We start from the raw sequence: 144,179 nt of genomic DNA, 5'->3' as shown, positions 1-144,179 counted from the left end.
CAGAGGCACAGGATAACAAGGAAGCTGGGAGGACTGCTATGCGACAGGGGGAGGACAGGCCCAGGGAACCCACTCTCCACGAGGCACTATCCAACATCATGGGAGCTTACCACCATTCACAGGAGAACATGGGCACGGTACTGGCCAAGTTTCAAGAGACCCATCGGCTGCAGGAGGAACACTACCTGGGAATCAAGGAGGACTTGAAGTCCGTCAACACAACCCTGGTCACCATTGCAGGGGTGCTGGCAGACCTTCTCAACACCGGGAGGGACACAGTGGCACACCAACGGGCCCCTGACACTAGTCTGGACAATGAACAGCCCTCCACCTCCGCCGGCGCTAGTGGACAGGAGGCACTGCCACAGGAACAACAGACCACCAGCACCCCACCCCCTGCAGATGGAGCACCAGCCCGCATATGGTCCCTGAGATCCAGGAACAAGACAGAGAACATTGACAAGACCCCCACCAGGAATTAAGACCCCCCTGAATGTCACCCTTCGGTCCTACTATGTCACTCTGTACATCCTTAAACTGCCATTGCTCCACTTCATATGCCCCTTTGGACCGTGCACCTGTGAAACAAATAGACTGTACTCTGCCATACACATACCTCCACCATCACCCCAGCCCATTTTACAACCCCCTCCACTTATTTGCACAGGAATAAACACACTTCAATCGCAAAACAATCTGGAATCAGTCTGTGCTTTCACAAATTGTAATTGCAATATCTATGGAATATAGCAATGTCAATTTACTTGTTCACATACCAATGTAACACAGCCGTAGGCCAGGAGTAAACATAGCAGAGGGCACAAAGTGGGATCCAGATCTGTGAAATGGTAAGTCAAAGTGACAATTTAGGGTCCATACACTGAGTGAAAATGACAGACATGCTAGCTCCAACAATAGTATGAGATGTGGGAAGCAGTGACATCTTCTTATCTGTGTCTCACTGGAAGTATTGCATGATGTTGTTGTTTTGGTTGTCAATATCCTCTTCTTCTGCCTCCTCTTCTTCGCTGTCCACAGGCTCCACAGCTGCTACAAGACCACCATCTGGCCCATCCTCCTACAGAAAAGGCACCTGGCGTCGCAAAGCCAGGTTGTGCAGCATACAGCAGGCCACGATTATCTGGCACACCTTCTTCGGTGCATAGTATAGGGAACCACCTGTCAGATGGAGGCACCGCAATCTGGCCTTCAGGAGGCCGAAGGTGCATTTTATTATCCTCCTAGTTCGCCCATGTGCCTCATTGTAGCGTTCCTCTGCCCTTGTTCTGGGATTCCTCACTGGGGTCAGTAGCCATGACAGGTTGGGGTAACCAGAGTCACCTGCAAATGTCGAGGGACAACTGTTAGACACACACTAACTGTTAGACCTGACATGCCTTAGGGTGGTCACCCCTAACTTTTTGCCTACCTCCCTCCACTTTTTGGACCCTGTTTTGCTGGCTTTTAGACTCTGCGCACTTTACCACTGCTAACCAATGCTAAAGTGCATATGCTCTCTCGCTTTTTTTAAACCTGGTAACTTTGGATCATACCTGATTGGACTATTTAATTTAATTATAAGTCCCTAGTAATGTGCACTATATGTGCCTAGGGCCTGTTGATTAAATGCTACTAGTGGACCTGCAGCACTGGTTGTGCCACCCACTTAAGTAGCCCCCTTAACCTTGTCTCAGGCTTGCCATTGCAAGGCCTGTGTGTGCAGTTTCACTGCCACTTCGACTTGCCATTTAAAAGTACTTGCCAAGCCTAGAACTCCCCTTTTTCTACATATAAGTCACCCCTAATGTGTGCCCTAGGTAACCCCTAGAGCAGGGTGCTGTGTAGGTAAAAGGCAGGACATGTACCTGTGTAGTTATATGTCCTGGTAGTGTAAAACTCCTAAATTCGTTTTTACACTACTGTGAGGCCTGCTCCCTTCATAGGCTAACATTGGGGCTGCCCTCATACATTGTTGAAGTGGCAGCTGCTAATCTGAAAGGAGCAGGAAGGTCATATTTAGTATGGCCAGAATGGTAATACAAAATCCTGCTGACTGGTGAAGTCGGATTTAATATTACTATTCTAGAAATGCCACTTTTAGAAAGTGAGCATTTCTTTGCACTTAAATCTTTCTGTGCCTTACAATCCACGTCTGGCTGGGCTTGGTTGACAGCTCCTTGTGCATTCACTCAGACACACCCCAAACACAGGGTATTCAGCCTCACGTGCAGACATCTGCATTTTGAATGGGTCTTCCTGGGCTGGGAGGGTGGAGGGCCTGCTCTCACACAAAGGACTGCCACACCCCCTACTGGGACCCTGGCAGACAGGATTGAACTGAAAGGGGACCTGGTGCACTTCTTAGCCACTCTTTGAAGTCTCCCCCACTTCAAAGGCACATTTGGGTATAAAACAGGGCCTCTGCCCTACCTCATCAGACACTTGCTGGAGAAGAAACCTGAACCAGAAACTACATCCTGCCAAAAAGAACTGCCTGGCTGCTCATAGGACTCACCTGTCTGCTTTCTACAAAGGACTGCTGCCTTGCTGTTGGCCTGCTGCCTTGCTGAACTCTTGTCTGGCTGTGAAAGTGCTCTCCGAGGGCTTGGATAGAGCTTGCCTCCTGCTCCCTGAAGTCTCAGGACCAAAAAGACTTCTCTTTTTCACTTGGACGCTCCGTGCGCCAAAATGTTCGACGCACAGCTTGTTTCGCGGTGAGAAAAACGCTGCACACCGACGGTGATCGACGCGACGCCGTCGGGACGACCGGAACTTCGTCGCACGGCCTCGCAAGGACAACGCTGTCCGACCTCCAGAGGAGAAATCGACGCAACGCCTGCCGTGAGAGCAAAACTTCAACGCACAGCCCCGCAGAACTACGCGCAGCCGGAAAACAAGCAGGAAAATCCACGCACAAACCCGGGACATCTGGTAATCCCCGCGATCCACAGAAAGAGACTGTCCGCGCGCCGGAAACAACGCATGACTTCCCCGTGTGGAAAATAACGACGCAAGTCCGTGTGTGCTGGGGAGAAATCGACTCACACACCATTTTTCCACGTATCTCTTCTTCTGCGGCCCTTTGCGGAGATTTTCCACTCCAAACCAGGTACTTTGTGCTTGAAAGAGACTTTGGGGGTCATTCTGACCTCAGCGGTAAAAGGCGCTTACCGCCGGTCAGAAGACCGCCATAACACCGCTGCGGCCACGGAAAGCCGCCACGGTCATTCTGACCCACAACGGCCAAACCTCCAAAAATCCGACCTCCACTGCAGGCCGCCACATCAGCGGGCAGCGATAAACTGGAGATGACCAAACCTCCACCGTCACGCCAACAGAAAAACGCCCATGCCATTACGACCCACGAATCAACGCGGCGGGCTTTCCAACGCGGTATTCCATTGGCGGTACACACCGCCGCGGTCAAAATACACACACAGCACCAAAACACAGGCACATTGGACAATTACAAATACACACACCTGATACACATACACAACCCACTCCCACACAATCAATCAACTATAAAACACACCCCCACATCACCCACAAACCCCTACGACCACAATTACTGAGAGAAGGAGAGAGAGACACAGCAGACAATCCATAGCAATACACACTGAGGCACACTACACCATCACACACACCACATAGTAGCACAAAGCACCACACAACAACATACTCATCATCACATACACCACCCCACACCTCACCCACACCACCCCATGGCACCCCAAAGGCACCCACGCTTTTCGGACCAAGAACTCCGGGTCATGGTGGAGGAAATCCTAAGAGTGGAACCCCAGCTCTTCGGCTCACAGGTGCAGCACACCAGTATAGCTAGGAAGGCGGAGCTATGGCAGCGGATCGTGGACAGGGTCAACGCGGTGGGACAGCATCCCAGGAATAGGGAGGACATCCGCAAACGATGGAACGACCTACGGGGGAAGGTCCGATCGATGGTCTCCAGGCACAACATCGCGGTCCAGAAGACTGGCGGCGGACCCCCACCCACCCCTCCCGAATTTACATCATGGGAGCAAGAGGTCTTCAACATCCTGCATCCTCAGGGCCTCGCAGGAGTAGCCGGAGGAATGGACTCTGGTAAGTCCAATCTCAACTACTAGATCCCCCCCACCCCACCAGCATGCCAACCCACACCCCCACCCTCACCCCCAACCCCCCAGCACACATCCTCCCTGACAATGTCTCACCAGCACAACCCACCCATCCCAACACCAACTCCTGCATGCCAACACAATCCATGGACACCCATCACCCAAGCATGACCACCGCACTTACCCCCCCCCCCCCCCACTAACTACCCTCACACACCTCCCTCAAGGGAATGCCTGCACTGGGGGACGAGGGCACCCATAACACGCACGCTATTGCACACACAGAAACAATAACCAAACTCTCTTACCCCATGCAGGACCCGAACGCCAAAACACCAGCCAGGAGGGTCCAGAAATGTCCATCCCACCCCCGGAAGAGGCCCACAGTGAGGACAGCAGCTCTGTCGACACTGAACCTGATGACCAGCCCGGACCATCGGGGACCTCTGGGCAGTCGGTTCCCCTCACCCAGACACAGGCCACACCAGACCCGACCCCCTCTGCCAACACCAGCACAGCTCCCACCCAGCGGGCCCATGCCTCTGTCTCTAGGACACGTCAATCAGCGGTGTGTCTGCCACTACAGGGCACCCAGGCTAACCCAACACCCCAACAACAACAGGGACCTGGGGGCAGTGGGAGCGGGCACACCGTCCAGGAGACAGAGGCCGGGGGAAACCGGGGGAAACCGGGCAGCTCGGAGGGCTGCTGTGCGACAGGGGGGGGAGGAGAGGCCCAGGGAACCCACTCTCCAAGAGGCCCTCACCACCATCATGGGGGCCTACCACCACTCCCAAGAGACGATGGCGACGGTACTGGCCAGGTTCACGGAGATCCAGGCACAGCAGGAGGAACGCTACATGGGGTTCAGGGAGGAGCTGAGAATCATCGGGACCGCAATGGGGACCATCGTCCTGGCCCTCAACAGGATAGAAGACGCGTTGCGGGACCATGTGGCACCACACAGGGCCCCTGTCACTAGCCCGGACCAGGAACAGCCTACCACCTCCGCCGGTGCTAGTGGACAGGAGGCCCCAACACCACGGCAGGCCACCAGAACCCCACCTCCTGCTGAAGAACAACCACCCCGTAAGAGGAGCCTGAGATCCTCAAAAAAAAGACAGAGTAGGATGTCAAGACCCCCGCCAGCAGGACATACCCCCTGAACTCTTCCCACTGTCCCACATTGCCACCCTGTCCAACCATGAACTGCCTCTGCTCCATCCTTCCACAGGCAAAAGGACAATGCACCTGTGAGACTGAGAACTGGACTCTGCCATGGACATTACTCCACCCCCACCCATCACCCTTAGAATCACATGTACCAATATCTAGCCCTGTAAATAAATCACATATTGCACACAAATCAGTTTGGAGTCATGCTGTATTATTAGCAAATGTATTAAATATTACTGTTCAATATCTGTTCTGTCAATTAGTGATGACAACATACCAATGTCAATACGCTGTAGTTCATGGGCAAACCAAGCAGAAGTCAGGCACTGCGTCTGAGTCTTCCTCCTCTTCACTCTCCACAGGCTCCACGGCTTCTGCAACACCACCATCTGGACCATCCTCCTGCAGGAAAGGCACCTGGCGTCGCAAAGCCAGGTTGTGAAGCATACAGCACGCCACGATGATATGGCACACCTTCTTTGGTGAGTACATTAGGGATCCACCTGTCATATGCAGGCACCTAAACCTGGCCTTCAGGAGGCCAAAGGTTCGCTCAATCACCCTCCTAGTACGCCCATGGGCCTCATTGTAGCGTTCCTCTGCCCTTGTCCGGGGATTCCTCACTGGGGTCAGTAGCCACGGCAGGTTGGGGTAACCAGAGTCACCTATTAGCCACACACGTTGTCTCTGTAGCTGCTCCATCACATAGGGGATGCTGCTATTTCGCATCACATACGCGTCATGCACTGACCCTGGGAACTTGGCATTTACATGGGAGATGTACTGGTCAGCCAAACAGACCACCTGGACATTCATCGAATGATCATTTTTTCTGTTTCGGTACACCTGCTCATCGTCTTTTGGGGGTACCAAAGCCACATGGGTCCCATCAATGGCACCAATGATGTTGGGGATATGTCCAAGGGCATAGAAATCACCCTTCACTGTAGGCAAGTCACCCTCCTCTGGGAAAATGATGTAGCTCCGCATGAGTTTCATCAGGGCAGACAACACTCTGCTCAAAATCTTAGAAAACATAGGCTGAGACATTCCAGATGACATGGCCACTGTGGTCTGGAATGACCCACTGGCCAAAAAATGGAGGACTGACAAAACCTGCACCAGAGGGGGAATCCCTGTGGGTTGGCGGATGGGGGACATCAGGGCTGGCTCCAGCTGGGCACACAGTTCATGGATAGTGGCACGGTCAAGTCTGTATCGAAGTATTATATGGCGTTCTTCCATTGTCGACAGGTCCACCAGCGGTCGGTACACGCGAGGATTCCTCCTTCTCATTCCCAGCGGACGGTGCCTAGGAAGGACAACATGGAGCACAGAGTCAGCCAAACCACAGGTACGTACAGACAGCTTGCACAGTTAAAGAATGGCAATGGGTTGAAAGGCATGTATGTGTGGCAATGCAAGGCCTAGGCCTGTGTGTCGCAGTCAAAATTAAGCCATGTAGGCCCTTGAAATGGCGGCTGCCTGACCTGTGAAGTGGGACAATGGGATGTGAGGTCAATGCGCTGGCGGGGCACACCGTGGCGGTAGGCGGTCGAAGACCGCGGCCCAAAGCCGCATTGGTTAACATTGAAGCCTATGGGTTTCAGGAGCCAATGACGAAGTGCGCCGGCGGTCGCGGTACGCACCGCCGCGGTACGCACCACCGCGGGCGTGACCGCCATTTTCTATCTGCTTAATCACTCGAGACCTGATCATCCACAGGAGAGGACTTATACTGCAAGTGCTGCTGTGACCTCGGTCTGGAAGATACAATGGCTGCTGCGACTGGGGAAAGGGCCCCTGCCTTCACGTCTGAAGAGTTGGAGAAGCTCGTGGATGGGGTCCTCCCCCAGTATGCGCTACTCTACGGTCCTCCAGACCAACAAGTGAGTACACTGGGTGCACATGGAATGGGCTATGCCTGTGTGGATTGGGGTGGATGTAAGTTGGTGGGGTGGGGGGCGAATGAGGAGTGCAACGCCCGACAGATGAGAGCATGTGCCATATGGCAAAGTTGGTGGGGGGGGGCAATCACATCTAACATGCAGGTCATTCATGATTTCCTCCTTTCCACCCTGTACATGTCAAATAGGTCAGCGCCCATCAGAAGATCGAGATTTGGCGTGCCATCGCCAAGGAAGTCCGGAACTTGGGGGTCCACAACAGACGGGGCACCCACTGCCGCAAGAGGTGGGAGGACATCCGCCGCGGAACAAGGAAGACCGCAGAAACACTGCTGGGGATGGCCTCCCAACCTAGGAGGGGTGCCAGTCGCACCATGACCCCCCTGATGTCCCGGATCCTGGCGGTGGCCTACCCAGAATTGGATGGGCGCTTTAAGACATCACAGCAGACACAAGGGGGTGAGTATCAGCACATTCTCCTATCTTTCTGCGCAGTGGAGGCGTCTGGGTGGGGGAGGAGGGCTGTGGGTGACATTAGGCCAGGGCGCTTTCTGTAGTGTAGTCCTCTCCCTTAGGCATGGCCCTGTGCCCCCGGCCCCCACCTCGGTAGGGTGACAAGTACAGCCATTGAAGGTCCAGCATCTCCCATGTGCGCGTTTGACGTCTCTTGGCCTGTTGTCCTAGTGAGTAGTACTGAGTAGTGTACCCCGAATGCGCGGCTTAGTGCATTAGGCTCCTGTGTCTGTCCTCTCCGCCAACGGTGTTGACATTGCATGCACTCAACCTGGTCTTCTTTTTTCTCCCCCCACCCTTTCTCTTCATCTTCTTGTGCATGTGTGCATTAGCATCATCAGGCGGAGGAGATTTGGCATCGGAGCACGAGGGAGCTGCAGGACACAAGGCCCCGGTGGGCCCAGGAACAGACACCGAGGGCACCAGTGATCCGGAGGGCGAGGGGAGCACCACGACGGGGACCGCTGGTGAGAGCAGCGATAGCGACACGTCCTCGAATGGGAGCTCCCTAGGGGTGGCGGCAACATCCGTGCCCCCTGCCTCTACAGGTACAGCCGCCACCCAGCGCACCAGCCCCGCCCTCCCAGCAGCCCCTCAGTCTTCGCTCCGTGCCGGTTCGCCCAGGAAGGCGCGCGTCTCCTTCGCCCCAGGCACCTCAGCCCCTGCCCCTGTTGCCCCTGCTGCCCTCAGTGCGGAGCTCATTGACCTGGTAAGGACGCTCATTGTTGGGCAGACGACCCTTTTGAATGCCATCCAGGGTGTGCAAAGGGAGGTGCAACAGAGCAATGCGTACCTGGAGGGCATTCATTCGGGTCAGGCTGCCCATCAACGAGCGTTCACTGCTCTGGCCTCAGCACTGACGGCAGCCATTGTCCCTGTTTCCAGCCTCCCTCTTCTTACTGCCTCCAGCCTTTCTCTGTCTCCTGTTCCTCAGCCTATCCCATCCACACCATCAGACCAGCCTGCACACACCTCAACACCCAAGAGCAGCTCATCCAAACACAAGCACCACAGATCCCACAAACACTCACCCAAGCAACACCCAGATGCAGACATGCCAACAGCCACTGCCACCCCTGTGTCCCCCTCCTCCTCGTCTCCCTCCTCCCTCCCTGTGACGTCTACACTCACACCTGCATGTACCCCAACATCAGCCAGTGCTTCCATCACCACCTCACCCTCCAGGACAGTCCACACTCGTGCAGTCACCACCCCCACTGCCATTTACACGTCCCCTGTGTCCTCTCCCACTGTGTCTGTCACCCCCTCTTCCAAGACACACAAACGCAGGCAGACACCCACCCAACAGCCATCCACCTCACGACAGCCTACAGCACCAGCACCTTCACCCAATGACAGCACACCTGACTCTCCTACAACCACCTCCTCTACCTCCACTTCCATCTCCACTTCCCCTACCCTTTACCTTGGCCCTAAAAAACTTTTCCTGGCTAACCTTAACCTCTTTCCCCCCGATGAGCTCCCCCATCCATCTTCAAAGAGTCCCAAGAGCACCGCAGCCACCACCAGCCCAGCTTCGGGTGTCACTGTTGTGCCTGTGTTCTGGAGCCCACCCTTTGCCAGCAGTGACACATCGATCAGCAGCAAGGACACGTCCAGCACCCCCCCGGCAAGAGGACCCGCAAAAACAAGGGCCGCCGTGCGAGGACCGACAGGGCTGCCCCCAAGGAGCAATGTGCGGCCACTTCACCACCCACACCATCTAGGGGAGGCAAGGGCCCGAGAGCCCCATCAAAGGAGCGGAAGGGCAGCAGGAGCACGGAGAAGGTGGACCCCACATGCCACATCCCAGCTGGGAAGGAGGACACTAAGGAGGCCAGGAGTCCGTCCCCGAAGGGTCCAGAAACCTCACGGTCCGAGGGCGACTGAGCAGGGAGTCCAGGCCAGGTCTGGCTCCCTTGACCTGCTGGATGAGCACCGCTGAACAGGGCCCGCGGTGCAGAAGAGCACCGCTGAACAGGGCCCGCCGTGGAGTAGAGCACCGCTGAACAGGGCCCGCTATGGAGTAGAGCACCGCTGAACAGGGCCCGCGGTGCAGAAGAGCACCGCTGAACAGGGCCCGCCGTGGAGTAGAGCACCGCTGAACAGGGCCCGCCGTGGAGTAGAGCACCGCTGAACAGGGCCCGCGGTGCAGAAGAGCACCGCTGAACAGGGCCCGCCGTGGAGATAGGCACCGCTGAATAGGGCCCCGCCGTGGAGAAGAGCACCGCTGAACAGGGCCCGCGGTCCAGAAGAGCACCGCTGAACAGGGCCCGCCGTGGAGATAGGCACCGCTGAACAGGGCCCGCGGTGCAGAAGAGCACCGCTGAACAGGGCCCGCCGTGGAGAAGAGCACCGCTGAACAGGGCCCCGCCGTGGAGAAGAGCACCGCTGAACAGGGCCCCGCCATCTCAAGCACCGCTCCGCTGGGCCCTTCCTCTCAAGCACCGCTCCGCTGGGCCCTTCCTCTCAAGCACTGCTACGCTGGGCACCGCCGTCTCAAGCACCGCTCCGCTGGGCACCGCCGTCTCAAGCACCGCTCCGCTGGGCCCTTCCTCTCAAGCACCGCTACGCTGGGCACCGCCGTCTCAAGCACCGCTCCGCTGGGCACCGCCGTCTCAAGCACCACTCCGCTGGGCCCTTCCTCTCAAGCACCGCTCCGCTGGGCCCTTCCTCTCAAGCACCGCTCCGCTGGGCCCTTCCTCTCAAGCACCGCTCCGCTGGGCCCTTCCTCTCAAGCACCGCTCCGCTGGGCCCTTCCTCTCAAGCACCGCTCCGCTGGGCACCGCCGTCTCAAGCACCGCTCCGCTGGGCACCGCCGTCTCAAGCACTGCTCCGCTGGGCCCTTCCTCTCAAGCACCGCTACGCTGGGCACCGCCGTCTCAAGCACCGCTCCGCTGGGCCCTTCCTCTCAAGCACCTCTACGCTGGGCACCGCCGTCTCAAGCACCGCTCCGCTGGGCCCTTCCTCTCAAGCACCGCTCCGCTGGGCCCTTCCTCTCAAGCACCGCTCCGCTGGGCACCGCCATCTCAAGCACCGCTCCGCTGGGCACCGCCGTCTCAAGCACTGTTTATGGTTCACTGTGCCCACCATGCCTCCTCCTTGACCAGTGGAGACTGTCATCCACCTGATGGACTGTGGCTTTGCACTCCCCAGGATGGTCCAGTGGGCAGCCCACCCACTGTAGAGACATTGAGAGACTGTGGCTTTGCACTCCCCAGGATGGTCCAGTGGGCATGGTGGCTCCTCGTGGATCTGGCGTTGTGGACTCATGTGGCTGTGGTGCCCCCCCTTCCCTTCCCCCTGAGGTGCCTGTAGTTTTTACATCTGATGCCCCTGCAGTGTTCTCTCCAAAGGACTCAGGTCTCCTGTGTGGGCTTTGCCCTTATTTCTCAAGACTTTGACCCACGGACATGCTGAATTCGTAGGATGTGCAGGACTTGGTACTTCAGTTATACACTGATGTGTATGTCATTAGTTTTGTTGTGAATATCTTTCATGGTTGTACGATAATTTTCTGGAGCTTTTTGGTACATAAATATTTATTCCAAATATGATTATGTCCTAGCATTTTTCAGGGGTGTTTGGGTGGTGTCACTGTGACTTGGTGCTCTGCATTGGTGAGTACATAGTTGGGGGGGGGGGGGTCGCATATGTGTGTGCCCGTAACCTTTCGTCCTCCCCCTCCCGTGTGTCGTAGGTGCAGTACTCACCGTTGTCGTCTGCGCCGGACTTCGCACTCGTGGTAGATGAGAAGGTAGACGAGAGCAGGTAGGATGTTTAATTCGGGTTCCATGCTGTCCTCCTTCCTCCTGGAGTGCGTAGTGGTGAGCGTTTTCCCGTCCGTAGTCTGTTTCCGCCGTGTTTTTATCGGCGGTGCTCCCGCCCCGGAAAAGGTGGCGTATTGGTGAGTTGGAATAGTGTGGGCAGTACATTGTCTGCTGCCTGTCTGTTGGCGGTGACCGCCGCGCTGTTTGTTTGTACCGCCGTGGCGGTCGGAGTGTTAAGGTGGCTGTCTGTGTTGGCGGTTCCCGCCAGGCTCAGAATCCCATTTTTTTTACCGCCAGCCTGTTGGCGGGTTGGCCGCCGCTTTAACACCGACCGCCAGGGTTAGAATCACCCCCTTTGTTTGCTTTTTAAAGACTTAAGACACTTTATATCACTTTCCAGTGATATCTCTACAAATTCACATTGCAACTTTATTCGTTTTGACCTACAGTTATCCTGATAAATATTATATATTTTTCTAAACACTGTGTGGTGTATTTTTGTGGTGCTATATGGTGGTATTGTATGATTTATTGCACAAGTACTTTACACATTGCCTTCTAAGTTAAGCCTGACTGCTCGTGCCAAGCTACCAGAGGGTGGGCACAGGCTAATTTTGGATTGTGTGTGACTTACCCTGAATAGAGTGAGGGTTCTTGCTTGGACAGAGGGTAACCTGACTGCCAACCAAAAACCCAATTTCTAACACTAACCCTTAGGGACAACCCCATACCCAGACACCTATGTCAACTGTATTGGGACTTGGCCTCACCTATTAGCCACACACGGTGCCTCAGGAGTTGCCCCATTACATAAGGGATGCTGCCATTTCTCAAAATATAAGTGTCATGCACAGAGCCAGGACACTTGGCATTCACATGGGAGATGTACTCGTCTGCCAAACACACCATCTGCACATTCATCGAATGGTAGCTTTTCCGGTTTCTGTACACCTGTTCATTCCTGCGCGGGGACAAATGCCACATGTGTACCATCAATGGCACCAATGATGTTGGGATATGTCCCAGGGCAGGGAAGTCACCTTTCACTGTGGGCAAATCCTCCACCTGTGGGAAAACTATGTAGCTGCGCATGTGTTTCAGCAGGGCAGACAACACTCTGGACAACACGTTAGAGAACATTGGCTGGGACATCCCTGATGCCATGGCCACTGTTGTTTGAAAAGACCCACTGGCCAGGAAATGGAGTACAGACAGGACCTGTACTAGAGGGGGTATCCCTGTGGGATGGCTCCAACTGAGCACACAGTTCCAGGATTGTTGCACGATCAAGTCTGTATGTGATTATGATGTGTCTCTCTTCCATTGTCGACAGGTCCACCAGTGGTCTGCACACCAGAGGATGCCACCATCTCATCACCTGCCCCAGCAGATGTGCCCTATGGAGGAGAACAGTGAGCAGAGAGTCATCCAACACTGAGGTATCACAATGTGTTATTTGCAGAAATGTTATTAATCCGCAATGTGCCAGTATCTGTCTGTATTCCCGGCCTAGGTAGGTGTGACGCAGTTTTTATCCATCCCATGTGGCCCCCTGAATAGGCGGCTGCCTAACCTGTAAGATGGGACAAAGGGATATGAGGTAACTGCGCTGGCGATGTACACTGTCGCGGTGGGCGATCGAAGACCGCAGTGCAATTCTGAATTGATTAACATTGGGCCCTATGGGTCCAAGGAGCCAATGACGATGTACGCCGGCGGTGACGGTACGCACCACCACGGACGTGACCGCCATTTTCTGTCTGTTCACTCACTTGATACCTGACCTTTAACAGGAGAGGACCTGCACTGCAAGTGCTGCTGTGACCTGTGTCTGGAAGCGACAATGGCTACAGTGTCTGGGGAAAGGGCCCCTGCCTTCACTTCGGAGGAGTTGGAGAAATTAGTGGATGGGGTCCTCCCCCAGTACACGCAACTGTACGGTCCTCCAGACAAACAGGTAAGTACACTGTGAGCATGCTGCATGGGCAATGCCTGCTTTGAGTGGTGTGGATGGAAGATACATGGGGGGCATGCATGTGCGGATGGTGAGTGTATGTGCGTTAGGGCATGGGTGGGAACTGGTAGGCAATGAGTATGACGGTCCAGACGGGTGAGTAATTTCCTTTTCCCCTGTACCATTCCTCTAGGTCAGCGCCCACCAGAAGATGGGTATTTGGCGTGCCATCGCCAAGGATGTCCGAACACTCAGGGTCTACCACAGACGGAGCACCCACTGCCGTAAAAGAAGGGAGGACCTGCTCCGCTGGAGCAAGAAGACGGTGGAGGCCCAGCTGGGGATGGCCTCCAGACGTGGAAGGGGTGCCCGTCGTACCATGACCCCCCCCTGATTTCCCTGATCCTGGCGGTGGCCTATCCGGAGTTGGATGGGCACTTGAGGGCATCACCGCAGCCACAAGGGGGTGAGTACACTCTCATTCAGCTGACTCTGCGCGCATTACGAGGTGTCTGGGTGGGGAGGTGGGCAGTGGGTTTCCCTAGGCCAGGGCGAACTTGGTAGGCAAGGTTCCTTGTGAGGCAGGCTCTGTGGCACCCCAACCCCACTAGTGGTAAGAGCCATCTAGAAATAGTCAGGCTCCTGTGACTTCCAGGTGTGCAGCAATTGGGCTTAGGCCTCGTACCCCATGGTCAGGTGAATTTTCTAGGAACTGTTAGTGCATGGCGTAGTGCTGAGGGCTGCTCCCTGTGTGTTGTGTCCGCCTACGGTAGTGGTGTTGCATTCACTGAACATGTTTTGCTTCTGTCTTTCCCCCCCTTTTTGTGGTCTCCCTGTTCTTGTGTGCAATAGCATCATCAAGCGTAGGAGCATTGGCACCGGAGCAGGAGGGAGCTGCAACCCACTTGGCCCTGGAGGGTGAAGCAACGGAGTCTGAAGCCACCAGTGGGACAGAGGGCGAGGGGAGCTCCACAGCGGAGACAGGAGCAGACACCAGTGACAGCAACTCCTCCTCTGATGGGAGCTCCCTTGCGGTGGCGAGCACCTCTGTGCCCACTGCATCAACAGGTACAGCTGCCATCCCCCCTACCAGCACCGCCCTCCCAGCAGCCCCTCAGTGTGTGTCCCGTGCCTGCTCACCCAGGAGGGTGGGCATCACCTTTGCCCCAGGCACCTCAGGCCCTGCCCCAGTCAGACCTGCTGCCCTCAGTGAGGAGGCTATTGACCTCCTGAGATCCCTCACTGTTGGGCAATCTACTATTTTGAATGCCATCCAGGGTGGTGAGAGGCATTTGCAACAAACAAATGCATACCTGGAGGGCATTCATTCTGGGCAGGCATCCCAACAGAGAGCATTTCAGGCTCTGGCCTGAGCACTGATGGCAGCCATTGTCCCTGTCTCCAGCCTCCCCCTCCAACTTCCTCCACCCAGACCCAATCCCCTGTACCTCAGCCTATCTCAAGCACACCATCAGACCAGCATGCACACACATCAACACACAAGAGTGGACATGGCAAACATAAGCGCCACACATCCCACAGGCACTCACACAAGCACCATCCTAATGCAGACACAGCAACATCCACTGCCTACACTGTGTCCCCCTCCTCCACGTCGTCCTCCTCCCTCCCTGTCTCGTCTCCACTCACACCTGCATGCACTACATCCTCAGCCACTACCTCCATCACCAGCACGCCCATCACCGCACACCGCTCACGTGCAATCACCACCCCTACTACCATTCACACATCCCCTGTGTCCTCTCCCAGTGTGTCTGTGAGCCCTCCTCCCAAAGTACACAAACGCAGGCACACACCCACCCAACAGCCATCCACCTCACAACAGCCTCCGGCCCATGCACCTTCACCCAAATTCAGCAGACGTACACCTCCTACAACCACTACCTCTTCCTCCACTCCCAAACCCCCTCCATCTTCCCATCCCAGTGTGTCTAAAAAACTTTTGCTGGCGACCCTTGACCTCTTCCCTTCACCTCCTCCCCATCCTTCCCCTAGGGCCAGGCTTTCCAGGTCCCAGCCCAGCACCTCAGCCACCAAATCCCCAGGCACAGTGGTGCCAGCAACTGCGGGGTCATCGAGTGCGCCACCCATCAGGGCTGCCAGTGTGCCACGTAGTGTGGGCAAGGACATTCCGCCACCTGCCAAGGTGAAAAAGGTGCCCACATCCCAGAGGGAGAAGCCGAAACTACCAGCCACCAAGGGCTCAGCAAAAACAAAAGGGGATAGTGGCAAGACAACTGCGGCACCATCAAAGGTGGGAAAGGGACAAAAGCAGAAGAGCAGGTCAGGAGAGGGCACGGTGGCACCGACTGAGGGACCAGTGTCATACCGTCTGTCAACGACCACACCAACCAGTATGGCGGCGAACACCGCTAGCTGCCCCGCCACCACAACCGCCACCTGCACTACCACCTGCAAAGCCACCTGCACAGCCACCAGCACGTCTACAGCCTCAGCGACAGTCCCCAGCCTCTTCCCTAGTGGGCAGCCATCCGAGGTTGCAGGAGACATCCTGCTGTGTCCCTCAGCAGGTGCTGACCCATGCACCACCGCCAGCACTGCCGACACAGACCCCGCCTCAAGCACCGCCACTGGCCCCGCGACATGCTCGGACAGTGGCACCACCACTGACATGGCTACCATCCCCAGTGGTCAGTCATCCGGGGCTGGAGGAGAGTTCCTGGACCCTGGGCAGCTTCCATGAAGCATGACTTCCATCACTGTTTGCACCTGCAGGTGGAAGGTGAAGCTGCAGCAGTGTGGGGTATGTCGCTGCCTCCATGGCATATCATGCTACCTGTATCTCAGCAATCTCGTGGAACACGCACCCAGGTGAGGGAATTGTACTGGCCACACTGCACGTGGAGCACTCTGGGCACCATGCCTCCTCCAGAACCAGTGGAGAGATACATCCTGTTAGAAATGGGGTCTTTGGTTGACAGTCAGGTTACCCCCTGTTCAAGCAAGGACCCTCACTCTAGTCAGGGTAAAAGAGAATCACCCTCAGCTAACCCCTGCTTACCCCCTTGGTAGCTTGGCAGAGCAGTAGGCTTAACTTCAGAGTGCTAGGTGTAAAGTATTTGTACCAACACACACAGTGACTTAATGAAAACACTACAAAATGACACAACACAGGTTTAGAAAAATAGGAAATATTTATCTCAACAAAACAAGACCAAAACGACAAAAATCCACTATACACAAGTCAAGTTATCAATTAAAAATCAAAAAGAGTCTTTAAGTAGTTTTAAAAACACACTAGCGCTGCTAGAGTGAAAATGTACCTGGTGTGCATCTCAAATAACCCCGCACAGGCAGGTGTGCATCATAAATAACTCCGCACGGCGGTACTTGAGTCAAAAATCCGGCCGCACGATGATCCGAAAATCCCGCAGTGGAGGTTGTGATCTCCCAGCCTCCGTCAGTGATGCTGTGCGTCTTTTCTCCTGCTCCGTGCATTGATTTTTCAGTCGCGTTTCCTGCGAGCGTCGTTTCTCAGCTGTGGAGCCGGCCGCGCGTCGTTTTTTCAGCCGCAGATCGGATTCGCGTCAATCTCTTCCCCGCACGGCGCTCTGTGTGTCGATTTTCTTGTCTTTAGGCTGCCAGCTTCTCCTTTCAGGGTCCCAGGAACTGGATGGGCACCACAGGGCAGAGTAGGAGTTTCTCCAGAGACTCCAGGTGCTGGCAGAGAGAAGTCATTGCTGTCCCTGAGACTTCAAACAACAGGAGGCAAGCTCTAGATCAAGCCTTTGGAGATTTCTTCACAAGATGGAAGGCACACAAAGTCCAGTCTTTGCCCTCTTACTCTGGCAGAAGCAGCACTGCAGGAAAGCTCCACAAAGCACAGTCACAGGCAGGGCAGCACTTCTTCCTCAGCTATTCAGCTCTTCTCCAGGCAGAGGTTCCTCTTGGTTCCAGAAGTGTTTCTAAAGTCTGTAGAGTTGAGTGCCCTTCTTATACCCATTTTAGTCTTTGAAGTCACCTTTCTTCAAAGGAGACTCACACCTACTTGTGAAATCCTGCCTTGCCCAGGCAAGGCCTCAGACACACACCAGGGGGTTGGAGTCTGCATTGTCAGAGGCAGGCACAGTCCTTTCAGATGAGAGTGACCACTCCACCCCTCCCTCCTAGCAGAGATGGCTAATTAGGAAATGCAGGCTACATCCCAGCTCCCTTTGTGTCACTGTCTAGTGTGAGGTGAAAAACAACCCAACTGTCAAACTGACCCAGACAGGGAATCCACAAACAAGGCAGAGTCACAGAATGGTTTAGGCAAGAAAATGCTCACTTTCTAAAAGTGTCATTTTCAAACACACAATCTCAAAACCAACTTTACTAAAAGATGTATTTTTAAATTGTGAGTTCAGGGACCCCAAACTCCACATGTCCATCTACTCTCTAGGGGAATCCACACTTTAATCACATTTAAAGGTAGCCCCCATATTATCCTATGAGAGAGACAGGCCTTGCAATAGTGAAAAACAAAATTGGCAGTATTTCACTGTCAGGACATATAAACCACATTACTATGGGGGTCATTCTGACCCTGGCGGTCATTGACCGCCAGGGTCAACGACCGCGGGAGCACCGCCAACAGGCTGGCGGTGCTCCCAAGGGCATTTTGACCGCGGCGGTATGGCCGCGGTCAGAAACGGAAAACCGGTGGTTTCCCGCCGGTTTTCCGCTGCCCTGAGGAATCCTCCATGGCGGCGCAGCTTGCTGCGCCGCCATGGGGATTCCGACCCCCTCACCGCCATCCTGTTCCTGGCGGTTTTGACCGCCAGGAACAGGATGGCGGTGAGGGGTGTCGTGGGGCCCCTGGGGGCCCCTGCAGTGCCCATGCCAATGGCATGGGCACTGCAGGGGCCCCCGTAAGAGGGCCCCTAAAAGATTTTCAGTGTCTGCCATGCAGACACTGAAAATTGCGACGGGTGCAACTGCACCCGTCGCACCCTTCCCACTCCGCCGGCTCCATTCGGAGCCGGCATCCTCGTGGGAAGGGGTTTCCCACTGGGCGGGCGGGCGGCCTTCTGGCGGTCGCCCGCCCGCCCAGCGGGAAACTCAGAATATCCGCGGCGGTCTTTTGACCGCGCAGCGGTATTCTGGCGGTTCCCGCTTGGCGGGCAGCTCCCGCCACCCGTCAAGCTCAGAATCACCCCCTATATGTCCTACCTTATCCATACACTGCACCCTGCCCTTGGGGCTACCTAGGGGGCCTACCTTAGGGGTGCCTTACATGCAAGAAAAGGGAAGGTTTAGGCCTGGCAAGTGGGTACACGTGCCAAGTCGAATTTACAGTGTAACAATACACACACAGACACTGCAGTTGCAGGTCTGAGACATGATTACAGGGTTACTTGTGTGGGTGGCACAACCAGTGCTGCAGGCCCACTAGTAACATTTGATTTACAAGCCCTGGGCACCTCTGGTGCACTTTACTAGGGACTTAACAGTAAAACAAATATTCCAATCATGGAGAACCAATTACATACACATTTTAAACAGGAGCACTTGCACTTTAGCACTGGTTAGCAGTGGTAAAGTGCCCAGAGTAATAAAAACAGCAAAATCAGAGTCCAGCACACATCAATAACCTGGGGAACAGAGGCAAAAAGTTATGGGAGACCACGCCAAGGATGAAAAGTCTAACACATCCACTACCTCAATCCTTGGCAGGATGAAACACTCTGGGCACAAAGCCCCCTCCAGAACCAGTGGAGAGATACATCCACTACCTCAGTCCTTGGCAGGATGAAATACTCTGGACACCAGGCCCCCTCCAGAACCAGTGGAGAGATACATCCACTACCTCAGACCTTGGCAGGATGAAGCACTCTAGGCACCAGGCCCCCTCCAGAACCAGTGGAGAAAAGCATCCACTTCCCCAGTCCTTGGCAGGATGAAGCACTCTGGGCACAAGGCCCCCTCCAGAACCAGTGGAGAAAAGCATCCGCTTCCCCAGTCCTTGGCAGGATGAAGCACTCTGGGCACCAGGCCCCCTCCAGAACCAGTGGAGAAAAGCATCCACTTCCCCAGTCCTTGGCAGGATGAAGCACTCTGGGCACCAGGCCCCCTCCAGAACCAGTGGAGAATGACATCCACTTGAGAGACTGTGGATCTGCAGTCCGCAGGATAAAGCAGTGGGCAAACCACCCACTGGAGAGACTTGAGAGACTGTGGCTTTGCACTCCCCAGGATACAGCAATGGGCATGGAGCCCCCTCGTGCAGCAGTGGCTTTGTGCGTTCATCTGGCTGAGGTGCCCCCACCCCCCATCCCCCTGAGGTGCCTGTATATTTTTGGTCTGATGCCCCAACAGTGTTCTCTCCGTTTCCAGTCAGGTATCTTGTGTGGGCTTCGCCCATGCATTTTGGGACCAGTGGTCCACAGACAATGATTGGTACACTATCCAGACTTGTGTAGTTGGTGTACATATTTGTATATACTGAATTTTGATTTTTGACTATCAGATTTTTCATTATTACACTGGTTACAATAATTTCCTTTTGTCCTAGCGTTCTTCCAGGGGGTGATGGGGTGTATATGTAATGTTGCTGCATGTATTTGTGTGTATGGTGTTGTGGGTGAGGGTGGGGGTGGGGGTATTGCGTGTTGCGTGTGTGTGTCACTCTCTCTTCTCTCCCCCCGCCCCTGTGTTGTGGGTGCAGTACTCACCGTGGCCGTCGACGACGGCGTCTGTCCTGCTCCTGATAGAGCAGGAGGAAGAGCAGCATTGGTAACACCTGTAGTTCGGGCTCCATGGCGTCCTGGTTCCTCGTTGGATGTCGAGAGGTGAGTGTTTTCCCTTCTGTGTACTGTTTCCGCTGTGCTTTTGATAGCGTTGGTTCCGCCCCGGAAAAGGTGGCGGATAGGCATGTTGAAATACAGTGGGCGGTACTTTGTCTTCCACCTGTCTGATGCCAGTTACCGGCGCGGTGTTTGTTTCTACCGCCGTGGCGGTCTGAGTATTAAAGTGGCTGTCTATGTTGGCGGTTTCCGCCATGGTCGTGAATCAATTTTTTTTTTTTGCCAGTCTGTTGGTGGTATTACCGCCACTTTAACACTGACCACCAGGGTTGTAATGAGGGCCATAATGCTTTCTATGGGGGTTGCCACCAGGCCTAGCCACAGGCAGGTGGTTGGCCTTATATATAGTAATCAAATATTGCTTTAAATTAAAAGAACCCTAGCAATTAACTGAAAAAAACCAAAGCTTAAAGTAACATTATTGTTAGGTGTGATAAAAAAGATCTGTTTTTGTATTTAAAGAACTTAGAAATCCACTGAAAAAAAGGTTAAAGTAACGTTATAGATAGGTGAATCTGTCAGTGACAACATTAACATTTTGAAATAAAAACCAAAAAAATTTACCAGTTGTAATTAGCAGAACTGACTATAACCTGAGAGGTTTATGACCCACATATTACATTACTCATGACATGTTCTATGACATAATTTATTCCATCAGGAATGATATCTCGAACCATCCCGGTGTGTGATTCTGAAAATCTGTCACCTTAGTTGCTCGCCCAATCTCAGCAAGCCCCACCTAATGTGGGTGGACCCATGGTCAGACCAGGGTGCCATGAATAACAAGCACTGGCACAGCCAATAGGTTTTGCCTATGCCAAATATATTGTCTTTGTCATTGTTTGTTGGTTGTTTTAACTTTAAGTTATATTGCACAGCAACATTGAAAATGTTAAAAGAATTCACATAGGTGATCATATAAAAAAAGAGGTGATGAAAGGCAGTGATGAAGGTTATGACCCGAGGTCAAACGTATACATACACTACACATTAAGAGCTGAAAACAAAGAGGGTACACGGAGCACAAAAGTAACTATACGCAATCTCACAACAATGGTGAGAAAACAACTGCAAATTGGCTTAGTTTTACGCAAGCTCTCATCCTAACATCTTTCTTCGTCCACTTTCAACTGCCCCAGAACATGTTTTCTAAAGGTCAGGAACACTGTTTTAAAATCTTCACTGTTGTTTTTATTTATCTAACCATTTTAATGCAGCACTTTTAAGGCCGCTGGAGTGATGCGATTGTGCAGCCACGGCGCGTTTGCCACATAATCCACCATCTGCCTCACAATCTGCACACAGTTGTTTTTATTCAGCAAACCATTTTTATACAGCTCTTTCACCAAAGTGCTTTATGTAGAAATAATAAACCAAAAGATAATAAGAATTGCCCAAGGAGACCTTTAGAAACACGTGAGCAAAAATCCCATACAATAAAAGCTCACAAAGTAAAGCGCCAGGCACTTTATGCTGGCCATAAAAAAATAAGCATGTGTACAATAATGGTACATAACACAGAGACATTTCTTACCATATATATTATAATTTAAAAAAACAATCATACGCCATGTGGTGTTATACAAGTTAAGCAACTAGCATTAACTTAAAAGAAAAAAGTAACATAATAAATAGCAACTTAAAAATGATTAAAAATAAAATATATAATTGTAAAACACAAGTAATCACATAATTTGTAATAGGAAAACATGTTTTTCAGACTTCAAAGCGAAAAGACAGAAGCAAAACTCCCCTAAAAGAATGTAGCAGCCAGGCCAGCTGGCTCTTTTTAGTTGGAAAGATGTTATCTTGCACAATAACAGTTTGGCAAGTGGAGCAACTGAATAGGCCCTACACACTGAATATTGGCCCACATCAACATATGTGAAAGTGGCACCTAGACTTAAATGGTTGTTTGACCCTGTGATAGAAAGTCATTTTCTTGAGAAAGTAATTTATAAAATGAGGAATTAAGGGCAGGAGGGTTTTAGTCAATCAAAAGCATGTTTTATAAAGTGCACGCTACAAAAAGCACAAAAGAAGTTATACAAAACCTCACAACAGTGGGGAGAACACAACTGCACATTAGCTTGATTTTAGCCCACCTCTCATCCTGTTTTCCTTGTCCACCTTCAATTGCCCCAGATCAGGTTTTCTAAAGGTCAGGACATAAACTAACTCAACATTAACTAACTCCAGACTCGAAGTACACATGCAGTAAACTCGTAAAAACAAGGTGCAACAAATGCCCAGACAGGATTACCAATTATAAAAATAATAAAATAATAAAAGTAATTCTGTTGCAAATTATGCCTCATTATGACACATAATTTGCCTAATCTTGCTGCATAATTTAATCAAAATGTGGCCATCTCCTGCTGCATAATTCCAGTGGCCCTGGTTATCCTGCTTTTGTGACAAGTGAATAGGAAAGAACGATTATTAAACCAATGTAAGCAAGAACATATAAGTATTTTATCAATGCGCTTTGCTCATGTTTTACTCACATTTGCTTATTCAGTACGTGTATATGGAATGATTACCCTTATCGATCATATAAAAAGGCGATGTGATAAAAGGCACTGGACAAAGCTGTGGCCCGAAATTTGGGGTGTACACAGATTACACATTAACAGTTGAAAACCAAGCAGATACACAGAGCACAAAAGAAGCTATATGCAACCTCACAGCAATGGAGAGAAAACAGCTGCAAATTAACTTAATTTTACCGAAGCTCTCATCCTAATCTGTGTCGACATCCGCCTTTAGCGGCCCCAGATTATGGGCCTCATTTACGAGGCCCTAACACCACTGGAACGCCACTTTTTGCAACGCTACAGTGCTACTTTACAGTGCACCATATCTACAAGGCAGCGTTAAGCCACTTTTCCTGACTTAAAGCGGTCTTATAGATATGGGCTTCCCAATACAGTTTTCAGCGGTTCAGGTGGGTGCAATGGGTGTTGCTGTAGGCGTACCCATTACTTTTTGACACTACCTCAGATTTACAAGAAATCAAGAGTGTTGCAATGAGGAGAAATACTTTTGTTTCTACTCGTTTTTTGCTCTTTCTGAAGGAGCAAATCGCCATTAGTGATTGTTTTTGGGTGTCCCTTCCTTCAGAAAAGCAATGTCCTCCACAGCTCAGCCATCCTTGCACCAATGTGCATGGGTGGCTGCGATGGCGCAAGGCAGCTGATTTAGCACCGGCACGGGGGGAAACAAAGGGATGCACCGTATTCTTTTAAATATGGCACATGCCTGCATTTTGGAAATGCTTGCGGCACTGCACTGTACCATTATCTTGTACATGATGCCCTATGTTTTCTAAAGGTCAGGACACAAACTAACTCAACACTAACTAACTCCAGATCCGAAGTACACAATCCAGATACAAAGTACACATGCAGTAGAAAAGTAAGCTGGATTAAAAAGAATATAAACACTATCTCCAGCTCCAAAGTACACATGCAGTAGAAAGCAAGCTGGATTAAAAATAAAATAAAACACATACTATTTCTAGGTCCGAAGTACACATAAAGTAGAAAGCAAACTGGATTAAAAAGAAAATAAAACACCAACTAACTCCAGCTCCGAAGTACACATGCAGTAGAAAGCAAGCTGGATTAAAAGGAAAGTAAAACACCAACTAACTCCAGCTCTGAAGTACCCATGCAGTCGACAAGCAAGCTGTATTAAAAAGAAAAAAGTAGCTCCTGCAGGGCGCAGGAAATGTGCCAAAGGAAGAAGTACTTGGGCCAACACACTCCACAGAACAAAAAAACCACACGAAAAGTACAAGTCAAACAGGAAATTATACATCCAAACCAACAAAACGCAGAAACAACAGACTGACTGGCAAGAAAACAAACGGTAAGGTGAAAAGTAGTTGGAGGCAGGATATAAGCCCCTCTGGAGTATTTTTTTCACTCAGAAAAGATTTGCAGGCGAAACCCAAAAATAGCCATAGGTTTTCTTTTTTGCTTTTACCTCTACCATCGTGTTTTGCTTTTTTTCACCCATTTCAGTCACAGGTTTTCTCAACTTTCACTTCCATCATAGCTTGCCCTTAAGAATCCCCCACCCCCAATTAGACAAACAAAGTTGACTGACATATAGGAAAATTTGGAGACACCATGAGAGGGGCGCTCCAAAACTTTTAAAATGGCCAATTACATCCACTGTTTAAATCACGGTTGACTCTGATATCACCATATTTCTATGTAGAGCAGCCTGTCTCCTAGAAGCCCAGCATTAGAAGCCGCCTCTGCTTGTACCATCCCCGTGCTCTTCCTTTGCTCGCGCACTTCCTCGAAGCCAGGTGCGCTGGAAGGGTTCCAGCACTACCTTCTAATCCTTCTTTTCTTTTTAACAGACAGTGCTCGGGATCCACTAGTGTACTGCGCCCATTACCTCAGCATGCACGGCAGGGTAAAGGGCTTCGCGACGGGGGAGTCATCTTGATTGTTTTACATGTGCATCAGGTGCTAAAAATACATGAAACGCCATCTGAGAACAGGAAAGCCCGTTCTGCAGCGGGACGCGTATGGCAGCAAACTCTAAATATGCTGCAGTTCACCCCCGAAGTGCTTTGTCAGGCTGTGTGCACAGGGTCTACCCACGGATCAAACGATGTTTCATGTTTCCGGGTTGCAGGTATTTGGCAGACGCCGGGGGAATTAAGGCATGTGCATTTTAAATATGTATCCGAGGCAAATCCATGTAATTGCCTCGGATATTGCAGTGCAGACTGTGGTCTGTGCTTAGTCCCATTACTGGAACAGCTGCGCACTCTTTATGGGTACTGGTGGAACTGTGTGGGAGTGTAACTGAATTGGACACTAGGGTGTGCTCGTAATGTAAGGATGAGGTCAATTAGTTGAAGTGTCCTTGTGGGTCAGTGTATTGGAATAGCAAAAAAAGTGGCGTGGATCAGAAATGCACAGCAGTGGTCTGAGGGAGTTGCTGTGGCCCCCGCAGGTCACCACTAAGGTGTTCTGGTATGCTTGTGTGGGTCGGTGGGTGTGTTTTTGTTTAGTGCCACTTCATTGAGGCTGCTGCAGCTATTCATATTTATCCTACATGGGGGCATGTGTGTACCACCCAGGCCTCTGTCTCCAGCTTGCAGTCATGGCTTGTCGATTGTGTTTTGCAACCTATCATTATTTCGATCTTCTCCCCTCCTGGATGGAGTGAGTCAGTTCGTGTTTAGTATCCCTTGTGTCCAAAAGGACTGCGCGAGGCTTCGTCTTGTTAGGCGCACAGAGTACCGTGTTCACCAACAAGACATGGCATGTGTCAGGAGTCGAGATTCACTTGTCTCACTTGGGGTGACAGTTCCAGTCCACTCAACCTGTTTCAAATGAGCCTTGATTGGCAGCTGAGGAATGAGGTTTGCAGTTCCCAGATGGCAGGGGAGCCCGGGGTCCTGGCTGGTGATGGAGCAGTGGTATTTAACAGAAAGCAGTCTGTCATTTAATTCCCTACTGAAAAATCCGGTCCCTCCAGCGAAGCTGGCAGAGGAGTCAGAATCACCATCCTGGAGCGCGCTATGTGGGTATCAATGGCGTCAAAGGAGCGAGCACCTCAGGATGGGAAGTTCTTCCCACTCCCTCGTACAACAAAGATATCTCCCCGGTAGGGTACATTGTGTCATTTCAGACCACAGGGATGACTTCAGCTGCACAATTATCAATGTCAGGTCCCTTCGGCAGCCGAGGTATCCCTGAGGGTTACACAGCAAAAAAAAACTCGGCTGCAGATTGCAGTATTAACCCTGGAGCGCTATAGTTAGCAAAGAAAATCTTATTTTTTCAATAAACTATTTTATTGAGTTTTCAACAAGAAAAACAAACAAATATACAGACAGTACATAACATTGGATCATCGCCCCTCCCCCCCAAATACAACCCGACTCTTCCTAATAGTTCTTTTTAACCACTTCCAGTGTAGCGCATTTCCTCACCTCATCTGCATGATACTAACCACTTTATGTGCCACAGTCCATAATTTCCTTCTCGAGGATCCTGACTGGCCCTTGGCAGGGCTCGAAAGAGATGCCTCTATACGGGTACCCGTCTGCCCACATTTTTTTAATGCTTCTGTGGGCACCCTCTGGCCACATATATGAACACTTCTAAGTCCATACAGCGATCTACACCTTTCTTCCATCCTCCAAAGATGGGGGCTCTATTTCTTTCCATGATATAGCAATGTCCCTTTTGGTGACGACAAGTAAACCATAGTAGAGCTTATTTATATCTGTTACTGTCAATATCAATGGTGATGTGCAAAAGAATGACTTTTGGCTCCCTTACAAGACTCCAACCTAGTACCCTTGCAAGGCAGGTAAGGACCCCTTCTCAAAAGGGGTACACCTTGTGTCAAGCCCAGACCATATGCAAGAAGTCTCCCCACTGGGCGTGCCGTCGTATAGAAGAGCACATCTTCAGACATCCACTCTATACCGTTGGCAAGGGATCACTCAGTAGAAACTGGACACATTTAACCCACTAGGGTGAGGCTTTGAGCTCCTGCAGCGCACAAGAGTTCATAACCAATTAGGGCACTTCTATTTCTCGCTGTCCAGTAAAAAGTTGTGGAAAACGGCAGCAAGCTCGCCTCTTAGTAGTAGCATTGATTATTCCCGTAGGCATATACAGATGGAAACAGTTAAGTTAGCAGAATTCAGTGATTTGTGAGCACTAACGTGATATGAAAGCCTTAACTGGTGCAACAGGAAGATATGGAATACACTACCAACTTGTGTTTCCAGACACAGGTAGAAATGAATAATCTCCCCCGCCCCCATCCCCCGGGTCTTTATTACGAATCCATGTCAGCTGATTGAGGGCAGAAGAAACATTGTACACGAGCAACATATGTAAGGCAATGAATAAGCAAGGAGATAATCTCATTAAGGCAAAACATATACAAAATAGAATAATGTGAAATTTCGATATTTTTTGGGGGAACTTTGTGTAATGTAAAATAAAGGAATTTCAAGTGTAATTGAAATCTCACCGACGCCTAAGAGGGTCAGAGCACAACTTTACAGATGTGTGCCAAGACCTATGTACTAATCCATTTCAGAAAGGTTATCAGCAGATGGGTTTTAGGTAAAATATAAGTTAAAGATCTTTGATGAGGGGTAACATTTGCTGTGTTCGTGTGATGCAAGTATGATACCGCGAGCCATTAAGGACTGAAAACGTTAAAAGAGATTGAGAGTGACTGCAGGAGGGCCAACTGATGGATAACCGATCCTTAATTTGAACATGGTGTCAAGGGATATTCAGTTTCCAGACTGTGGATGTTGTCACTAAGGTAAATACAGTGAAGGGATTCAGCCCATTACATCTTATTATGTAAATATGGACGGCCTATATTTTGTAAACATGAAAAATTATACACCTGGTTAGAGGATTTTAAAGTTTTTGGTAGAACAAGCTAAATGGTCTGGCTTTAATGTAAAAAAAACACACCAACAGTAATGCACAAATATTCTCATACTATTTGTGTTAGGTCTCTGGGAAACATGTCTCTGTCTACTAGGTTAGTGCTGTGTTTTTAATTACCCAAGCTTGTTTTGCTGCCTGGCACCCCATCACTGTGATTTTGTGAACAGCACATTGCAAAATCATTGTTGTGCAACCTCAGCAGCAATGTCAAAGCACTTAAAAGCATAATTTAACAGCACGTGCCAGGCATGTGAGAACTTCACGTGAGGCCCCAAGGAAAAGGAAAAAACTGTTTTCTGAGAATAAAACAAGCCCTACAGAGAAACAGAAAACACACCCATTTCATTATCTCCCAGCATTTGGAAATATTATCCATGTTAGCTGCCTCATTATTAAAAAAACAAGGCTGGATAGCTTCAAAATCCATAAATTCATTTTGAAGGGTGAGTGCAGGCCTTGAAAAAGTGTGGGGCCTGTTGAATAATACTCCCTATGCGATCTTTTTTGATACTCTGGTATATACATTGCAATGCAAAACACTTTCAAGGCAGGTAAACTAACACATCTTTTAGCCAGGACCACATGTATTACTCAGCAGGGTAAAACCAAATTATGTGGCAGGGTTCACTAAACTTTGCAACAAGGAAATGCAAATTATGTGACTTAATGCGCCACATTTCGAGCTAGCGTTACTTTATAATTTTTTCACTTTTACACATGTTAACACCGCCTGGTCAAATGTTACACCACAGAAGTACCCAAATACAACAGTGAAAGAGTGGTAAATTGACGCCTTTTCATAGGGCCTTCCACTGTGTGGCAACTCGTGTCGCCGCAATTTTAGAAACTTGGGGCTATATGTACGAACACTTTTTCCCATAGACAGAGAATGGGTAAAATCCTTTGGTACATCTGGCCCTTGATCTCTTGAGCTAGAAACAAGTTATTGTAGTTAACCTATGTGGATTATGCAGCAGATGATGAATTATGTTGTGAAAACAGTAAATCCATAATTATGCGGAAAACCCAGCAGCCACAGAGTTACATAATTGCAATGGCCCTGCTTATAGCCAATAGGTAAAGACAATAGACTGAATTACTAATTTGGCTTGAATTAGAAGGTGAATGATACTTTCTTCAAGCAGTGGCTATCAGGGGCTAATTCAGAGCTTCTTTCTGCCTATGTTTTTAGTGTTGATGACAGGATCTCTTACAAATAACAAAAACTATAGCAAGATTTAAATAAAAATGAATACTCTAAGAATAAATGTGGCTGTGCAACAACAAAGGCTGCTGAAGCTGCCGATTCTTGATGCTAATGTGGCTAACAAAAGAAGAGTGCATGTGAGCAGAACGACGATGACAAAAAAACATGCATTATGTCAATGTGAAACCTAAATTAACTCAATGAGGAAATCAATGAGGAAATCAGTACACTACCTATTTATTTGTCTGAAAGGGACAGAGTGACATTTACAGAACTGACTGAATGCCTTGGTAGTGTTAGGCAGCAGAAGTTACTTTAAAAAAATACACAGAGATGGAATGGGAAGTGTGAGAAAGTAGCCTCTTTCTAGCATGGTTGCCCCCATTTTTGGCCAGTTTGACAGTGTTTGTCAGTGTGTTTTTACTGTCTCACTGGGATCCTGCTAGCCAACATCCCAGTGCTCATAGTTTAAAACCTGTTGTTAGTGTGTTTTTACTTTCTCACTGGGATCCTGCTAGCCAGGACCCCAGTGCTCATTGTTTGTGGCCTATGTGTTTTGTATTGTCAGTATGCTTGACTGTGTCACTGGAGTTCTGCCAACCAGAACTCCAGTGCTTATGCTCTCTCTGTGTACCAAATTTGTCACTATAGTTTAGTGACTCCATAATCCAATTCTGATTGGCACACTGGACCTCCCTTATAAGTCCCTAGTGTATGGTACCTAGGTTCCCAGGGCATTGGGGTTCCAGGAGATCCTTATGGGCTGCAGCATTTATTTTGCCACCCATAAGGCACTCATACAAACCTTTCTTCAGGACTGCCACTGCAGCCTGAGTGAAATAGTGCGCACACTATTTCACAGCCATTTTGCACTGCACTAGGTAACTTAGAAGTCACCTAAATGGCTAACCTTCATTTAATAAAGGCTAGGTGCAAAGTTACTGTATGTGAGGGCACCCTTACACTAGCAAATGTGCCCCCACGTTGTCCAGGGCCAATTTCCCAGACTTCGTGAGTGCGGGACACTATTTTAAGCATGCACTACATATATGTCAATACATATATGTTGCTTCACTCCGAATATGGTCATGTGAGGTGTCTAAGATCATGGAATTGACCCCCCAATCCAAATCTGGTATGGGGGGGCAATCTCGTGCACTCTGGGGGCTCCACCATGGGCCACCAGTGCTGGCAAACCAGCTCTCTGAGGCTTCCAGTGCAGCACCAGCTGCTGCCACCTCACATACAGGTTTTTTTCCCTCCTGTGGATTGACCAGCTCAATCCCAGGAAGGCAGAACAGTGCATTTCCTTTAGGAGAGGGGTGTTACACCCTCCCCCATTGGAAATAGCTGTTACAGGCATGGGAGGGGTATCCTCCCAGAACCTCTGGAAATGCTTTCAAGGGTACAAATGGTGCCCTTCTTGTATAATCAAGTCTACACTGGTTCAGGGACCCCCCGTCCCTGCTCTGGCGCAAAACTGGACAAAGGAAAGGGGAGTGACCACTCCCCTGTCCATCACCACCCCAGGGGTGGTGCCCAAAGCACCTCCAGAGTGTCCCTGGCATTAGCCATCTTGGATTACAAGGTGGGGAGACCGAATGGAGACATTTGAGTGGCCAGTGCCAGCAGGTGACATCAGAGACCCCTCCTGATAGGTGCATACCTGAATAGGTAGCCAATCCCCCTCTCACAGCTATTTAGGGTCTCTCCTCTAGGTGTTTCCTCAGATTCGGGTTTGCAAGATTCCTCCAGGACTCTGCATCCTCTGCTTCAGCTTCTGACTGTCGGATCAGCTACAGACTTCGCCAGGAACCACTGTAACTGCAACAAAGTATCTAGGACAACTCCTGTGACCTGCAACTTCAGCCCCTACCAGCAATTGCAACAATTTCCAAGGTTTGCATGCTCTGAGGACTGCCTGTCTTCACCCTGCACCAGAAGAACTGAATGAATCTCCCTGGAGAGAAGGATTCACTTCCCTGTTTCTGCAGACACCTCTCTGCAACGACAACCAGTACTCCGGGACTCCTCTCCTGTTGACGAGCATGATGCCTGGAATACAGGTAGTAGACCGAAGTGACCCAGACTGTCCAAAGGTCCAGCTGTCCAAATTTAGTGGAGGTAAGAGCTTGCCTGCCTGTGCTGTGACAGTACCCCTGTGCACCACATCTTCTGCAGCTCCTTGGACTTCTGTGCACTTCTTCCCAAAGTTCTTCATGCACAGCGTAGCCCAGGTCCCCAGCACTCCATCCTGTGACGCACAGCTCCCTGATTTATTTTCCGGTGGCACGGGATCCTCCAGTGTAGTGCTGCGATGACTGCACTTTGCATCTGCTTTGCCCCCATGTTCTGGGACTCCCGTGGGTGCTGCCTGGTCTTCTGAGGGCTTTCTGCAGTGCTGAGAGCCCCCTCTGTCTCCTCAGTCTGAATTGAGACCCCCAGGTCCCTCCTGGGTCCAGGCATCAATCGATCAATCAATCAATCAATCAATCAGGAATTTTTAAAGCGCACTACTCACCAGTGAGGTTCTCAAGACACTGAGGAGGGGAGTGGGGAGAAAGGGAGGAGGTGCTGCTACTGCTTGAACAGCCAGGTCTTGAGAAGTTTCCTGAAGGTAAGGAGGTCTTTGGTCTGGCGCAGGTGGGTGGGAAGAGTGTTCCACATTTTGACGGCGAGGTGCGAGAATCATCTACCCCCGGTTGTAGTTCTGCAGATGCGTGGGACAGTTGCGAGGGCGAGGTTGGCGGAGGGGATGTAGAAGGAGAGTCGTCTGTTGAAGTATTCTGATCCGGTGTTGTGCAGTGCTTTATGAGCGTGGGTGAGGAGTTTGAAGGTGATTCTCTTGTTGAATGGGAGCCAGTGCAGGTTTTTCAGGTGGTCTGTGATGTGGCAGTGGTGGCGGATGTCCAGGATGAGACGTGCAGAGGCGTTCTGGATGCGTTGCACCCTCTTCTGGAGTTTGGCCGTGGTTCCTGCGTAGAGGGCATTGCCGTACTCCAGCTTGCTGCTTACGAGGGCTTGGGTGACTGTTCTTCAGGTTTCGGTGGGTATCCATTTGTAGATCTTTCAGAGCATGCGGAGGGTGTTGAAGCAGGAGGAGGAGAATGCGCTGACTTGATGGGTCATGGATAGTGAGGGGAACAATATGAATTCTAGGTTGCGTTTGTGGTCGGTGGGAGTCGGTGCGGTTCGGAGAGTGGCAGGCCGCCAGGAGTGGAGGAGGTGGAGCCGAAGATGAGGGCTTCCATCTTGTCAGAAATTATTTTGAGGCAGCTGCTCTTCATCTATTCAGCGATGGCCTTCATTCCTTCGTGGAGGTAGGTCTTCGCTGAGTCCTTGGTGAGGGAGAGGATCAGCTGGGTGTCGTCGGCGTATGAGATGACATTGAGGTTGTGGGACCGGGTAATGTTAATGAGTGGGCCATGTAGATGTTGAAGGGGTCGGGCTGAGGGACGAACCCTGGGGTACACCGCAGATGATTTCAGTGGCCTCCGAGTGGAATGGGGGAAGTGGACTCTCTGGGTTCTGCCGGTGAGAAAGGAGGTGACCCAGTCCAGGGCTCTGTTGCGGATTCCAGCATTACTGAGGCGTGAGCGGAGGGTGTGGTGGCAGATGGTTTTGAACGCGGCCAAGAGGTCCAGGATGATGAGGGCTGCGGTTTCACAGCTGTCCAGTATGGTTTTGATGTAATCTGTGGCAGCGATGAGGGCGGTTTTGGTGCTGTGATTGCTGCAGAATTCAGATTGGGAAGGGTCCAGGGTGTGATTCTCCTTGAGGAAGCAGGTTAGTTGTCTGTTGACAGCCTTCTCAATGACTTTTGCCGGGAAGCCTTGGGTTTTTTGAGGAGGGCGTTGATCTTGGTGTGTATCCAGCTCTCCGGGAAGGAGCTGTTGATGATCTTCTGTAGATGGGGTGCGATGACGGATCTTGTTTTGTTGAGGATGTGGTGAGGGCAGGGGTCAGATGGAGATCCGGAGTGTATGGTGTTCATGATTTAGATGGTGTCGTTGACGGGGGTCCAGGAGGCCTCAAGGTTGGTCGGAGGTGAATCTGTGGTGTTGGTGGTTGCCGGGGGGTCTTGGTGCTGAATCTGTTGTGGATGTCTGCATCTTGCAGTGGAAGTAGGAGGCTAGGGAGTCGCAGAGGTCTTGGGATGGCGGGATGTCATTGGCATTGGAGCTGGGATTGGAGAACTCCTTCACAATGTTGAAGAGCTCCTTGTGGCTGTGTGCATTGTTGTTGATTCAGTCTTTGAAGGCAGTTCTCTTGGCGGCTCAGATGAGTTGGTGGTGCCTGCGGATGGCGTTTTCGAAAGCTGTGAGGTTGTCCAGAGTCTGATCTTGGCACCACTTTCTTTCGAGTCTTCAGCAGCTGTGCTTAGATTCATGGAGGTCGGCAGTAAACCAGAAGGCCTTTCTGTCAGTGCGTCTGTTGGAGGGATTCTTGATTGGGGCGAGAGTATTGGCACAGGTGTTGACTCATTGCCTGAAGTTGCAGGCAGCTGCATCAGTGTCAGTGGTGTTAATGGGTGGGTTCAAAGACGCATCTCCTCTTTGATGCAAACTGCATACTTGACTGTACCTAGGCTTGTTGGCGGAATCCAGCGACGCAAAGAGCCAGCATCCAACAACTCGACATGGGACATCTCTTGCACTGAGCAGGAACCCACAGCTATCTTCTTTGGTGCATTTCTGTACTTTCCAACCGGGGATTCAAATTTTGCACTTTCTTCCAGGTTGACAGGGGCTCCTGTTCTTCCTGGACTCTTCTTCGACTTCTGGACTTGGTCTCCTCTCTCCACAGGCCTTTGGGTCCAGGAATCCATTGTTAGTTGCTTGCAGTCTTGCTTGGTTCTTGCATAATTCTTCATCATGACTTCTGGTGTGTTCTGAGGAAAGTTGCTGTACTTTACTCCTGCTGTCCTGGGCTCGGGTAGGGTACTTTACTTACCTTTGGTGTTTTCCTACACTCCCAGCTCCCCTCTACACACTACATGTGCCTGGGGGAAATTCAACATTCTCATTCCACTATTTTAGTATATGGTTTGTGTTGCCCCTAGGCTCATTGCAATCTATTGTATTTTCTACTGTTTGCACTATTTTATGACTGTTTACTTACCTTTTTTTGGTTACTAGTGTATATATTGTGTCTAATACTTACCTCCAGAAGGGGTATTGCCTCTAAGATATTTTTGGCCTTGTGTCACTAAAATAAAGTACCTTTATTTTTGGTAACACTGAGTATTGTCTTTTATTGTGTGTAAGTACTGTGTAACTATAGTGGTATTGCAGGAGCTTTGCATGTCTCCTAGTTCAGCCTTGGCTGCTCTGCTACAGCTAGCCCTAGACAGCCTAAGCTGCTAGAACAGTTCCTACATTTCATTAATAATGGATAACTGGACCTGGTATAAGCTGTAAGTATTTTAGGTACACACTACAAACCAGACCAGCCTCCTACAGGAAGATTGAAAGGCTGTTGCTGCGGATACATTACAAAACGTGGAGATGATGGTGAAGTTTTAAACTTTGCACTCAGAGTTGGTTGGGGTTGGCAAACCTAGCATTCTGAAATTACTAGAAGAGGAGAGATAGAAGACTTTATGAAGGCCAAATCCTCTTCCAGAGTGCACAGTAATCTAGACAATCAAAGATACAACCTCCTGTTTTTGTATTATTGAAGTAGGAGATTCTTGTCTATTTCTCATCCTGTTTTAGCTACTCTCATTCCCTACTGGCATAGAACTATTAAGATGGTAAAAAGAAATTCCACCCCCTGGGTGTCCGTGGCATGTGTCATCATAAAGTCGTAATCAAATATACATTATATCTCTGGATGGGCTTTTGACGGACCACTTAAAGTTTTGATCTGATGAACCTTATGGAAGAAAAGTTAAAATTACTTAGTGAAATACCCCATATTTTTGTATTTTATTCAAGAGTCCCCTGGTAAGGTTAAAATGTACAAGGAGTGCAAATTGACACATCAAGATAATTAGGTGTTGTAGCACCGCTACATCTGGCCTGCAGGTCATGATTCAGGCCTACTTGAAAGTTACAGAGTGTATGAATTCATCTTTGTTCTTTTTCAAAACAAATTTTCAACAATTTTCCAGGGAATCCACAATCCTTGATTTTCTTGGTGACTACTCAAAACATGTAATTTTCTGTATGTTCTACCTCACTAAAGTGGTTTGCCATATGCATAGTGCTCTTCTTGCATTTTGTGGTGCTGCAGTATTCGAATATTCACATTCTTATTTTGAGACTGGTCATTCCTATGTATCTTAAGTTATAAGGAAATGCAATCATATATATCCAATGAACTAAGTTGCAATTTGCATGTTTTTACAGGACCCATTAATGAGTGAAGACCCATGTCCAAACTCTTAATGCTTATTTTGAAAGGGCAGGTGTTGTAGTTCTTATAGGGATGATGTACCATTAATGGAGTCATTCCCCATAGTGTTCTCATGGAGGGTATTTTTAAAAGGATTTGTGGTTCTGGTGTGAATCTGGAGATTGCAGATATTCTCACGTCTTCTATGGAAAAATGTTCAAAGTTTGATTTCCCTGTATTCAAGATACGCTGATTCTTATTTATAATTTTCTTAACTCATTTTGAGATGATATTGTATGTGATAACACATTTCAAATGTTCCTTATCTGGTTTCATCATGGTATCCAGTAGTTCATCCCTGTTGTTTCAGGCTCTCATTTTGTTTCTATCGATAATAGTCACGGAATATTTTTGCTGTTGTAATTTTTTGCTCAGTGATTCTGCATGTTTACTGAAGTCGAGGATGTTGGTATGGATTCTGCACAATCTTAAGAACTTACTGTACAGTAGATTCTCCAACAGTGTTTATTAATAGAAACTATAAAACCTCACAAGGTTATTTCTTTCTTGGGGTTTATGAAATGTATCAATTCCAAGTCCTCCTTCCTCTTGGAAAATCTTTACATCAAGAAAGTCTGATTGTGTGTGTAAATCGTAAGAAGGTGTTACTTGTGTTGATCTATTCTATGAATGATACTGCTGATTCCTGACTGCCTTTAAATGATAAGGGTGTAATCTACATATCATTTCCAGAATCTTAAATTGTGCAGGAAGGGAATGGATGTTCTAAAGATGAGTGCCTGCTCAAAATAGTAAACACACAGGCCAACTATGTGTGGCGCAAAAGTGCAGCCCATTGATGTTCCATGGGCTTATAAATAAGAGAATTTCCCAAACTAAAAGAAAATGTGTTGTTAGAGCTACACAGGCACACTCTAAGATGAAGTATCTTGGAGTGATATGATCACAGATGTTCTCACAGAGAGTTTCTTCTATCACCCAAAATGTTTCATCTTGAGGTATTTTGGTGTATAGGGCTTCAAAACTGAGGCCTGTGAGTAGATCAGTTTCAAGCTCAAAGGACATGCCCCTCCATATATTCAGGGGATCCTTTATGTCTTTTAGGAAAGTGGGGTAGGGGGTTTGACCAACGTTTTTAAAAATGGTCACATAAAGTTCTGAGTGGTTCCAGGAGCTAACAACTGCCAGAAACAATTGGGTGTCCTGGTGGAGGATTTTTGTTTTTGTGTTGTGAGTCTACTGTAGGGTATAAAAATAATAATCTTTTGTTTGTTGTACTACAAAAGATCAGCCTCCTGTTGCTTCCTCAGTGGTGTTACTTATCTCAGTGATGAGTGACTTAGTAGGGTCTAGAAGGGGACAAAACTTCAAACTATTTTGAGCTCCTCTCACAAACAGCTAGCCTTCTTCGCTTGAACTGTCACAATGATGCTACCCACACCACCTCACTCTTAAGACCAATGGCGTAGAAATTGTCCCCTTTCTCTATGAAGGAGCCTGGGTACACAACAAAGGCCTGTATGCATCCTACCCCTAGCTGAAACTAGCCTTGAGTGGGGCACAAATTACTGGGATAGAAGACCCAAGAGCCTAGTCTGATTGCAGCAGAGTTCACCTTCACTTAGGGTCAACCACCTGTAATGCAATCATCAGCATAATTTTTGCTGATCAGGCACTATAAATCGGGGATTACCCTCTAACATCTTGACTTGCCCAAGGCCAGGATTGAGCAAATAGAACTTGTGAGCAACCAAAACTGGCAACTAGAGCCCAGCCACCATCCCAGCATGCATGTATCTGCATGGATGGTGTATATATACACTGAAAAAAGCACTGTTACAAACTGATTGATGGTTGTTTCTCAAACACTACAAACCAGAGATATTTATCAATTACATTTTAGGATGTACACCATAACACATGTCACTCCTTTGTGCTACATATGGCATCACACATGACATCATTATTGACATCACTTCTGACATCCTCACTGACATTGCTGGTTACATCACTGCTTTTGTTTTTGTGTTCAGTTTTTATTTTTTTTAAAGTCCTGGATCATGGGCTGTGTTTTGTGTTTTATCTCCTTTGCAATATACTGCTGTTAGATTTTAATTTTTTATTTTTTCTGTTATTAACAAATTATTTCGTCTTTGTTCTGCCATCATTATTCCTTGCTTACTTGTGAAAGTACCACAACGTTTCTTTGGTTTTTATGTGTTTCTTGTTAACTGTGTAATTATTTAAATTTCATTTTAAGTTTTTGAGGATTATTAATATATCTACTCATTTTTGTGCTCTTTATTTTTCACTTTTCGTATCGTTGTTGATGGTTATACCATGTTTTTTGTACTTTGAATGTGCACCATTTTGTTTGACAACTCCCAGCTCTTTTATTTAATATAAATCTTGTATCACTTATAGATACCAAACACCACTGTGCACAAATCTTTGGCTTCCCAACCCAGTTTTGGTGCAGGGCCTATCCTTCACTGCGGGTGGCAAGCCACTGCTGCTTATGTCCTATGGCTATGTAGTTGGGTGCTGGGCATAGGTCGTGGTCTCTGGCCAAGCCCTGAGACCTACTGGTCATAGCCAACCAAATATTGCTGTGCTCGGCCTTTGGCTTTGTGGAGTGAGGGTTGGGGGCAGGGCCTGTCTTATGTTTACAACCTGTGTCCAGCCCACTATGAGTGGCCAGCCCTGACCATGATCAGAAGCGGTCACTTGTGGCCACTCTGTATCTGACTGCCAATGCCTGTGTGCACAGCTATCAGCCTTAAGTCATGAATAGAGCCAGACCCTGCCCTCTACCCACTAGGTGTCTATCTATCTGATACATAATCTGGGCTGTGACCATGCCCTATGCCTCATACTCATTGATTAGCTAACCCCTGCTGCACAAGAGCAAAGGGTGTCCTTCTTCGGTTCACCTTGGGAGTTGGCCGCACGTCCTGGTCTTCAGCCAGTCCTAGAGAACTACCAACTACAGGCAGACAATCATTGCATCACATGACCATTAACCATGCACAGCAGGGTTTGCTGCAGGGCCTGGTCTATAGCCAGGCCCTGCACCCAACCTTCCACAGAATGTCAATGCTCACTGTGCATGGACAAAGGGCAGTCAAGTCATATAGAGAGAGTGTAGTTATGGTTAGTTTCCTTTTTTTGGTTGATAAGAGCTTACCACAGGATGAATCTGAATGAAACTTTCCAAAACATTCCACAAAAGTTCATCCACTTTGAGTTTTGCATGGTAAGTTTCTTGCAGATCCATGAAGCAGGGCCACAAAAAGAGAAGGGTCTCAAAAGTGACATTCCCTGTTTGAACTCCTAGAGACATCTTTGCTCCTTGATACAGATAAACATTTGAATGGAATTATGCCAAACTTGGCCTTTAGGTATAGCTTAAATAGAAGAAGTACCTTTGTTGGGTTGGGTTTTGAATATATTGGTGTAGTAGTCCTTGAGAAATTAGCATATAAAAAGTGGATTGTTTTGAGCATCAAGACGTTACATTTTGGAGCTATCTGGATTGTTAATCCATGAATCCAAAGTGAATTTGTGACTCCACAGGGATTTTTGAATCCAGTTCAAAAACAAAAACAAAGCCTTGGACTAGGGAGTTTTTCTTTTCTCGTATCGTACTTTCAGGAGTCATAGATCCATGGCAGAATCTGATCGTCTGTCCATAAAAAAATTGGTAGAAGCATCTGTTACCCAGCATGGTGAATGGAGTACTGTGATTAAAAAAACAAAGAAAAAGGGCATACCATCTTGATTGCAAGCATCAGCTCTAGTGCCCGTTTTGCACTGACAAACAAGACCTATGGCATTTCCAGATGCCATTTCAAGGGTTGCCTTTCTGAACGTTTACTTGGGTGAGGATGCAATCTCTTAGGTCATCCCATTATTAAATTCACATGACCACAACCTATATAGTTATGCTGTATTCAGAAAAAATAATTTGAGAAAGTATTCAATCAAATGACAGCCATAATGCCTATAAATTGAGAGTTATTATAACTATGGCAGGGCAAAAAAGACCCCCTCACGTTTTTGATTACATTTTACTGGCTGTTTCTTAGTCAGGGAGGTCAGATATAAAAAGAGCAGCATTATACTATCAAAGATTAAAAGAGAAGGTGAAGGATGTCTTGAGATCAGTCTCTAGCCCGCTGCTTGTGCTGACCTTATTAAGTTGCTCCTGAGATTGCACAATAGATTAGCAGATCAAAAATCAGATCCAAAGAAAGTTCCCACATCTAACTTTGAAAGCAACAACAGAACTTTCCAATATGCTTTTTAGAGGTGATAGTTATGATTGACTCAGGAGCCTCCAGCATTTTTATTGATGACAATTATGTGAAAGCTATTTGAATTTCAATGATCATGAAAGTTAAACCTGAAGCAGTAAGCATAATTGAGGGTGCCATGTCAATACATTGCTCCTTTACGAGCCAGACCATACGAGTGTTATAAGGAACATGACTGTCATCAAGAATACCTTTAATTTGATGCAATAGACACTCTGCAGTTTTAGATCTTTTTGGTAATGCCTTGATAGGGTTTGTATAGTCTCAAAACTGATTTGGCTTCTTGGAAATTTCATTTTGACTCTCTGTTTTGTAACAAAGTAGTAATAAAGCATCTTGTATGCCTCATATAGTAGCCAGAGTAGCAAAAAAGGAAACACTTTTACCACTTGTATATACTTCCTTTGTAGTTGTTTTCTGTGAGAAAAAGTATGAACATTGCCAGTGCATAAAACATATGATTGTCAAACTAACTTAATACCTAGAGCTAAGATCACATGTAATAGAATATACATGTTGACTGAGAGTGAAAACACACGTCTTTGTGAGTACAACCCCTTAAAAACAGATTTAAACTGACATTTTATTCTCTTGCGGTGTCACCCTTGTTTCTGTATCCTAGGCAAGTGGTGTGCTAAGACTATGTAAAGATTTTGGGTCCTACGTAACACTACAATTAAAAATAGATTCAGTCTTCCACTCATCTCTGTGTTCTTGAATCAGGTGAAAGGTACTACAGTTTACATTAAATTGGATACTACCTGGTTCGAATTAGAGCAGTGAGTCAAATATGGGATGTTGCTCTGGGTAGACACATGATTACCTCCAAAACAAGTGTTGTTTGTGGTTATCACTTATGCTCATGGGAATATTTGGGATACACTATACCTATGCCCATAATTTGCTGGATGTTTTGGTGGCCAGCCACAGATAATGATATGTAGGAAATTGTATGGTTTGTGCAAGTTGTGAGAAGAAATTAACAGTCTGATCACCCTCTAACCAACCAATTGAATTTCTTTCCTGGCCATGAGTGAAAGTTGGAGTGGATTTGGTGGGCCTTATTAACTATTTGCCAGCCTGATGCCCAGTATTACTTTTCTTTGATCATGATTGACTACTACAGTAAGTGGCACAAAGTGAGATTTATCTCTGAACCTAGTACAATAAGGGTTGTGGATTTCCTTAAAGATATTTTTGCAAGAGAGTGTTTTCCAGATTTCTTGGTGTTAGACAATGGTGTGAAATTTGTGAGTGCCAAGATGACAGAAGTCTTGATGAAGAACAATTCAAGAGCTAATTTTACCACCCACTGATGGATGGTAAGGTGAACATGTGAACAAGGTTTTAGGCAGGGCCACTGGAATTATGGGATTGTATGGTCACTACAAGTTTTGAATACTTAGAGACGTGCTGCATTTGCCACATAATCTCTCATCTGCCTCATAATCTGAAGATTTTAACAAAGAAAGTTACAAAAATGTAGTGACATTTGGTGTCTTATGGTGGAAGGTTTGTTACAAAGCTAGACTGGTCACTTTTCTGTTGCTTATTGTTAGATTTGGCTGTGAAGTTGGTGCTAATGAGGTGCAACCAATGCCCAGACAGTATTACCATATTCACAAATGATGTAATACTGTTACAAAATGTGCTGCATTATGCCACATAATTTGCCTTTTCTTAATGCATAATTTACTCAACCTGGCCATAAAATTTGGCCCTATTCTGCCGCATAATTCCAGTGGCCCTGGTTTTAGGGGAATGCTTTCACTGGGCTTTAGTGATTAAGTTGAATGTGAGAAGAGTCAATGTTGTGGTTCTATCGCACCACATTCAGTAAAAAAAGATTTTCTATTTTGAGTTGTTTTGTGGCAGGAGACCCTTTTCTAAGCTTTTCCCAGCCGGAAATTCTCATTAGGAAACAAATACTATGGTAAGAACCAGTGCACAAGAGGCCCAATGTATGTAGAACCAAATGTTTGATAAGAGGAAGCGTGTGAGGTTGGTGTCATTTTTAGGTGGGGATATTGTGCGCATAAATAAACCCAGGAATGTCAAGAAAGGTGATACGGGGACCTGGTTATGTTAGATAACATTTGTGGGAGTGCTGCTAGAGAAAGGTCTCCATTGGTGGAATTCAGAAACTGTGGCCAAAGTTTATTAGGGTGGAAAGTCACATTCTGGTTGGGATAACACTGTGATGATGAGTCTTTCCCTTTTTTATCTTTTTTGTTTGGGGGTGCGGGGAGAAGTACTTCTGGTTCTATGTAAGCATACTATATACTATACCTTATCCGTTCTAGTGTTGCGTACTTGTGGACATTAAATAAAACCTTGGGGACTTTGGTTCCATGGAATCTCTTTTGGAACATCGCTGTTTTAACTATCTATTGGACAAGTAGGGGCTAGTCTCCTGTCTGTGTGTGTTCTGCTGGGTCATTTACTGTGTGTTTATTCTAAAGCATCAGTGACCATTCAGCACCTGATGCCTCTTCTTCTCTAGTCACTACAGCATAGTAATGAGGTGTGCACTCACAACATTGCACTCTATAGCTAGCACACAGTTTGGTAGGGAGGGATTTTCAGATTAGTAGCATTGAACTGGAAATGCTACTGCCATGGTTCCCAGATATCCGTGTATTTATGGGAACCCCACTGTGTGCTAAATCCTTATATTTGTTGTAACAAAATACATTGAGTAAGTGCAATGAAACACTGACGTTTGGACATCAAGGGAAAGTACCTTTGATATGGGAGTGAACGGTTAATTCTGCTCCACCAGCGGAGTTTGCGAAGTTTTGCCACTCCGTGCTCCTCTTGCTTCGGCATAGCAGAGTTTGTCGTCGTCGTGTCCAGCCCTAATGGCAAGTAATTATATATTGTTTTCTCTGCCGTTTCTACAAATTATTATTTTGCCATTTGGTTTATCAGAGCACTGCGTTTACTTTTACCCATTTGCAATATTGAGCAGAAGTCATATTGTGCTGCGTGCATGCTCTGTGTGCTGTGCCAATGTGCCCACGTACTGCTGCAGAACATGGTTTATTAAGAGCATGCTGGGAAAATCAGTAAATAGTACACGCTAGTCGATATGTGGAATGAACTTTGCTGGGCTATTGTTATAGTCTTTATTAGATGTGGCGCTTTAATGAGACAGGGGAGAAGGAGCGGAGAGTGCTACACTGCAATCTCTGGCTGAGTGGATTTTGAAGAGCAACAAGGCAGAGTAGACAGGAATTCAAATGTCATGTCCCTCACTTAATTTATGATGTCCAGCTCTGAAAATGTTACCGAAGCTTGAAGGGAACAACAGAGGTGAGGGGATCATCCGTTGGGTGAGAAGGAAGGAATGCAGTATCCTTTAAGACCCAAACATTAGCGAGTTTACAAAACTAATACATTAGTGGCATGTACTACAGGCAAAAATATTGTCAAAGAACATTGTTTTGTGTGAAGTGTAATTCGCTCTTATCTCTGGAGCTGGGTGACTCACACTCCATGATTGATACTTGGCAGTATTTTTCTGTGGTCTTGTACATTGATGATTGCATTCCTAGATACTTGGAAATCCGTAATTTAAAGAAAAGTATGTTTCATCTTTTAAAATATACACACTACGTAACTATATAATCTTGGTTATTAAAGCCACAATAATGGCTCTCGACAACCCGGCCTCGTACTTCAGGTGGTTTCTAATCTGCAGAATTTCGAGCGTGGCTTGAATATGAAGTGCTAACTCGGCATAGGAGAGCTGATGGCCGGGGTTGTTGTTCAGTCCCAGCTGTTTACGCGCCTCCACAGAAACACGCGTTCCAGTGGCTTGTGCCTAGTACAGTCTTTAAATATACACCGTGACCAGTTAGGCTTTAATTGCCACATTCAGTTGTAAAACTGCAAATGTCAGGGGATGCTGTTACACTAAAGCCGACTCATGCTTTTTGTCGTTGTGCGTTCCCTAAATGTCTTGATTGGGGCGTTGCAATTTCTTTCAATTCGGCTCTGACGTTAAAACGCCAAGAAGCCTCTGAGGCTGAACGAATGTTCTACAGCTTTGTCGCTACACATATGTATCTCCCGTCATTGCCGCCTGGTTTCCTCTACTGCACACTGTATGTAAATTTGTATTCTGCAGTCATCAATTCTGGACGAACGCTCTCCAGTCAACAGCCCAGTGCCCTGGAAGAGCTTATGTCAATTTCGGTCATGCGAGGCACATGCAGGAGCTGTTCACACTCGGTGGGTGGAACTCCGTGGAATCTTGTGAAGTTTTATTGTAGCTCTGCGGAATTAAATGAAATAAAACTTCGCGAGTTCAGCCCAGAACTGCCTTTGAAGTGTCTCATGCCAAGAACCTTCAAAATCTTTGAAGGGAAGGAGTGACACATGGGATTGGGGGGTATAGACATTTAAGTAAATGAAAGACATGAAACTAGAGAAAATATTAAGAGGGTGTATCATTCACAGATTAAGAAAGAGATAGATAGATAGATAGATAGATAGATAGATAGATAGATAGATAGATAGATTAACTGACAGACAGAGTGAGTGAGAGAGAAAAGTACTCTAAAGAGAATATAAAAGTGGCACAAATCTAAGTAAAATCACAATAAGGTTAAACCTATTGCAGATATTGGTGGAAGAGAAAAGCCATGAGCTGTTTTCTGAAAACTAACTTATTCCTCTATACACAAGTTCTAAATTGCAGTAACAACCGGCTTATGATTGTAAGAGTGTTTGCTAGGTTCACAGCTGCTCGTGCTTCCTGAAATTTTTAGTATACAATTTAGTTAAGGAGGAGTGGACCCATATAGGGGTTTGTATGAAAATCATGCTTGGTTGGCTTGTATTTTGGCTTTCATAGGTTGCCAGTTGAAGTATTTAATGTAGGAGTGACATAAGCAAATCATTTTATGCTTGCTCTTCACTTGGTCAGTGTTGCATTGGATACTGGATCTGCAGTTGAAGTTGCAGACAATAAAGAATTACATTTCCAAAGATGATTTTTGAGGTGCCGAGGCCGTGGGTTACATTTCACTGTTCAGAGGTAGTGAAGATGTTTTTCATTTTTTGATGAGATTAACTTGAATGTTGGTTTATCATCTGCTCTGCATATAAGTTGATTTTAAGGTGAATACCTTAAGGTTGGTGTCTAGAGTTACGATTCAGGATTTGCGATGTGGTGAACTGAAATGGGTGAATTGTTTTGTGATTTGATGGTTAGCTGCAGTTATAGATTTCTGTCCTGGATATTTTTTTTTCTTTTATGGGCAAGACCCAAAGATGTCTTTGTGTGTTTCATCTACCTAATGGTGGATGGACATGCTTAGTTCTTCCATTAAAATTGACAGTACCCCAATGCATTAACTAAATTAGGAGAGGGAATGAGCTTTAGGGAATGAAAGCATTCATTCAGACAGCTTCAGAGGAATCTTTTCCTATTGTTATCAGAGAAGTTCTGTTGGTAAAAAAGGAGGCTGATATGTGGTCATCATGTGCAGACCTAAAGTCCAAATCATCAACTTAACAGTGGCACTGGCTTGCATCCTGGTTTACTTGGGTATATATAATGAGGGTGCCTTCTCACTCTCTCACACTGAAGTACCTGGAGGTGGAGTTAACATGCATAAGACACCTGGAGGTGGAGGCAACATGCCTAAAACAGATCAGTATCCTCACAGTATCTCCCTCATTCCAAGATGATGGCTTTATTTCATAACAACTTGCAAATGGCAATCCATGATGGTGACCTGATTAAAACATATATTTTTATCATATTTTCAAACAAAGCAATACAACAGAGCAATTCTAAACAAAACGCATGTGAGTGGCAAACAAGAGAATCGTCAAGACAGAAAAGGACCTGGTAATTCACAGTAATTTAAAGACTATACTATTCATCCTCAAGGAATAGGTCTTATGAAAGGACAGACATACGAACAGGAAGTTGTTTTGAAATGGTTGAAATGGTCCTGCTGCAGATTATGTTGGACCAGCATCTTGCTACATCTTGTTGCTTGCCACTTTACTGAAGCTGTGTTGGATTTTTGTTGGTGTTCTGTGCAATATTTGATAACAATTGGTGATTCGGAATTACTCCAGTTCAAGTGCTCGTACATATGCTCTCAAATTTCTGAGGGGTGTCTTCTTTGCAGCCCGGCGTACCAATATCAACATGTTTTAGTTTTAGGGTAAGGGAGTTTGAGTATTCTCACTTGTAATTCTGTTGTGAAACTTTTCCTCATATGTGTTAAGCCACGTTGCCTTTAAAGCTTGTAATGCTTCCATCTCAACCTGAGGGTGCCCTATTACAAATATTCTTACTGCTCCCCAGGCAATAATAGTTATCCACATAGGCCACAGAAATTATAAACTGGGTTGTAGTATGCATAGATGAATTATTATGTGTAGGGTTGTGCCAAATTCACATATTTGCCATTTGCATATTTACATACAATTTCAGGAAAATCATGCCAAATTACCAAACACCTAGTATTTAGCGCTATTTTTAGCATGTAATGCATTCTTCCAGACATTATAGACACAAGAACACATTTTTTACAAAGAAACAATAGTGCTAAATCACATGATGTGAACAGCAGCCACTCACTTTGTATCCACTCTTGGTAAGAAGAATCTTTACCTGAACCACCTGCCTGCCATAGGTGCAAACCAGTAATATTTATTTTAAGGATTATTCCATTTCGCCCCTACATTCCCTGTCTGCCATAGGTGCACACAAGCAATAATTATTCTGGCTTATTCCATTTCCTCCCTGCACCTTCTACCTGCCATAGGTGCACACCAGCAATACTTTTTTAAAGGAATAATCCATTCCCCCACCCGCACCCCCTGCCTGCCACAGGCCATAGGTGCACACCAGCAATACATTTTTTAAGGCTTATTCCATTTACCCTCTGGGCTCCCTTCCTGCCACAGGCCATGGGTGCACACCAGAAATAATATTTTAAGGTTTCTTCCATTTTCCCCCTACCCCTTATATCTGCCATAGGCATACACCAGCAATAATTGTTTAATACTTATTCAATTTTCCCCCTGTGCTGCCTGCCTGCGTGCCATGGGCGATAGACACAAACCAGCAATCATTTGGTAGAGGATTATTCAATTTTCCACTGCAGGCTCTGCCTGCCATTGGCCATAGGCACACACCATCCATAATGTTAAAGGATTATTCTGTTTCCCTCTGCACCTCCTGCCTGCCATAGCCATAGGCGCAGACTAGTAATATGTTTTTTTAAGGATTATTCCATTCCCCCCCTGCCTGCCATAAGCACACACCTGTAATAATTCTTTAAAGGATTATTTTTTCTTCCATCTCTACCTCCTGCCTGCCATAGATGTCTTGTAGGTGCACTCCAGCAATACGTTTTTTAAGGATTATTTCATTTTCCCTGGTCTCCCAGCCTTCCACAGGTGTCTCATTGGTGTATACCAGCAATAATATTTTTTTAAGGAGGATTCCATTGCCCCCTCTACCACCTGCCTGCCACAGATGTCTCATAGGGTTGGAGGCAAATAAAGAAAACTTTCCAATCGGTATGTTATTTAAATATTATGTTATGGTTTGGAAAGGATACACTATTGTCAATTACTGTGATGTGGTATCACTAAATTATATTGTCTGTAGAATCAAACTGCAAATGCCACATTTCACTGAATTTTATATCTGGCTTGTTTGCTTTTAGGTGCACAAGAGACATCACACACAGTACTGCCAGACAGAAGGCCAGCAGTGACACACATCAGCTGAGATCCCATCTGCATCACTTGTGCAGCTAAGTGTAAATTTCCTTATCTAAGAAAGAACTAGATGATGGCCCCATGAAGAGTGTTGCTGCCAAGAAAATGGTCAGTGAGGAGGAGCAGAAGAAGGATATTATCATCATTGGGGTGCCACCCTCTACCTTTTTCAGGAAACATTGTGTACCTGCGGCACCCTCGTCTGGGCAGTAAAAGGCTGGAGCAGTACTCTTATATCATCAACAGCACCACCATAACCTAAGACTAAGCCAGGGCCAATGCTTCTCAGTGATGCAGCCACTGCAGTCATGGTGACAAGCAATGAGTCTGAACTGGATTTGGCTCAGCCACAAAGTACTCAATCATCGCAGGAAAGTGTACCACAGGAGCCACAGCCAGCAACAGTTCTTCCTGATGCACGAGAATAGGAGGTTGAGCTTCCTACTGAGAAAGATGTTGCTCTTCAACCATTGGCTTCACAATCGCCAGCAGGAAAAGAAAGGATATTCCATCATCTTCTCCACTCCCATTGAGACCTGCATACCAAAGTTGAAGTATACCCAACAGAGAGGCAACTGACACAGCCACCTACTGACAGATTTTCAGGCATTGGCAGTGGAACACTAAAACATTTATCCATTCTGCTTCATGACTTTGTACAATTATCAAGCAGGAAGATAACATTGAAAAATGCTCCATCTGCCACATAAGTGTTAATCGAAGTAAGCCACTTTCACACTAAGGTACTGGAGGCTAAACGCTCCATCTGAAAAAACATCATGTGATACAGTCAGAGGAGCACCTTAAAAAGATAGTTGCTGGGGGTGGTACTGATGACAGATGGAAAGCAGCTCAGTGCACAGTGTTACAAGAAGTAGGAGGTGGTAATGAAGAAGAGGATGACAGCATTACACAAAGCAGCCCTGTCCCCTCTAGTGTGCCAGATTCACCTGCATCAACAACTTCAAACTGGCACAAGACTCAGCTACAGACACCTCTGCCACAAACAGTGATTCCCCCATGATGCACTTTGAGTCTACCACCTCCTTGTTTTCTCCAGTAGCCGTCTGTCATTGGTTCCACAACAGAAAAAAATCCAACTTACTATTATGGGCATGTTCAGGCAGAACGAGCAGTACGAACACAACATTAACAGTACATTTCTACAATGGGAAGCTGTCTAAAATGATAGAGCTGGGCCTCCTCCATTTAGCTTTTGTGAAAGAAGTGTGATTTTTAGAAGTGGCCTTCTGCCCAAAATGGAAGGTTCCCAGCTGGATCTATTGTGCCAGGATTACCGTTCCAGTGCTGCAACATGATGTACTGGAATTGGTTGGAAATGCTATTCAGCAGTGTACTGTTCACACCATCCAGCTGATGACTGGCATCTGGACTGGTTGTCAAGCAGCTTATAACCTGTGTATCATCGCACACTGGATCTCCTTTGTGGAAGTTAGGTAACAGCTATCTGCCCGTCTCAGTGCTGAAGAAAGTTTTATGGGCTTTTGGCATCATCCAGCAGTAGTAAACATCCTGAATGAGTTTAACAGCAAGATCTTTGACTGCCTTTGACCCAGTGGTCTCAGAATTGGATTTGTTGCCATCAGCAATTGCAGTAACATAATGAAGGCCATGGAAATGGTGGCCATTTCAGGGTCCTGTGTTTGGCGCATTGCATCAACCTGATTGTGCAGGACATTCTAAAAAAAGATATAAAGCCCGATTAAAACATTGGTGGTCCGAGGATCACCAATGTTGCAGTGGTCCGACTGCCCCACTACGAGGTTGGTGGGCAGACCTGCCAACCTACTGCCATCCCTGCCAGGATCTTCGATCCCAACGGACTGGCAGCCGGTGCAGGTTGCAATCAGCCAGGGTGGCTCTGAATACAGTGCTGCCCTCCTGATGACAAGCTTGTTCTCTTCTAGCCTTTTCATGGTGGTACCGCCGCAATGTAAAGGCTTGTGGAGAACTGGTGCAGGGACCATAAGGGGGATCCCTGCACTGCCACTGCCTGTAATATGAGCAGTGCAGGAGTCCCGTGCAGGAGTCCTCCTGATCAGCATCCTCAAAATGAGCATTGTCTGCTGTGCAGACAGTGTGCATTTCAAGGGTGCTGGTGCCCCCTGTGTGTGGCATTGCAGCTGGCTCCATTATCAGCTGGCAGCACTGCTGCTGGCACTTTCCCAGTGGGCTGACTGGCAAAAACCTTGGTTTTCACCGGTTAGCCCAGCAGTCTTAATGGAGCTGGTGGGGATGTCACCAGAATGGCAGCGACCACCCCATTGGGAGTTTGGCAGACGGGTGTTCCCGTTTGCCAAACTAGTAATAGGGCCCATAGTCAGCAACATACTGGCCATCTGCTGAAGTAGCTGCATTCATTTAAGTAATTCATTTAAAGCCTGGAAGAAGTTGAGGGTCAATCAGCATGCTAAAAGATTACTGCTTAGAGCCCTCATAAAGTAAATGGCAACACATTGGAACTCAACCTACTACATGTTGCAACGTCTGTTCAAGCAGCATGGGTCAGTCACTGGCTATGTCCTTCACAGAGAAGGGGATGCAACTTTGAAAAGCATGACAATGGAGTTGGATAAATAGGAGCTAGTCAAGAGTCTGAAATAGAAATGCTACTCCCTTTTAAGTTTTTCAAATGGTAAGTCAACAAGGGGGACAGTAGACAAGCCAAGCAATCCCATTGCTGCATCTGCTAGAGGACTGATTGAAAATGGTGGCACAAAGATTTACCAGGGTGAATGAATAAGCATATGATTTGGTTCAGAACTTAATTCTTTTCTTGGTTGTTAATACAAGGCTGCAGAGAGAGATTGTGCCCTCTAAAGAGTACATATGTGCCACAATACTTGTTCTACAGTATAAAAAAATACTGGCTATATTAATTCCTTTTCAGAAGGGGATGTTTTGCCATACATGTCTTTGATTGTTGGTCCAGCGGCGGACTTGAAAAAAGAACGGCTACAACTAAGAGGCCTGGGTAGAAGTTCTGGTGTGCAGCCTTCAGCCTCCAGAGAGGACAGTGCTGTTGTCTCAATGCCATCTTGTGCCCTATATGTGGAGGGTTTGATTCATTGGGTTCATATCACCCTTCCCTTGTGGTGCCTCCCTGCCCCAAGTACTCCCAGTCAGTCATGCTTCCCTTGTAGCTCCTTCCAGTCTCCAGCACTCCATAATTTCTCTCCCAGGAAACCAGAACCATTGACCCTCCTGCTCTGTTGCTTTGGAAATATTTATTTTGTACCTGCACAAATCACATGTCTATTTAGGATTGTTACATTTCCAATGTGAACCATTGAACTGTACCATCATGCACTTGGGATTCCGTTTTACTTGTTAATTGTTGCCAATTACTGTTTGCACCTGCCACCTGCTAGACTTCATGTCCTTTGTATGTAACATATGATTTCCCCCAGGTTCATTGGAATATTCCACGCTTCAATGTGGGACATGTGCCTTTCTGGAACACTCTTTGCTTCCTGTATAAACACCCCCTAGAAACCTGCATCAGACCTGGCATTTCCTTGTCCTGCATAAGCATCATCACTGCACTCATCTCCAGAGATGCCCAGAACTTCCAGCGCTCTAGTCTTCCAAGCCTTCCTGATAATCCTGTGACCCTGGCTCCTGTAAAACTTCTGGTGTCTTCCTTTATGAGATATGATTCTGGCTCCTCTGTAGCTTCTTGCACTGAGTCTCCTGACGTCTCCGGATCCCAGTTATAGTACTAGATAATGCTAACTACTTTCCATCAGGTTAGTACGCACTAATCCTCTTATAGTAATAAGCAGGTCTGACTTTGTCTTTTCACAACAATAGACTCGTCTCCAGTTCTTTTTCCGCAGCGCTCCTTGTTCATCATCATTCCGGACTCTTCCTTCAATCTTGGCGTTTGAACTCTTTTTACTCATGGACTAGAAACTTAATTCTGTGTTTCTCTATTGAACAGAAGTGTCAAATAGAATGTTCTTTTAGAACCAATTGATATTTGTGTGAATCTGTGTTTCTAGAATACCTTGGGAGTGTCAGTAACTCCAACCTATGTAACCTTATTTCTAGCATACCTTGAGAGTGTCCCAAACTCCAAACTATGTATAGAGAGTAACCTTGGGAGTGCCAGTAACTCCAGTCTATGTTCTGAATATACCACAGGAGTGTTAGAGGCTCCCATAAGTGTTTCATGTCCTTCCTCGAAAGTCCCAGAAATTATTACCCAAAAATGTGGTCATTCTGCTCTCATGTTGTGATTTTGAAGAAACCTATGAGTGTTGGTTACTAAAGCAATACATTGTTTAATTTGTAGAGGCTTGCTAGTGTATTAATGATAATTGTCTCTTCTTGTTGTTTCCAGTGTATTTCGTCTTCATGAAGCCAGAGGTTCCGGTCCCGTAGACGTCCACCTTTGCATACCCAGAAGGTCTCCGGAGCTATGTATCCTGTTAAGCAGTGTGGTACCATCACTGAGCTGATCCTGTAGCGCAAATGTCTTTTTTCTTATTTTATCTCTTCCCTCCTTTCCCTTTAGGACAGTGCAGGATCTAAGAGTTCTGTCCCTGGATCTTGCATCATCCTGTGAGGGACTGGAGGTCCAGTTTCAGTTCCAGTGTTGTCTCCGCTGTTGGGACCAGGTGACTGCATGACAGCTGTTGTCTCACAGCCAGCACCATCATGACCAGCAATACTGGCAACAGAAGAATTAGAACCAGCCTCTGCAACGTCTTGGTTTCAAGAGACAGGGCTTAAGCTAGGTGCAGAGGCAAAGGCAACTGAGGACAAGCAAGTGGCAGCAGACCCAAAAGATGTCTACCTGGATCTAAACTCATTGATCTTTTGATATGGGAAGATGCAACAATAACCAGAGCTCAGCAGGCTAGCAACTAAAGTATCTGGCTTGTCTAGTAGCCAGTGTGTCTTCTGAGTGCATGTTCAGTGCAGCTGGCATAGTTGTCACAGTCAGAATGACCCGCTTCTTGCGTCAAAGCATGGAGGGATTGACCATAATTAAAAAGAACCAACATGGGGCATGGCTTCGGGCATCAATGTAGCGGTTGCTCTCTAAGAGTGCTCCGAACCCATCCATCATCTGCCGCTAGAAGCCCGGGTGTCCTGCACCTAGAACCCATCTGCCGATTGCAGACCCCCTGTCAGCCCAAGGGAGGCCTTGGGTAACCAGAAAGGTCCGAAGAAGGAGCAGTGGAGCCCAGCCGGTGATCAGGCCTGCCAGGAGCAGCCAGGCCCAGTGGCCAAACGCAACTCCCCAGCTCAAAACTTTGACCATCCGTGTAGCAGTTGGCCCGGATGACCACACCACTCTGGACGAAGGGGAAGCAAGAAAGCTGATCGGCCGATAGCAAAGCGACTGCAGGGAGAGATCAGGCTATGCAGGGAACCAAGTCTGAAGAAATAGGTGAGCCGTGCCATGAAGTTGGGCCGTGACCGAGGCCCAAAGGAGCACCGGAGCACAAATGGGGCCATCAAGAATCTGATGCCTAGATTCTGGACATCGAAATAATAAGGCCCAACTTGAGGCCCTAGCCTGGCAGGAGCGGCCAGGCCGGGAGGTGAGGAGTAGGCTGTTTTGGAGTAGCTGGGTGGTCCGGCTGCCCGCAGTGCACACCCTTGCAAAGAGAGGAAACCGGAGGAGTGACTCGGCCGGCGGCGGGGCTGTGCACATAGGTAACATACAAGTCAAGGTCTGGGCCCGGCACGCCAAGAAATGTGTGAGCAGGGCCGAGAGGATTACCCATGCTGGAGCCGCAGGCCATGGCAGCGCTCCGGTGTGGGGGCAAGTGGCTGGGTCATGACAAAAAGCCACTCTAAAGCTGTGGTGCCGTGAGGAGCAGTGGCATGAAGGGCCTGAAGGGAAGGCATGCGCCACACCTCCCCTGATGTCACGTGCTGGATAGTGCAGTGAGCGATTGCCGATGGCTGGGGAGCGATGGTGAGAGCCAGGCCGACCAGTCGGAGAGTTTTGCTGCCCGATCAAGATTCGACTGCGTGCGCAGACTCAGCAGTGAGCCCACTGAGATTCCAGGGAAATTGGGGGGCCCTCACCACCCACCTCTCTTCCTGTTTTGCTGGTGACTGTGTGACCCTCTACCCTAGAGCTGGACTCCCCTGGATGAGATCAAAGAGCACTTCCCTTAATGAAGCAATGACAAGTATGTAGCCCATATCCTAAAGGTGAGGAACCCCACACTGTACATTGGTGGAGTGGCATGCTGGGGTCCGTGACACCTGAGCCTCCCCGGCCTCATCCTGGGGAAAGACAAGCTCAACAGGCAACCGCCCATGTCCCAGCAGTGCATCGATCAGTTCACCTCCCAGCCGAACCCCCAGGGAGCTGGTGTCTCGGTGCCAGGGACTCCTGCGGTTGATGGGTTGGGCACTATCTTGCAGGCTATTCAATCCTCACAACTAGCCTCACAACTAGCCATCAAGATCAAGATTGGCGAGGTGTGCAAAGACGTGCGGGCAGCAGTGGGCCGCATTAAAGAGATCGAAGACCGTAGCAAAGGATGATCTTAAGACCAAAGATGCCCAACTGCTGACTTGTACAGGCGAGCTCAACCACAGAGCTGAAGATGCTGAAAACTGTGCCAGGTGCAACAACCTGAGCTTCGTTGGATTTCCAGAAGGAGTGGAGAAGAGCCAGGCTGCCGAGTTTTCAGAATACTGGATTAGAACCTGGTTGCTGGAGCAAAAGTTGTCCTCCTGGTTCGCAGTTGAGCAGGCTCACAGAGCACTGGCGTTGAAGCGCCCGCTGGGGGAGCCCAGAAGACCATTGATTGCTTGTTTCCCTAATTTTAAAGATCAAAACACCATCCTCAAAGAAGAGAAAGCGCAACCGGTTCTCCAATGGGAAAACTGTAAAATCCTAATTTTTCCAGTCTACACTCATGAGGTGTAAAATAAACACCGCTCATACGAAGGAGTTAACCAAAAACTTAGGGCGATGCAGTTGTCCTATATGCTGCTGTTCCCTGCATGCCTCAAAGTCCTATGGATGGGAAATCCTCCTTCTTTGACTCACCAGAAACTCCTTGGGACTGCCTCACTGAGGAGCACCATATTGACCAAAAGGGACCCCCTCCTACCCGGAGGGTTCCCAGACACCCGGGTGAAATGACTTGCTGGGACTGAGACAGAAACTGGGGCGCACGCGGTCCCGCCGCAGGAAGCAAAGTGATGTATCCCGGTCTGCCGGGGCGGATTCTGCAGAACAATCAGCTCTGGCTGGGCCGACTGCGCACGGCCGCCCAGAGGAGGAATGGCCCTTGTCAGACATAGAGAACGATCGCCTTAGCCATACTCCCTCCCTGCTATAAAGCACAGAAACACCACTGATTCCGCGCAGATGTAACAGTGACAGAGGGGAGATCTCCTGACCGACAATGGAGGCGGGGTAGGGGCCTTATTATTGCAGAATTCCGACTATATGGAGGGGTCCAGCACTTCACACCCATTACAGACACGTTGCTTTGGGGTTTTCAGTTGCATTCTTGGACGACCGATGCTTCAGAGATGGAAGTATGGGGTGGGGGTTTGGGGAAGTAATTGCAGTAAGTTTTAAAGTCATGTTACAATTGTGTTTTATATGTGTTTTATTTTTTTTAACACTTTTCTTTCAGGTGGTCACATCATACCCCTAGATCTACATCATACACATGAAGCTCCTAGAGGGGCTTCCTACCCAAAGATCTCTTCCTGTGGGAAACTTGACACACACAAAGTACTAAATGCATTCAAACACTGTTCCCCCGCACATTTTGTGGCTCCTTAAAAAGGTCCTTTCTTGGGATGTCAATGGACTCCTAGACAAGATTAAGAGCTTTCCGTTTTTTGGCACCTTTCGTCACTTTGCCCCCTCTCTATTGTTGCTCCAGGGAACACACTTACTGGGCACTCATTGCCTTTTGCTTTCATGAGGTGGCTACGACAGGGTATACCATGCTTTTTCCAGAGGTGATCCTATTGCTCCGTTTGTTACTCATAGTGATCACCGCAACTAAGTTAGACCCGCAAGGCTGGTATGTCGCTGTGTCTGGCACACTAAGGGGCCAGTCGGTTAATCTCCTAAGTGTATATGCCCCCTTGGTGCACTTGAACAGTTCCTGGAGACCCTCCAGGAAGTTGTAGCGCAACTTCCCCCCGGCTTGACACTCCTAGGAGTAGACTTAAACGCTGTCATGAACTCGGAGACTGATGCCAACGGTACACCATCAGTAAGTTGGAATGCCCGAGCCCAGTGCCTACACCGCTGGGCGGATGGGCTGGGTCTTTCTGATGTTTGGCGGGTTTGACACCCCAGAATGCAGCAGTATACACACACACATCAGTGGCACATCACACACATGTGAGAATAGACCTCCTTTTCATGCCAGCTCCAGATGTCCTCTGGGTCAAAAGTGCAGAGATACTCCCATACGGGCACCACTTCTTGTACAGATAGACGACCCTGGCAAGGCCCAACGCCCCCTGTGGCAGCTGAATGCTTGGTACCTACAACACAGCGCCTATGTCCAAGCCCTGAGAGAGGAACTCACCCACTACTTCATGCACAATATTGGTTCCGTGCAATCATCGGGCTGAATATGGGCCGCCTGCAAGGCTACCCTCTGGGGGCATGCCAGGAATCTTCTCTGGGTGCAAAACCACCAAGTAGCTAGCCCCGAGAACCAGGCACTACATTTGGAAATGCAACTCTCCCCCACCAACCATGCATCTGTTACCAGGCAATTGGGGCTAATTGGGGAAGAAATCTGTCATCTTACCCTTGAATCTGCAAAACACATGTTGCGCACCTTGACAGCTCAAGTACATGGTTGGGGTGACAAAAATGGTAAGCTACTGCACTGGCTGGCGTCCTCCTAACCCCTAGTGGTAGAATTGTCCCCAAAATCATTTACGACTCGGGCAGCTCTTGCAAGATCCCCCAGTCTATCGCCCAGGATTTTTCTGCTTACTACGCAGGGCTTTATACAGAGCCTCTGCTACCCCAATCAGAAAGTGTGGCCCCACTGTTGCGTGACGTTTCCCTCTCCAGAATCTCGACCGCAGGAAAGAAGGACCTTGATGAACCCATAGCGCTGGAGGAAATTAGAGTAGCTATCTCAGCACTGGCCCTGAGTAAGACTCCAGGCTTGGATGGGTTTCCGGCACAGCTCCATAGTAAGTGCAGTGTTATTTAAGCCCCACACTTGTTGAACCTGTATGGAGACAGGAACCTTTCCCTCGGACCTTGACCACACCACTTTTGTAGTGATTCCAAAGTCCCATCCACCCTCAATACACTGCTCGGTCTACCGCCCCATTTCACTCCTCAATACCAAAAATAAAATTCTCTCCACAATACTGGCTACTAGTTTGAAGAGGGTGCTACCCTCCCTAATCCACCGGATCAATGTGGATTCATGCAGACCAGAAGCACTCGACAAAGTCTTTGACGGCTTCGTACAGCATTGGCCCGCCACCGTTCTTTGCCCCCACACCTGGCGCTGCTCCTCATAGACTTTGAAAAAGCATTTGATTCAGTTGACTGGTCGTATCTCTCCCAGGTGTTCATAAAAGCAGGGATTGGCCCTAAATATCGGAGGCTGGTACAGCTCGTTTATTCCAACCCAACAACCTGCGTACAGGTGAACAGGATAGATTCAGACTCCTTCCTCATCAGCCAGGGGATCCTCCAGTGATTATCCTCGCTTCTTTTCACCCTAGCAATTGAACTGCTGGTGAAAATCATAAGGGAAAACCTGATAATTCGCGAATGGGCTTGGCCCACCAGAGGTGAGGACCACATCGCCTTGTACACCGACGATGTACTCCTTTATTTGACCAACCCGGCCAGTAGTGGACCCTGGTGTCTACAACTACTGAGGCCTCGGGCCTGACGCTTAGCCCCAGCAAGTCTGTACTGATTCCGTTACATCCTGCAAGAGACTGCTATGATTGGCAGGACAACATCACTATTCGACAAAATTGTTTCCAATATCTGGGTATCACTGTGACTCTTCTGCCCGAATTAGCATGGTCACTTAACATCACACCGCTCACCCAGAAGATTAGAGATGACCTCAAGAGATGGCAGACTCTACCCGTTAATATCCTGAGAAGAATAGCACTGTATAAGATGATGATCCTACCCTGTTTCCTTTATCTTCTCCAGAACTTTCACTATCAGCTCCCCAAGCGAAAATTTAAAGAAATTGATGCAGTGGCGTGGCAATTTCTGTGGCATAACTCTTGCAAATGACTCACACTTCAGACCAGTCAGAGCGACATACATGAAGGGGGAATGTCCAACGTATACGCTATTATCTAGCTACACAACTTCTGGTGCTTAATGAGTGACTGGGAGACTGGTGGTCAGACCCAGCAAACCAGCTTGAACTTCTGACAATGAGCTCCCCAAGCTACTTTAGCTATTATATGGTGCCCCCCTCCCACTAGAGATTCCTGAGGCGATGGGAATGGTACTTACAGGGAGGAGGGCAGCACAACGAAAAACAGGGTGGTGGGCAAGTCTCTCCCAGCAAGCCCCACTGTGGAAAGGAACACAGCGCTGTGAAGTCTCCACCTTGGAGGGGTTCCATAAATGGGAGAACATAGCCATTTCACTTCTAAGAGGTGTCTGGGTGGGTTCCCATATGTTGACCTTCCAGGAACTCCAACAACAGTACTCACTCTCCAGGACCCAATTTCATAAATATTTGCAGCTCTGACATGCACTAGGTGCCCACATCCAGGCTGGTACAGTCCTCTCTGAGTTTACTCCGGTCAAGGCGAAAATCCTAATGGGTGACTTGGGCAAGGGCGGGGTGTCCCAGGTATACCGTACCTTGATCACTAACACTGCGAAGCCGCTCACAAGTCTCAGAGAGCGATGGGAGGGATGGCTGGGACAGATGGAAGAGGAGAACTGGTGGGACGTCTTAATGGCCCCAAGGAACCTGACCATAGCTACCTGCCTCCATTTAGTACAAGCAGATTACCTACACATTGCATACCTTACCCCGACAGAATGCAAAGAACGGGACTCTGACCCCACGCTGACTGCCCCCGTTGCTCAAGACCCAAAGCAGACTTTTACCACATGGTATGGGCTTGTCCGCTCATAGCAGCCTACTGGTGAGCGGTGACCGCTGAACTCTCCAGAGTACTGGCGGTAGAGGTAGAAATGGTCCCATTGACAATCCTTTTGGGTGTCCTCAAGGGAGTGGGGAGCAGCAGGGTGGACAGTACCTTCCTGTGGATAGCATGCCTTGTGGCCAAGTGTGATATAGCTGCCAGCTGGAACTCAAAGGCAGTGCCAGCGCTTCCTCAGTGGAGGCAAGGGATGGACTTGTGTGCTCAGCAGGAAAAGCTAGTATACGAGAAGCGAGGGTGCCCAGCTAAATATAACAAAGTGTGGGGGAAATGGAAAGGGTTTTGTGATGTCTGATAATGAGAAGTCTTTTAAACACGGCAATAATAGCCAAATGTGTCCTTGGACAACATAATGTATTAAGGGTATGTGCTGTTGAAGCCCAGCCTGGAATTATGCATTGATATGTACCAGTGGTGTAGATATGACTTGTTGGTATTACATTGTTGCAGCAAAAAAAACAATAAAGCTGTATACAGGGAGTGCAGAATTATTAGGCAAATGAGTATTTTGACCACATCATCCTCTTCATGCATGTTGTCTTACTCCAAGCTGTATAGGCTCGAAAGCCTACTACCAATTAAGCATATTAGGTGATGTGCATCTCTGTAATGAGAAGGGGTGTGGTCTAATGACATCAACACCCTATATCAGGTGTGCATAATTATTAGGCAACTTCCTTTCCTTTGGCAAAATGGGTCAAAAGAAGGACTTGACAGGCTCAGAAAAGTAAAAAATAGTGAGATATCTTGCAGAGGGATGCAGCACTCTTAAAATTGCAAAGCTTCTGAAGCGTGATCATCGAACAATCAAGCGTTTCATTCAAAATAGTCAACAGGGTCGCAAGAAGCGTGTGGAAAAACCAAGGCGCAAAATAACTGCCCATGAACTGAGAAAAGTCAAGCGTGCAGCTGCCACGATGCCACTTGCCACCAGTTTGGCCATATTTCAGAGCTGCAACATCACTGGAGTGCCCAAAAGCACAAGGTGTGCAATACTCAGAGACATGGCCAAGGTAAGAAAGGCTGAAAGACGACCACCACTGAACAAGACACACAAGCTGAAACGTCAAGACTGGGCCAAGAAATATCTCAAGACTGATTTTTCTAAGGTTTTATGGACTGATGAAATGAGAGTGAGTCTTGATGGGCCAGATGGATGGGCCCGTGGCTGGATTGGTAAAGGGCAGAGAGCTCCAGTCCGACTCAGACGCCAGCAAGGTGGAGGTGGAGTACTGGTTTGGGCTGGTATCATCAAAGATGAGCTTGTGGGGCCTTTTCGGGTTGAGGATGGAGTCAAGCTCAACTCCCAGTCCTACTGCCAGTTCCTGGAAGACACCTTCTTCAAGCAGTGGTACAGGAAGAAGTCTGTATCCTTCAAGAAAAACATGATTTTCATGCAGGACAATGCTCCATCACACGCGTCCAAGTACTCCACAGCGTGGCTGGCAAGAAAGGGTATAAAAGAAGGAAATCTAATGACATGGCCTCCTTGTTCACCTGATCTGAACCCCATTGAGAACCTGTGGTCCATCATCAAATGTGAGATTTACAAGGAGGGAAAACAGTACACCTCTCTGAACAGTGTCTGGGAGGCTGTGGTTGCTGCTGCACGCAATGTTGATGGTGAACAGATCAAAACACTGACAGAATCCATGGATGGCAGGCTTTTGAGTGTCCTTGCAAAGAAAGGTGGCTATATTGGTCACTGATTTGTTTTTGTTTTGTTTTTGAATGTCAGAAATGTATATTTGTGAATGTTGAGATGTTATATTGGTTTCACTGGTAATGAAAAATAATTGAAATGGGTATATATTTTTTTTTGTTAAGTTGCCTAATAATTATGCACAGTGATAGCCACCTGCACACACAGATATCCCCCTAACATAGCTAAAACTAAAAACAAACTAAAAACTACTTCCAAAAATATTCAGTTTTGATATTAATGAGTTTTTTGGGTTCATTGAGAACATGGTTGTTGTTCAATAATAAAATTAATCCTCAAAAATACAACTTGCCTAATAATTCTGCACTCCCTGTATAAAAAAAAATAACCAACACTTCATACTACAAGATTACACTGTTCCTGAAACAGAACAGGAAGAGGAAGAAGGTGATTGTTCAGACTCAAGTATGTTAGCTGATCAACATCTGGAATACCCCCAAGTTTGAGGAAAAACTTTACTTCACTGACTTAGTATGCCACAACAGAGCTTTATTATCATCAAACTGCTTTTCAAAATAAAAATAGGAAAAAGGGAATACAGAACAGTTAAATATTTGGTGTATGACTTATGCAGACCGATTTATTCATATGTATGGAGTAGAGTTGGACCAGTGTGCATAGAAGAAGCCTTTCCATTTATTTAAAGGACACTAAGACAATCCTTCTTCTTTCCTTCCCTAGCTGGACTGCCAATAATATATACTTTATATATACTATGCTGAGGCAATGTCAACCATCACATTCAATTGGTGTGGTGGCCCCAGTAGTTTTTTGCACAGGAGCAGGGCAGGATAAATCATATAATGATGTCACGTCGATGGCCCTAGATTGTGGCCTATGTGTGAATAAAAATACGTGGCTGCTGGATCACAAACAATTGTGGGGGAGAGATTACTAATGGAAGAAGAGACCTAACCTGAGTAAGTGACCTCTCTATTTAGACAGGGCTGTTTCTAGTGAGAAATGGGTGGCCTTAAATTTCCATGATATATTGGAGGCAGGGTCCTAAGTCATGATTAGTTAACCCCATGGGATATTCTCATTCAGACCTCCAACTTTTGTTTCCAATTTCAATACTCTACATTGTTCTTTATCAAACAATCTCGACACACAGTTGGTCACATCTTTCAAGTTTTCCAAAGTAATCCATTGGTAGTCCTTCACTGTGTGTCCCTTGTATATATAGCGGATTGACATCTTTGTTGTGGTTCATCTGCATCTGAGGTTACTGCGATATTCGTTAATTCTTGTGTTTATCTTACGGGTGGTCATCCCTATATAGTGTAGGTTACAAGGGCATGTTATCAAATACACTACTTGTTTTGTGTTGCAGGTGGTGAAATCTCTGAGGTCCCATGTTGTGGTGTTATTAAAGGTTAGTGTTTTTGTAACTTTGGTAGGGTGGCATACACTGCAACTCCCACTTGGGTGATGGCCCACTACGGGGGGTAGGGCACATGGTCTTTCGGTCCTGTCTGCCATCTGTTTCTGGGGTTGTGTGTGTACTAACATTGCCTGGGACTTTGACCACATCTATGAGAGAACATTGGTTTAAGATAGTTAAGTGACCCATTATTGAGGATACACCAATGCTTGTTTATAGTTTTGCTCACTTGGTTTGAAGCAATGTTAAATGTTGTGATATATATTGATCTGTCCGTCCATTCCTTCTGGGGAGGGTTTTCTAGTAGGGCTTCTCTGTTGTTATTACGTGCCAATTTCATTGCATAAGTTATCATCTTGGGTGAGTACTTCCTTGCCTCCAGTTTGGCTACTAGGTGGCCTGCCTGTATTTTATAATCGCTAACCTCTGAACAGTTCCTCTTAAGTCTGAGGAACTGACCAAAAGGAAGATTCTCCTTCAAGTGCCGGGGATGAAAATTATCATATAGTTTAACTAATTTGTAAACTTGATTTATAATGTTTGAGACCCAATGGATGATTCGGCCTGAATGATTGCCTTGCATTCAGATTCACTATAATTTCTTACATGGCCATTCCTTTCCTGTACTTCTATTTTCTCAAGTTCTTCAGAGACCAGTCAATTTAGTTAACTAAACTACACAAACTGTTCACCTTGGTTTGCTCTTCTTGTTCATCAACACTACAGGTCTATCTCAATGTCATTTGGGTTGGGGCTCGGAGTCAGGACTGGACTGCCCCAACCGCGAGAAAAAGGAATGTATGAACAATGGGAAACTACATGACTCGCTGAAGACTACTTCTTTGGACTGGAGAGAGGTACATTGGTTTGTGAAATACTGAGCAGTGTGCTTGTTCAAATGTCAAACTCCTTTAATTAAGTGGTTGTGGTCTGGGACGCTATCACTGGACACTTGTCACATGATGGATGCATACAGCTAATCATGACAATTGACATTTGTGATATTGGGCAGCCAGGTACATGCAGCTAGCTATTTGGGATTGGTAGTTAAAGATTGTTCTCACCTTTTAGTTAATCACACATGACTGTACCAGCCTATGCTATACCTTCTTGATCCTCATCCACTGTCAAGCTTATCTTCTCCTTGATCTTACAATACTGACAATTACTTTTGTGCATTCTACATGCTTTCTCTTCTTCTGTATGAAAGCTCCATATAATTTCTGCTTATTGGACTGGCTCAGCCCTGTACCCAAGATGGACATTCTGAGAAGAATGAAGATGCTCTGTTCACTTTGGCATTTGTATATAGTATAAAATCACATAATTTGGGACTGTGGGGCCGGAGGACTGTTTATATTTGGTAACTGAACTGTATCATTGCTTGATTTCCCTACACACCAGATGTGATGAGGATGTGCTCATCTTTGTCTCACCTTTCCCAACTCCCTGTTCCCATCCACTCATCAAACCCCTAACCCTCTTCCCCCAGGTTGTGTGATCTATTGAAGTGTGACAACAACTTACACTACAAATTGATCTCACACTTGAGCTGTACGAATGTGGTGAAAGTGACACCAACTCACTATTATGGGATCTTAATTAAACAATAGCCCATGCCAGTTCTACTACCCACTCAGTCATGAAAGGGACATCACCATCATAGTGCAGAGTTTAGGCTCTGATTTAAGGGACCCTAGTGCCTCCTTGCACCACATTAGCTTAATATTTTTACGCCACGCCAAATTTACAAAGTGGCACAATGCATGCCTTGCACCACTTTGTTACCCTTTGCGTTACATTATGCCTGTACAAGACATAATGGGCCTAATTCTGAGTCTGACGGGCGGCGGAGGCCGCCCGCCAGACTTCCCCCCTCCGAAATACCGCTCCGCGGTCGAAAGACCGCGGAGGGTATTCCGAGTTTTCCCCTGGGCTGGCGGGCGGTCTTCGCAAGACCGCCCGCCAGCCCAGGGGAAAACTCCCTTCCCACGATGACGCCGGCTCGTAATAGAGCCGGCGGAGTGGGAAGGTGCGACGGGTGCAGTTGCACCCGTCGCGTATTTCAGTGTCTGCTTTGCAGACACTGAAATACTTTTAGGGGCCCTCTTACGGGGGCCCCTGCCGTGCCCATGCCATAGGCATGGGCACGGCAGGGGCCCCCAGGGGCCCCGCGACTCCCCCTCCCGCCATCTGGTTCCCGGCGGGAGAACCGCCAGGAACTGGATGGCGGGAGGGGGAGTCGGAATCCCCCATGGCTGCGGAGCGCGCTCCGCAGCCATGGAGGATTCCTACGAGCGGCGGAAAGTCAGCGGGAGACCGCTGGCTTTCCGCGTCTGACCGCGGCTAAACCGCCGCGGTCAGAATGCTCGTAGGAGCACCGCCAGCCTGTCGGCGGTGCTCCCGTGGTCGGTGGCCCTGGCGGCCACCGACCGCCAGGGTCGGAATGACCCGCAATGTGTGCAAAAGGATCATTCCCCCATTGGGGGGGGGGCAAAAAATGTCACAAAGAAATCCATGAACCCCTGTGGGCTTTGCAGAATTAGCCTTTAAAATGTTTGACACTAGTCCTGCAAAGGTCCAAATTAGAGTTAAAAATGTTTACGTTAGTTTCCCTAACTACTGCCAAGGTGCACCGTATCTTAGATACAGCACACACATTGTGGCATTAGTGGGGAGCTAAGGGGCACAAGGAAAGTGTCGCTGCACTGGGTGCCACACCACTTTTCTCAAATCAGGCCCTTAGTTTGAACAATGTCTGTCCAAGGATAGGTAGTACCATTGTGCACTAAGGCTTAATTCACTAAGGTAAAGTCACATTTTTGGTGTAAGTTTACTTTTGCAGTGTAAGTGTACTACCACTAACTTTACGAATAGTAACTTTATGAGTAGTAACTAACTAGTAGTAATAGTAATTCATTTGAAGGTGATATGAGTTACTTACAAATTGCAAACTTACTGCTTGTAAAGTTTCTGATGCAAATGTTAGAAGTTGTAAAATTACACTGCAAGAGTAAAGTACCACCGAAAGTGTAACTTACTTTACCTTGGTGAATCTGGCCTTATGTTACTTACAAATTCTATGTAACACAAAATAACCTTCCTGTGAGTCCTGACCCCCTACTCTAGGGTTATGTAAGTTTAGTTTTAATTTTCTAAATGAATTAAATAGTTACTAGTTCCCCAGATTGCTTAGATGTTACTACTGCTAGTTGTTGTTTGTAATGTGATATTTTTGTCCTGGTGGTCTCAATCTTGGATTACCCACTAACCCTAGGTTTTTTCAGTCTAGTTGTCAGTGATGGATAACCCTTATGAATAATACGACAGTTGAAGTTCACCTCGGAAGCATCATTCGGAATAGGTGGGAGTGGAACCTTGTGTTGTGATGCCTTCCTTGTTAGTTCTAGCCCACTTCTTCCACCATCATTAAGAAGGCCCTTTGAGAAACCCTGCGATAAGGATTAGGAAGATTGGAGAGGTAGCAGACATAGCTTAGTCTATTCAGGGGAGAACTAGCAAATAACTTGCTTGATTTAGAGTTTGGCAGATGGATTACTCCGTCACAAATGTGATGGATATCCCAACAGCCGGATTTAAGTTTTCATAGGAGATTATGGAATCATAATAAGGCAGGCAGGATATCTGTAACATGTATGATCGAGGAACCCCATGTGCCAAGCTCCAAATCAGGCCCTTAATACTGAAATTGTTCTCAGGAAGGAGAGGTAAATAAGATTGAGATTGTCATGCATGTTGTTGGCAGATCCCATTAGTGGTCAAGTTACAGAGGGTAGGACAAGGGCAGAAACTAAAAAGTATACAGTATCATTGATAGGTGGCTGGATACTACAAAATCTCATCAAACAATAAAATCAAACAAAATTAGTCAGCTTTATGTTCCCACTCTGATAGTGGGGTGTACTGGACTGCAGGAAGAGGTAAGTATAACCTTATGTAGAATAAATGAATGACAAGGGATTTCAGGTAGCAAAAATGTCTAGGGAGAAAAGTCGATGTACAGAACAATGTATGATAATTTCAGAGGGACAGATTCTCGTCTTGCTCTCACACTAATACACAATGCCTTGCTCAGTGGCAATGCAAAGACAGTGACAAAGAAAAAGCGTATTTTTTTATGTATACAAAAATGAAACCAACCCTCTCCACCCAGAACTGGCTCAGGCCACTCCCCATGTAAAAACCCCAAATGTCCCTTTTTGAGTTCCTTTTCCCAACTGCCCATCCCACCCTCTCCACCCACAAGAGGCCCTCCCACCCCAAAAAATGTTCAATTAAAAATGGCTTTGAGGGCACCCAGTTCAGTATTTACATCTTCTACCTCCCGGGCCAAGTTCCATATAGGACACAGTTCGGTGAGGCAGGGGGAGCTGGTAGTGTTCTGGGCATCAGTGGACCCCAGATGCAGTGGTGCTGGTGTTGGTGTGGCTGGTATTGAGCTGGGCCTGGCTGGTAGCCCAAGGGACTGGAGGCACGTACCTCTTCCTCTTCCTTCTGCAAGGCCACCAGCCAGCTATATTGATCTGCCAGGGCCTCTAACTTTTGGTGCTGCAGCCAGGTGTTTATCTCCTGCCAGGATGGCTACTGGGCAGGAGTAGCTATATCAAGAAAGTAAAAAACTTGAAGTGCGATGCTCAGCACAAACACCTGTTTATGTTGTATATAGTGGAACAGTAGCAGAACAGTGCTGGTCCCCTAGGGGCACTGGAATTTAATTGGGATGTGATGATTAGTGACAGGGCCAATTTTTCATGAACATGCTTCACAATAGGACAGAATGGAAGGAATTAAGCAAAAATACCAACGTAATAAAAAAGTGATTATAGTTTAAAGGAATTTGTAGTGAAACTGAACTGATACTTTATGAGTGTTAATAAATTAATTAGCTGCCATTAATAAGTAAGGCATATATATGCTGCACAATTAATACTTGACTATGTATGGAACATTAATGGAGCCATGCCAGAGAGTGTGCTACTCTACAGTATTTTTATGGGGCAGCTCTAATAGCATGGTTTAGTCTGTTATAATTAATTATAAGGTCCCTTCCTTTCTCCGACTTCGTCATAAAATTCTACCCTGAATTCTTCCATTCATGGAATGGCATGGTTTAAGGGCTGAGGAAGCCCCCTTCATAACAAGGAACCATATGTGTTTCCTGCACCAAGGGGCTTGCAGGGGCCTCTGTTATGCTTCTGATGGGCAGGGACTGGAGGGGATGGGTGGGATGTCTGCCTTGCTTGACAAACACAGTATTGTCAGTAAGAAAACAAGGTGACTTACCACATGTCCCTTCCACCACTTGCACTGCTCACCCTCACTAGATCCCCAGCTGGGCCTCCTCCGATATCCCTGGCTTGTTGGCTGGCACTTACAGCAGCACTGGTGGTCTGTACACCTAGAGAAAAACATGACACACCCATTTTAGATATCAGATTAGCCATCTAAGTATTTAATTATTTTGCACATGGTACAACAGCAATACCTGGCTACAGTTAGGATAGCTATCTATCAGCATCTTCTATTGAAAGTATTTCTTTGGGAGGTTTGTTGGTTGACAGTATTTTGAAAAACATGTAGTTATTGAGTCAACTAAACACTTTTTTCTACTACTGGAGGTATAAGGCTATGAAAGGATAAGAGTGAGATGCAATGAAGGGGTGGAAGGGAAAGAAGGGCATATGGTTTTGCTCTGTAATAGGATCTCATTCCTGCCATGCTGTACAGTCATGGAAACTGCCAGTGTAAGAATAAGACATCACGGGGTGGTCCATGACCAAGACCACTCTATCTCTGTCTCTGTACTTTTCAAGAAAGCTTTCTCAACCAAAATGTTTAGTGAATTCTTGGGTTTGCGATCCTCGAGACTTTACCAAAAATCTATTTACTTAACAGCAGTACCCAAGACCTATAAAAGAGGGGAGAAGGGAGGCTTACTAAAAAAGGTAGCAACAGAAAGCTACAGACAGAGAAAGTCAGATGCAGGAAATACAGGGATAACACTATGGGGGTCATTCTGACCCTGGCGGTCATGGACCGCCAGGGCCAACGACCGCGGGAGCACCGCCAACAGGCTGGCGGTGCTCCCATGGCATTCTGACCGCGGCGGTACAGCCGCGGTCAGATACGGGAAACCGGTAGTGTACCGCCGGTTTCCCGCTGCCCAAGGGAATCCTCCATGGCGGCGCTGCAAGCAGCGCCGCCATGGGGATTCCGACCCCCTTACCGCCAGCCTTGTTCTGGCGGTTTTGACCGCCAGAACCTGGCTGGCGGTAACGGGTGTCGTGGGGCCCCCTAACAGGGCCCCACCAAGATTTTCAGTGTCTGCCACGCAGACACTGAAAATCGCGACGGGTGCAACTGCACCCGTCGCACCCCTTCCACTCTGCCGGCTCCATTCGGAGCCTGCATCCTCATGGAAGGGGGTTTTCCGCTGGGCTGGCGGGCGGCCTTCTGGCGGTCGCCTGCCAGCCCAGCGGGAAACTCAGAATTACCGCGGCGGTCTATTGACCGCGCAGCGGTATTCTGCCGGCGGGACTTTGGCGGGCGGCCTCCGCCGCCCGCCAAAGTCAGAATGACCCCCTATATATGTACATATATATATATATATTTAAGATTACAGGGAAATTATAGTTAGGCTCAGTTTTTAAACATAGAAATTTACCTGTTATAATTAGAGTTATCTAAAGTAACTATAACTTGTTCCCTAAGGTAACGATAACTCTCACGCCCACCATACACAGTCTTTGAACCAAAAATTTTACTGGGAATATTACATTGATATCAGCAATGATGTTATCAAAGATGTCATAAGTGGCATAATTTGTGGGGTATTTGGCAGTGTATGGCGAGGGAACGAGTTATAGTTACCTTGGGCACAGGTTTTTGAGATAACTAACTATAACAGGTGAATTTCAATGGTATTGTTAAGTTAAAATGTGAGCCTAACTATAACGTCCCTGTAACCTTTAGTTTATAAGTGAATTTCTGTGCTTTTTTAATTCTATTTCCTAACTATCATGACCCTTTAACCTTCGGTTTTTTTTCGGTGAATTTCTATGTTTTTTTCATATTCAGTTATTTTCATTACCATTCGTTAATCCAACCATCTGCCACGCATGGCCTCTGCCATGCGGCCCCCCTAAAATGCCCAGTTTCTGCCCTGGTGACCCAGGGAAATGACCACAGACATATATACACTTGAACCCTCAACCTTCAGTGTACAGGTCTGAGACCTTAACCACTAGGGCAAAAGTGATTCCTAAGCATGTGATGTCCAGACTTAGCTTTGACATTGAACCTAAAGATTTTAAGTGGAAAAATACTTGAATGTTACATGACTATGAATGTTTAACAGTCAAAACCATGGAAAATAAACAGACACACTGCCATGAGATACAATGATTTGAACCTACAGCCTACTGAGTGACAGTCCAAGAGCTTTACAATTAGGCCTGAAGTGACCATGGTCTGCTGTCCATCAAAACATTACTGTAATGTTCAAAACAAACATTTTGCTAGTGTGATACTTTTTAGCCATTGTATGGATAGATCCTTTGCAAGAACAATCTCTCTCTCTCTTCCATCCCATTACGCAATGGAATAGAGAGAGAGTAGCAGGACCTTGGGGGGAGCCTCAAGGTCCCTGTGGTCCAACTGGCTCTTTGAATCCTGCGGGAGCTGGCATTGCTCCCACAAGGAGGGAGGTGCTTTAAATCGCAGCTCCCTTCTTGGAGGAGCAATGTTTTCGCTATTCCTGTTTAAAATCCCTATGGAAAAATGCATGGGGAAAAAGCGTTTTTGGAACCCCCTTTTCTTCTGCTCCTGCTTGACAGATCACCTCAAAACTTTCAAGACAGATACTGAAGTAAGCGTTAGTAACAAAACAAAAAACACTCTTTCTATAGAAACTAGGTCCTAACTATAACTACCTAGTGGTGACATAGATCACATAAACAAAGTCAGTAAATCCTCCACTGCAACATGGCAGACCGAGGTGGGGTAGTGACCCTCAAATATTCAAATCAACTGTCTATCCAGCCCGGGCGGACTCCCTCCATCACGCACTGGGTGAAGAAAAACAGCCTCGTCACTCTGTCTTGCTGAACTGAAGTTTATTTAGGCATCAGAAACAGTACGCATTTCGGAGAATGAATTTCCTTGTTCACTGGACTAATTTCCCTCCCAGTGAGCAAGGAAATTAATTTTCCGAAACGCGTAGGGCTTTGACTAGGTACAATTATGAAACCGTTACTAAAATGGTAGTGAATTTAAATCATGATCAGGTGATTTTTTAGCTATTGTATGATAGTAGATTCATATCTAGCTAGATTCATCATTACCATATAGATCGGCTTAATTATGCTGAGAATTATAACTGTCTTGTACTTTAAAACAAGTAGAGAAAATATGTAATCAGTCATTTTATGATGGTAGATTGGTATCTAGCTGGACTTATTGTTACAATATCGATCGGCATAATGATGCTGAGAATTATGACTGTTGTGCATTTTAAAACAAGCACAGAAAATATGTAATTAGTCACTTTCTGATGGCAGATTGGTACCTAGTAGGACTCATTACCATATCAATTGCATAATAATGCTGAGAATTATTACTGTTTTGCACATCAAAACTAGCACAGGACAAATTTCTGAATAGCATATTTGTAGTATTGGATCTGGGCCCAATTATTCATGGATTAATACAATAACATCAACAGCAGGAGAAATCATATATATATATATATATATATATATATATATATATATATATATGCATATATATATATATACATATATATATATACATATACATATATATATATATATATATATATATATATATATATATATATATATATATATACATATATGAAAAAAATGCATATTACAAATGTAAAGCTATATATATATATATATATATATATATATATATATATATATATATGTAAATAGATATGAAATGTTGTCCATGTTAGGCTTTTTATGTTCCACTGTTATTAAACTTCTTTGGTACAGTCACCAATATTGTTTTTGTCTTATTTAACTTCCCCAATCTCTAACAGTGCTGACACTGTACTATATATTTAATAATATTGGTTGATGAATGTTGCTCTAAATCCAATGATTATTCGGAGATCGAATAGTATGTTCTGTACTTAGAAAGGAATAAATGCACCCGTGTGGATTTCCATCAAGAGAAAGGATGGGAGGACCGGTATGCCTCTTTTTAAACTGCACTTGCACTTTGTTTTTTTCATGGCCAGTCGAAGACTACGGCCGAAACGCATTACCATGACATGGAAATGAAGGTATGTTGAGAGCAAAAAAAATAAAATGTGGAAATGAACCAGAGTGCCACCATCATCTGTGACCTCCATGTGGCTTGTGAGGTGTTATTGTGCCACATATAAGAAATGATGATGATTTAAGTTTAATATTACATACCGCTGTCAGTCCACACTGGTGTGCACCCGGAAGAGAGACGAAAGTGATTCTGGCATGTAGAGGGTTATGTGAAGAACACTGCATGGCTCGGCTTCAGTGGAGGTTTGAAGAAGCAATAAAACCTGTGGTTTGTGGTAAGTGGGGATTTGCAGGAGTGGGGGGCGGGCCTCTCTATGGTTTTCAAAGGGGGCATAGTAGATGGTCAAGTACCCACACGTTAATCTGTAGTCCGTTATGGATTCATTCCCTTTCATGCAGAACAAAGAGTCTCTGCACACTTGAGACATAAAGGGGGTCATTCCAACTTTGGCGGGCGGCGGAGGCTGCCCGCCAAAGTTCCCCCGCCAGAAGAGCGCACCGCGGTCAAAAGACCGCAGCGGTCATTCTGGCTTTCCCGCTGGGCTGGCGGGCGACCGCCAAAAGGCCGCCCGCCCGCCCAGCGGGAAAGCACCAGCAACGAGGATGCCGGCTCCGAATGGAGCCGGCGGAGTTGCTGGTGTGCGACGGGTGCAGTTGCACCCGTCGCGATTTTTAGTGTCTGCCAAGCAGACACTGAAAATCAATGTGGGGCCCTGTTAGGGGGCCCATGCAGTGCCCATGCCAGTGGCATGGGCACTGCAGGGGCCCCCAGGGGCCCCACGACACCCGTTCCCGCCAGCCTGGTTCTGGCGGTGAAAACCGCCAGAACCAGGCTGGCGGGAAGGGGGTCAGAATCCCCATGGCGGCGCTGCTTGCAGCTCCGCCGTGGAGGATTCATAGGGGCAGCGGGAAACCGGCGGGAAACCGCCGGCTTCCCTTTTCTGACCGCGGCTTTACCGCCGCGGTCAGAATAGCCCCGGAAGCACCGCCAGCCTGTTGGCGGTGCTTCCTCCGACCCCAACCCTGGCGGTCTCGGACCGCCAGGGTAGGAATGACCCCCAAACTGTGAATTACGGATTAAGGGCCAGATGTAGCAATGTTAAATTTTGCGAGTTGCAAATTGCGAGTCAGACCAACTCGCAATTTGCAACCCGCAAAATTGTATGCAGAAAGGTGTCTCAGACACCTTCTGCAACTCGCTATGGGGTCGCAAAGACCCACCTCATGAATATTAATGAGGTGGGTCGCATTTTGCGAGCCCATAGCGAGTCCCTGCACTCACAGGGATGGTGGCCTGCTGGAGACAGCAGACCTCCATGTCTGTGAATGCTTTTTTTCATAAAGCAGTTTATTTTTATTTTTTAATTGCAGCCCGTTTTTCTTAAAGTAAACGAGTTGCAATACAAAAAAATAATGAAACCATTTGGTTTCATTTTTTCAGAGGAGGCAGTGGTCCATTGAACCACTGCCTACTCTTAAAAAATATTTTCAGCGACATTCACAAAGGGGAAGGGGTCCCATGGGGACCCCTTCCCGTTTGCGAATGAGTTACCACCCACTTCAAGTGGGTGTTAACTGCGAATTGCTTTGCGACTGCTTTCGCGGTCACAAAGCAATTCTGCATCGCGGTGCGAGTCGCATATAGGAAGGGAACACCCCTTCCTATTTGCTAGTCGGATTCACATTTTGCGAGTCGGTACCGACTCGCAAAATGTGAATCAGCATTGCGATGGCCGTTTTGCATGGCGCAAACTGCGATTTTCTCAGTTTGTGACATGCAAAACGGTTCCTACATCTGGCCCCTAAATTTGAAATGAAAGAGGAGCAGAGCGTTGATTTTAACAACTAATCAAGGTTAGTTGTTTTTATTGAGTTAAATGAATCAAGACCAACACTCTTCGAAGTAACTCTGGATTTAAAAGTAAGGAGAGCAGTGCATATTATAATTAAGAATGAACATCAAAACCCATATATATAAACAAGTTACCACTACTGTTGACAGTAATTATTATTTGACCACAGGATTAATTAAACTTGGTACTTTAAATTACAAGGCAATAATTTAAATTGCCCCCCTCATAAGCTGTTTATGGATTTATACTGTGGTGAAATAAAATAAAATAAAATGAAATAAACATACTATATGGATTCCAAAATAACAGAATAAAACCACGATTGTCTCTGGTTCTCCAAATATTAGGAAATAATTTTACAGCGAGTAAGGACTTCACTTAACTGTGATTGATAAGGAACCACAGGTTTGATTAAGCAAGATCGACAGAATTACGAGGAGAGAAGAAGCACTGAAAACTTTGTTTGAGGAATGATCGGATGGTATTGAAATGATTATAACAGAGGTACATAAAGAAGATATTCATCCAAGGTACTTGTTAAAAGAATTAGAACGTGCTTGAATCAAAGAAATTAATGAATTGTGGGAGATAGCTATACTTAAGAAATATATAGAAGTTAAACATATCCCTTGACGTTTGAGAATTTTTGTATTACGGACTCTAAGTAAAATGGACTCTGATCTTTTGAAAAAAATGTCACACTGATACTGGAGAATGTTCCATCAAATTGATGCGGACATTGATAATTCAAGCTGACCGTGACTTACAACAAACTGTAAAATGGATTGAGGAGATTGTGAGAATTTTGAAACCCCGTGATAAATAAGGAAGATATTAAGAAGCAATTTAATTAGATCGAACTGAGGGTGGAGAAAAATGTGAGTGAGGTGCAGATCAGGAAATCCAAGAAACTCCCTTGAGATAAAGTGGATTATGAATCTTTCAGAATATATACATTTGCAAAAAAATACGATGCCATATACAAACAGCACCCAATGGACACAATGGATACAGCTTTGGATGTGACATCCTCAAGCATTGAGAGCTTTGGAGCAAGATCAGGGGACGAAAACCCCTAGGCAGGAACACCAGGGCTAGATTTGCCATGGAAATTATACTTAATGAGAATGCAAACGAGAAGAGGAGTAAACAAAGTAGCTCCAAATGGCAACATACAAGAAGATTCAAAAGGAAGATGCAGAGGCAGAAGAAGGAACAACAAGAGAAATTAGAGACACAGGAGGAAAAGTTTGTAATCAATTTATCCTAAAAAAAACCTTTAGAAGAACGTAATCTTAAACTCCTCCAGAAGAGTCTTATATTTGGACCTCTAGCCAATATGAATCTCCTAAACACAAGAGTCGATTTATATAAATTTTGTAGGAAATTAAATCTGCAAAAATATTATGCGATAAAAAAAGCTAATTCATGGTACCAGCAAAATAAATCTGATTCCTTTGTGATATTGTTTTTACAAATTAAGGAAACAGATGGGCACTACGAGATCAGCACAGTTTGGAAAAAGAGTCAGAAAGGGATCAAGGTATGTCATCGAGCACCATTTCAGATAAAGAATTTTGTGTTTCAATGGGTATAGGAACAGATGGAGCCATAGACAGTGGGTGTAAACTTATATCTACACTCTGCCCACAATTACTGGCAGGGAACAAAATTGATGTATTTCAAGAAATTATGACACAAGAACTACATAGAATCCACAACAAGGAGGGACAAAAGAAAACTAACAATGACCATCGGAGAAATATGACCAAGGATGATTGGAAGGCACTAAAAGAACTACAGGATGATCAAATAATAATTAAACCTTCAGATAAAGGGGGTAATATTGTTATTATGGATCATGTCAAATGTATTAAAGAAGCCATGAGACAGACTGGGGATATGAACACCTACAAATATATGGAAAAGGATCCAACTACTGAAGATACTGAAATTTATCATCAAAAATTGAGAGGATGGTATGAAAGAGGCGTTTTTCTACAATAACGAATTTGTGTACCTTAGAAAAAATTATCCAGTTATGCCTACTATTTACTTTTTACCTAAGGTACAGAAGAATCAGATCAATCCTCCAGGGCGACCAGTAGTAAGTGCAATATGATCGTTACTAGAAAACACATCCAGGTGTATAGATATTTTCTTGTTTCCCTATGTACCGTCCTTACCTTCTTATATTAGAGAGTCAATGGATTTTCTCAGCCGTATAAATGGCATCCATTGGAGATGTGATTATTTGATGGCAACAGTGGATGTTATGTCCCTATACACACCTACAGAACATGCAGGCGGTATTAAGGCTTGCAAACAGTACCTAAGGACACACTCCGCCAGTCTTTTAGAACATACTGAGATGTTGCTTGAGATGTTGGAGTTTTGTTTAACCTTCTTGTTTGATAATAAATATTATTTACAAATCTGTGGGACAGCCATGGGTACTTTATTTGCACCAACATATGCTAATCTGTTGATGAGTCAGTAGGAATCAGAGCTACTGTGGACGGATGATAACAAAGATCTTCTCGAAAAGATAGTCCTATGGGTGCAATTTATAAATTATATTTTTATCATTTGGCATGGAAAGGAGGAGGAACGGATTGACTTCATTAAATCATGGGATAGTAATCTATATAAATTGAGCTTCACATATGACATCAATGCTACCAAAATTACTTACTTGGATTTACTGGTGTATATACAGGATGCTAAGGTGTGTAGCAAGTTATATAGGAAACCCATAAGTTGTAACAATCTACTCCATGCAAATAGTGGTCACCCACAAGCTCTCAAGTGGAGCATCCATATGGGAATTGATTAGAGTGCAGAGAAACTGCTCAAAGGATGACATTTTCATTTGTGAAGAGGAAGAAATATGCCAAAGATTTATTGAGAGAGGATATCTACAGAGTGTAGTAGAGAATGCCATGGAGAGAGCTTGGTTAAGTAAAAGAGATGAACTACTGATTCTAAAGCAAACTAAAACCAAGAAGGAAGAACAAGGCTAAGCCTGTCGCTATATCATAGAGTTTGATGCTTCAAGTGATTCAGTTAAACAAGTGTTACAACAACATTGAAAGACCTTACTTTGGACACCAACATAAAAAAGATATTACCTAATAATCCAATGATAACATATCAGAAAACTAAATCATTAGGACAATATCTGACAAGCCGTTTCATGGCAAGATGCACAAGTAAAGAGACAAAAAAATTGTTGCAATGTCAGCAAAAAGGTTTTTGGCGATGTCACAAGTGTAATGCATGTCAATACGTACAGAATATCAACATATTCAAATCACAGAAAGGGAGAAGTTTTAAGATCAATCAATGGATTAACTGTGATACCCCATATGTTGTCTATGTTCTGGAATGTAGATGTGGTAAACAATAAACTGAAACTCCAAATTTTGCAACATCGTAGAGCAGTGCAAAATAAAGAAATGACTTATGCAATTTTGAAACACATCTCGGAAAATCATAGTGGAGATATGTCAGGATTAATCTACTATGGCATCTAGTATATAAATAAAAAAACAAGAGGTGGAAATAGTGAAAGATCCCTGAGGTAATCAGAATCCAAATGGATAATGTTATTAAATGCTGAGATCCCATGGGCACTGAACAATGATGCTGAACTTCACTTATTTCTATAAGCATCTCGAAAAATGATGATTATGATATATTGTGTTTGCTATATTGGAATGAGGAATTCAGTGTGTATAATTACCATTGATGATTACTAGTATAGTAATTGATGATTTTGAAAAAGTATAAGTTATTTTCTAATAATTTAATTTAGTTAATTGGCTTTGGTTTTTATATTTTTGTAAAAGAACATCAATTTGCCTTTTTTTAATAGGCACTTGTCACTTTCTGTTATGATACTGGTGATCAGTTTAATGTAGTCGGTGCTTCTCAATCAGGAGGTTGTTATTCCATTTTGGGCACCTGGGAATAATAAGGCTTTGACTAGGTACAAATATGCAACCGTTATTATAATAGATGGTGCTTTTTTAGCTATTTTATGATAGTAGATTAATATCTAGCTAGATTCATCATTACCATATAGATCGGCTTAATTATGCTGAGAATTATACCTGCCTTGTAATTTAAAACAAATACAAAAAATATGTAATTAGTCACTTTATGATGGTAGATTGGTATCCAGCTGGACATATTATTACCATATTGAACGGCATGATGATACTGAGAATTATGACTGTTTTGCACTTTAAAACATGCACAGAAAATATGCAATTAGTCACTTTATGATGGCAGATTGGTACCTAGTAGGATTAATTAGCATACAGATCGCATCATAATGCTGAAAATTATGACTGTTTTGCACATCGAAACTAGCACAGGACACTTTTCTGAATAGCGTATTTGTAGTGATATATTTATCGGATCTAAATACGCTTTGAATAATAATTTATAGCATGATGTGGACCCAATTATTCATGGATTAACACAATAACATCAAAAGCACGAGAAATCAAATATGTATGAAAAATAAATAATAAATAAAAAAATATGCATATTACAAATATATACATATATATATATATATATATATATATATATACACGTGAGCAAGGCTGCTTGTCAGCCGAAACGCGTTTTGTTAAAATAAACATTTTCTACATTTGATCTCATGAGTGTGCGGTAACTTTGGAAGTTGTTTTTTGATGTCTAATATATATATATATATATATATATATATATATATATATATATATATATATATATATATATGTAAATAGAGATTAAATCTTGTCCATGTTTGGCTTTTTATGTTCCCCATGAAATTGAACTTCTTTGATACAGTCATGTGAATAATCTTGTTTTTGTCTAAGTTAACTTCCTCAGTCTCAATCAGTACTGCCACTGGACTATATATTTAATAATATTGGTTGATGAATGTTTCTGTAAATCCAATGAATAATTGGAGATCGAATAGTATGTCCTGTACTTAGAAAGGAATACATGCTCCATGTGGTTTTCCTTTAAGAGAAAGGATGGCAGGAGTGGTATGCCTCTTTTTAAATTGCACTTGCACTTTGTTTGTCCTCATGGCAAGTCGAAGGCTATGGCCGAAATGCCCCGCCACGACATAGAAATGAAGGTCTGTTGAGCACAAAATTAAATAAAAGGTGGAAATGAACCAGAGTACCGTCATCATCTGTGACCCCGCTGTGGCTTGTGAGGTATTATTGTGCCACATGCAAGAGATTGTGGTGATTTAAGTTTAATATATATATATATATATATATATATATATATATATATATATATATATATATATAGATAGATAGATAGATAGATAGATAGATAGATAGATAGATATATTCACTTGAAAAACTAACTGTTACAGGGACATTATTAGTTGGGTTCTGAATTTACTCACACAAAACAAGAAAAATTCAGCAGTTATAGTTAGAGTTATTTCAAGTAACTATAACTCGCGGCCTATGGTAACTATAACTCAAACTCCCACCATGCACAGTTTTTTCTTCATTAATTTGACTTCTAATGTTTCATTGATATTTTTGGGGATGTTATAAAAGTTGTCATGAGTGCTGTAATACCTGGGGTAATGAGCAGTTCATTGCGAAGGAGCACGTTATAGTTACCTTAGTCTGCGAGCTATAGTAATGATACAGGGAAAATCTAAAGACAATGCTTTTAATGCAGCTTATTGTGGGTATATGAACAGATGGTTGTCTGCATAGTGGTGCAGGGTAAGCTGTTATACATAACAGCAAAGTAAGAATAATGAACTTCCCAAGAATAATGTATGTTTCAGTAGTTAGTAAAGTTAGACTTTTGGTCCAAGTTAGACTTTTGGTCTAACTTTACCTTTGTGAATACTGAAAAAGTATTAATGTTAGATGTTTGGTCTAACTTTATCTTTGTGAACTGGGCCCTCAATATTTAACATTCAATTACAAGATTCAAAAATTCTGTTGTTTCCAGTTCTGACTAAAAATGACCTACCTCTGTATTTAAGAGTTGTTGTCAAAGAACAGACATGTGATTTCTCTGGAAAAGAGATATGATTAATAAAAAGTGCTGCACCAATGAAAATTAGAGTGAGACCTAATGATGTTGTTCATATAATGAAGCAACATAACATTTTTAAAGAGGCAGAAGAAGAAAGGAAGCCTGTAACTGAAAAATGATTGAGCAAGGAATTCTTCAGGAAATACTTTGTAACCCTTGCAGCACTCCTATTATGGAAATAAAGAAACCAAGTGGTTAATGTAGTAAAGCTCAGGATTTAAGAAAAAATAAATCCTGAAGAAAGATCTGGAAAATGTGAAATTGCCCTTTTATTCAGTCTTGGTACAATATATCGGCGAGTTCTGGTTGCATTGAACACAAAAGAGGACTGTAAACTTGACACACTTGCTTTAGTGAAAGATTTAGCTGACAGTGGTGACAGGGTTTCCCATACAAAGATGCAGCATTGTAAAAAGGAAGTAACTTATCTTGGTTATCACATTGAGAAAGGAAGAAAGAAAGTCTCACAGTAACACATTTTTGCAATTCTGAAATTTAAATCTCCTACCACATGGAGGGAGGTGAGAATGCTTATGAGAATTGTTGGCTACTGTCTTCAGTGGATTCCCAACTCTTCCTTGATTTAATAAGAATGACCCATAGTGACATAAATGATCCAGTACTATTTGACAAAGATTGTTCAGAGGCCTTCCAGGTATTGAGAGAAAGTTTGTATAATACCCCAGAGCTGGGAATGCCTGACTACAACTTGATTTTATTTCTTTATTGCCATGAAGGAGGTGGGTGTGCCCCTGACAAAAAGACTAGTCCATCACCGCATAAGTGGTCATAAGTATAGCAGTGAGATTGGCCTGTGCTAGGCCGGGGTGGAACTTACGGAGTTTTGCTCTGTTGGATTCTGTGCAGTTAAAAAAAAAAATCAGCGAAATTCCGAGTAATTGCACGAATGGATGGAAGACTGCTCGGCCTCCTGTTCGCATATCTTTTTCATGCCAATAGTGTGTTCCAGGCTGAAAAATCAACCCAAACAACACCACATGATCCACATTGACAAGGTCATTTTGTTTTGTATGCTTCTGTTCCCCTTTCCCTGCTATCAGTAAATCCAATCCATCTCAATCCAACCCCATCTACCCTTTCCTAACCTGAAACTATTTTTTTTATTCTGTTACTGTTTAATTTTTCCTGCATTAATTTTTGTGTTTATTTGATATTTTAGTTAACTTTTTGTACTTTTTGTTTAATCCTTATTCCTTTTTCCTGGCCTATCCTTTGTCTGTCCTCCTCCTGTTTCACAATTTTCCCTCTTGACTCAGTCCCACACGTTACTTCTCCAGTCCGGACGGCAAAAGCAGGCAGCACAGGTACTACCCGCACCTCATGCGTGCCATGCAGAAGAGCAGAGGTGCAACCCGTCCCATCTTTAGTTAGGTGGAGGTGGCAGCACTCATATGTGGGTGCAGTGCCACCACTTCTACATGCTAGCAGCAGGTGGCAGGCCCAGCAAGGGCTATGGCCTGTGAGATAATCAGCTGCTGTGGGGGTGAGTGCAGTGGTGCATGCGATACAGCACTGGAATCACTCACAATCAGCAACAGCTGACACACCACTGGGCAGATGGCTTTGACTGGGAACAGGACCTGCTCAATTTGCTGGGTGTTGAGTTTGCGATGCTCAGTGAGTAAAAACAAATGTTTTTTTTAAACTATAATTGTGTTTCAGGTAGCATGATTACAGGTAAGTTAAGTTGATATATATATATATGACACACACAAACATATATGGCACAGCAACACCCTTGATTGTTTTATGTAGGGAGGGAGGGACTCCCCCCTGCACAAAAACAATCCTTAGAGGCAAAGGCAACACAAACCCTTGATAGACTGCAGTAGACATGCACGGTGTCAGCCTGATGGGGAGAATGTAGGAAGTTGGGAACCTAGGAGGGTAGTGGAAGTAAAGTGAATGGTACTGCCAGAACTCTGTTACAAAGTGAGCTAGGTAGCCGCTCACTTAGGCTGATTTAAGGCATGATTGTCAACTCGTCATCATGTCACTCACTTGTGCAATGTTAGTGCAGTATATCCGAGCTGTTGCGTAACTAATTTGCATTCTTATCTGTACTTTATCTCTTTATGTAGCTCATAGTCTTAATCTCCCGGATGTGCAGAACCCAAAGTTGTACTGATTTGACTTATCAAAATAGTGTGGAGAAGCAAAGATAATTTTTTTTAGAAACCCGAATAGTTCACAATGATACGGTTTAAGGTTTAGGATAATATGAAACAAGGGATAAGCTATCTGATTGAAAATGTACAATGATGTGCCTGTAATACCTTTTTTGTACACAATAACACAAAACTATGTTTCTTTTTATCTTCTTTCTTAAGTACCCAAGGGCAAAAGAGCATCACTGTTGCAGGTACCAGTGCCACCAGCGCCACAGCCAGTGTGACCACCACCATCCTTACTACCAGTGCTGCAGACGATGGAGCTGCTGTCCCTTGTAAGTCGTTTTATCCTCCACTACAAAAATAATTGCCTTTTGTATACTATGGTGGTCATTCCAACCTCGGCGGTAAAAGGCGCTTACCGCCGTTCAGAAGACCGCCATAACACCGCTGCGGCCACGGTAAACCGCCACGGTCATTCTGACCCACAACAGTCAAACCGCCAAAATACAGACATCCACAAAAGTCCGCCACACCAAAGGGCAGCGAGAAACTGGCGATGACCAAACCTCCACCGTCACGCCAACAGAAATACGCCCACACTATCACAACACACGAATCCACGCGGCGGTCTTTCAACCGCGGTATTCCATTGGCGGTACACACCGCCGCGCTGAAAATACACACACACTTACAAAATACAACCACATTGGACAATTCAAAATACACACACCTGATACACATACACACACCACTCCCACACACCCATTACAATATAAAATACACACCCACATCACCCACAAACCTCCACTCCTAGAGATTCGTGAACACGCACCGAGAAAAGACATCCGAGCACCCAGGCGCCCAATTCACTGTCACCCAGCAATATTTGCATGCACTTCACACAACACAACAATACACATCACCACACTTAGCACCACACAATCCACCCTACACATCACCCACACCACCCCATGGCACCGCAAAGACACCCCAGGTTCTCTGATGATGAACTCAGGGTCATGGTGGAGGAAATTGTTCGAGTAGAGCCACAGCTGTTCGGGGCACAGGTGCAGCACACCACCATTGCCAGGAAGATGAAGCTATGGAGCAGAATAGTGGACAGGGTCAACGCTGTGGGACAGCACCCAAGAAATTGGGACGACATCAGGAAGAGGTGGAACGACCTACAGGGGAAGGTGCGTTCCATGGTATCCAGGCACAACATTGCGGTGCAGCGGACTGGCGGCGGACCCCCACCTCCTCCCCCAGAATTTACAACATGGGAGGAGCAGGTCTTGAACATCCTGCATCCTGAGGGCCTCGGAGGAGTAGCTGGAGGTATGGACTCTGGTAAGTCTCATCTTCATTACTTCTTCCCCCCCCACCCCACCTGCATGTCAACTCATACCCCCACCCTCACCCCCACCCCCATCACACCTACTCCTTGAAAATGTCTCACCATCACAACCCACCCATCCCAACACCTAGCCCTGCATGCGTCCACAAAGCATGGACACCCATCACCTAAGCATGCCCACTGCACATACACATACAACCCCCCCCCAACCACCGTCACAACAGCCCCTACAAAGGAAGGCCAGCACTGGGGTACACGGGCACCCACCCATTGCACGCTATGGCACACACAGAAGCAATAACCATACTTTTCTACACCTGCAGGACCCGAACGCCAGGTCACCGCGCAGGAGGGTCCACAAATGTCCACTCCACCCCCAGAAGAGGCCCACAGTGAGGACAGCAGCTCTGTCTCCCTGGATCTAGATGACCAGCCCAGTCCATCGGGGACCTCGGGACAGTCGGTTCCCCTCACACAGCCACAGGCCACAGCAGACCTTCCCCCCTCTGGAAACACCAGCACAGCACCCACCCAGCGGGCCCATACCTCTGTCCCCAGGACACGTCAATCAGCGGTGTGTCCACCACTACAGGGAACCCAGGCTAACCCAACACCCCAACAACAACAGGGACCTGGGGGCAGTGGTAGTGGGCACACGGTCCAGGGGACAGAGGCCCATGGAAACAGGGGAACTGGGAGGGCTGCTGTGCGACAGGGGGGGGACAGGCCCAGGGAACCCACTCTCCACGAGGCCCTCTCCTCCATCATGGGAGCATACCACCACTCCCAGGAGACGATGGCGACGGTCCTGGCCAGGTTTCAGGAGATCTAGCTTCTGCAGGAGCAACAGTATATGGGGTTCAGGGAGGAACTAAGAAACATAAGTTCCGCCATGGGTACCATCGTAGTGGCCCTGAATGAGGTAGTCACCACATTGCAGGACACTGTGGCACCTCAACACCTTGGAAAACATGGGCTGGGACATCCCTGATGATATGGCCACTGTTGTTTGAAATGACCCACTTGCTAAGAAATTAAGTACTGACAGCACCTGCACTAGAGGGGGGATCCCTGTGGGTTGGCAGATTTGTGACATCAGGTCTGGCTCCAGCTGGGCACACAGTTCCTGTATAGTGGCTCGGTCAAGCCTGTATGTCAGTATGACATGTCGTTCCTCCATTGTCGACAGGTCCACCAGCGGTCTGTACACGGGAAGATTCCTCCATCTCCTCGCATGTCCCAGCGGACGGTGCCTATGAAGGACAACAGCGAGCACAGAGTCAATCAACCCACAGGTACGTAACCACAGCTTGCACATAACACGATTCCCAATGCATTGAAAGGTTTGTATGAGTGTTGGTGCAAGGCCTAGGTATGTGTGACGCAGTAGAAATTAAGCCATGTGGGCCCTTGAAATGGCGGCTGCCTGACCTGTGAAGTGCGACAGTGGGATGTGAGGTCAATGCGCTGGCGTGGCACACCGTGGCGGTCGAAGACCGCGGTGCAAAGCCGCATTGGTTAACATTGAACCCTATGGGTTTCAGGAGCCAATTATGATGTGCGCCGGCGGTTGCGGTACGCACCTCCGCGGTACGCACTGCCGCGGGCGTGACCGCCATTTTCTATCTGCTTAATCACTCGATACCTGATCTTCCACAGGAGAGGACCTACACTGCAAGTGCTGCTGTGACCTCGGTCTGGAAGAGACAATGGCTCATGCGACTGGGGAAAGGGCCCCTGCCTTCACTGCGGAGGAGTTGGAGAAACTTGTGGATGGGGTCCTCCCCCAGTATGCGCTACTCTATGGTCCTCCAGACCAACAGGTAAGTGCACAGGGACCTTGCTTAGAGGCAATGCCTGGGTTGAGTGGGGTGGATGAAAGATGGTGGGGAGGGGAGCGATTGAGGCATGCATCAAATGACAGATGAGAGCATGTGCCACATGGCAAGGGTGGGGATGGGGGGCCACTCACATCGAGCATGCAGAAGGTGATGACAAGTATTCTCTCCCTGTACATGTCACATAGGTCAGCGCCCACCAGAAAGTCGCGATTTGACGTGCCATCGCCAAGGACGTCCGGACCCTGGGGGTCCACAACAGACGGGGCACCCACTGCGGAAGAGGTGGGAGGACATCCGACGCTGGAGCAGGAAGACGGCAGAGGCTCAGCTGGGGATGGCCTCCCAACGTAGGAGGGGTGCCAGTCGTCATTTGACCCACCTGATGTCCCGGATCCTGGCAGTGGCCTACCCCGATTTGGATGGGCGCGTGAGGACATCGCAGCAGACACAAGGGGGTGAGTACAAATACATTCTGCTGACTGCGCGCAGTGGAGGTGTCTGGGTGGGGGAGGAGGGCTGTGGGTATCCCTAGGCCAGGGCGATTTCTGTAGGCTAGGCCCCTCCGTAAGGCATGGCCCTGTGCCCCCGCCCCCCACCTCTGTAGGGTGCCAAGTACAGGTATCCATGGCCCAGTGTCATCTCTGTGTGCAGTTGTCATCCATAGGCTTGTAGGCCATGTCCCACGGATTGCGTAGTGGATCCCAAGTGCATGGCGTAGTGCAGGGGGCTTCTGTGTCTGTCCTCTCCGCCAACAGTGTCGCCAATGCATGCACTCAACATGTCTTTATTTCTCCCCCCCCCCTTTTTTGTGGTCTTCCTGTTCATGTGTGCATTAGCATCATCAGGCGGAGGAGAAGTGGCATCGGAGCACGAGGGAGCTGCATCCCACATGGCCCTGGAGGGCCATGCAACGGAGTCCGAATACACCAGTGGGACGGAGGGCGAGGGGAGCTCCACAGCGGGGACTCGTGCTGATGTCAGTGACAGCGACTCGTCCTCTGAAGGGAGCTCCCTTGTGGTGGTGGCAACATCCGTGCCCCCCTCAACAACAGGTACAGCCGCCACCCAGCGCACCAGCACCGCCCTCCCAGCAGCCCCTCAGCGTTTGCCCCGTGCCCGCTCACCCAGGAAGGTGGGAATCTCCTTCGCCCCAGGCACCTCAGGCCCTGCCCCTGTCGCCCCTGCTGCCCTCAGTGAGGAGGTCATTGACCTCCTGAGGACCATCATTGTTGGGCAGTCTACCCTTTTGAATGCCATCCAGGATGTACAAAGGGAGGTGCACCAGAGTAATGCATACCTGGAGGGCATTCATTCGGGTCAGGCTGCCCATCAGCGATCGTTCAACGCTCTGGCCTCAGCACTGACGGCAGCAATTGTCCCTGTCTCTAGCCTCCCCCCTCCAACTTCCTCCACCCAGACCCAATCCCCTGTACCTCTGCCTATCCCAGACACACCATCAGACCAGCCTGCACACACCTCAACACCCAAGGGAAGCTCATCCAGACATAAGCACCACACATCACACAAGCATTCACACAAGCAACATCCACATGCAGACATACCAACAGCCACTGCCTCCACTGTGTCCCCCTCCTCCTCGTCTCCCTCCTCCCTCCCTGTGACGTCTCCACTCACACTTGCATGCACAACATCTTCAGCCACTACGTCCATCACCAGCACACCCACCAGAACACTCCGCAAACGTGCAGTCACCACCCCCACTACCATTTACACGTCCCCTGTGTTCTCTCCCAGTGTGTCTGTCACCCCCTCTTCCAAACTACACAAACGCAGGCAGCCACCCACCCAACACCCATCCACCTCACGACAGCCTCCAGCCCAAGCACCTGCACCCAAAGACACCAGACTTCACACTCCTACAACCACATCCTCTTTCTCCACTCCAATACCCACTACACCTACCCGTCCCTCTCTTTCCAAATTGCTTTTCTTTTCCAAACTTGACCTCTTTCCAACAACTCCCCCACCCCGTCCATCTCATAAGACTCCAATCAGCACCTCAGCCACCACAAAACCGGGTCCTGTAAAGAATGTTTGCCATGGACTGTGGAGTCCCCCACCCTCAAGGGCATCCAGTTCAGCTAGGAGCCAAGGCACGGCCAGCCCACCCCCGGAAAAGCATCCGAAGATTCCCAGTGCCCGGCGCGAGAGACCAAAGACCCCAGGGACCAAAATCCCTACATTGGCTCCGGCAGGAAGTCGGGTGCCACCTGGCACACCGCCAAAGGTGGGAAAGGGCCACAAGTGTACAGGGAAGGGTGGGAAGGGCAGCACGCCCGACAAGTCCGGCAGCAGGCCAGCTGGCCAGGAGGGCCCCACCAGCCCCATCCCAGGTGTGCAGGAGGACACCCACAGGCTCGGTACGCAGCCCAGGAGGGCCCCGCAAGCCAAGTCCCAGGTGGGCAGGAGGACACCCACAGGCCGGGTACTGCAGCCCAGGAGGGCCCCGCAAGCCACCAGACAGATGGGCAGGAAGGCCCCGCCAGCCACGTCAGGTGGCGAGTGACATCCATGCCTGGGGCGGATCCGCTGATGCCGTCTCAAGCACCGCTGAACAGGGCACCGCCGTCTCAAGCACCGCTGAACTGGGCCCTTCATCTCAAGCACTGCTGAACAGGGGACCGCCGTCTCAAGAACCGCTGAACTGGGCCCTTCATCTCAAGCACTGCACCGCTGGGCCCTTCATCTCAAGCACCGCTGAACAGGGCACCGCCGTCTCAAGCACCGCTCCGCTTGGCCCTTCATCTCAAGCACCGCTGAACAGGGCACCGCCGTCTCAAGCACCGCTGAACAGGGCACTGCCGTCTCAAGCACCGCTGAACAGGGCACCGCCGTCTCAAGCACCGCTGAACAGGGCACCGCCGTCTCAAGCACAGCTGAACAGGGCCCTTCATCTCAAGAACTGCTGAACAGGGCACCGCCGTCTCAAGCACCGCTGAACCGGGCACCGCCGTCTCAAGCACCGCTGAACTGGGCCCTTCATCTCAAGCACCGCTGAACAGGGCACCGCCGTCTCAAGCACCGCTGAACAGGGCACCGCCGTCTCAAGCACCGATGAACAGGGCACCGCCATCTCAAGCACCGCTGAACTGGGCCCTTCATCTCAAGCACCGCTGAACAGGGCACTGCCGTCTCAAGAACCGCTGAACAGGGCCCTTCATCTCAAGCACTGCTCCGCTGGGCCCTTCATCTCAAGCACCGCTCCGCTGGGCCCTTCATCTCAAGCACCGCTGAACAGGGCACCGCCGTCTCAAGCACCGCTCCGCTGGGCACCGCCGTCTCAAGAACCGCTGAACAGGGCACCGCCGTCTCAAGCACCGCTGAACAGGGCACCGCCGTCTCAAGCACCGTTGAACAGGGCACCGCCGTCTCAAGCACTGCTGAACAGGGCACCGACGTCTCAAGCACTGCTGAACAGGGCACCGCCGTCTCAAGCACCGCTGAACAGGGCCCTTCATCTCAAGCACTGCTCCGCTGGGCCCTTCATCTCAAGCACTGCTCCACTGGGCCCTTCATCTCAAGCACCGCTGAACAGGGCACCGCCGCCTCAAGCACCGCTCCGCTGGGCCCTTCATCTCAAGCACCGCTGAACAGGGCACCGCCGTCTCAAGCACCGCTGAACTGGGCCCTTCATCTCAAGCACTGCTCCGCTGGGCCCTTCATCTCAAGCACTGCTCCGCTGGGCACCACCGTCTCAGGAACCGCTGAACTGGTCCCTTCATCTCAAGCACTGCTCCGCTGGGCCCTTCATCTCAAGCACTGCTCCGCTGGGCACCGCCGTCTCAAGAACCGCTGAACTGGGCCCTTCATCTCAAGCACTGCTCCGCTGGGCCCTTCATCTCAAGCACTGCTCCGCTGGGCACCGCCGTCTCAAGAACCGCTGAACTGGGCCCTTCATCTCAAGCACTGCTCCGCTGGGCCCTTCATCTCAAGCACTGCTCTGCTGGGCACCGCCGTCTCAAGAACCGCTGAACTGGGCCCTTCATCTCAAGCACCGCTCCGCTGGGCCCTTCATCTCAAGCACCACTGAACAGGGCACCGCCGTCTCAAGCACCGCTCCGCTGAGCACCGCCGTCTCAAGCACTGCTGAACTGGGCCCTTCATCTCAAGAACCACTGGCCCATTGGCGGAAGGGGCAGGCCCGCATCTGTGTCGGGCAGGGCTGCACGAAGCACTCTGGGCACTAGTCCCCCTCCAGTACCAGTGGAGACTGTTATCCACTTGAGAGACTGTGGCTTTGCACTCCCAAGGATGGCACAGTGGGCAACCCACCCACTGTAGAGACTTGAGAGACTGTGGCTTTGCACTCCCCAGGATGGCACAGTGGGCAACCCACCCACTGTAGAGACTTGAGAGACTGTGGCTTTGCACTCCCCAGGATGGCACAGTGGGAAAACCACCCACTGTAGAGACTTGTGAGACTGTGGCTTTGCACTCCCCAGGATGGCACAGTGGGAAAAACACCCACTGTAGAGACTTGAGAGACTGTGGCTTTGCACTCCCCAGGATGGCACAGTGGGCAACCCACCCACTGTAGAGACTTGAGAGACTGTGGCTTTGCACTCCCTAGGATGGCACAGTGGCCATGGAGGCCCCTCGTGGATCTGGCGTCGTGGACTCATCTGGCTGAGGTGCCCCCCCTTCCCTTCCCCCTGAGGTGCCTGTAGTTTTCCTATCTGATGCCCCTGCAGTGTTCTCTCCATTGGAGGCAGGTATCCTGTGTGGGCTTTGCCCATGTGTTTTGGCCCAGTGGCCCACGAACAATGGCTGATAGACATATCGGACTGGACAATTTATGTATATAAAATTATTGATGTGTGATATATTTTATACTCAGTCTTACAATATAATTCTAAATTTATAATAATTTCCTTTTGTCTTTGCATTCTTCCAGGGGGGTTTGGGGGGTAACTGTGATGTGTTGCTATGCATTGATGTGTGTGTTGTAGTGGGTGAGGGTGGGGGTGGGTGTGTCGCGTATGTGTGTCCCCGTAATATTTTCTCCTCCCCCCTTCCCTGTGTCGTAGGTGCAGTACTCACCGTTGTCTTCTGCACCGGCATTCATGCTCCTGGTAGAGGAGCAGGAAGACAATGGCAGGTAGGATGTGGAGTTCGGGTTCCATGCTGTCCAGATTCCTCGTGGGGTGTATGAAGGTGAGCGTTTTCCGTTTGAAATGTCTGTTTCCGCCTTGTTTTTATCGGCGGGGCTACCGCCCCGGAAAAAGTGGCAGATTGGTGGGTTGTGATAGGGTGGGCACTACATTGTCTCCCGCCTGTCTGTTGGCGGTGACCGCCGCACTGTTTGTTTGTCCCGCCATGGCGGGCGGTGTTTTAAAGTGGCAGTCTCTGTTGGCGGTTTCCGCCAGGGTCGGAATTGCATTTTTTTTACCGCCAGCCTGTTGGCGGTTTTGCCGCCGCTTTAACACCAACCGCCAGGGTTGGAATGACCCCCTATGTTTTTTGCCATGTTGGATGTTTTGTTATCTCCAATTTTCCATGTGTTCTATGTAACTTTCCTGCTTCCACAGCTGACTTTTGCCACTCTGTACCTTTCTTCTGTTCTTTTTCTTTAGGCGCCCCCTTGCCTCTCTTTTACAATTGCATGTCTTGTTGTTGTTGTGTATTACCAGGAGGGGAAAATATTTTTTGTAATGTAAAGAGGATTGCACAGCCAGGCCTTAACAGTACTCTAGTCACCAAACATGTAAGTTGCTGTCTTGATCATCATCAAACAGTTGAACAATATAGGGGCAGAGAATGATTGGTCATCATGGTAATGGACCCCCAATGTGGACTTAAACTAGCAGTTTCCATAACAGTGCAGCATTGCAGCAGTGAAATACCACATTCACAATCAATACCATATGTCATTTGCATTCCATTCTACCCCTTATCTACTTATAGAATCATCGCTAGCCTTATCTTATTATCCTAATTCCTATCCCTCAATTAGGACAAAAGTTTTTTTTTTCTGTTTGACGCAATGGTTACATGATTTTTAAAATGTTTTGAAGCAAAAAATAAGAAATCTCTCAAATTGATTACTTTTAATAGAAAAAGAACATAGTGATAGATCGCTAACCTAACTTTAATGAGGTAGTGCTCTTGTATGTTGTGCAAAATAAATACTTAGGTGGCTATCTAGTTTCTAAAATGGTTACGTTAAGTTTTTCAGCAGGCACCAAACCCACCACCAGCCAAGACGTCAGTGGAGGTGCAGGCGAAGACCAAGGGAGAGGGAGATGTCCCAGTGATGACAGGGAAACGTGGTGAGTCACCATGCTTTTTTATTAACAATGTACAGTATTAGTTAAGCAAGGCAGATATCCTTAACCTGTCCATCACGTCTAGAGCCCAGTCGCTTCGCTTGCAGTCACGTCACCTAAAACTGCAGCTCAGTGTAATCTCTCATGCTGCTGCAGTGAGTGAAGGCAGCGACTAAATTAATGGGTGTCTGCTGTGGCACAGTGGTACAATGGAGCTAAATCTGCAATGCACGGACACCAAACCAGAGACAAGGTGTGTTTCCGAGTGCCCACTCAGTTGTCTACTATTGCTTTACTTCACCATTCTGTGTTTCTGTCCTAGACTGCCTAAAAAAAGTAAATGCCGCCAACTTACCGCCACCGCTGCGGACATCTGCTCACCATATTATGACACACACACACCAATCCGTCAGTATTCAGCCACATACACAAATCCGCCACACCAAAGGTCAGTGATAAACTGGCAGTATCAAAATCCACACCGTTACGCCAACAGAACAACACCCATCACATTATGACCCACGAGTTACCATGGCTGACATTCAATGGAGATGAACTATTGGCAGTACATACCACTGCGCTCACAATGGATACCCACAGACAAAACAACACTGCATTGGACAATTCAAACAACACACACCTGACACCCATATACATACCACACCCACACATCTATACCACTATAAAACACACTCCCAAATTACCCCCAACCCTTTACCATTCCAAACCATTGCCAGCAGAGACATCAAGACCACTGACACAACTAGAACCACACACCATTCATACCTATACACCACATCACACACCCCAACACATTACCCAACACACCGTCACCTACACACCTCACACAACACCAATGGCACCACAAACACACCCCTGTTTCACAGAGGGGGAGCTAAGGGTCATGGTGTAGGAAATTATGAGGGTAGAGCCACAGTTATTTGGAGCACAGGTGCAGCAGATATCAATAGCTAGGAAGGTGGAACTATGGCGGACAATCTTGGACAGGGTCAACGCCGTGGGACCGCACCCCAGCACTAGGGATGACATCAGGAAGAGGTGGAACGACCTACGGGGGAAGGTGCGTTCCATTGCAGTAAGACCCTGGCTCACTGTACAGAGGACTGGCAGTGGACACCCACCTCCTCCCCCACAACTAACAGCATAGGAGGAGCAAGTCTTGGCAATCCTGCATCCTGAGGGCCTGGCTGGAGTAGGAGGAGGGCTGGACTCTGGTAAGTCAACTCTCTACTACTACTACCCCCCTACCTGCATGCCATCACATACCCCCACCTACACTCCCATCACTCCACTCCATCCCACACACCCCACCATCACATCTAACTCATCCCAATGCCAAGCCCTGCATGCTGTACCAATGCATGGACACCACTCACAGCCCTGCATGGACACTCATCACTAAAGCATGCACACTATAGAGAACTAACTATCCCACCATACACAAACGTACACAACTGAAAGCTGCCTGGGCAAATACAACCAAAGAGGGCAAGCCACGGATGCACAATATGTCAGACACAGAGCCCATAACACATCATTTACATCCCCACTGGTACCCCAGCCAATGTCAGTGGAGAGGAGATGCCAGCAATAGCTAGTCCCCCAACTGAGGAGTCCCAAGTGATGACAGCAACTTTGGTCTTCAGGATCTTGATGACCTACATGGCCCATCAGGGACCTCTGGACAGCCAGTTACCCAGGCCCAGTCACACACCACCACAGAGCCGCCCCCATCAGGAAACACCACCACAGCACCCACCCAGAGTACCTACACCTCTGTCCCTATCACACATCATTCAGCAATATGTCCACCTCTACAGGGACCCCCAGGCCACACCTCATACCCAATTCAATCAAGGACCCGGGGTCAGTGGCAGTGGGCACACGGTTCAGGGGACAGAGGCACAGGCCAACAGGGAAACTGGGAGGACTGCTGTACGACGGGGGAGGACAGGCCCAGGGAACCCACTCTCCATGAGGCACTCTCCAACATCATGGGAGCATACCACCATTGGGCACGGTACTGGCCAAGTTTCAGGAGACCCAGCGGCTGCAGGAGGGACACTACCTTGGGATCAGGGAGGACTTGAAGTCCATTAACACCACCCTGGTCACCATTGCAGGGGTGCTGGCAGACCTTGACAACACCATGAGGGACACAGTGGGACACAAACGGGGCCCTGACACTAGTCTGGACGATGAACAGCCCTCCACCTCCACCGGTGCTAGTGGACAGGAGGCACCACCACAGGACCAACATGCCACAGCACCTAACCCCCTGCAGATGGAGAACCACCCCGCAAACAGTCCCTGAGATCCAGGAATAAGACAGAGAACATTGCCAAGACCCCCACATGGAAATAAGACCCTCCTGAATGTCACCCTTCTGTCCCACTTTGTCACCCTGTCCACCTGAAACTGCCAATGCTCCCCGTCCTATGCCCCATTGGACAATGCACCTGTGAGACCAAGAGACTGGACTCTGCCATGGACATTTCTCCACCATCACCCCAGCCCATTTCACACCCCCCTCCGCCTATTAGCACTGAAATAAACACCCTTGAATCACCAAACAATCTGGAGTCAGTCTGTGCTTTCACAAATGTGTAATTGCAACATCTCTGAAATATAGCAATGTCAATGTACATGTTCACATACCAATGTTACGCAGCTGTAGGTCAGGAGTAAACATGGCAGAGGGCACAAATTGGGACCCAGATCTGTGAAATGGAAAGCCGAAGTGACAGGTCAAGGTCCATACAGAGTGAAAAAGGCAGACTTATGCTAGGCCCTACAATAGTATGAGATGTGGGAAGCAGTTCCATCCTCTTACCTGTGTCTCACTGGAAGTATTGCATGATGATGATGTTTCGGTTGTCTACATCTTCTTCTTCTGCCTCCTCTTCTTCACTGTCCACAGGCTCCACAGCTGCCACAAGACCACCATCAGGCCCATCCTCCTGCAGAAAAGGCACCTGGCGTAGCAAAGCCAGGTTGTGCAACATACAGCAGGGCACGATGATCTGGCACACCTTCTTCGGTGAGTAGTATAGGGAGCCACCTGTCAGAAGGAGGCACCGGAATCTGGCCTTCAGGAGCCAAAAGTGCACTCTCTTATCCTCCTAGTTGGACAGCCGTCCGAGGCTGCAGGAGACGTCCTGGACCCTGCACAGTGTACATGAGGCATGACTCCCAGGGCTGTTTGTACCAGCAGGTGCCAGGCGAAGTCGCAGCAGGGTGCAGTGCCTCCATGGAGTACCTTGCTACCTGTTCCCAGGCAATCTCATGGCACATACACCCAGGTGAGGAAATGGGACCTGCCACACTGCATGTGAAGCACTGTGGGCACAAAGCCCCCTCCAGAACAAGTGGAGATACACATCCACTCACCCAATCCTTGGCAGGATGAAGCACTCTGGGCACAAAGCCCCCTCCAGAGCCAGTGGAGATTCACATCCACTACCTCAGTCCTTGGCAGGATGAAGCACTCTGGGCACAAAGCCCCCTCCAGAGCCAGTGGAGATTCACATCCACTACCTCAGTCCTTGGCAGGATGAAGCACTCTGGGCACCAAGCCCCTCCAGAACCAGTGGAGAAAGGCATCCACTACCTCAGTCCTTGGCAGGATGAAGCACTCTGGGCACAAAGCCCCCTACGTAACCAGTGGAGATTCACATCCACTACCTCAGTCCTTGGCAGGATGAAGCACTCTGGGCACCAAGCCCCCTCCAGAACCAGTGGAGATTCACATCCACTACCTTAGTCCTTGGCAGGGTGAAGCACTCTGGGCACCAAGCCCCCTCCAGAACCAGTGGAGAAAGGCATCCACTACCTCAGTCCTTGGCAGGATGAAGCACTCTGGGCACAAAGCCCCCTCCAGAACCAGTGGCGATTCACATCCACTACCTCAGTCCTTGGCAGGATGAAGCACTCTGGGCACAAAGCCCCCTCCAGAACCAGTGGAGATTCACATCCACTACCTCAGTCCTTGGCAGGATGAAGTTAGGGAAAGGTACGGCAAAGACACACACTACACAACAACAATATTCCTCAGAGTGATGAGCAGCACATCATCATCAATCTGCTGTGAAAGGAAATGAAGGAGTGACACATTTCAGTTAAACACACTGCAAGCACTTCTTCAGTCCTGCAGAGACCCAAGTTATATCTATAATAAATGTTTTTTCATCTAGGTTTGTTAAAATACAAATTATGGAGGAGCGAACCAACACAGTTCTAAAAAATGATTGTTAAAAGAAAAATGATATTGCCAAATTGGGTGTGCATCAACATTCTTCTCAGGATGTCAATCATGGGTGCCAGGCTGAACCAGTCCAGTAAGATAAGCAGGAGTGTTATGGAGCTTCTGCCTTTCATGCAGAAGAAGAGAAGCCCTGCTGATTGTAAAACAGAAATGATATTATAGAGTGAATGAGAAAGACAAAAGGTAAGCTTCATGAGCAGTGTACCAACTACCAAGACTCAGAAGCAGAAGAAGAGCATAGGCTGCTGCAATAATTCATTTTATGACTCATGGCTGATCGATTAACTGAGAAGTGAGAGTAATTTACAAACAATCACGGACAAGTAGCTGCATGTACTAGACTGATCAATCTCACAACTGTCACTATAATATTAGCCGAGTGTGTGTATAATGTGATGATGATGATGTGGCATCACAAGTCTGCCTCCAGTTGCAAGAAACAGGCCCCACCACCACACCCACATAAGAGAAGTTTCACATTTCAGCCAGCACACACACTCAGCAACATTTCCCAATTCAAGGACTTTCTCTCTAGTCCACAGAGCTGAGTAGGTCTTCGAATTATCATCATGTTGGTTTCCATTTGAAGCCAATAACTTCCTTCTTCTGCCTGTTGAAGTATCCCTGCACTGAGTTCTTCCATCCTTCTCCTGACTCAGAGTAATGAATCATTCCAACTTCATCCTGACCCGAGTGAGATAGACTTGTATTGCACTGCTGTTGAAGAACATGGTGAAAAACAGAATTCGAATATTTTTTGTAGCTTTGTGTTTGTTAATTAAAGTAACTGGTCTTGTCTTGAAAGAGCCAGTAAAAAAGAGTGGACCTTGAAAGTAATTCTCGCTAAGAGTGAATGGGCCAATGACGGTGAGGAAAAATGATCACCCATCAGGCCCCAAACATTGAAAATCAATGAAATCAAGTTTCCACATTTGTTGAACATACTCCCTCATTGTCTGCCACCAAACAAATCATCAATCATCACTCACAATTACTCTATATCTCTCATTGGTACAATAATCACCTGTTCAAATCCAAGCATGGTGGTAAGTACACAATTTTATCTCCTTTTTGATGCAAGTGACACAGTGGAATTAGGCTGTCTTGTAAATAAAATGATCTTCACTGAGGCAGCTCTACTGGGTGATAAAAAAAAAGAAGGATAGGCATGGGAGGGACACAGGCTTTGTCTCCAATGTCCTGAAGGGAATGTGGAGGCCTCTTCACTGCACACTGGTCTAACTCCAATCCAGCCATACATGTGCCTAAAAACAGTGGGGCTACATAAGTCAGACGCAAACAAAATATATACATGTTAGGCACAAATAAAATATATAATGTTCCTCTAGCTATATCCATTTTTTTGGCAAAGCACTAGCGGTTCAACAATAAATAATTAGAAAGTTCTATGGTGGCCTACTCAGTCAGGGAAGTAGAGTTTGTCCTCAAACTCCGGGAGTTTGCCTAGAAATTGGTCAGCTAATGCACTTGAGTCTGACAAATTGCCCTCATCTTCCTTTCATCTCATGCAGTGTTTAAGGAACATTGTAATTGGTCAATCTTCCCACATTTTGAAGCAAGGGTCTGACAGTGACAACTGCCCCAGATGCACTGAAAACACGCTCAGTAGGCACACTGGCTACTGGAAAAGCCAGATACTTTATTGCCAGCCTGCTGAACTCTGGCCATTGGCTCTTCTTCCCATACCAATAGCCTAAATAGGTTTTGATCCACATAGACCTCTTTTGGGTCATCCAAATAGTCCTGGAACATCCTCTGAATGGTTATTGGCACTTCCACTTGCTCGTCCTCTTATGCCTTTGCCTCTGCACTTGACTTAAGTCCTGCCACTTGAAAATAAACCATTACAGAGTTTCGGCCTAATTCTTCTGTTGCTGTTGTTGCCTGTGTTCTTATTACTGGTATTGGCTGCTGTGAGACAACAGCACTGCCCTCTTTGTATGTTAAAGGCTGCATGCCCGAACTTCTGCCCGGGCCTCTAACTTCTTCTTGTTCCTATTTCAGGGGTATCACTTTCTCAGCAATCCATGTCTTGCATGGTGAAACATCCCCTTCTGAAAATGGAATGAAAATGTGGCCAGTATTTTTTTGTACCGTCAATGAAGTATTGTGGCTTAGATGTACTCTCTGGAGGACATAATGGGGCTCATTATGACCACGGCAGTGAGTGGTAATGTGGCGGCAGTACCGCCAACAGGCTGGCGGTACATACCACCACATTATGAGAATGGCGGGTTGGCTGCAGCCAACCCACCACTTCTCCACTCAGACCGCCATGGCGGTAGCAGCCGCTGGGACTGAGATGTCAATCTCCAGCCCGGCGGCCGCTATGGTACTGAGGACAGCATTTTGAGACAGCCTACCACCATGGTTTTCGTGGCGTTAGCAATGTCATGAAAATCAAGGCGGTAGGCCCTACCGCTGACAGGGAATTCCTTCCCTGTCACTGGTAGGCGGTTCATCCACCCCCCCAACCCTCCCCAGATGCCCCCTCCATCCACTCTCCCCCCTTCCAATCCTCTCACCTCCCCACACACGCACACATCCGCAGACACGCACCACCCATACACCCACTCACTCACACTGGCATACACTTATTTATACATGCATACATCCAGTCGTGCTCGCACATTCATACACACATTCACACTGACATGCAGGCACACTCAAATTACCATTCTTACACATATTCACACACATGCATTCACCCACGTACACAACACTACACACAGTTGCATTCACGCACACACTCACACATTCATACACACACACAACACACACTGCCTTATTAGAAGCCCAACTTATCTTCTTCCAGGTGGTCTTCCGGCAGGTACCGGGAAGGGGGGGATGCTACCGCCAACAGCATCCACCAGCAGAACACCTCCAGGCCATATCACAGGTCATGATATGGCTGGCGGTGTTCTACTGGCGTGGCGATGCTGGTGGTAGCAGTGCCAGCTTACCACCATCCGCCAGTATGATCACTGCAGGATTTCTGCCCTTCTTGTGGCGGAAGTCCAGCAGTGATCATAGTATGGCGTACGGATGGTATCCGCAGTGGTGGTATTTTGGCAGCCGTCACCACGGTGGTAGGTTGTTTTTACCGCCAATTACATAATGATGGCCAATGTCTCTTTGCAACCTTGGATTATCAGCCAAGTGAAGGAGTAAGCTCTAACAACTCATGCACTTTTCTGTTGCCGTTCACACCAGAGAATCTTCGTGGTACCTTTTCTAACTGGTCCTGTAGCAGATGCAACAATGGGATTGCCTGGCTCATTATACTGTCCTCCTTTCTAACTTCCTGTGTGAAACTCTCAAAAGGAAGTAGCATTTGACTATGTCTCATTTGTCCTCAACCATGGTCACGCTTTTACCAATTGGATCACCTCTTCTTTGAATGACATAGTCATTGATCGTACTATACTGCTCAAACAGACGCTGCAACATGTAATAGGTCGAGTTACAACATGATGACACCTCCTGCATGAGGGCTTTAACCGGTTCTGTGCCTTGGACGAGATCATCTCGTCCAAGGCTACAGTTCCCCTGTGCCTTGGACGAGATCATCTCGTCCATGGCACAGGGGAACTTGGGGGCGCGCTAGCGCGCCCCCCGTGCACCCCCCTTCCCCCCCCCCAAGTTGGGATGGAAGGGGAAGACCTTCCCCTTCCACCCCCGACCCCCCCACCCCCCCCTGTGACGTCAGCGCGCGAGCGCGCGCTGATTTGTCACAGGGGCCTCCCTAGTCGCGCTGGAATGCAAAAGCATTTCTTTTTCAATCACTTGGGAGGCCCGGAGGGGCTTCAAAGGGAAGGAAAAGTATTTCCTTCCCTTTGAAGTCCCTCCGAGGGTTTCAAAAGCCGGATTGCTTGCAATCCGGCTTTTGAAACCCCACTAGACACCAGGGATTTTTTTTTTTTTTATTGAAACTGACAAAAGGGAGCGACCCCTTGGGCAAGGGTCGCTCCCAGGGGGGGCATTTTTTTGAGAAGGTCTTTTCTGCCCCCCCTGGGGGCAGAAACCTCTAGGCACCAGGGACCATTTTTTTTATTTTTATTTTTTATGTTTCATTTTTTTTTTTTTGGTGGGGAGCGACCCCTTAGGCAAGGGTCGCTCCCCTTGGGGGAAAATGATATTTTAGCCATTTCTGCCCCCCTTGGGGGCAGATTGGCCTATTTTGATGAGGCCAATCTGCCCCCAAGGGGGGTAGAAACCACTAGACACCAGGGATTTTTTTATTTTTTTATTGTTATTGACAAAAGGGAGCGACCCCTTGGGCAAGGGTCGCTCCCAGGGGGGGCATATTTTCGGGAAGACCTTTTCTGCCCCCCCTGGGGGCAGAAACCTCTAGGCACCAGGGAACATTTTTTTTTATTTTTTTTTTATGTTTCATTTTTTTTTTTTTGGTGGGGAGCGACCCCTTAGGCAAGGGTCGCTCCCCTTGGGGGAAAATTATATTTTGGCCATTTCTGCCCCCCTTGGGGGCAGATTGGCCTATTTTGATGAGGCCAATCTGCCCCCAAGGGGGGTAGAAACCACTAGACACCAGGGAGTTTTTTCTTTGCGTGAATTTCACGCAAAGGGAGTGACCCCTTAGGCAAGGGTCGCTCCCTGGGGGGAGGGAAATTTATTTTAGGCCATTTTTTTTTTGTTGTGTTTTTTTTGTTTCTTTTTTTAGAGATGGGGAGCGACCCATCAGGCAAGGGTCGCTCCCCTGGGGGGCAAATTGTATTTAGACCATTTCTGCCCCCCTGGCCTATTATTAGGTCGAACTGCCCCCGGGGGGGGGGGCAGAACCCTCAGGGCACCAGGGCAAATTTTTTTGTTGTGTTTTTTTTTTTGTTTGTTTGTTTTTTTTCGAGATGGGGAGCGACCCATCAGGCAAGGGTCGCCCCCCTGGGGTGCAAATTGTGTTTAGGCCATTTCTGCCCCCCTGGGGGCAGAAACCACTAGGCACCTGGGATTTGTTCTTTGGCGCCAATGTCACGCAGGGGGAGCGACCCCGTAGGCAAGGGTCGCTCCCGGGGGGGGGGGGTGTTGGGTTGGGGGGGCAAATTTATTTTAGCCCATTTCTGCCCCCCGGGGGGGGGGGGGCAGAAACCTCTAGGCGCCAGGGCCAATTTTTTTTTTTTGTTTGTTTGTTTTTTTAGAGATGGGGAGCAAATTGTATTTAGGCCATTTCTGCCCCCCCCCCAGGGGGCAGATTGGCTGATTTTAGGTCAATCTGCCCCCAAGGGGGCAGAAACCACTAGGCACCTGGGATTTGTTTTTTGGCGCCAATGTCACGCAGGGGGAGCGACCCCGTAGGCAAGGGTCGCTCCGGGGGGGGGGGCAAATTTATTTTAGGCCATTTCTGCCCCCCGGGGGGGGGGCAGAAACCTCTAGGCGCCAGGGCCAATTTTTTTTATTTTTTGTTTGTTTTTTTAGAGATGGGGAGCGACCCATCAGGCAAGGGTCGCTCCCCTTGGGGGGCAAATTGTATTTAGGCCATTTCTGCCCCCCCGGGGGCAGATTGGCCGATTTTAGGTCAATCTGCCCCCAAGGGGGCAGAAACCACTAGGCACCGGGGATTTGTTTTTTGGCGCCAATGTCACGCAGGGGGAGCGACCCCGTAGGCAAGGGTCGTCCCGGGGGTGGGGTCTGGGGGGGGGCAAATTTATTTTAGGCCATTTCTGCCCCCCCTGGGTGCAGTTCGGCCTATTATTAGGCCGAACTGCCCCCAGGGGGAGGGGGGCAGAACCCTCAGGGCACCAGGGCAAATTTTTTTGTTGTGTTTTTTTTTTGTTTGTTTGTTTTTTTCGAGATGGGGAGCGACCCATCAGGCAAGGGTCGCTCCCCTGGAGGGCAAATTGTATTTAGGCCATTTCTGCCCCCCTGGGGGCAGACTGGCCGATTTTAGGTCAATCTGCCCCCAAGGGGGCAGAAACCACTAGGCACTGGGGATTTGTTTTTTGGCGCCAGTGTCACGCAGGGGAAGCGACCCCGTAGGCAAGGGTCGCTCCCGGGGGGGGGGGTTGGGGGAGCAAATTTATTTTAGGCCATTTCTGCCCCCCCGGGGGCACATCGGCCTATTATTAGGCCGAACTGCCCCCGGGGGGGCAGAACCCTCTAGGCGCCAGGGCAATTTTTTTTTGTTGTGTTTTTTTTTTTTTTTTTCTTTTTTTAGAGATGGGGAGCGACCCATCAGGCAAGGGTCTCTCCCCTGGGGGGCAAATTGTATTTAGACCATTTCTGCCCCCCTGGGGGCAGATTGGCCGATTTTAGGTCAATCTGCCCCGAAGGGGGCAGAAACCACTAGGCACCTGGGATTTGTTTTTTGGCGCCAATGTCATGCAGGGGGAGCGACCCCGTAGGCAGGGGTTGTTCCCTGGCAGGGGCAGGGGGGGCTTGGGGAGTCAAATTTATTTTAGGGCATTTCTGCCCCCCCCCCCCCTCCCGGGGCCGGCTGAGCTAGAGGCCAAACTCCACAGGTAGGCACTTTGCAAAAAACACCTCTGTTTTCTGTGAAAAAATATGTTCTGTCCACGTTGTGTTTTGGGCCATTTCCTTTCGTGGGCGCTAGGCCTACCCACAGAAGTGAGGTACCATTTGTATCGAGAGACTTAGGGGAATGCTGGGTGGAAGGAAATTTGTGGCTCCTCTCAGATTCCAGAACTTTCTGCCACAGAAATGTGAGGAACATGTGTTTTTTTAGCCAAATTTTGAGGTTTGCAAAGGATTCTGGGTAACAGAACCTGGTCCGAGCCCCGCAAGTCACCCCATCTTGGATTCCCCTAGGTCTCTAGTTTTCAGAAATGCACAGGTTTGGTAGGTTTCCCTAGGTGCCGGCTGAGCTAGAGGCCAAAATCTACAGGTAGGCACTTCGCAAAAAACACCTCTGTTTTCTTCCAAAATTTTTGATGTGTCCACGTTGCGCTTTGGGGTGTTTCCTGTCGCGGGCGCTAGGCCTACCCACACAAGTGAGGTATCACTTTTATCGGGAGACTTGGGGGAACGCTGGGTGGAAGGAAATTTGTGGCTCCTCTCAGATTCCAGAACTTTCTGCCACAGAAATGTGAGGAACATGTGTTTTTTTAGCCAAATTTTGAGGTTTGCAATGGATTCTGGGTAACAGAACCTGGTCCGAGCCCTGCAAGTCACCCCTCCTTGGATTCCCCTAGGTCTCTAGTTTTCAGAAATGCACAGGTTTGGTAGGTTTCCCTAGGTGTCGGCTGAGCTAGAGGCCAAAATCTACAGGTAGGCACTTCGCAAAAAACACCTCTGTTTTCTTCCAAAAATTTTTATGTGTCCACGTTGCGCTTTGGGGTGTTTCCTGTCGCGGGCGCTAGGCCTACCCACACAAGTGAGGTATCACTTTTATCGGGAGACTTGGGGGAACGCTGGGTGGAAGGAAATTTGTGGCTCCTCTCAGATTCCAGAACTTTCTGCCACAGAAATGTGAGGAAGATGTGTTTTTTTAGCCAAATTTTGAGGTTTGCAAAGGATTCTGGGTAACAGAACCTGGTCCGAGCCCTGCAAGTCACCCCTCCTTGGATTCCCCTAGGTCTCTAGTTTTCAGAAATGCACAGGTTTGGTAGGTTTCCCTAGGTGCCGGCTGAGCTAGAGGCCAAAATCTACAGGTAGGCACTTCGCAAAAAACACCTCTGTTTTCTTCCAAAATTTTGGATGTGTCCACGTTGTGCTTTGGGGTGTTTCCTGTCGCGGGCGCTAGGCCTACCCACACAAGTAAGGTATCATTTTTATCGGGAGACTTGGGGGAACGCTGGGTGGCAGGAAATTCGTAGCTCCTCCCAGATTCCAGAACTTTCTGCCACAGAAATGTGAGGAACATGTGTTTTTTTAGCCAAATTTTGAGGTTTGCAAAGGATTCTGGGTAACAGAACCTGGTCCGAGCCCCGCAAGTCACCCCATCTTGGATTCCCCTAGGAATCTAGTTTTCAGAAATGCACAGGTTTGGTAGGTTTCCCTAGGTGCCGGCTGAGCTAGAGGCCAAAATCTACAGGTAGGCACTTCGCAAAAAACACCTCTGTTTTCTTCCAAAATTTTTGATGTGTCCACGTTGCGCTTTGGGGTGTTTCCTGTCGCGGGCGCTAGGCCTACCCACACAAGTGAGGTATCATTTTTATCGGGAGACTTGGGGGAACGCTGGGTGGAAGGAAATTTGTGGCTCCTCTCAGATTCCAGAACTTTCTGCCACAGAAATGTGAGGAACATGTGTTTTTTTAGCCAAATTTTGAGGTTTGCAAAGGATTCTGGGTAACAGAACCTGGTCCGAGCCCCGCAAGTCACCCCTCCTTGGATTCCCCTAGGTCTCTAGTTTTCAGAAATGCACAGGTTTGGTAGGTTTCCGTAGGTGCCGGCTGAGCTAGAGGCCAAAATCTACAGGTAGGCACTTCGCAAAAAACACCTCTGTTTTCTTCCAAAATTTTGGATGTGTCCATGTTGCGCTTTGGGGTGTTTCCTGTCGCGGGCGCTAGGCCTACCCATGCAAGTGAGGTATCATTTTTATCGGGAGACTTGGGAGAACGCTGGGTGGAAGGAAATTTGTGGCTCCTCTCAGATTCCAGAACTTTCTGCCACAGAAATGTGAGGAACATGTGTTTTTTTTAGCCAAATTTTGAGGTTTGCAAAGGATTCTGGGTAACATAACCTGGTCCGAGCCCCGCAAGTCACCCCATCTTGGATTCCCCTAGGTCTCTAGTTTTCAGAAATGCACAGGTTTGGTAGGTTTCCCTAGGTGCCGGCTGAGCTAGAGGCCAAAATCTACAGGTAGGCACTTCGCAAAAAACACCTCTGTTTTCTTCCAAAATTTTGGATGTGTCCACGTTGCGCTTTGGGGTGTTTCCTGTCGCGGGCGCTAGGCCTACCCACGCAAGTGAGGTATCATTTTTATCGGGAGACTTGGGGGAACGCTGAGTGGAAGGAAATTTGTGGCTCCTCTCAGATTCCAGAACTTTCTGCCACAGAAATGTGAGGAGCATGTGTTTTTTAGCCAAATTTTGAGGTTTGCAAAGGATTCTGGGTAACAGAACCTGGCCCGAGCCCTGCAAGTCACCCCTCCTTGGATTCCCCTAAGTCTCTAGTTTTCAGAAATGCACAGGTTTGGTAGGTTTTCCTAGGTGCCGGCTGAGCTAGAGGCCAAAATCTACAGGTAGGCACTTCGCAAAAAACACCTCTGTTTTCTTCCAAAAATTTTTATGTGTCCACGTTGCGCTTTGGGGTGTTTTCTGTCGCCGGCGCTAGGCCTACCCACACAAGTGAGGTATCATTTTTATCGGGAGACTTGGGGGAACATAGATTAGCAAAACAAGTGCTATTGCCCCTTGTCTTTCTCTACATTTTTTCCTTCCAAATATAGGAGAGTGTGTAAAAAAGACATCTATTTGAGAAATTCCCTATAATTCCCATGCTAGTATGGTCACCCCGGAATTCAGAGATGTGCAAATAACCACTGCTCCTCAGCACCTTATCTTGTGCCCTTTTTGGAAATGCAAAGGTTTTCTTGATAGCAATTTTTTACTCTTTATATTTCAGCAAATGAATTGCTGTATACCCGGTATAGAATTAAAACGCACTGCAGGGTGCAGCTCATTTATTGGCTCTGGGTTCCTCGGGTTCTTGATGAACCTACAAGCCCTATATATCCCCGCAACCAGAGGAGTCCAGCAGACGTAACAGTATATTGCTTTCCATAATCTGACATTGCAGGGAAAAGTTACAGAGTAAAACGTAGAGAAAAATTGATGTTTTTTTCACCTCAATTTCAATATTTTTCTTTTTCAGCTGTTATTTTCTGTAGGAAACCCTTGTAGGATCTACACAAATGACCCTTGCTGAATTCAGAATTTTGTCTACTTTTCAGAAATGGTTAGGTTTCTGTGATCCACCATTGGTTTCATGCCCATTCCTGTCACTGACTGGAAGGAGGCTGAAAGCACAAAAAATTGCAAAAATGGGGTATGCCCCAGTAAAATGCCAAAATTGTGTTGAAAAATTGGGTTTTCTGATTCAAGTCTGCCTGTTCCTGAAAGCTAGGAAGCTACTGAGTTTAGCACTGCAAACCCTTTGTTGATGCCATTTTCAGGGGGAAATCCACAAGCCTTCTTCTGCAGCCACTTTTTCCAATTTGTTTGAAAAAATCGAAATTTTCACTGTATTTTGGCCAATTTCTTGGCCTCCTTCAAGGGAACCCACAAAGTCTGGGTACCTCTAGAATCCCTAGGATGTTGGAAAAAAAGGACGCAAATTTGGCTTGGTTAACTTATGTGGACAAAAAGTTATGAGGGCCTAAGCGCGAACTGCCCCAAATAGGCAAAAAAAGGCCTGGCACAGGAGGGGGAAAAGACCTGGCAGCGAAGGGGTTAAGCATATTATATTAGCATGCTGAATGATCCTCAACTGCTTCCATGCTTTAAAAGATGCTATGGCTACTGTTGCATGGCACCAAAGGCCCTTAAAAGTTTGTTCAGTGTTGACACCTATGGATAGCTGTTGCCTAACCCCCGCAAAAGAGATCCAATGTGCAGTGATACACATGCAATCGGTTGTTTGACAACTGGTCCACATGTCTGTCATCAGGTGGATAGTATAAGCAGCACTCTGCTGCAAAGTTTGTCCAACCAATTGCAGCACATCATGATGGAGCACTGGACCAGCAACTCAGGCAAAATAGGCCCAACTGTGAACCTTCCATGTCAAGAAGATGGCCGCCACAAATGATAAAAATCCCATTCCTTCCACAGGCAAAAAAAGGAATATGTAGAGATTATGAATGTTAACGATTGCTTTGTGTGTATCTTTCCTGCCTCTTCTGCAGTTGATGGCTCAACCTACATGCAACTTCCAATTTGTTATAGTTTATCATGCAATGTATTTGTTGGTATATGTAACAAAAATAATGTTTTGTCTCCTTATTTGTCAGATTTTAATGTCACCTTGGAGCATTTGCCTATCATGGAAGCTGAAAGTATTAATAAGGGTCTTAAATAAGGTAAATTTATAGAGAAATGATTGCACAAATTGACAACAGAACCAAATCCTTACTAATCAGGTATATGTGTGTGATTTAATTACAGAGGAGCATGAATTTGTTAAAGAACACAATGAGAGGAAATATTATGAGAGATTGAAGAGATGAGCTAAAGATAAGAGAACAGATGAAAGAAGAATTTAGAATGTCAAATTTGCATACTAAATTGAAAATGGAATATGAGAGAAAGGGTGAGACATGTATGGTGCATCGTGAACCTTTAAAAATTGTCAAAGTTGATTGTGTGGGAGAATGTGAGTGTGAAAGAAGTTATGTTACCAATGGTAAATTTCTGGTTGGTGAAGAGACAATTCTGGGAGAAATGTGTGTGGTAGGACTGTGCATTTCAGTTTGTTGCAAAGCTGGGTTGGAACATTTTATCTTACTTTGCTGTTTCCTAGAGTCTCTCATGTGAGTGAAATAGATTATAGGCCATCATTACAACTACCGCCAACCAAGTTTCCACCCGCCGGCCCAGCGGGTATGTCGGCCGCAACACGGGAGCCGGCTCCAATTGGAGCAGGCGGTGTTGTGGCAGTGCGACGGGTGCAGATGCACCCGTCGCGCTTCTCACAGTCTGCTATGCAGACAGTGAAAAGCTCCATGTGGCCGTGGCTGGGGGCCCCTGCACCGCCCATGCCAAAGGCATGGGCGGTGCAGGGGCCCCCAGGGGCCCGCGACTCCCCTTTCCGCCAGCCTTTTCATGGCAGTTCCTAACGCCATGAAAAGGCTGGCGGGAGGGGGACTCATAATCCCCTGGGCAGCGCTGCAAGCAGCGCAGCCCTGGGGGATTACAACCGCCGGGACCAATGTGGCTGGAAACCGCCGGGACCAATGTGGCTGGAAACCGCCGGTCCCGGCGGTACGACTGCAGCGCTTCCACCGCGGTCATAATCCCTGAGTTTGTACAGCCAGCCTGTTGGTGGTACAAACTCCAGAACAGCCCTGGCGGTCTTTGACCGCCAGGGTTGTAATGAGGCCCTATGTGTTTGGTTTGAGAAAGAGTAAAATTCAAATTTGGACTGATTGCATTAGTTATGTTGCGTGCTATTATTGCACTGATGTGTGTGGCCATGATTAATGTCAAAATTAGTTGCTTGTCTACACTGGTGGATGGGCTTGTTTCAAGAACAGATGGTGCTCTAACCCAGATTAATTCTGAATTGGTACACATACTATGGTGATGCTAATCCGTTTAGTGACATTTAACCTTCTTGTGAAAGAAAGCAGTGTTTGCAAGGTACTGAAGGGTCGAAGGTGCTGCAATTTTATATTTGATAACACCGGGGTTATTAACACTTATGTTCAAAACATTACTAAAGTCTCTTGTGAACTTTAATCTTTAGAAGAACATGGTATGTAAGAGATTTAGGTTCCTGGGTTAGTGGAAAGGGTTTTAGCAAGGCTGCTGAATGGATTGATAATTTCGGAGTGGGAACTTTGAGACTAACAATAATATTTGTAATTACTATGAAAATTTGTGCAGTTGTTCCTTTTATTAATGTATTATGGGTGTTTGTTTAAAAATTGTGGGAATAAGAGAGAGAGAAGCTCATATAAAAAGAAACACAAGGAAGAATTTAAGATAGGGAATTCTAAAGTGTAAGCTTACAACAAACTGAAAATGATGGAGGAGAGTACTAGAAAGAAACAAAAATGATGCAGAGTGTGTTAACATTTCATGCATAATACAGTTTTATTAATTGTTTCAGTGCTTATAGCGATATCAGAGGGAAGATGTCTAAAAGAATGCTATGGATTTATATTTGTCATCATTATTAACAATGTGTAGTATGCATTTAGACACATGATGTCACATATGTAGGACGAAGTGATACAGTTGCTTTTGAAAACAAATGCCCGATGATATGTACAAGTATATTTTCTAGTGTGTTTTAGTTAGGCCACATTTCTGTGTAAAATGCCATTTTAACTAAGATAGAAGCTGTCCCTGTCACTCACTTTGTGACTCCCTTATTTGCCCAGCACACATCCTCTTCCTATGCGCTCCACAGAACACAGTCAAGATGCAATGTCCTAGAATATGTTTCATTGTTGTTATCATTCTGCTCATGGTGATTTTTTTTTAACTCAAATGTAACTGGCAACATGTAACCACATCTTCCACTTCTTCAATGAAATCTATTCCTTCTAATAGTATGAAACTGTAAATGTATCTTGTTTGTGGGAACATCTCTGGATTTCATTAACTTAGAGGGTGTTGAATTATTATTCAAATAAATGGGATAATGCTAAGTTGTAAGGTAACAACATTTATTTTTTTCTTATGCTTTGGATTGATTAAGAATAAATACATTTGCTCACAACATGATGAATCTGCCGAAATTTTAATTTAATACACAAACATATTGATTTAAGAAATCAATTTTGGGGGAGAGCCAGAGCTTTCTTTAATGCTACTAGGGATGCTACTAGGGATGCTATCTGATTCTTGTTTATATTTGCTGCTCAATGAGACTTAGAATATTACCTGATTTTTACACATTCTACATTTGAGAGCCTTCATGGCATTGACCCTGTGCCATTTATATTGATTTTTTGTAATACAATCCTCTAACTTTTCATTGATCTATAACTCAGTTATTGATTGTGTCCAAATTATTCTTAAATTGGAATTAAATTATTTAATAGAAATGTATTTTAGCGAGTCTCATGCTTTGGAAGGTGCCTTAATGAGGGGACATATTGCCTCATGAAACTGAGGTTTACCAGCGTCTCCAATCCAGTTAATGTGCGAGATCTGACTAAGGTTAATTTTGGAATGTCTTGATTTTGGGGGTTCAGTGTTGTGCTTACACAGTGTGGCCCTGCTGAAGTCTACAGGCTTGAAAATGGTGGATGTGAACCTGCTTACACAGAGACCTGAATGTACCTTCCTCCCTCGTTAATTGTTCCTGCTTTTCACTTGGGAAGAATTCACAGACCATCTTAACCAGGCAATCTCACATTAAATGTGCATTATAGTTATTACACAATATAGTGAGTGCAATATCTGGTACAGGGTATGATAAAGTTGTTGAAGGTGAACATTACAATATACAACTACATTGTCCATAATTCAAAGCAAGACTAGGAACAAGAAAGCGTTATTTTAGCCATAGATTTCACCTGTAAATTCATTGCTGCCTAATGGATTTGCTCCATTCAGTTATTCTTGAATTGTCTATTGTACTTTGCTCTGGGCATACGGTGGCAGTGCACCATGGCAAGATAATCCCTTGCAGAGAGGATGTTTCTGAACAGGTACCACCACTATTTTGAGAAAAATTTAGATTTGGACTAATTTCAAACCAGCTGTGTTATGTTCCATAGAAGAACTCAAAAAAGAGCAAATTACATATGAAGAATTTGTCTAATGAGTGCCCAGTTCATGCAGTTGTGGAAGGGGAAGAACTCTTCTATCCATTACTGTACATAGCTTACCCCAATTCATGCAACCTTCTCCCCTCCACTACTGTTAATAGTGTTGCTGTAGCTGCAGCATGTTGAGAAATGCAGCTTCTGATTGTTGGAGGTGCTCTGGCATCTCTGAGCTTATTTATATATGGAATGGGCTCATACCGGTGCTAGGTGGCGTGGAATGCAAGTGTCGGTGGCTAGTCTCCATAAAACCACATGGAGTATGGAATTTCAAACTTGAGCTTCTTTCTTATGCCATGATTCCCCAGTCAAAAGCAGAGCTTAACTATAGAAACTGTCTCCTCTGATATGGTGATTTCTCCTTTGGGAGTAATTGGCAATTTTCATTCCAAGATGTGACACAACATCTTTCTATATTGTTAATTCCTGTTTAGGCATATAGAAGGCAGCATTTGAAAAGTAAAGATGCTTCTCAAAATATTTTTCCCTAATTTTTTGTCAACCAATTTGCCCCATTGCAACACATTTTGCTACCTGATTTATTTTCAGCAGACTGGATTCTTTCTTTAGAATTATCATCTTTCGCCTGCTGTCTTCCTTAGCATATCTACATGTCATTTTTCTTTAAGAAGTATCTTGCTCAGCTCTTTTTTCTTTTCTAATGTTCAGGGGTAGTTTGGTGCCTTGCTAATTTCTTCAAATCAGTGTAAAACTTCTGTTAAGAACTACACAAATTGCCAAAGGACATGTTTTCCCTTGTGCAATTTTTTTCTAACCGTGATGACAGGTGACTCATTCTACTGAGCAATATTCTGTGCAGGGTGTCACTGTGCCTTCCAGGAGAAGTAGCTATTTCATCTGGCAGTCTCAAAAGTTCACTCGATAGACCTGCTCCATGTCCATTCCTTGATAGAATTGCAATTAATATATTTCTTGTGTAACAATGACCATGACACACTGCCATCTGCTACTGAGCTGGATAAGAAAACATGATCTTATTTAGTTCTGAAAAAAGATCTGTTTGATACTTAACTGATCCGTAAAGCTAAGCTATGCCAGAAATTCAGAAAGAGCTATTAAAGCCATAAACTAAGTGATTTGCTGGCCGGATGGGGTACATGCCCCAATATGTTATGATTCTAATATGTTTAATAAACTGTTTATGTGATGATTCTGACTGCACTTTCAGATTTATTATATCTCTAATTGTTATGCTGTATGCACGTCAAACTTCAGATACTCTCCTTTGAGCCAGATCTTGGCTACTCAACCAAGAGGGAGTCTCAGCTTTTGTCTCAACTTAAATACCAGCTTCCTGGTCAGTTTAAACTTTGGATACTGCAGGTGGTTCCAGCTAAAAAAATGAATGTATTGGAGTGGAATGTGGAGAATTAGCTGCAAAAGACGAAGATAAAAAGGCATTATTTACCAATTTCCTGTCTTTATTAAGATAATTTCTGTCCTTCTGGTTGGATGGGAAATTCTGCTAATAGCAATGTTTTTGAAATGTATTTATTACAGTTGAAAATGTAATTGTTTGTATTTTATTAATGTTCTTCATTGTTTGCCTATTTCAGGTATCCTTTTAACAATGACATAACTCTTGGCCACTTTTTTTTACTAATGGTATTTTTACATAAAATATTGAATTTCATATCCTTGCCTTTGGAACAGTAATCTTTATCCACTGTACAACTTAACTCAGAATGGGTCTTTCTTAAACTATTATTGGAATACCTTCTATATCGACCTTGGACCACTCAGGCATTAGGAATGCACTTCTGAAACAAGGGACGCTGGCATGCCAAATAGAATCAAAGTGTGTTGCCAAGCTGAAAGTAATTGCAAAAATCTCTATTGAAAATTCAAAAAATCTGTTGGAGCTATGAACATATTGCTCCAAATCTCTTTTTTAAGCCTCTAAAATCTGAAAAATGCTGTCTTTTGTGATGCAATAATAAATACAAAAGCAACACATATGCCAAAGGTAACCTTGAAATCAAACCATATACGAAAACAGTGATTCACCATGGACTCATTTGACAACTAACTTGTAATCAAAAAGCAAATATATTCCAGCAATCCATGAATTAAAAAGAGAGAGAGAACTGATTAATATGAACTAACAATAAATTAAATATTCGAGATGTTTAATTAAATACAACCCAATACTAGCCTCTGAACTTGTAAGTTAATACTGTTACAGAATGATCACAAGAAAACAGAGTCTCAGGTGGTCATTACGAGTTCAACGGTTTCCGGACTGCCAAGCCATCTGTGGCGGTCACACGGCCGGCAGAGTAGACTGCCTTATCATGACCATGGCAGTGATTATAAGAAAACACAGCCAATACACTGCCAGTACTGCCATTGTGATGGACTGCCGTTGATGGCGGTAGGCATCTCCAGATCAGCGGAGACCATGTTTCCACATATTACGAGGTTGCACATCGCCAGGATTTCCAGGGCGATCACACCGCCACGAAAAGCCTGGCAATAATGAACAATATAAAAGGAGACACTGACCTTCAAGAACACAGACAAATCTGCAGCCATCATGGAAACCGAACTTGAAGTCTTCCCTCTGCTCCTGCTGGCCATACAACTCCAGAACCAGCAACGAAGACAATAACCATAAGTACACCCACCTAGCACACACCAGAGGGAAGGCTATTAGTACACATCCACACACAACACAAACACCCGACATGGTTAACGATGGCTACACATACACGCAAACAAACGCTCATAACAACACACACAAACACCTACATACACACACTCACACACAAACAACACACACCACGGCCAACATACACATGCCATAGACACACTGCACTCACGCACCACTGCCACTGTCAAACCCATTCATACACAACACCAGAGTATGTACAACATAGGCCTACTGGCCAGTCAAAAAGTTTTTAGTGGCCCAGGCACACTGGGCAAAGTCTCTGGCCCCAACTTGACTCCTGACTGCAAAGTGGCCTCCACATGGCAGGGGCATCATTGACGCTATTATGTACTGTTCAGGGTTAGCGCTAAAATGTTGGTGCTAACCCTGAACAGGACATAGGGGCCCATTGTAAACAATGGTGTGCCCCCTTTTAACGCCTGCTCTGAGAAGGCACTAAAAGTGCCAAAAAAAATGCCGTAAAGATATCTCTTAGTTTCTTTTCCACCATTTTTTCAGCCCCCTTTATAAGGAAATGCCCCCTTTGCATACATTATACCTTTACTCTTATGTTCTGGTGAGGTGCTGATAGCTAGCCAAAAGGGTTAGGCTAACACCCGTCACACAGTGTGGGATCAGAAGCAGTCCCCCAAGGTTAGTGGTTCTGCCCCCCAAAATCAAGCATTCTCTTCCTTACGATGAGAGTCCTACAAGAGTTCTATTGTGAACCTGTTCATATTGCATCTTCTATTCTAATTAACATGCTTTGAACAAGCATACTCGGAGGTTCCGGTCTTGCAATAAAATTAACATTTTCCTAGTAATTTATGAAGAAATTCTTAATTTTATTCGTGACACAGAGGCAAGTATTAACCAACCTCAACACTTTATTAACTTGGCGTTTTGTTCCCACCCTGACAGCTGCTCCAGCATTGCCATAATCATCCTAAGGAAGTTCCAGCACCTTCTGGTTTCTCTCTGACAAGGTCTATGAATATCAATGTACCTGGCGTTTTTCTCCTTCCTTCACCATCTGCATCTTTGGGACTCAGACTCATGGACAACTGCAAAGAACTGTTTACATTTACTCTGCATTGTCCATTGTTTTTTGCATTTTTTCTTTGTTTTCTGATCGCCACTAACTTTTCGTACAAGAAAAGAGTGCTGTTCGCAGTCAAATTGGGAGTTTATACACGGTATGGTGATTCCATTGGTTGTTATGATTATTGTGTTTTGTTTTCCCATTGTCTAGGTCTCCATAACCTCATGGGATGTGTAGTGTTTTAAGTTCTTGACTGCTGCTATCTATTAAAAGCAAGACTAAATAGAAGCATAATACTTGTCTCTGTGTCTTTAATAAAATTAGGAATTTTCTTATTACCTGAAAACCGCTGGGCCCACAGGGAACTGTGCAGCATGTGCTTTTTAACAGTGCTTTAAATGGGCAAGTACTGTTCCTTACTGAGTACCTGCACATCTTTAATTTGAAAAGGAGAGTAAATGCCCTTCTCAGCACTACTGTAGGCTGAGTGGGAGTGATAGCCGAAGACAGGCTGGCAGGGAGTCATGAATGCTGTGATAGCAGCTATTTTTTTTTATAGTTTACGAGTACCAGTGGCGCTGTCTCAAATCACGTCTGTTCTAAACTGCAGTGTCCCTTCCGATATTACCTTTGATCAATTACTCTCAAAGGGTCTGGAAAAGGCTTTGTTTGGCCCCATTATTTTACATGTTTTCTTGCGGCTTGGCCACCTCAAACATAATTAAGAGGGTCGGTATTTCTCATCTCTATTGCTCACTAACTAACAAAAATGTTTCAACTTAGCCCTCTAATTAAAAGGTTTGGGCACTCTTGATTCAATTGAACTTGGCTGTGTTTCGATATTCGTTTATTTACACCATGCCACATTTAAATGTTTGCAATTGAGGATCAGTGTGTTGCAAAGAGACTACAACTCCCACAGTCCGATTTGTTCTTGGATGCTTATGTGCAGACCTGAACATGAAAAAAGCTATCCCCAGTGGTGCCCCAATTTTCCACTGTGTGTTGCTTGTGCTTTGTTTGTACATTTATCATGACATCTGGCACTTTTTAAAGATTTTGTTATGAACATTGACATGCAGCATTGAACTTATAGTTTGAATACTGTAGATTTACGGTTGAAGTCCTTTGGGGCAGTATCCATGTGTCAACTTGATCCTCATTTGAACATTTTCACGAACCTGGTGAAGGAACCCATGTCACAAGATCTCCGATTGGTGCTGTGCATGACTGGTGTGTTGCTCACCTACAGCGTGCAGGACTATGTTGAGGTACTGGGGTCTCCCCTATGTGCGTACCTCTGCCTCCTGTCCATTCCTGACTCTTGTAAAGGTTTGTAGCAGCTGATTTTAGCAGTGAGCCACAGTTCTTTCGAAAGTGGGAATATTGCCTACTGGCTCTCCTTGGTAAATCTGCATACCAAGTTATGGCTGGCCTCCCTCGATCCCCCTAATTGTATGTGGTGCACAGGAGTATGCTTGCTTGTGTGTGAGCCAAGCAGTCATGAACTGCTGCTCATCCAACATGCATGCTCAGTTGTGTATTGCAGGAGTCAACCTTCGTCCTGTTCTGCACCTACTGAGTGTGAGAGGGACATATTCTTGAACCCTGGACAAGCACATCGTATGATTCATGCAATGATCAGAAGGGGGCTTTTTGTCTGAGTACTGATTCTCCACACCTTGTTCTATGTCCGATGGTTGGGAGAGGCAAGTGCACTTGAACCTTCATCTCTACACCTGGGACTGTGCAAAATATTCTGTTCATTGTGGGTGAGACACGTGAGGCCTGAATTAATCACCCTACCTCCATACCAACCTCCAAGAGTAAGCCTTGAATTGTCAACTATAATGGAGGCCTGTGGCATTTAAGTAGCTTTTACTATTCCAGGGTCAGTGGCAATACTTTTAGAAGGACTGCTCATCTGCATCTAAGTGGCACAGACCTGGAGAGCTGGCATGACAGACTATGGCCCTCATTAAGAATTTTGCAGGTGGCGGACGCCGCCCGCCAAACTCTTCCCATCTTCAGACTGCCTGTGCGGCCTGAACTCCGCCGGCCCTACTGTGACTTCACCGCAGGGCCGGCGGGCAGAAACAGTGTTTCCGCCTGCCGGCTTGAGGTGAACAGGGCCTTAACATTGATGCCTGCTCCTATAGGAGCCGGTGCCAATGTGGCAGTGCGGCAGGTGCAGCAGCACCCGTCGGGCATTCCACTGCCCGTAATTCAGGCAGTGAAATGTGCGACGGGCCTGTGCATGGGGGCTCCTGCACTGCCCATGCCAAGTGCATGGGCAGTGCAGGGAGTCGGAGGGCCAGGGGACCGGGGGGCCAGGGGGCCCTCCCGATACTCCTATTCTTCCAGCCTTTCCATGGTGGTGTAAACCACCATGGTAAGGCTGGCAGATGGGGACTCCTAATCCCCAGGGCGGCGCTGCAAGCAGTGCTGCCCTGGAGGACGAAAAGCGCTGGGACTGCCACGCTAGTGGTGTCAGTGGTCCGACCGTGGCGGCTGCACCACGGTCATAATGTGGCAGTCCCACCGCAGACTCATAATGAGGGCCAATATCTTGCTCTGCCCCCCCTCATATTTAGTGTGATAATATGATAAAGCTGCATTTCATTATGGTTTTTGTCGTCATGATTTGGGTCTAGTGTTTACCCTTCCTGTGTCTATTCCAAGCAGAGTAACAGATGGAGAGCAAAATGGTGCCCATCTGGTTTGGACTGCTGCCTGTGTTGTCGCTCTTTTACCAGTGCCAATGGCAAAGGCCTTTGGATACCCCCTTCTTCAGAGGGGGGTCCATATCATCGTGGGTGCTGAGTAGTGACCTGCGTAGAAGTACAATGGTGTCTGTATCATGGCTACTGATACTTCTGTGGTTGTTAAAGATCAGGAATGTCGTGCACTGCTGAGTTGTGAGGCACTGCTGCTGCCTTCTGCAGTGGGAGGAGTGAGCGATTGCTGCTGCCTACTGCGGTGAGAGAGGTGAGAAACTCGTGCTGTCTGATACTGTGAAAGTGGTGAGTCACTGCTGCTGTCTGCTCTGGGGGGAGTAGTGAGACACTGCTTCTGCCTACTATCGTTGGAGTGGTGAAGCACTGCTGCTGCATGCTGCAGTGGCAGTGATGAGACACTGCTGCTGAAGCTACCAAGAAGCTACAGAACTGACTCTAGACTCTTCACAACACTGCAGTAAGGCATACTCAATGTCCCTCACTTCACTCACATCAACCCATACTTCAGATAACTATGGGCCAGATGTACAAAAATGCAATTTTGCATTTCTTAAATAACGACTTCATATAAATCGCTATTTAAGAAACGCATAATGCTATGTACAAAGATACTGATTTCCTAATAGCGATTCTTACAAAGCAGGAATCGCTATTAGGAAATCAGTATTAAGAAATTCCATTGCATTTGAGTCAATGGGCCGGTTTTGCATTTCCTAAATAGTGATTTCTTATTAAGAAATTGTTATTTAGGAAAAGCAATGGGAAAAAGCCCCCCCTTGGTGCACCCCAAAAATAGGGGTGTACCTGTATAGCACACATATGCCTAAGGGGCTTATGTGTGCTCTATTGCAATTTAAAAAAAAGCTCCTTGAGGTGCTTTTTTTTAAATTACACCTGGTTACCACTGACTTGAAGTCAGTGGTAATTGTATCTCCAAAGTGCCCAAATCGCATTTTTGAAATGCATGGTAGATCAGAATAGGAAATGCAAATAGGAAATCCCTATCTGCATTTCCTCTTCTGCGAATCGCAAATTGTGATTTCTACATGGTAGAAATCACAATTGGAGATTCGTTGAAGGGCATTGTACATTAGAAAAGTTCAGTTTGCATTTCTTAACCACCTGAAATACCGATTCGGACCGTTCCGAAATGCAAACAGGTTTTATACATCTGGCCCTATGTTAAATCCCAATCCACAAAAACACCCAATTCAATTCAAACTGCTCACACACACTTACAAAGCACTACACCAAATCATCCCTGTATTCCTGAACAACTGGATACACTTCCTAGACACCACCACTCGCTTAGACTCTCACTAGCAAGCATACCCGGCATCTGCAAAGTCACAGACTCCCCCACCACATCAGAGCCTCATTTTAGCGTCTTCAGTTCCACAACAAGCTGAAAAGCTGGCTTTTCGATTAATCCTCCAGGTGTCAGCCACCTGCTAAAGCATCTGAATACACTTATGGTAATTAGTGCACTATACAGATAACCATTACATAATATAAGTGCTGCCTGTTGTGATGGGAGTGTTGAGGCACTGCTGCTGCCTGTTGAGGCAGGAGCAGTGAGGCACTGCTTTTGCCTGCTGGGACGGGAGTGGTGAGGCACTGCTGAAGCCTGCTGGAGTGGGAGTGATGAGGCACTGCTGCAGCCTTCTGTGGTGGAAGTGATAAGGCACTGCTATTGCCTGCTGTGGTGGAAGTGGTGAGGCACTACCGCAGTCTGCTGCCTTGGAAGTGCTCAGACATTGCTGCTACTACCTGCTGCCTCGGTAGTGGTGAGACATGGCTACTGGTGCCAGTAGAAGTTTGTATGGTGTTAAAGATACAGTAAACTGTGGTCATTGTTAGTGGCTGCTGTGAATTAGGGGCTCTCTGAGTAGCTACCCAGGGTGAATGGCGACGGAAGCAGTAGGCGTGTCTAGTGGTGTTGCTGGTGCTGGCCTTGCTAGCACTGATGAGGACAGTAATAACTGTAGTGGCTTCTGTGCCACTGTGTCCACCTCCCTCCTCAAAAGCGTGTTACTAGGCCTCTACCATATTTATGAGCCTATAACAACGAAAGACGTGTTAAAAAACATACTAGGGTTAAAAACATGATGTTTACATGATGTCCAAAATGCTACAACTTCCTAAAAATGTATATACCCCATTTTAAAACTACCTGAACTTCCTAGAGTAGAAGACTCTCATTGACTTGCACACGTGGGATTTTCACAGAAATTGCACCATATGTGCATGTCTGTTGTATCACCAGTGTATTCACTCACAATCCCATCACAATTGAAGGGATTACTAAGGCTTCCCAGTGTGGCAGTATTTAGCTTTTCCGTAAACTCGTCTGCTGGTGTTGGTCTGGGACTTCATCAGCGGATATGTCTCCAGTTAGATATAAACTCTCACATTTATCAGGTTAAAGATTACATTTATTGACTCCATCTGTTATTCAACGGGTGCTAACATGAACAAGAGGGCTTAGTCGATCTGTTGCTAGTGTGCTTACTGTTTGATCCACAGGTGACCTTTTGCTGATCCTACTAGGCTGAAAAGCGCCGGTTGATAACCAACTACACATGTGTCTCTGATGCAACCCTTGGTCAAAAACCACAAACTGATGCAAGCTGAGACAGCTTCCTTTGCCATCACAGCTCTGGATGCAAAATGACCCAGTGAGGTAAATGCTCGCCATTACAAAGAAGAGATCAACCGGTCTTCAGTTTCAATGCCTCGAAGGCCAGCTCTGTTTTCCATCCCTACTTGGCCATCTAATTGAGAAGCAGAAGTGTGGTAAAAAAGCTAGATATTGTACTAAGGTTTACTGAACCAGTGGCTATCTTCCCCCTCCAACCAAGAACAATGGAATTTAAATGATTTATTATTCAGCTATCTCTTTCAGGTGCAGGCCCTACAGAAAGTCTTTCATATCGGTTCATCAATCAATTTTTCTAAAGTGTGGCTACTCACCCTAGAGTGTCTCAAAGGCGCTGGGGGGAGGGAAGGGGCCTCATCCGAAGAGCCACGTCTTGAGGTTCTTCCTGAAGATGGTGAGCGAAGGACTTTTTTCGAGTAGCAGGGGGAGGTTGTTCCAGCTCTTTGCTGCAATGTAGGTGAAGGATCATCCTCCAGTCGTGGTTTTGTGGATGCGAGGGATGCGGGCCAGGGCCATCTGGGTGGAGTGGAGGGATCTGGTGGGGGTGTGGAAGGAGATGCTGTGGTTCAGGTAGGCTGGCCCTGTGTTGTGTATGGCCTTGTACTTGTGGGTGAGAAGCTTGAAGGTGATTCACTTCTTGACCGGTAGCCAGTGAATGGTCCTGAGGTGTTGGGAGATGTGTTCTCAATGTGGGAGGTCCAGAATGAGTCTGGCAGTGGCGTTCTGGGTGAGTTGTAGTTTTTTGATGTTTCGAGTTGAGGAGTCGGCGTAGAGGGCGTTGCGGTAGTCGAGCTTGCTAGTGACTAAGGTGTGCGTGACTGTCCTGCAACAGTCTGCTGGGATCCATCTGAAGATCTTCCGAAGTTTGCGGAGTGTGTGCCAGCAGGAGGAGGTGACAAGAGTTTACCAGGCGGGTCATGGATAGGGAGAAGTCGAGGATGATTCCTAAGTTGTGGGCGTGCTCAGTCGGTGCAGGGGGGGGTTGCTGAGGGATGTGTGCCACCAGGAGTCATCCGAAGCTGAGGTGGCATTTCTGAAGATGATGAGCTCAGTCTTGTCGGGGTTGAGCTTGAGGCAGCTTTCTCTCATCCGTGAGGCGACGGCTTAAATTCCTGAGTGGAAGTTCCTTTTGGTCGTGTCCGGGTCTTCAGTGAGGGAAATTATGAGTTGTATGTCATCGGCATATGACACAATGATCATACCATGGCTCCTGACAATGGCAGCGAGAGGGACTATGTGTTAGGGTTTGTGCACAGCAAAGAGCATGTCCCCTCTCACTGCACTAGTGGGTTCTGTAATAGCTCCCTTTTAAACTTACTATTGAAAGCCTTTCTTGTTATCTCACCTTCCCCCCCCCCCTAGGCGTCTGTGTATGTTGTTTAATGTGCTGTTTTGTTTACACATTGGGCCTTGCTTTTGCCAAGGCTTCTTTAAAACACTCCTCTCTAGGCCATGTGTTAATTTTACTCATTTGCATAATAACTGAAACTCTGCACACCTTTCAAGAACATGTGCAGCATGTGAGGACCACACCCAGCTCTTCAAAGCACACCCAGCTCTGCACACCTTTCAAGAACATGTGCAGCATGTGAGGACCACACCCAGCCCTGTCTATAAAAGGCAGCCCTCGAGCCTCGCCCAGTGCTTGTGCTCGTCTACCTCCCGCTTACCTGAGGACAGATCCCTCGGCGCTGGCACTCCTGCTCTCTACAGACTTTCATTGGCTTCAATGGGCGCAGCTGCTGGCTCTTCCTTCTTCCGGTTTCCGGTTCCTCCTTGCCTCAGCCTCTCTCCTACAAGCAACCTGCAAAAGAGAAAGAAGACAAGGTTAGACTGATCAGTATCTCTTGCCAGCAACAAGTAAGTGCAAAACTTTTATTACCTGAAAGAACTTTGACAACAATTTCTGGATTCGTGTATAGACAATTTGAAACAAGATACCTTCCACGAACATTGTGATTCAAACTCTTTGTTACAACAATACTTTGCGGAACTTTGTGAAGCAAACATTTTTTTATGGAACTTTTAAGAATCGAACCGTGGAAACCATTAACAGCAAGGCAAACAGTAAATCAAGGACTTGCACAAATTACATGCTGTATTTTGACGTAAAAGTACAGTATTTGTTTTATAAAAGATTCTGGAAATATGGGAAAAGTGAGTCTGCTATTGGCAATTTAGGCTTTAGTTATATTAAGATGAATGTTTGATATTGATAATTCTGATAACGGTATTTGTTTAATGTTTTAGAAGCTTTAGAGTAATAGAAAGCACATCCCAGAGCAGTAACACATTCCAAACCTGGAAACTAGAGACCAGGATCCAAGAGGTACTTTTAGAAGAAAATTTCTAATAAATAAAGGGATAGTCAGGAACCCAGTTAGGAATAGGATGTACTTATCTGTTCTTTGTTTATGTTTCATTAGGCACCAGTTTCTACCGAAGTCAGAGAGGGCCGCAGATTTGTACAGCACTTCAACAGTGGAAACGCAAGAAGGCTGTTGTCTCTTTATTTTATTTTATCCACTTCCCCCCTTCCCTTGAGCTTCTGTTCTTAGTGCACTGTTTTAAAAACTAGTGTGCTGGAACAAGCAGTTTCAGGGTGGGGTCGGATTGTCTTCAACCTCCATCAGAACTGAACAAGGACTCAGGTGAGCTGGGCTTTGACACTATGTATACGTTAAACAGTCTGGGACTCAGTGAGGATACTTGGAGGACTCCGCAGTTGTCTCGTGTGGGTCTGGAAGTGTAGGGAGGGAGTCTGACCCTCTGCTTCCTCCCAGAGAGGAAGGAGTGGATCCATTCCATGGCTTTTCCGCGGATTCCTCTGTCATGGTGCGCAGAGTGCTGTGGGAAAAAGTGACAAATGCCGCTGAGAATTCGAGGAGTATGAGCACTGTGGTGTGGCCGCGGTCCCGGGGTAATCGGATGTTGTCAGTGGCTGCCAGGAGGGCTGTCTCCATGCTGTGGTTGCCTGCGGAAGCCAGACTGGGAGCTGTCCAGGGAGTTTTTGGCCTCAATGAAATTCCAAAATATTGGTTGGTCAATTGATTAGTTTACTACAGAGTAGCAACTAAGGTTAGTGCACTTGTTGACATTTTTGGTTCCAATTAGTTTTTGTACAATGCCAGGAATCAGCTCTCAGGATTGTCAAAGAAGAATTTCATGGCCACTGTTGGACCACCTTGGCCCAGCAAAGGCATCCAAGCTGTTTTCTTCTTCCCATATATCAGGAAAGTTTATATGTCTCCTACGGGTGGGGGGAGGTCAGCGGGTTTTTGTAGGTTGTTTAAAAAGCCAATAAAAACTACACACAACATTAATTAATATGTAAAATAATTTGTAAATCAGCTTCCTCAATTTGTCTTTGTTTTGTATTGAAACATGTTATTTAGTAAAAATAATAAGATGCATGCTACTTAGCAAAAAGAAAATCGAAGAAACTGAGAATGTTTCATTATAATAGCAGAGGTTTTTATTACCCCAAAACACTTCGGAGTTACAAAACGTCAGATTAAGAATATTGGGGGTCATTTCAACCCTTGCGGTACGGGACCACCAGGGCTGAAATGACAGAAGCACCGCCAAAAGGCTGGCGGTGCTTCCAGGGACATTACGACCGCCGCGGTCGCACCGCTTCCCGCCACAATGGCCCCGGCGGTTGAAATCCACCAAGGCAGCGCTGCTAGCAGCGCTGCCCAGGGTATTACGAGTCCCCCTACCCCCAGCCTTTTCCTGGCGGTTTGAACTGCCAGGAAAAGGCTGGCGGTACGGGGAGTCGTGGGGCCCCAGGGGGCCCCTGCACAGCCCATGCCACTGGCATGGGCAGTGCAGGGGCCCCTGACGGGGCCCCTTGCGGCTTTTCATTGTCTGCTCTGCAGACAGTGAAAAGTGCGACGGGTGCAACTGCACCCGTCGCACGGCCGCAACACCGCCGGCTCCATTTGGAGCCGGCTCCCATGTTGCGGCCCACATCCCCGCCGGTCCAGTGGGGATGTCAAAATGGGCACCGCGGGAGTGCGTCTGCATTGGCGGCCGCACAGCGGTTACAACTTGACGGGCGGCGGTTGCCGTCCGCCAATGTTGTAATGAGGCCCATTGTGTGTTAAATGTAGTGCGCATGTAAATTAAGCAAAAGCAATGTAAATAACTATGTAAAATGATAAGGTTGCATGCAGCTGTGGTCCAGGAAGGACAGCCCTTAGGCCCTCAGCCTTAACTCCTACAGGCATAAAGGGAGGTAAGGCTGCTTAGGGAAGTACCGATGCTGCACCTTGCAGTATTACCATGGATGGTTTTACCTCCCATATCCATAGATCAGAAGAATCTGCATGCAAATATGCTATTATGGCAATGGAAAACTACAGGGCATATTTACAAGGAACTGGCGCATTGGCTCTGATGCGCCAGTTTCCTTGCATCGCCATCCGCCCCCCTAAGACACCATGGTAGCCCTGTATTTACAATACTGCACACCATGGCGCTATTAGCACAATAGCGTTAACATTTTTGACTCTGTTGTGGCGCTTTGCTGGACTACTGCCAAAAATGTTGACACTAGTCCAGCAAAGCTCAGGGAGGCCCATAGGAATTAGCCTAGTGTCACTTTAACGGGCATTGAAAAACGACACTAGAATGGTGCAGTGAAATCTTGTAAATTTCACTGCTCCATTTTTTTTAGCCTCCCTGAGGCAAATGTATTTGCATACATTATACCTGCCGCAGATATAATGTGGTGCAAGAATTTGCAAAGAGGTGAAATGCTAACATTGCGCCACTTTATAAATATGGCACAGGGTGAGGGCCTGTGTAGCGTGGCTGTACCGTAAAAAAATTATGCCATGGCAAAGCTAAGAGGCACAAGGGGCTTGTAAACATGCCTCTACATGTTTCTCTCATTCCATTCTTTTTCCCTGCACCAAGTTCTGCAGTACTTGTCAGCGGTGAACAAAAACTTCTAGTTAACAAAAACCTCACAGCTTCTCATTCTGACTTAGTCTGATTTATTGGCCCCCTAATACAATGTGACCAGATTAATATGTGGAGATACCATGTGGTTGCAAATAAGATTTCCGGATGGTGTTCCGTATATAAATCCGGCTGTCACAAGTATGTGCGTCTGGAATGGGAAACACCATGATGATTCTTATTTGCCAATTCCAATTCTGAAAGCGGTGTCTCCATCCCGGGGACAAATGTGCTTTCGTTTACCTCCTACTGTCAGCAGGTGGTAAAAAGAAGCAGGTTGGGTCTGTGTGAGGCAGGTGGTTGAAGGTGTGGATGGAAAGCGCACCACGGCACAGCAGAGAGTGTTGGTTAAAAGCTGAGGCCATTACTTGCTTCTCCCATGTCAAGAAGTGGGTCAATGGAGGGTGGGAACCAAGGTCGGGTTGCGCTTGCGGCTAGAGCCTCGTGATTTTACCGACTGGATTTTTCTGCAGGTAAAATCTGGAGTAGTTGTGGGAGCAACAGGCTGGTTGCAATTGGGTGGAGTCCTATTCCATCAAAGAATACCATTCCGCTCAACTTATCATGGAGACATAGGAAGGGAAAACTGACTAGGAAAATACAGTTAACACATGGTCAAATACATTTCGATGCACAATTTACACCCGACTTTGATCTTGAATTGGGAGCAAAGACTTTCTGCGTCTCATCCCGGATTTAGTGCATGACTCAAATTAGCACAGTAGTGGCATGTTCACATCGGTAAAGAAAAGAATGTAAAACATTTTACAGCTAGGTGGCAGATGCATGACAGGAAGCATGTTAATGATGTCTCCATGTGCACAGACATACACATACACTCGCATACATCGTGGCTAACACCAAATATATCAGCAAACGTCGACCCATACACATAGCTTCGAACAACTACGAATGCATCATGTAGAAAAAAAATTAAAACGGAGTTCAAGCAAATCTACACAATGATGTGAAGTAAGGCGGAAGCTACAGGATATTCCCCTAAACGCCTAACCTATGTTAACCATCAGAAAATAGGGCAGCAGGCGTCAGTGAGGATACAAAACTCATATGATGCAAAACTCATATCCAACAGAACAAACAATTAAAAAATATGCTGTAACAACAAACAGCTATCTTTGTCTCCAGTAGTCTATGCAGCTTTGCATATTTTGAACATTCAACACAATAAGCCATAAAACTCTTCTTAATACTTTAGGCTACAGAATTAGAATGAATGAATGAAACATTTCTAATTAGGAAAGTTCATCACATTCAAATTTCATTCTTTTTTTTAAATTAACTCCTCTGGATTGCTTTACCCTTTACGTCTTTTAATTAGACTTTACATGGAGCCTCATGGTGCTACGCTTCCCATTAAAGGGGTACCATTACATCAATACACTAACGAAAACCAACTATACCTTAAAATATCAAACTCAATCTGACACCTATACTGTAAAAATATTTATTTCTTCTCAAACTGAACTCCTCAAACACGAAATCACCAATCTAAAGATGGATAACAATGTCCTTTGAGCTGGTCATCACCACCACCTCAGTCCCAGTGCAAAATCGCTTGGATTCACTGTAAAGCAAAACATTTCCCCGACTCCACACATTTACAAATCAGTGAAAACCACTGAAACCACTAAAATGTCCATCTTTCCTAAAGATGTCAGGACTGGTTCACAAGCCTTGGTCCTCTCACACCTCAAAGGCAGTGATTACGAACATGTCTAGCCAGGCCCCCTTACAGCCATCTTACATGTACCTGAACACCTCGTTAAAGGTGCCAATAAACCAGACCACATAACGCCCTTCATAAAAGAACTCCACTGGCTGCACAAACATGCCAGATTGCATTTCAAAGTGGCTTGCAGAGCTCGAAAAGCACTACGCCCAGCCTACCCCTCTACTTGGAAGGCAAGGGCATGGAAACTAGAGGAAATTGTATCACGAGAAGCAAATTGCAAATGATCCTAAAAACCAGTCCCATGTCTGTCTCTGGCCTGAGGACAACAGATTTAATGAGAACATAGCCTTACATGAGAAAACGAAAATCCTACTTAGAACCTAAACCGTTGAACTCCCCCATGATACCCTTATCTTCATTCATTGCACCTCTTTGATGTTATATTTGCTACTGTTACTTCTATTTCCCTGTATTCTGTGTTGTACTTTCCAGTTACTAGTAAAGCACTCCAATACCCATGTGGCTAGGTCCACACAATATCAATATGTCCAATAAATGATTGAAATATTGTGGTAACTGGAGAAGACATGCAAATACTGATAGCAAAGCCAAACAAAGCAACCTGTCACTAGGCCAAAGCAAATGTAATTATGCTAATGACATAGTTCCTAAAAGTTTTCATCACCAATTTCTCCGTGTGGGAAATTCACATACTTGTAATTTTGCATTATGGTGTTTTGCGTAATTTTTGCTTCTGTAGGGTCATTCACATTGAAATGTCTTTGTGAGACGTGTTTTCTGCTCGAACCAGTCTCCTGTTGTATCTTGGAAGATTTCTTTTAAAAAAACATTTTTCACACAGAGCAACACCTTTTATAGAGTTGAAAATCTTCAGTAAGTACTTGTGACAGTATAGTACATCGTTTTCTCTCATTGGGCAGTCTAGCATATAACAAAATAAATAAATACAGTTGCGTACAAATTTCACTGGAAAACGTAAGAATCAGTCTGGTGTGGACACAGTATCTCCATCTATCATACCCACACCTCACAATTTGCATGAAGGACCCCAAATTGTAGCATGTTTCTTTGGACAATCTCTAGCTTTATATGTGCCTTTTTCTGTAACAAAGGAAAATATCCATCCCTCTCCTCCACTCCTCAAGGGTAGGTGTGTCGGGTGCTCCTCAGTGTTTGGCAATAGGTCTCTTCGTCACTACCAGACTTGGGTTGCAAAACAAAAGTTGGGCTCTTGGGAAATCCATGTCTGTAGGGATGCCAAAAATTAAATATTTGGGGTCTGCCTGAAGGGGTATGTTTAGGTTCTTACCCAGCTCATCTTATATTTTGCTTTAGTATGGGCTTATATTGGGGCACTCCCAGACTGCATGGAAGAACAAACCCTCCTGTTCCCCACAGCGTAGGCAGTTCGGTGTCTCAGCCCTCCCAAATTTGTGCAATCAGGACCGATCATATTAGTTCCTACGCAGAATCTTACATTGTATAAAACACAGTCTTGATTTAATCGCTACCTCCCATGGGTGTGTCTGGGCTTCTTCCCAGTCCTTGCTATCTAGCTCTCTCAGGACGCTTTCCCATGTCTCTCTTAGATTCTTCAGATTGTTGGGCATGATATTGTTTATGGTCTTGTAGGTGAAGGAGACCATCTTCTCTAATAATTCCCCCTGAAGTAGTCTTCCTTTTAATGGGGCATATTCTGGGATATCCACCATGCCTATAATGTAGGCTCACCATGCATGTCGCAGTTGAAAGTATTTATAGTGTTGCGTAGTACTAGGTTGCTAGTCACACTGAAGGGAGCTGAAAGGAATTATGTCCTCATGTTCTAGGAGGTCCCTCAGTTTGGAAATCCGTATGACGTCCCAAGCCTTGACGCCTGTCAATTTCCATAACTCCTGAGCCTCATCCCTAACCACAACCGGGTCTCCCGGATGTCTCTCACCACCCACCCCAAGCATCTCTCAGTCTTGTGCCAGGCTTTGATGGTCATTAGCATCACCTGTAGCAGTTTCCTTGCACCTTTTCCTCCACTCCATAGAGGTAACGTAAATACGATTTAGTTTGGAACTGGAGGTGCTCCAATAAGTAGGTGGGCTGGCCGCAGGGAGCATATCTCCAGTCATTAATGAGAATTGAATGTGCCACTCAGTAGTACCCCTGGATGCATGGGAAGGCCACTCTTGGATGTTCTCCGTCCTATAGCAATTTGCAGATCTCCCCATTAATCTTGGTAAACTTGTCATCTGGGATAGAATAGTAATTATTTTGAAGGGCATATAGAAATTTTGGCAGGGTAATCATCTTGAACATTGCTGCTCAACCTAGCAGGATCACGGGTAGTTTCCTCCATCAGTCGACATTAGTTTGAAACTCTGCTAGTATTTGATGAAGATTGTGATCCAATTCAGGCTCTCTATCTAGGGTAACCAAGAGGCCAAGGTATGTGTAGCTGTCTGGGCAGGGCTGCTAAGTCTTGCTCTTCCCAAGTTGGGTAGAGACTGGGTTTGTCATAATTTATGGTGTAACCAGAATGGGCACCATATTTATCAAATATATGAAGTATTACCGAGATAGTCTGTCTCTTCATACAATTGCAGTAGATGGGGTCCAAGGAATCTGGCATTGCTCTTAAAGAACTTGAACAGCAGCCCATTAGGGCCGGAGACTTTTCCTGACTTGAGTTGTGTGATAGCCTCTTTCATCTCGGAGAGAGTTATGGCTTTCTTAAGATTATTCCAGTATTCCCGCAAGAGGGTTGACATCTGAATTGTTGCCAAGTAGGCCCCTATCTGCAGAGGCTCTGTTAGTGGGCGTGTCTCATAGAAGGCTGGATAATATGAGAAAATGGTTGGCTTATGTCTACGTCAGTTTCATGGTCATGGTTAGCCTCATCTATAATGCTATGAACCCAGAGCAACTCTATCTCTCTTTGACCCAGTCAGGCAGGTAACCTACACTCCTTATCCCCTTCATCATAAAGCCTATGTTGAGTGGCCATGATTTGGGTTCTCTCTTCCCTATATGCCAAGGCACCATATTCTTCCTGAAGGATTGTATGTTTTGGAGAGTCAAGGGGTCCGGCTCGGTACACATGGGTTCTACAAGAATTACCCATTCACAATCTATGTCTACTATGTCTTGCTTTTACCTCTTTCCTTTATGTTCTAGAACATTCTGTGCTTTATCCCTTTACACCGCTTTATAGGCTTCCTACAGCATTAATGCTGAGTCAACGGAATCTATGTTTTCCTTGAAATATAGCTCTATGTCGACCCTGAGTTCTTTTGAGACCTGTTAGTTTTGCAATTCCCATGCATTTAATCTCCATTCCTTGCTCGGTTGACCGGGTGTGCTACCGAAGGGTATCTTAAGTGATGAGTGGTCCGATATCCCTCTAGCCAAGTATTTTACTTTATCCACTATGGCTACCTCCCCTGCTGGGGCGAATATGTAATCCAGTCTAGAGAACACTCTTGGTTGCCAGAGAAGCAGGAGTATTTGCAGTCTGTAGAGTGGCATCTATGGCAGAGGTCTGTGAGTGCTAGTGTGTGTGAAGCGAGCCAGTGATGTTTTCATTGGATTATCCAGGGTGGGTCCTGATCTATCCAATCTAGGGAGCATGACATTGTTCAAATCTCCCCACACAATGTGTAATGGGGAGTCAGTTTCCAAAAGTATTTCCATCAACTTCTCTAGGGTGGTCTGCTGCAGCCGTGGGGGGGGGGGGGCATATACACTGATGTATGTGACATCTCTACTGCCCTGTGTACCTTGTACCGCCACATATTTCCTTTTGGGATCTAACAATGTCTTATGGATCAGGAAGGGGGACATATTCCTAATGAAACCGCCACAACCCTGGAGACCAAAGTGAAGTTGCCATGCACCAGTGTGGTGTAAACCCCTCTATTGAGAAATCGGCATCAAGATCCCATCAGAAGTGTCTCTTGCATCAAGACCACATTTGGCTTTAATCTCCTGATATAAGGGGTGACTAATCCCCATTTAACTTTATTCCCCAATCCATTTATATTCTATGACAGGATGGAGGTAAGACCCTGGTCATATTTCACACATCCAGCCATTTCTGTGTTCTGACTGTGTCCAACCGTTCTTGTCAATAACTACATGGCTGCACCTATGCAATAGATGACTCAATTTTGGTAACTGGGAGAAAAGTCTTTGAATAATTTGACAAACTTCAAACAGTTCAAACCATCTTCCTCGCTACCCTGCCCCCATATATCTGTATCCTCATGCCAACAAGACAACTACGCCACAGAAAAGGCTCAAGAGGTATGTAGCCCTCCCGCTTAAACACCCCAACTAGAAAGTCCCTAAGTCAGATTACCAAGCTGTACACTTGTTCTTCTAACTCCTCCAGCACTCTCAGACTCTAATATGTTTAAACTGTCCTTGAAACCCTGCTGAACATTCACACAACAAAGACATTCTCAAAAATAAGGGAAAATAAAATAAATGAGTGGGTAGGTGTAGAAAGAAGGAGAGGAAGAGGAAGAAAGTGGGGGAAGGGGAAAAGATGGGATGGGGTAAAAGAGGTGTAAAAAGAGGCAAGATACTGCTGCTAGTAGGAAAATCAGTGGGTCAGCCCCTCCTCGTTGAACCAAGTTGCAGTCTACTCGTGGTTTATCCCCGAAGCCTAAATCTCCCTCAATTACTCAATAAGGTCCCTATTCTGTTTTTGCCTTATGCCCCATCAGGTTTCTTTGGGTATCGGTTTAAAATGTTCAGTTCTAATCTGATCTGCCGTGGGTGTTGTTATTTCTGAGTCTCGGCTTGGTTCGTCATCCTCTTCCTCAAGCTACAGTTGTTCCTTGTTGTCGGTTTTAGACTTCTGACTTTCCAATTGGCATTGATCCTCTTCCGGGTCTGTGTAGCTACCTCTAAGTGTTTTGTGCTCTTTCAGTTTTTCAAGAGATCTGTCCCCTTCTCCTCTTGGATAACTTCTCCTCTTTCGTGGAGTTTCCCAGAGTTTGGCATGGCCCCCAGGTGTTCAGTGTTGGTATGCAATGTCTCCCCGCTTCGTGACAGTTGTAAATGCGGTCTTTCCTCTAGCTACTTCCAAGCTTCTTCTGGAGTGCTAAAGAAGTGAATTTTGTCTTTGTAGATCACTTTTAACATGGCTGGAAAGAGGAGCATATATTGTATGCATGACATTCAGAATTTAGCTTTGACAGAATCAAATGTCTGCCTATGTTTCTGTACCTGACAAGAGTAATCTGGGAAGACCATAATACAGGAAGAGCCATGCTTCAGTTGACCTATTTTCCTTGCTTCTGGGAGGATCATGTTGCAGTCTTGGAACTTTAGAGACGGACAATGATTGCTCTTGGGGCGCCCCCTGTGGCGGGTGAGCCATCAACGGACAGTGTGCTCACTCTATGACATGTGGTGTGCCCTTGTAGTGGTATCCCTTTTGCCTTACCTGTTTAATATTCATATTAAGCCGATACCAGCTCTAGTTCTTTCTTTGGGATTACATTTTGACAGCTATACCGACAATACTCAGTTACAGTTAAAGTTTAACAAATTAATCAATTGACCTGTTGAACTGTCTCACAGCTGTCCACGTTTGGATGAGCCAACACTGAATCAAACTCAGCGTGGTAAACTAAGGCCCATATTCAGAAAAAATTGCGCAAAAATGCGCTAGCACAGTTTTGCACCAAAAAATGTAACGCCGTGCAAAGACATTTCCTACCATCATGTGTGCACCATATTTAGAATGTGGCACAACATGGTGGTAAGGTGAGCGCCACAAAAAATAGCGCTAATCTTTGGGACGTATGACAAAATAAATGGCTCTATAACTGAAGTGTTGCTAACCTGATTTGCGGCATGTTACGTGGCACTAATCATACTAGCGTCACTTTTTGGTTAGAATCATCCAGGAAAAGCCACCCAAAATGCCAAAAGTAGCCTGCAAATTGAATAAAAATGAGAAATCTGCACAGGAGAGACCCCAATAAGCCACGTACCAGTCAGTATGCCCATGCAGAATCCCAGGAGAAGGGGAAAAGGAAGAGAAGTGTTGCTTCAGACAGGAGGAAAATAACATCTTGATCACAGAGGTCACAGAGCACCAACACCAGTTATTTGTCAATTCTAAATAGCCATTAGGTAGGAAAGAGGCAATTTGGAAGTAGATAAAGTCAACAGGGTGGCAGAGGTCAGAAGAACAGTGGTGGCCTGCAAGAAGCTCTGGTTGTATTTCAAGCGCAGAACCTGTTACTAAGAACCCTCGGGGGAAGAGGGAATTATTTCTCAGGAGAAGGGAATCTTTATGTATACTGTGCTTGAAAGCGTGGAGAGCGGACTTAACTCTGATCATGAGTTGGAGTATTTTTGGTCAAGGTGTGAAATGTATGTAATATCAAGGGAACATGTTATTGGATATAGAATGTATTATGTAGCATGAATAATTAAGTATGTAATATGCTGGATTGTTTTGGAAGTGATGCACTCACATGTCAAACGGGAGCATAGTACAATAAGTAAGCAGGATGACTATATGGAGGAAATTGGAGATATAAAGTATAAAACAGAAAAATGGGGGTGAACCTTCTAATAGGAGGGTGGGACATGTGAACTTAAATTAAATATTTAGTTTATCTCTCATTGAATGATAATGTGTACTAATATTTGAAAACACGAAGCAAGGATATCAGGTCAAAGTACATGGTTTAGATTGATATTCAGGGAAGGATAGATTTTTGCAGAGGATTTGGAAATTAAAGATGGCGCTGAAGTTGGGAAGGGGACGTGTTGATAGAAAGAGAGAATGAGCAGTCCTTTTTTTTATTACACCAGGGGAGGTGGTGATTAGAAAGAAGTTGAAAACGGATTTGTAGCAAGTTTGTAGCTAGTGAGAGAGGATTTCCAGTCCCCTTTCTATGAAACTGTGGAAGTTGGTATTCATAAGAAGTCGATAATGGACACAAGGCAGCGTACTCGCAGTAATGGATGGACACGGAATGATAAGTGAGTAGCGGGCGTTCAAGCATTATTTTAGTTCTTAAGACTTGGGGAAAGGGACGTGGCCAACATGGCGACCGGAGCAGCAGCATAATACTGCAGCTCCGCATCTGGCCCGCTAATATATCCTGTCTACGGTGCCTAACACCGTCTTTACGGAAGGCACCCTTTGCCCAGCTGCCCAGGACCACTATCTGGAACAGCGACCCTCTCCGGGACTCCGGGGTTGCCTCCTCCACCGGGGAGAAATCGGAGGCCTGTTCGGACGGCGCCCACGTCCACAGCCGGTGAGTGTGCTGCCTGGGGCCGGGGCCCGACTCCACCCCCAGCTGAAGTGGTGGGGCCCACAGGGGGCCTGGACGCGCCAGCTGAGCGCTCGAATGTGACCCCCCCCCAGACGGAGTAATCGCCACAGTGCTGGACCCGACGTGGTGCTCGGCACCGCGCGCTATAGTGAACTGCAGCCACGCACGGCCCCTCTGACCTGTGGCGCTTCGTTGCCGGCTGGGCGCCGGCTCCCCTTCCTCAGACCGGACGGCGCCCACAATCAGCATAGAGGCTCCCATGGCGCTGGAACACCACACTTGAACACGGCGTGGCCCAATGGCGCTCAGGCCCCAAGAATCAACAAGCGGCCTGCGATACACGGCCGCCACAGCGCCCACGTCGACTTGGGCAGACATATATATTTTTTTTTTGGGACCCCCCTGATCGGGCCTGGGTGCCCACGTGAGGTGGGGACTACAGGGAGCTGCACATCCTTCGGCGACGCGGACCAGGTCGCAGTGCAGGGGCAGGTTGCTGCCCCCCCCACGGAGCCTGCCCACGTGTAATGGACAGCGAAATAGATAGGTCGTGAGAGACACCATACCTGGCCTTATTGGCTGAGAGGGGATCTGACGCTGCCCCAGGCCCTTACCAACTTGTTCATTGCTGACCTGCTACCGCCCAGACGACCCACGGTATTCACGGCACACTGAAGCACTGTCGTGATACGCCCACTGCCTTGACTGCACAGAGCACTCCTCGCACCTTGGGCAAACGGTCTCCCTGGCATCGAGTTTGTCGCCGCTGGATGACACAGTAATGGACACACGGCATATCTGGCATCAAATGGCAACCCAGAAATAAGGTGGGACCGCGGCACAGCGCTAAAATACAATGCCAAATACCGAGATCCAAACTGCAAGCGTCACTGTCACTAATATCCACGCCTGGCATCGGAAAGACAGTGTGGTAACACTGCCCCCTGCAAGCCATCAATCCCACATTCGTACTTACTCCACTAGTGTCCGCTCAGCACTGCAGACACCAAATGGGTAAACCGAAAACCCCATGTGCACCCCCTGGTAGTATGGATCCCACTACTCCAACCTCCTCCGAGGCCCAATCCGCCACGCAACTGGCTCCACAGAAACTAGAACTTACATTGCAAACACATACAACACAGTTCGAAAAGATTTTGCAAGCTATCCTTGACACCAAGTCCACCCTGGAAGCCAAAATAGGTTCAGTAGCAGAAGACGTAAACGTATTGCGTGCAGACCAACACGCGCTGGCTGACAGGGTCAAGGAATTGGAGAAAGATAACGTGTCTCTCCCCCTAAATGTGAAGAACCTCCAAGAGCAGATGACTCATCTAACAGCCGAAGTTGTAGACTTAAAACGAAGAGCTGAGGATGCAGAGGGAAGGTCACGACGTAACAACATCCGACTAGTGGGGTTTCCTGAGCGCGCTGAAGGCCCTTGTACAGAACTCTTTGTAGAACAATGGCTCGCAGATACAATTCTCAAGGACAATATACTGAAATACTTTTCAATCGAGCGCGCCCACAGAGTCCCGGGCAAACACAGCGGCAAACCTACACTCGAACAGTCTCGTACGGAACGCTCTCTTCTCCTACAGGCAACGTCTCGCTTTGTAAACACATCACCAACAACCCTATCCACTCCAACCGAAGGTGAACCAGTCCAGGAAGTAAACTCGGATTCAGCGGATTCCGATCGAGGCCCAACCCTTACTCCGCGCACAGCAGACTGCATTTGTTAAACAACCATGAACCACCTGAGCGTACAACTAATGCCATGTTCATCACAATATGATACAGCCTGGCCCGAGCGGTTGGCTGGGGCCAGTGGGGCGAAACCAGGAACCCCTTACCTCTGAACTCTAATCAATCATGGTCCTGGGTGGCAGACCTAACACCAAGAGCAACACAGGCTGGGCAACCCAATGACTCAGAACCAACGGTCGCCAGCACTCCCGCTCGATATGGACTGTTCCTCTACACTGGCAACTGCCAGAATTTCTCTCACTTTGCCACAACCTCAGTGGATGTTATATATAGTTATTGTTTGTTTTTTCATTCATGTTTTTCTTTCCATGCTGCTTAACTGGGACCACGCTTATGTAAAACCATGTTACACTTGTCACACCAACAGACTCATGTCCACCAACAACAGGGGCACGAACTGGCTAACCTCGGAGGGCAAAGGGGAACACCATCACTACAAGAGGGAGAGGCGACACATATCACCTTCGCCTAGCTAAACTTATAAACCCCCCATGACGCCTCAAACTCAACAATATACCCCAAAATATAAGATACTCACATGGAATGTAAGAGGCATGGCAGCATGGCGTAAGAGGCACCAGATTTACACATTTCTCAGGAGACACCAGATACATATAGCTCTACTGCAAGAGACACACCTATCCCAATCCACACTGGAAAGCACACGCTCAAAATGGAGAGGGCAACTCTATGGTACCACTTCTTCAACATTTGCTCGTGGGGTGGCGGTCTGGATCGCCCCAGGGGTACCATTCGCCATGTCTGGTACACAATGCGACCCAAACAGTAGATACGTGATATTGGAAGGCGTCATAGATGGTTCCCCCCTAGCACTGACAGCACTATATGCCCCGAACACAAATCAACGTGACTTTCTGAGCACACTCACTACTGGCAACCTTAGTGACCCTACGGCGGACATCATATGGGGGCGACTTTAACTGTGTCCTTGACACTCACATGGACCGCTCATTTCCTCCACTAGACACTGCTCCGGCCAACCGAGCATCTTTAGACCTGACAAAGTGGGTCTCCAATAACGGATTAAGAGACGTTTGGAGATTGGGACACCCTACTCACCGCGAATACTCCTTCTACTCCCCTGTCCACAAGCTACACACCAGAATAGACATGCTCCTTACATCCCGGTCCATAGCTCCAAAATTAAGCGCATCCGAGTACCTAGCCCGCTCTATCTCTGACCATAACCCGCTTTATACAACTTTGGACTGGGGCCGCACCCACACTCGCATACCAACATGGCGGCTACAGACAGGAGCTCTTACAGACCCTCCCTTTCATGCGGAATTATCCAAGTGCTTGGCTGACTATTTCTCCCTGAACAAACACACAACATCATCCCGTGCTACTGAATGGGACGCCCACAAAGCAGTAATACGCGGACATTGCCTTGCAGCCATAGTGGGGGTTAGAAAGACACTCACTAAAGATCTACAGACACTGGAGATTAAACTCCGCAAAGCTGAGATAGAAGCCTCCCGGAGTGAATCTGCATTCCAGCACTGAACTCGCTTAGAACCGACTACATGGAGGCAAACTCTAGGTTAAGCAAACATGATTACAGACACCACATGACGAAACAGCATGCTGAGGGAGATAGATCAGGCAGACTGTTAGCATGGCTGATACGCCAACCAACACAATCCTCGACCATAGGCGCGATTTGCTTGAACTCAGGTAACATTATCAACACTCAGGTAGAAATTAATGAGGCTTTCTTTACATACTATCGAGCTTTACACATACCTCCTCACCCCCAATCAAACAGCAATTAGCAGAAATTCTGTCTGTGGTTCCCCAAAATCAACAAATCATTGATAATACAGATACTATAGACGGCCCCATTACTATCGAAGAAATACGCCTAGCCCTGTCACAAATGGCACGCAGCAAAACCCCTGGATCAGATGGTCTGCAAATAGAGTATTTTAGCTCCCTTGCTGCTCCCCTTTTACAGCCACTTCTAGAGGTATTCAATAAAGAACGCAATAAGCTACAACTCCCTGACTCTATGCGCAAAGCCCTGATAGTCGTGCTTCCACAACCGGGGCGTGACCCCCTAGACGTGAAATCATACAGACCGCTCTCCCTATTAAACTTAGATTGTAAACCATTAGGGACAATCCTGGCAAATAGAATACTTCCCTACCTACCAAACTTAATACACTCCGATCAGTCGGGATTTATTCCGGGCAGGAGCACCTTTTTAAACAACAGAAGACTAATCCACATAATGCATCACGTTACGGAGACAGTAGCAGTGGCCCTCTCCCTAGACATAGAAAAAGCATTTGATACATTAAGCTGGGACTTCCTCATTCGCACGCTAAAAGCACTAGGTTTTGGGCACGGCTTCATCAGCTGGATCAAAACACTGTATTCTAAACCCACAGCTCGTGTCAAGACGGGTCAAGTTATATCCGAACCATTCCCCATAGGTAGAGGCACTTGACAAGGCTGTCCACTATCCCCCCTACTATTCCAATAGCCATGGAACCATTAGCAATCAAACTACGAGGCAACGCCCGCATATGGGGCATCTTAGAATTTAATACATATCACATTCTATCCTTATATGCGGACGATGCCCTAATATATCTGCGTAACCACTCCACTTCCATGGCAGGAGTAATGTCACTGCTGGACTCATTCGCACTAGCCTCCGGATTGCGCATAAACAGGTCAAAATCAAGCATCTTCCCACTTACTCCCGTGATGAGCAAATCTCACTTGACATTGCTGCAATATCAATTACCATGGTCGCTTACAACTTTCAAATACCTAGGCATCCAAATTTATCACTCCATTGCTGACCTAAAAGAGGGCAATCTCAACAGAGCACTGAGTTCCACCCGAAGCTCGCTGTCATTTTGGTGCTCACTCCCACTATCCCCCATGGGCTGGGTAGCTATAGCCAAAATGCTCATCCTTCCTAGGTTCCTATACTATTTCACTGCCCTCCCGTTATCCCTGCCACGTGCGTTCTTTCACAAACTGCACTCTCTACTGACGGACCTGCTCTGGGGCAAAGACAGGCGGAGAGTAGCACTATCAATAACACAATACCCACAGGAAGCAGGAGGATTGGGCATGCCAAACTTCAAATTCTATTACGCTGCGGCTCAGCTGCTCTGGCTCACCACATGGCTTACGGTACCTCCACCCACAGAAAGTATAGGGCTGCACGCATACACTGCACCACAAATTATCTTAACTTCACTGCTGGCTGGCCCCCACCGCCCACCGTTAAAGTCCATTCTGCTAGAAACAGCGAGATTTTTCTGGCGCAGATACGTCCAAGGCAAGCCCCCCACACCTGCTTACTCCCCCTTTTTACCACTGTCCCAACTACCTGGAATCCATGCACTCTCACTACACCATGACATGCGTGTCATAAGTACATTAAACGTGGGGGATCATTACTCAAACTCCACAATGTGCACCTTCATAGAACTTGTGACCGCAGGGGTCATGCACTCAGGAGCCTTCCTGACACACAGTGCTATTAAAAGCCTACTTACCAATCTATGGGGCCCCAGCAATGCAGAACCATGTGAATCCTATCTGCTCACTGCAATCCTCACTATAGGAGATGCAAAAAGCATCATAACTAAACTATACAAAGGGCTCCTAACAGAGGCCTGCCCGGAAATGACGCAGGCAAATGCACAGTGGGACGCCGTTCTCCCGACACCATTATCACAAAAAGCTTGGGTTGCAGCCCTCACACTGATCAAGACTGTGTCCCGCAATACTAGACTCCGATACACCCAATTTAATTATATTCACCACTCATATTTATCACCGGCCCGCATTCAAAGGATGTACCCGAACACAAACCCAGTGTGCCCAAGATGTGCCACCCCAGCGGCTGACTTTTATCATATGGTCTGGAGCTGCTACTCAATTAACACGGCTTGGCAACAAATCACTGACACCACAGCAGACATAGCGGGCCATACTCTCACACCCACACCCGAATCCTGTTTGCTCGGCATACGTCACCGAACTAAGGATAGCAAACACCTACACAGATTTATAGATTTAGTATTCGCTGTCTTTAAGCACCTATTGCCATGCACTGGAAAGCCCCGCACGCTCCCCCACATACCGCCTGGCTCCGCAACCTGCATAGCTGCTCGCTCACAATTGTGGTGCTTAAGGGTGCCTATCTCCTGTCAGTGACCCTTCGGAACCGGTATCTTGTCTTGTTCACTGCGCCTTGGACGCTCCCCCCCCCCTAACTCCGTCAACAGCTCCACAGCTTATTTACACACATAGTTGATGTGTGTCCCCCTTCACCCCATCCCCTTTGACAGGCGTGGCCCATCTTTACTCTTGAAATTAAAAAGTGCATGTTGGTACTCAGATTTGTCCCTAGCTACCAGTTACACAGTTTTAAGTTGTATTCCTGTACAAAACAATGCAATTGCACCGTACCAGATTATAAATATATGCAGACGGACTGTAAAATCCTGACTAGTGTATTGTAAGAATGTTTATGTACAATGTTTAATAAACAGATTTAAAAAATAAATAAAAAAGACTTGGGGAAATAACGATCATGAGGATATTGGGTAGATTAAATGAGAAGGAATAGTGGGTAGTGAAAAGATGACACTGCTTTCTTTTCTTTTCTTTTCCGTTTTATTCCATAAATAATACAGCAATTAAGTTCCAGTATACAACCCTGGCACAGCCGTACCACCAACTGTCAACAATCTCCTGCCCAAGCCTTTGCATTCCACCCTCATTGCTAAGCAACCCATGACATTCCAAGCTCCTAAATTCTAATCCCCAAGTTCTATTCCATCATACAATACAACATTTCCCCTTTCGTAAGAAAATAATTCTTTACACTACCATAATAACATGAAATAAATACAAAACTAGACAATAAGATAATCTTCCAAGTAAATTGAGCTATAAAACAAGAATAACATACTCAGTGGGTATACTATTTTTCAGTCGGTATAATATTCTTTTAAATAATTTGGTTTCCTTCTCAATCTCTTATCCATCTGTACATCCCCGTCAATCTTCACCACATCACTACCTACGCCACTTTCCTGCAACTCACCTTTATTGCATTTCACCACACTCTCTGTACTCCACCTCTTGCCATCATCCAAAATCACACTATACCTCCTCACATCAATCACCCATTTAGGAACTGACCACTTCGATAAACCTTTCCTGTTCCCATCACCTATTCTGGTTCGCACCCAGTCTCCTTCCACAAACCGGCCTCCTTTTCTCTCACTCCACAAACTCCCATCACACTTCTCTTGTACTTTTTTCACTCTACTCAACAACTCTTCCTCATCAATCTTCCCTTTACCAGCTCTTCCCATCCATCCGGGTTCAGCAATGGTACAAGCTTTTCTTCCCTTTAACAACATGAAGGGAGTTTCCATCATAAGGGAATGTGTCGTGGTGCGATAACTCCACAATAAATTGTTTATTTCTCTTCTCCAATCCAAACCACTTTGTAGTGACAATTGTACGTTTTCATTTAGCACCCTGTTAAACCTTTCTATAAGGCCATTTTCCCTGGGATGAGCTACAGCCATCTTGATATGCTTGACACCACAACTTTCCAAATAACTACCAAACTGCTTTGACGTGAATTGGGGACCATATTTGTAATGAGTACTTCGGGGTACCCCTTTCTTCTCCACACTTCTTCACAAAACTCAATGACAGCTCCGGATTTAACATCTTTAACCACACTCACCTCTGGCCACTTGGAATAATAATCAATCATCACCACAGCATAACATTTCCCACTACCACCAAATTTAAATGGACCACACACAATCATCCCCACTTTCTTCCACAGTTCACTCAGGAATGGTACCAGAATAACCGGAGTCCTTTCACACTTAAGTGTTTTGTCACTGCAAGCACAACTTATGCAATTTCTCACAAACCATTCCACATCACGATCCATACCTGGCCACCAAAAATCTTCTCTAGCCTTCCTTTTCATTGCTGACATGCCTCCATGCCCCTCATGCAGAATTTCCAGTACCTGCTTTCTCAAACTATTAGGTACAATCAATTTGTCCCCTCTTCTCACAACTCTGTTTTGCTCAAACAGCTCTGACCATACATTCTTGTAATTTGCCAATCTACTCAAACTCTCGTCCAACATGTGCCATGGTTTATCCAAATTTTCCTTCAACGCTTGCATATCCGCATCTTCTGCAACAGCAGACTTCCACATGTCTTCTGATATCACTTTAATTTTCGTGTCACGAATATCCGCCACCAGCCACTCCTCATCATCTACTTCACTGGTATCTTCCAACGGTAACCTCGACAAACAATCCGCATTCACATTCTTCACACCCTGAACATATTTAACTGTGAATGTATATTCTTGCAAGCGATACAACCACTTTTAATCCTTGATGATGCCCGACTGCCCCCTTTGGTTGAAAATAACTCAGTAAGCGGTTTATGATCTGTTCTCAATTTAAATCTTCTTCCCCACACGTAATTCCTGAAATATTGCAAACACCACTACATGCGCCTTCTCATTATGCACTTGCATCAAGCCAGCACCTAATCCATGCATACTAGCATCTGTCGCCACAATGGTGAACCTCTGAGCTACAAAAGGTTTCAACTCTACAACACCAATCACGCACCTCTTAAGTTCTTCAAAAGCACGCTGTCACTCTTCAGTCCAAACATACTTTGGACTTTTCTTCATTAGCTCACGCAATGGTTGCGCCACATCAGCAAAAGTTTTTACAAATTTTGCGTAATATTCTGCCAAACCTAAAAATGATCTCAATTGATCCTTATTCCCCGGACTAGGCGATTTTTCAATTGCTCGGCCTTAGGTTTTATTCCACTACCAGAAATAGTATGTCCCAAATACTCCACAACAGAACACCCAAACTTGCATTTACTCAACTCCACCGTCAACCCAGCCTCCTCCAAAACTTGACATACTCTCCTCATTATACCATCATGCTTTTCCAAATCTTCCACCCACACCAACACATCATCCTGAAAAAACCTCATGTTCTCAACCTCTTCTAGTAAACTCTGCATGACTCTTTGAAACACAGCAGAGGCAGACGCAAGACCAAACGGCATGCGCTTGAACCTAAACGCTCCCTCCGGTGTAATAAAAGACGTGAGATGTTTCGAGTCCGGGTGTAACATTATTTGGTGGTATGCGTTTGACAAGTCCAATGTCGAGAATACTTTACCCCCTTGGATTCCAGCTAATAGTTCATTAATGTTTGGCAAAGGGTGCCTATCAATCCAAATGTTGTTGTTCAAGTCTCTCAAGTCCACACACATTCTGATATTACCATTGGGTTTCTGAGCCAACACATCAGGACTTAACCACTCTGATAACTCAATCTTCTCTATAATATCCAAATTCAACAATTTCCCTAGTTCAGCTTTTAATGCCGCTTTCAATACCACAGGTACACTCCTTACTTTGTGTACTCTTGGTGTAGCACCCTCTCTCAAGATGATTGTGTGTTGACATTTCTTCAAACAGCCTAAACACTCTCCAAATAACTTAGGAAATTCTTCTTTCCATTCCATGGCGTTGTGACCATTAGACACAGTCAAAACCTTAGATAAAACTTGTTCCACTGAGTTAGGATCCAACAACACTTTTAATTCTCTCTGCTCATTCCATCCCAACAAACACCGACCCCTTTCTATCACATACACCCAAGATGCAACTTTTCTGTGTTTAAATGCCAAAGTTCCATGGAAACATCCCAAAATGTGTATTTCATTTCCACTGTAACCCACCAGTTTGACTTCAGCCCTGGATAAATTACCTTGGCCCAGACTATGCCAAGTCTCTTTCTCTATCAACGTATATGGAGAACACGAATCCACCCACATCTCAACCATCACACCATTAATTTGTACCATGCATTTTGGCGGTCTGTACTGTGTGTCCCTCAGTGCTAAACTTTTCTCTTCAGTTACATTTACTGCAACATCATTCAGCATGAATACTTCTATCTGACTATTTTCTTCCTCATCACTCCGCACCATTCCCCTATCATCTTGGTGAATCACATTTACACTTTTCTTCTTTTTTTGTATTCCCTTTTGGTTGCAAACTTTAGAAAAATGACCTCTCATCACATTTCAAACATTTAGCTTCTATAGCCGGACAATTTATAGAAGACACCAGATGCTTTGCACTCCCGCATCTACAACATTTCTTCAAGAATTTTCCCTTTGCATATTCCTGGTTACCTTTCTCTTTGTCAATCACCTGCACAGACACATTCCCCACATCCTTCTTTCCTAATTCTTCAACATAACGGAAAGTGTCTTCAACACATTTTGCCACAGCAACTGTTTCATCCAACAAAGGTCTTTAAAACCTAAGAGTTTTTCTTGAAATTTCAGAATTTGTGTACGATTTATCAGCTGATCTCGTCAGGAGCCTGCGCTCTCGAGAAGAACCTATGACGTTCTACCACAGTACTAGTTCTCTTAAAATAATGAGATTCCAATGCCCCCATTGCCCTTGTATAGACATCATCACCCTTGTTCTCCTTATCTGAGGCACCTTCACCTTCGTCCAAACTACTCACTTGTGGTAAGGTTTTCAATAACTTCCTTCCCTCCACCCTCAAGTTATGTTTCAGATGAGCTAATTTCCTTTTTGCAGTACAAATGGCTCCACCTAATGCTTCCAAGTACGTCTCAAAAGCATCACGCCAATCCTCCCATGACATGCTTGGTTCCCCAGGCATCGCCAAAAACTTGGTGGAGGTTCTATTGATTGCATGTTGTAAATCAATGAAAACAACAAACTAACATATAAAAAGTAGTCACTGATGTCGCACGCCGATCAAATATTTGTACACCAGCAATATCCTTGTTGAATTACTTATATATAGCTGTAACAGACGACTTATCCATAGTCAATGCGGAAAATGCCTAAAATTTTCCACTGTTCACCACTTTTGAAGTCTCAGGACTGTGCAATGGTCACACTATAAATACACTTCGACAAGTTCCCTTAGGCAATTCATAACGCTTCCTTTAAACTGCTCCACATCGTTTTGTAGTGAAGGTCCCACTTCTGTAGACTGATCATACACTTCACGACGCGTTGCTATGCAACACAAAATGGCGTGGTACACTCATGACATTCCAAGCTCCTAGGTTCTAATCCCCAAGTTCTATTCTATCATACAATACAACAAGTAGTAGGTAATATTTGGTTGTATTTGAGTGACATTTTTAATAAGAGTGAAATTGTTGATTGGGATACTTGTTTTCCATAAGAAGAGTTAGAAAAGGGTTGTTATGAAGTGTAACATATCGGATCATATATTGAGTTAGCATTTGGTTATATTTACCAGAAAATAGCGCAATATACGAGGTGTGAGAGATTAAGGAGTAAGACTTTTTGACTTATTGGGGCACGATTAGGTAAGCATTACCATGAATAGTTTTTAATGATTAGTTTTGGGTGGTTACTCAGGACAAATTACGAGTAGTAAATGCCCTGTTGCTAACCTCTACGGTTTCTTTATGTAGAGGATCCTGAGCAGAACAAATAATTGCATGACTTCGAAGGATAGGATGTTGAAAGAGGAGTTTTATTGCAGATTTCAACCGACATATTAAAGGTACCGATTGGGGAGTTTTGAGCATTTACTGGGATATCAGGACTATACTCAAGAGGGTGCCCGTTTTGAGGGGGCTCAGTTCCACATGTGCGTGCATGTAAGAACAATAGATATTTATTGATTAATGGGTGAGGGAAAAGGACTATTTGGAACACATGGATATGTAATTTGTTTTAATTTTATACATCAATGGTTTCCACCTATAAGTTGAAGAGCATGGTTTAATAAGAATGGGAAAAAGGGACATTTGCAACAATACATGTTACAATATTGCATATTATTTACAGCCTTGAGGAAGTCATTGGGTTATGTACCAGACAAAACACGTGTTGGCTTGTCTGGATTTGGAGTAAAAGGAGAAAATGAAGAAGACTACTACATAAATTGGGACATGATCAAAGACATGTGCT

This window comes from Pleurodeles waltl, chromosome 6 (genome assembly GCF_031143425.1).
Source record: "Pleurodeles waltl isolate 20211129_DDA chromosome 6, aPleWal1.hap1.20221129, whole genome shotgun sequence".
Lineage (NCBI taxonomy): Eukaryota > Metazoa > Chordata > Amphibia > Caudata > Salamandridae > Pleurodeles > Pleurodeles waltl.
The sequence above is the reverse complement of the archived record's forward strand: the minus strand, read 5'-3'. Positions refer to the sequence as shown.